Below are 144179 nucleotides of genomic sequence, written 5' to 3' on the forward strand. Positions count from 1 at the left end.
CCGACCATGCACCTCCTCCCACTCCTTCCCTGGAGACTCAGCCTCCTCCTACTGAGGCTACCGCCACTGCTCCTCCCCCAAACACTACCTCGGAGACACAACCACCCCCTATTGAGGCTACCTCCTCCACTACTTCTACTCACCCCATGATCACTCGTGCACGTCTTGGTACCACCAAACCAGTTCAACGCCTCAACCTTCACACTACTATCATATCTCCTATTCCTCACACTTACCCTGACGCCCTCAACGACCCTAATTGGAAACAAGCTATGACTGATGAATATACTGCTTTAATTAACAACAATACTTGAAAACTTGTGCCTCGTCCATCGGATACGAACATAGTTCGCTCCATGTGGCTATTTAAGCACAAGTTCAATGCAGATGGTAATTTGAGTAGATACAAGGCTCGAATCATTGCTAACGGTCGCAGTCAGCAGGTTGGCATTGATTGTGATGAAACCTTTAGCCCGGTTGTCAAACCGGCATCGATACGTACTGTCCTCCGTTTGGCGATCTCTCGACACTGGCCTGTCCATCAGCTAGATGTTAAGAATGCCTTTTTACACGGACAGCTTTCAGAGACTGTTTATATGTACCAGCCACCAGGGTTTCGAGACCCCAGATATCCGGATCATGTCTGCTTATTGCAGAAATCTTTATACGGCCTTAAACAGGCCCCTCGCGCCTGGTTTCAGCGCTTTGCAGGATATGCTCAGCGGATTGGTTTTCACCAAAGCCGCTGTGACACCTCTCTTTTTATTTATCATCAGGGATCCGATACTGCCTACCTGCTCTTGTACGTTGATGATATTGTGTTGACTGCTTCTTCTACAGGTTTACTTCAGCGGATTATTTCTTCCTTACATCAGGAATTTGCTATGACAGATTTGGGACCATTGGACTACTTTCTTGGGATTCACGCCACTCATACTGCATCTGGAATGTTCCTCTCTCAGAGACAGTATGCCACTGAGATCATTGAACGAGCTGGTATGCCCACATGTCATCCATGTCGGACCCCTATTGAACCAGGTGCCAAACTCACCAGTCATGGCCCTCCTGTTCAGGACCCGACTCTCTATCGGAGCCTCGCAGGAGCATTACAGTATCTCACGTTTACTCGACCGGACATCTCGTATGCCGTTCAACAGATTTGTCTCTTCATGCATGATCCTCGAGAGCAACACATGCACGCCCTGAAACGGATCATTCGTTACATTCAGGGTACCACTGAACTTGGATTACAGTTATATGCGTCTTCTCCTACCTCCTTAGTTGCTTACTCTGACGCGGATTGGGCAGGCTGCCCCACTACCAGACGATCCACCTCTGGCTACTGTGTTTTTCTTGGTAATAACCTTCTCTCATGGTCATCCAAGCGGCAACCGACGCCCTCTCTATCCAGTGCCGAAGCAGAATACCGTGGGGTTGCTAATGCAGTTGCTGAGACTTGCTGGATTCGTAACCTTCTTCGTGAGCTTCATTGTCCTCTCACCTCAGCCACTCTGGTATATTGTGATAATGTCAACTCGGTCTACCTATCTACTAATCCGGTCCAACACCAACGTACCAAGCACATTGAGATTGACATCCACTTTGTTCGTGATCTAGTTGCTCAAGGACAGGTACGGGTCCTTCGCGTTCCCTCCCGATATCAGTTTGCGGACATCTTCACCAAAGGGCTCCCATTTGCATTGTTTGATGAGTTTCGATCCAGTTTGAGCGTCCGACGCACTCCCGCTCCAACTGCCGGGGGATGTTAGACTATATTATTTATGTAGCCCATGTATTATATATGTTGAGCTTAGCCCGTTATTAGATGTTAGGGTTATTGGCTATATATAGCCCTTATGCATGTACTGAACAATTCATTCACAATAATAAGATATCAATGTTGCACTTTAACAAAATTTGGTGGTTGTAAAAATTAGGCCACTTTCAGTGGTATTGCATTAATGTTCTGTTTAGATCCTAAAATTGGTTCTTGATTATGAACGTGGAATACAAAAAGTTGTAGCTAAACGACACTTTCTGAAAGGACAATCAAACTTTTCGGTTTTTGTATGTTAGAGAAATTATGGTACGTATGGCAATGACATCATATAATCCGGTATACTCATAGCTAGCGGCATGAGATCGAGGCCTGAACGGTTGAACAAAGAGGTTGGGAGTTTTGTGGTGTAAATATTTAATATTGTTGCATGTTAGATTGTAATTTTGTCTTTCTATAGAAAAAATCGGGTATACTCTGTAAATTATGAAATTCACGAAAACGTTTAATTAATTCCTCTCATTAGTCTTAAAAAAAATTAAAATCTTGAAAGTTACGCAAAAAATGTAAAATTAGTGTTCAGAAACAATAATAAAATGAACAATTATTTTTATACATATATAAATATATAAACGAGAGTAATTTGGAAAGGTGGGGTGATATGAGTAGTTATTCTTACAAGTTACAATTAATTTGAAACATATATAAATATTAAAATGCATAATGATTTTAACATAGTGCATTCTAAGGTTCATGGTCCTTGATTTTTCTTTTATTAGTTCGCCATTAAGTTTGATGCGATTATGTCATATCTTATATATTCTTCTTTCAACATCGATGCACGCATGATCACTTCCACGAATTGAATCACTCAACCAAAAACATTACTAAAACTGTTACAAGTTAGCAAGTTACCATGACTCATCTCACGGACTCAACTTATAATTTTTTTAGTAACTATATAAGACCACTTAAAACCATGACGTGCTTTTTCTCCAGGACACACCGCCACATCAGCGTCACATCAGCTTTCTCTCTCCATTTATTTTTCACTTCCTCCTCATCACACACTACTACCAACCATGACATACTTCCTCCCCATCACATACCCCACAAAATTAATTAATAACTTAAGGTACAAGTTGTTTATGTCATGGGTACAAATAAATAATGCACAAAAGTATGTGAGAGAAAAAATGTCCCGTCCTCAAATTATTATACACATGACAGAAAGCAAGACGGAAGGAAGAAAGAGAAACGAGGGCGGCCGAGGGCGGGTTGAATCCCATCGGCGCCCTCGAGGGCGGGGCTCAAGAAGGAGTGAGGACGGGGCCCGTTGGGAGTGGTCTAACAGAAATATTACACTTAGTGATACTTAAAATATGAGAAGTGGTGAGTGATGAGGCAAAGTAATGGACGTATTCGTGTGTATATCTTAAATTCCTAATAATGATATGCTAACTAGAAAGTATGAACGAGGCGATGCATTTCAACTATGTAGTCAGTAGATGCAAATGACGAGTGATTTAACATATGATGGAATTCATTCATTGTACATTTGTACTAACTAGTTATTGAAGTCTCGACATAAGTTGACTTGGACTTTAGAAAAGATAGCTAAAAGGTTCATCCGGCCAATTCAAATCATATCAGTATGTCACTTCTAATGAAACAAGTTTTTTTGGTTTTTTTTTTTTTTTTTTTTTCCCAAAAAACGAAAACTCATATAGAAACAAAGTCGTTTTTCAAAGGAAAACGCCCTCAACAGAGAATACAAAAAAAAAACGGGGGAAACGGAAAAGCTCGCACCTAAAAAGCAAGCAACTAAATGAAAATCTTTTAATCCATTAATAAACGAAAAATACAACTATAAGTCCCTCAAAAATCAAAATCATTAAGTGCGCGACGTTAGACAGCTAACACCTTGAACTAGCTAGAAACAACATTCCTTACACTATGTATATCATTATAAAATTGACAATTTAAATAACATATACCTCCGTCCTACCAGAAGTGTCTACTTTGACTTTTGACAGTCTTTATTTGTCAACTTTGACTATAAATATTTATGTTCGTGTTATATAATATTTGATGAAAATTATATGAATGGATTGAGTTTTAATTGTGTTTTCATTTATATAACTTTCATCAAATATTATATAACACCAAAAAAAATATCTAAAGTCAAAGTTGAATAAGGAAGACTGGAAAAAGTCAAAGTGGACACTTCTGGTGGAACAGATGGAGTATTATATAGTACTTAGAAGTTATAACGGAGCATTGTGGGAGTCTTTTCATATCCAAAACATCACAAGCTCACACCACCTCTAATGGGGTACTGGGCGTGTTCTATGGGAGCGTTTTGCTTGTTTCCATATGGCTCTCTCGGGGCTTTGATAATGCTTTTTTTTTTTTTGTGTGTCTTAGTACACACTCCGTGTATGATTAAATTAATTCACCTCTACAATTACTTTCGACGGGGGCAAAAAATTATTAAAAATATGTGACTAATAAAAAATATTACATAGTATGAACCATACATGACTCAAAGTTGATGTAACATTTTTAACTCTATACTCACTGACTGCATAGTTTTCAAAGCAATCAACGTAAAAATTATCAAAAAATAACATAACAACATGCAGGACTCGAACCTGCAACGGTTGATTAGAAGAAATAGACGGTAACCAGTTGAAAATATATTTCAAAATATTTTCTCGATGAAAATATATTTAAAAAAATTATTAAAAAAAATTCGGCCGTCGAAGGCGGGTGACCCCGGTTGCACCATGCCAGATCCGCCCCTATGCGTGTCTTAATACACACTCCGTGTATGATTAAATTAATTCACCTCCACAATTACTTTTTTTAACAACGGTTAGGAGTCACTAACTGGTCGAACTCGATGTACACTCCCATCCACCAGATCATTTCTTTGTTACGAATCATTACAATCCTACCGCCCCTTAGGAGGAAACTCCCACGATGAATCCATGCAGACTTCGAATGCGGTAAAACCCCCTCGGTAGAGACCCGAAAGCAAGACGTCCGTAATCTCCGAGGCTCATGATATGGGCGGGTAACAACAAGAGAAATTTTGAAACGAGTGAAAGTCGAACCCTTGATACGTCAACTACTTATGTTCACCTCCACCATCACTACCTCGCCACATCATCTACAAAACTTTCCACAAAGCCAACCACTACAACCTTCTTCCTACAACTTTCTCACAACGTCAACTCGAACCGAAAGCATCTAGAAAGCTCTTACATTAATTTGATCTTACATCTAAATGTATATGTAAACCCTTCTTCCTACGACCTTCATCTTTTTGATGAAGTGTCTTGGTTTAATAAAAAGTTCTTATTTTTTTGCCAAAAAAAAATGTATATATACTTGCAAATAGCGTAATACTATATATATATATATATATATATATATATATATATATATATATATATATATATATATATATATATATATATATATATATAGTGGCGGAAATAGCATGGGGCAAGGGGGGCAGATGCCCCCAGTCGATTTGCAATTTTTAGTGTAAAAATTTTGAGTTTTTCGACTTTGCCCCCGGTGGAATTTTTTTTTTGCCCCAAAACCTTCATATTTTGCCTAAAAACCTCCACATTTTGCTCAAAAATCACCATATTTTTCCTGAAAACCTCCATATTTTACCAAAAAAAGTTGATACGCTTTAAAAAAAAATTCGTCCCGGGTGAAAAAAATTCCTGTTTTCGCCACTGCGTATATAATATATATATATATATATATATATTATGCCTGGCAAATCAAACCCATAGTCTAAAAAATGGGTCCATTGGGCCTTAATATTAGGGTCCAATAGGGTCTCAATTTATAAAGGATAAGATATCTTGTGGATCCAAAATTGAACTACTTATATCACAAGGAAAAAGTGACGGGTCCAACGGGTCCTATGTTCGGGTCTAATGGGTCCTACGTTTTTATGCCCGTTTTCACCACAAGATTTCGGCGCGCGTTTTCATTGCCCGTTTTCGACGCGCGTTTTTGGCGCTAGTTTTTAGTAGCGTGTTTTTCGAAGGCGGTTTTCAGCGCGCGTTTTCGGCGCAGTTTTTGCAGGGCGTTTTCAACGCCCGTTTTCGCAGCGCGTTTTCGCAGGCGTTTTCGGCGTAAGTTTTTCGCAGCGCGTTTTTGGCAGGCGTTTTTCGGCGCGCGTTTTCAGCACGGTTTTTGCATGGCGTTTTCGTCGAAAGTTTTCAACGCGCGTTTTCTAAAAAAAATATTCATTTGAATCCATAAATTAAGTTGAGATTCAAGGAATCAATGAGAGCGCGACGCGTGGCGTGAAAATCATATGTGATTGGAAAAAAAATCAGAAATTTTTTTTTTGGAAAAAAAATTTCAAATTTTTTTTTCCGAATTTTTTTTTTTAAATTTTTTTTTCGCATTGCGAATCCGAAAACTTCAATTGGGAACGCGAGTCTAAAAATGAAAACGGAAATCGGAAACATACAAAAAAAGTTCAAAAAATTTTTTCCGAAAAAAGTTCAAAATTTTTTTTTCGAAAAAAAGTTCAAATTTTTTTTTCGATATTTTATTTTTTTTAATTTTTTTTTTCGAATTTTTTTTTTTTTTAATTTTGGTCGCATTGCGAATCCGATAACTTCATTTGGGAACGCGAGTCTGAAAATGAAAACGAAAATCGGAAACATAAAAAAATTTAAGAAAAAGGGTCTTGACCCGACCCAACCCGGGGGAAATGGGTCTCGACCCAACCCGACCCGTTGGACCCGTTCAAAATTTCTGACCCGTTTAGACCCGGACTCGTTCACACTCAAACCCGTTTCGACCCGACCCAAACCCAACCCAACCCGACCTATATATATATATATATATATATATATATATATATATATATATATATATATATATATATATATATATATATATATAGTAGTAGGATCAAGAGGAAAGTAACCATTCGGGGGAGCAAAAATTTTTTTTTTTTTGTTTTTTGAAAAAACTTTGTTCACGAACATTATAGATGAGATGAAAATATGAACATTTAGTAGAGACACTTTGTGATAAATGTTTTTATTTTGGCAGGAAAACGCTCGAAGAAGTAATATATAACAATTATCGTGTTTTTCGAGCGTATTTTGAGGTTTTAGCTATTGGGGTTTAGATATTAGGGTTTAGATATTAGGATTTATAGGGTTTAGATATTAGGGTTTAGAAATTTAGGGTTTAGGGTTTAGATTTAGGGTTTAGATTTAGGATTTAGATTGAGTTTTTAACACGAACGGTTTAGAGTTTAGGGTTTAGGGTTTAGGGTTTGGTGTTTTGGGTTTATGGAATAAACCCTAAACCACCAAACCCTAAACTCTAAATCGGGCTAAATTTTACTTCACAAAACATGGAAAAAAACGTTCATATTCTTCACGAACAATATTATCTTGAATGTTATTTTTGTCGATCGTTTTCCCGCCTAAATAATAACATTCATCACGAAGTGTCTCTTCTAAATGTTCATATTTTTGTGTGATCTTGATGTCGGAAAAAAAAAAATTTCAAAAAAAACGGAAAAAAAAAAAAAAATTGCTTCCCCCCGCTTCCCCCGATTGATTACTTCCCCATTGATCCTGCCCCTATATATATATATATATATATATATATATATATATATATATATATATATATATATATATATTCTGCTATCTACTATATATAAAGTTTTACAGAACATATATTCATATACTACACGGAATAATAAGTAACATCAGTCAAAATGTATATTTAAATACACTCATATATAATAATTGATGGTAAGGACCGAAAGATATAACACTAACGCCAAATAAGCTACTAAATCGATTGATTTGGTATAAAGTTTGAGTATCGCATTTGCGTAGTAGGGCAATTAATATATATTATATTTACATGCAATGATAATTAAGTTGCACATGTGACACGTAAACAACAAAAAATAGATTCTAACAAAACTCTATTGGGGGTTTGATTTGGTGGCTGTCAATAAAAATTAATCGTCGACCATTGATGGTGGTGGTGGTGGGGAAGCAATCGATTATTAGTGAGGAAATTAATTATTGTCATATAGTTTATATTTATATATATATTAATTAAAATTGTTCTAAAAGTTGTTCTAGTCTTCATTTTCAACATATCATTATCATATTATCTATTAGACAAAAAATATGAATATTATCGAGGGTATTTTCGTCATTTTCCTTATTTCCCCTCAAAAAAAGCCCCACAGTTTACTTAAAAAATTAAAATATGTTATAATTCAGTAGGCTTATAACTACCTTTAGTGGTCTAGTTCTTGACTGTAGACTAATAAGTATATAGAGAGAATATGAGAGAATATGAGAGAATATATTTAGTGTGTGTTTTATAAACTCATAACACACATATTTATACTCAAAAAATCTACTATACAATATCTATAATAATAATAAAATTAACATCCAATTTAACTTTTTATAACACTCCCCCTTGGATGACAATTTTATTAGAGAATAACTAGTACTGCCTCGTTAAAAACCTTGCTAAAGAAAACCCATTGGGATAAAACTTTAGCTAAGGGAAAAAGAGTGCAGCATAGAGTTGACTCCCCCTCAAGTAGGCAACGCCTGAATTGTTATATCTTCTGAACATGCCTCATGCCAATATTATGAATGTGTGTTCTGAAAATAGCAGTTGGAAGTGCTTTGGTGAAAAGGTCAGCAGAGTTTTTGCTGGACTGAACATATCTCATTTCAATCTGGTTGTCCTTAATGAGATTTTGAGTGTATGAGAAGAATCTAAGAGGTATGTGTTTTGTTCGGTCACTTTTGATATACCCTTCTTTCATCTGTGTTATGCAAGCTACATTATCTTCATAGATAGTTGTTGGACTTTTATCGCGTTCTAGTCCACAAGAATCAGTAATGAGTTGTGTCATTGATCTCAACCAAAAACATTCCCGAGTAGCTTCATGTAATGCAATCACTTCGGCATGATTTGATGATGTTGCAACAAGTGTTTGTTTTTGAGAACGCCATGATATTGCGGTACCTCCATTTAGGAATACATATCCATTTTGAGATTTAGCTTTATGTGGATCAGATAAATAACATGCATCTGCATAACCAACCAAATCTTGTTTCGATTCGTTAGAATAAAATAATCCTAAATCAGTAGTTCCTCGAAGGTATCGAAATATGTGTTTGATCCCATTCCAGTGTCTTTTAGTAGGAGCTGAGCTGAACCTTGCCAACAAATTAACTGCAAAAGAAATGTCAGGTCTTGTACAATTTGTAAGATACATAAGAGCTCTAATTGCACTAAGATATGGTACTTCTGGTCCTAGGATATCTTCATGATCTTCACAGGGACGAAATGGATCAGTGTCAACATTAAGTGATCTAACAACCATAGGAGTACTTAATGGTTTTGCCTTGTCCATATTAAAACGTTTTAAAATCTTTTCAGTATATGTTGTTTGATGTACAAGTAAACCATTAGGCATATGTTCAATTTGTAAACCAAGGCAATACTTGGTTTTTCCGAGATCTTTCATTTCAAATTCTTTCCTTAGAAGTTGAATGGCTTCATGGATCTCTTTATTTGTACCTATGATATTAAGATCATCAACATAAACAGCTATGATTACATATCCGGATGTTGTTTTCTTAATGAAAACACATGAGCAAATAAGATTATTGGTATACCCTTTGCTTATCAAGTAATCACTTAATCGTTTATACCACATGCGACCCGATTGTTTCAACCCATATAAAGACCTTTGTAACTTGATTGAGTACATTTCTTTGGGTTTTGCATTGGTTGCTTCTGATACCTTAAATCCTTCAGGTATCTTCATATATATATCACTATCAAGTTATCCATAAAGATAAGCAGTCACAACATCCATGAGATGCATTTCTAAATTTTTAGAAACTGCCAGGCTGATTAAGTATCTAAAAGTAATTGCATCCATAACAGGAGAATAAGTTTCCTCATAATCAATTCCTGGTCTTTGAGAAAAACCTTGAGCTACAAGTCTAGCTTTATACCTTGTAACTTCATTTTTCTCATTTCTTTTTCGCACAAAAACCCATCTATATCCCACAGGTTTCACATCTTTAGGTGTGAGAATGATAGATCCGAAAACTTTTCTTTTATTGAGCGATTCAAATTCAGCTCGTATTGCTCCTTTCCAATGATCCCAATCATGTCTATTTTGACATTCTATGACAGATTTTGGTTCTGGATCATCATCATCGTTCATGATGTCATATGCAACATTATATGAAAATATCTCATCAAGATTTTTCATTTCATTTCGGTTCCATAATATTTTTGAATGTGCAGAATTGATTGAAAATTCCGTATTGACATCATCAATCTCCTCTGCAGAAGGAGTATTGATTTGTAGTTCTTCTTGAACACTTTCTTTTACCTCATTATCAGCTGATTTATCTTTCGAGGATTGTTGCTGGTATTTCTTGGTAATTACGGTGCGTATGACGTTGATGCTCGTGGAATAGATTGTGAAGTTGAGGTTTGCGATGCGGTTGTTGTTGGTGGTGGTAATGGTACTGTTGGTGTTGTTGTCGGTGGTACTGTTGATGTCGGTGATGCTGCTGGTGCTTGTAACCTTTGCACCATATTCTCCAAAGCCACTACCCGAGCGCGAAACTCGTTGACTTCTTCTACTACACCGGGATGATTGGCGGTTCGGACGAGCGGATGAATAAGATCCAGAATTTGAGATAGTAAATTATCGCGACGAGATACTCTGGAAATGAGAGAGAAAATGGTGTCTCGAACAGGTTCGCCGGTAAGTGCTTCAGGTTCTTCGCCAAGAGGGCAATGTGGTGGATGGAAGGGATCACCTTCTTCTTGTCTCCAATGATTGAGGAGGCTACGAACCCATCCCCAATTCATCCAGAATAGGTGATGGCTGATTGGTTGATCCATTCCGGTTACACTATCTTCGGAGTTCAGATGAATATCCATATCGGAATAGCTGTTGGAGTTTAAGGAATTTGAACTATATACAGGATCCATTTTGTGTAATCAAGGAAAAGATTTTTGGAATGAAATAGATCATAGGACTAATTTGGTACTCCTCAATACATAGTTTACATATGTATTTATAATACCAGAATCCCATAAGTTACGGAGGATTTTACGGAAGATGTCAAGCAAAGTTTACTGTAATAGATATGCCAAGATATGAATTTTGTCTATACTCTATCTATACAATCAATGCAATAAGACGCGTTTAGATTTAAGATGATAGACAGGTAATTTCTGACAAGAAATGATAAGCAAAACTTTTGACATGCAGACACAGTCGAAGTCCAGACTTACTAATGCATACTAACAACTATCAATTAGACACACTTATGCAAGACCTGGTTCACTAGGACCAACGCTATGATACCAACTGTGACGATCGCTCCAAATCCATATGGACGAACACGTCATTCATCGATTTCATTGCGAGGTATTTGACCTCTATGTGATACGTTTTGTAAACATTGCATTTTTTTGAAAAGGCACACCATAAATGAGTATTTAAATCAAAGATTTTCGACATCTGATGATTTCTACATATAGACAATCACCCATATAGACAATCACCGTAAATAGTAGTTTACAATAATACTTCCATTGACAATGCAGTCAAAATAAGATACATGGTGATGATTTGGTGAATGCAACGTTTCCTTGAAAAATATGCCATGTATGACTCCATGCACATAGCTTGTCTAACATATAAGCAAACAGCGGAAGACTTCTAGGAAACCTGAGAATAAACATGCTAACAAGTGTCAACACAAAGGTTGGTGAGTTCATAGTTTTAGTGTTTCGCATAATCTGTATATAAAGGTGGATCACAAGATTTCAGTTGTTTCATCCGAAACGTTTATCAAAATATTCTACGAAATTGAGCACCCTGGTAACTAAACTTAACGTATATATAATTTATACCCTTTGTATAATCATCTTAATAATACACGCAAACCAACGTGTACGCTTCTCAAATAGCATACGTCCGTTAAAAGGCTAGTGCTCTAGCTCGGACGGGGATATCAAGCCCTATGGATCCATATACTACTACTCGCGCCCACCAGTTCTTATAACTGGCAGTTAAAAGTTACCAAAGCTAAGGGATTTTCGGTTCAAACTCAGTGTAGAATTAAGTATGTACTTGTATCCATTGCGTTTTAAATAAAGTGCATGTATTCTCAGCCCAAAAATATAGATTGCAAAAGCAATTAAAAAGGGAGCAAATGAAACTCACGCATATAAATATTGTAAATCAGTTAATAAAGCATTTGCATGTATTCTCAGCCCAAAAATGTAGAGAGTAAAAGGGATCATATGAAACTCACCTTAGCAGCACATTAAGTCATTCACCGAAATGTGACCGAAACTCGGAATACCAAATAACCGTAGATCTCAACCTAGAGAACATATGTTGGTCATTAAATGTCTATCAAGCTAGGTCAGGTCATAGTGTATCTCAATCCTAATGCTCGAGATCGACATACAAAAGTTATCCAAAGTCATTTCAAAAAGTCAATTTTGACAATAATTCACAAAACGAGACGTACCTTTTACAAGGGTTCATTTACTCGGTTGGTAATATTCAAAAATCCAATTTATCAATCCCGTAAACAAGTTGTTTAAATCTTAATTGCAGATTCAAAAGCAATTTCAATTAACGTCACCCATAATTCAGTTGATCATATCTTTTAATCCGTTCATCGAAACTATTCGATATCTAAATGAAAAGTTATTGATTTTTCGCCAGCTTTCCAAAAACATGTATATCATATACATTTTACCAGTAATATATGTATTTAATTCGTGGTTTATCATAAACTGTTTAACGAGAAAATTTAGCATACATGCATGCATAAATATATATACTCGAGCACTAGACATGGATACACAATTAATATATAAAAGATAAAATATGAGTGCTTACGTATCATTATTGAGGTTCAATATTGTAGGAAAGTACGTAGACGTAACCGAGATGATAAACACTAGGTTTGATTCACAAATATACCCCCGAACATTACCCATAACCTCCTTGGCAATAACCCATAATTTCCTTAGCTCTATCCCGCTTAAAAACCATTTTGAAAATAACCCACTCAAGACCTCGTCGTAGTTTTTTTATGTATAATACATAATTAATACTACTAATAATAATAAGATTAATAATAATATTAATCTTAATAATATAAATAATAATAATAATAATAATAATAATAATAATAATAATTTAAATATAAATATACATATAGGTACGAGAGAGAGAGAGATGAAAATGAATCAGAAAAATGCAAAACGTTCGAACTTTATAGGAGTTGGCCTGTCCACACACCTCATGCGATCGCATGAGAATGTGTGGGGGATCTCATGCGATCGCATGAACCCCATTGCCAGCTCACAATCCCTTTTGTCCTACGCTGTCGACATGTTTTTATATTACGTAAATCGAATTTAAAATTTTAAAAAGTCGTATTTATTAAATACTTCAGGGGTATTCTATGTAACTTATAATTAATAATTTCTATAATGTCGTTTTCATGTGAATACTAAATGAATTAATTTAAATTCAACTATTTAAGCTACACGTTATACGTTGTGCTTTACAAATTGTACATTATTAATTTAACTTCGTTTCTTAAAAAAAAATACAAAAATTATATCATAAAAATAAAATGACTTAATACGTAAAAATTTTAATTTGAAATATCATCGTTTAATAGTAAATTTTTAATCATTTCGTATATAAATATTATTCGCATGATTCCGTATATATCGAAAACTCTTATATTTAATAAAATATGTATATAATACATGTTATGACGTTCGTGAATCGTTGGACAAACAGGGTGGTCAACCGTTATATAAAAAAAAATCATTTTTAAAAGTTTTAAAACTTGTCAAAATTCATTGCTTATCATGTCGGAAACGTTAAAGATTAAGTTTAAATTTGGTCAGAAATTTCCGGGTCATCACAGTACCTACCCGTTAAAGAAATTTCGTCCCGAAATTTGAGTGAGGTCGTCATGGCTGACAATAAAAATGTTTTCATGACGAATATGAGTTGGTAAATAGAATTTTATCACCATTGAATAATGCGGATAAAACAATCCAATTACTCGAAGCGTATGAGAGAAGTTATCGTAAAAGAGTGAAATGAAGAATAGAGATTCGTCTTAACTCTTGACGTATTATCGATTGATTTCCGGAATTTAAGGAATAGAAAATCTTCATAATTTAAATAAGATTTGATTCTTCAGAATTTAAGAAAATTAGGGTTTCCTTTGATTAAATGCGTAATCTGCCTCGATTGCTATGTCTGATATTTTGCTATAAATTGATCTCTTCCGTTTCATTTATTTTCTCCACTCCTATAATCTTCTTCCTAATTTCATACTTACAAAAGATTTGTGAAAATGCTTCATCCAGTTCTGATTCTTGATATTTTCTTGGCTATCATATCATTCATTCTTCTTTTTCATCTGCCACCAGAGGAGGTTATTTTCTTCTACTATTACCTTGGGGTTATATTGTTTTTCATTCTCCCGTGTCTTTATATTGCTATACGCATTGATATATACGGTTTGTAATTTCAGGGTTATTTTCGGGCTTTATATTTTTCATTATATTTCGGAGCTTCATGCTTTCGTTTTCTCTTCCCGACTTTAAGTCAAACGAATAATGGTTCAGAATTCGTAGCCATACATTTCGGAATGAACATAGTTAATGTTCTAAGAAAGGAATTATAATGGCACGATCTTGATTTGTCAAATTACCAGAATATCTGGAAAAGACCGAATCATCAAGAAAATATTTTCTAGATATGTTTAGAGGTTAAATAAAATGAAAGAGTTATGTAACATGGTTCATGATGAGGGTATGGTCTGTGAACCTTTATCACGTTCCATTAGAAACTCAGCATGACTTACTGTAATATAATCACGTTGATCAAGTGTCATTATATTATACTAACTCATGCTTCAGTTCCAAACATTACTTCAAAACATCCATTTTTTTTTTCGAATTTTTCAGATTTTAGAAACTAAAATAGTTTCTTTTATGATGTAACACAGAAAGTGAAGAGATGAATGATTTTCGATAAGAATAGGTATGAAGATATCTTCAGAAATATCGAGGATATTTATAATGAAAGATACGATGATATCTTAGAATTTCTAATATCAGAGGATGATGCAGAAAATCTGTCTGTGAAGGTTTAGAATAAGAAGTAAGGTTCTTACTAATGGTTTCAGCAGTCACTGAATCATTTGGATTCTTTGAAGGCAGGTTCAGTCTTTGTGATTTATTCACAGCCTCTTTCATACTTTACTCAATCCGTTTTTCAGTTCCAAACCTTCTCTTTTTCTCAGCTTTACCACCATACTATTCTTTATCATCAAACTTTTGACTGTTTAGGTCGTTTACAGTTTTTGCTGCTTCATCAACATTTTTCCAAAATTCGGAGAACTAGTTTCGTAGTTTGGGGTGTTTTTCAGAAACTTCACATTCGAAGTATGTAAGTCCAGGAAGTAGACGTTATATGTACACATATAACTGTTGACGTAGAAATGCTGCAAGATTTCAAAATACTGATTGTTAATTCCAGATAGTTGGTATGGCAATTGCCGTTATAAGATGTGGATGAGTACATGATACGGTTCCAATGAGTATAAGGATTTTTCGGAAGGTCAAAGATCAATAAAGTTGTTGGTAAATTTACTGCTAATGTGGTGGAACATGAAAGGTTCCCTAGTAACAAAAACGTATATGCCAAAGTTACAAGTCTGAAAGGTCGTCGTTGACTGGTTGAATGGTTGATAATACTGGATACTTTGAAAAGGAATTGCAAGGTTATTTTCGGTAAAAACAATGCTAGAGGATCTTGCATAGTTTTGAAGTCAAAGTATAGCTTTGAAAGATGTGGAGATCTAAGAATGATGTCACCGGTTCAGAGTTATAGCTTGGATTCTGATCCGTCGATATCAGAATATGTGATTGAATTTGTATGAAATGATTGTGTATCATTGTGAAGATAGTGAGTATAGTTAATGATTTTTGAATCAAAATTGAAGAATGTACAGTGTAACATATTAATTGTGAACTTATATACTTCCCGAGTATTACCTACCCGTTAAAGATTTCACAAGTAATATTTTGTATAAAAGAATTTTTATTACTGTCTTTATGAAAATATATGTATGTATATTTTCTTCAGATGTAACACAGATTTAATGAGTTAATATCATATTAAGCTCATTTAATTTTCGGCTTGACTTAGAAATAATTAATCTCTAAAACATTAAAGATTACATAATCTTTGCGGAGTATTTCGCAAATGTAATCGATACTTCATTATTTATTCTTAATGATATTCCTCGGTGAAGGATGTTGGTGCTCGTGGAATTTTTGTGAACCTTACAAGGCACAGATGATGTTTTCTGAAAAGTTTCGAGTATGTCGAAATTGAAAATGTAAAATCAATTATGTAATTGATTAATACACTTGGTTTATTATGAAATGGAATTCATTGGGTTGAAACAGAGATTGTAGTTAACAATGGTTAAGTTGTTAAGGAAGGATGTACATCATTGCATATTAGTAATATGAACTAACCGAGTAGTACCTATCAGTTAAGATTCACATGTAATAGCTTAGTACGAAAAGATTTATTTTGATTTCAAAATTCATATATATTAAATATACATAAAATTTCTTCAGGGGAAACGAGTTAATACTTCATCGATTATTGTTGCTGGTATTTCTTGGTAATTACGGTGCGTATGACGTTGATGCTCGTGGAATAGATTGTGAAGTTGAGGTTTGCGATGCGGTTGTTGTTGGTGGTGGTAATGGTACTGTTGGTGTTGTTGTCGGTGGTACTGTTGATGTCGGTGATGCTGCTGGTGCTTGTAACCTTTGCACCATATTCTCCAAAGCCACTACCCGAGCGCGAAACTCGTTGACTTCTTCTACTACACCGGGATGATTGACGGTTCGGACGAGCGGATGAATAAGATCCAGAATTTGAGATAGTATATTATCGCGACGAGATACTCTGAAAATGAGAGAGAAAATGGTGTCTCGAACAGGTTCGCCGGTAAGTGCTTCAGGTTCTTCGCCAAGAGGGCAATGTGGTGGATGGAAGGGATCACCTTCTTCTTGTCTCCAATGATTGAGGAGGCTACGAACCCATCCCCAATTCATCCAGAATAGGTGATGGCTGATTGGTTGATCCATTCCGGTTACACTATCTTCGGAGTTCAGATGAATATCCATATCGGAATAGCTGTTGGAGTTTAAGGAATTTGAACTATATACAGGATCCATTTTGTGTAATCAAGGAAAAGATTTTTGGAATGAAATAGATCATAGGACTAATTTGGTACTCCTCAATACATAGTTTACATATGTATTTATAATACCAGAATCCCATAAGTTACGGAGAATTTTACGGAAGATGTCAAGCAAAGTTTACTGTAATAGATATGCCAAGATATGAATTTTGTCTATACTCTATCTATACAATCAATGCAATAAGACGCGTTTAGATTTAGGATGATAGACAGGTAATTTCTGACAAGAAATGATAAGCAAAACTTTTGACATGCAGACACAGTCGAAGTCCAGACTTACTAATGCATACTAACAACTATCAATTAGACACACTTATGCAAGACCTGGTTCACTAGGACCAACGCTCTGATACCAACTGTGACGATCGCTCCAAATCCATATGGACGAACACGTCATTCATCGATTTCATTGCGAGGTATTTGACCTCTATGTGATACGTTTTGTAAACATTGCATTTTTTTGAAAAGGCACACCATAAATGAGTATTTAAATCAAAGATTTTCGACATCTGATGATTTCTACATATAGACAATCACCGATATAGACAATCACCGTAAATAGTAGTTTACAATAATACTTCCATTGACAATGCAGTCAAAATAAGATACATGGTGATGATTTGGTGAATGCAACGTTTCCTTGAAAAATATGCCATGTATGACTCCATGCACATAGCTTGTCTAACATATAAGCAAACAGCGGAAGACTTCTAGGAAACCTGAGAATAAACATGCTAACAAGTGTCAACACAAAGGTTGGTGAGTTCATAGTTTTAGTGTTTCGCATAATCTGTATATAAAGGTGGATCACAAGATTTCAGTTCTTTCATCCGAAACGTTTATCAAAATATTCTACGAAATTGAGCACCCTAGTAACTAAACTTAACGTATATATAATTTATACCCTTTGTATAATCATCTTAATAATACACGCAAACCAACGTGTACGCTTCTCAAATAGCATACGTCCGTTAAAAGGCTAGTGCTCTAGCTCGGACGGGGATATCAAGCCCTATGGATCCATATACTACTACTCGCGCCCACCAGTTCTTATAACTGGCAGTTAACAGTTACCAAAGCTAAGGGATTTTCGGTTCAAACTCAGTGTAGAATTAAGTATGTACTTGTATCCATTGAGTTTTAAATAAAGTGCATGTATTCTCAGCCCAAAAATATAGATTGCAAAAGCAATTAAAAAGGGAGCAAATGAAACTCACGCATATAAATATTGTAAATCAGTTAATAAAGCATTTGCATGTATTCTCAGCCCAAAAATGTAGAGAGTAAAAGGGATCATATGAAACTCACCTTAGCAGCACATTAAGTCATTCACCGAAATGTGACCGAAACTCGGAATACCAAATAACTGTAGATCTCAACCTAGAGAACATATGTTGGTCATTAAATGTCTATCAAGCTAGGTCAGGTCATAGTTTATCTCAATCCTAATGCACGAGATCGACATACAAAAGTTATCCAAAGTCGTTTCAAAAAGTCAATTTTGACAATAATTCACAAAACGAGACGTACCTTTTACAAGGGTTCATTTACTCGGTTGGTAATATTCAAAAATCCAATTTATCAATCCCGTAAACAAGTTGTTTAAATCTTAATTGCAGATTCAAAAGCAATTTCAATTAACGTCACCCATAATTCAGTTGATCATATCTTTTAATCCGTTCATCGAAACTATTCGATATCTAAATGAAAAGTTATTGATTTTTCGCCAGCTTTCCAAAAACATGTATATCATATACCTTTTACCAGTAATATATGTATTTAATTCGTGGTTTATCATAAACTGTTTAACGAGGAAATTTAGCATACATTCATGCATAAATATATATACTCGAGCACTAGACATGGATATACAATTAATATATAAAAGATAAAATATGAGTGCTTACGTATCATTATTGAGGTTCAATATTGTAGGAAAGTACGTAGACGTAACCGAGATGATAAACACTAGGTTTGATTCACAAATATACCCCCGAACATTACCCATAACCTCCTTGGCAATAACCCATAATTTCCTTAGCTCTATCCCGCTTAAAAACCATTTTGAAAATAACCCACTCAAGACCTCGTCGTAGTTTTTTTTATGTATAATACATAATTAATACTACTAATAATAATAAGATTAATAATAATATTAATCTTAATAATATAAATAATAATAATAATAATAATAATAATAATAATAATAATAATTTAAATATAAATATACATATAGGTACGAGAGAGAGATGAAAATGAATCAGAAAAATGCAAAACGTTCGAACTTTATAGGAGTTGGCCTGTCCACACACCTCATGCGATCGCATGAGAATGTGTGGGGGATCTCATGCGATCGCATGAACCCCATTGCCAGCTCACAATCCCTTTTGTCCTACGCTGTCGACATGTTTTTATATTACGTAAATCGAATTTAAAATTTTAAAAAGTCGTATTTATTAAATACTTCAGGGGTATTCTATGTAACTTATAATTAATAATTTCTATAATGTCGTTTTCATGTGAATACTAAATGAATTAATTTAAATTCAACTATTTAAGCTACACGTTATACGTTGTGCTTTACAAATTGTACATTATTAATTTAACTTCGTTTCTTAAAAAAAATACAAAAATTATATCATAAAAATAAAATGACTTAATACGTAAAATTTTTAATTTGAAATATCATCGTTTAATAGTAAATTTTTAATCATTTCGTATATAAATATTATTCGCATGATTCCGTATATATCGAAAACTCTTATATTTAATAAAATATGTATATAATACATGTTATGACGTTCGTGAATCGTTGGACAAACAGGGTGGTCAACCGTTATATAAAAAAAATCATTTTTAAAAGTTTTAAAACTTGTCAAAATTCATTGCTTATCATGTCGGAAACGTTAAAGATTAAGTTTAAATTTGGTCAGAAATTTCCGGGTCATCACAGCCCATTTTAGTGCGTTGTGGTGGTGCGATAGGGACATAAACCGCACAACCAAATGTTCTAAGGTGGAAAATATTTGGCTGATGGCCAAAAGCAAGTTGCAAGGGAGAATATGTATGACTTGCGATTGGTCTAATGCGAATCAATGTTGCAGCATGCAAAATTGCATGACCCCATACAGATACTGGGAGTTTTGTTCTCATTATCAATGGTCTAGCTATTAGCTGCAATCGTTTAATTAATGATTCAGCTAAATCATTTTGTGTATGCACATGGGCAACAGGATGTTCAACAATAATCCCAATAGACATGCAAAAGTTATTAAATACTTGAGACGTAAACTCACCGGCATTATATAGTCTCACCCTTTTAATAGTATAATCAGGGAAATGTGCTCTCAATTTAATAATTTGAGCAAGAAATTTTGCAAATGCCATATTTCGACTTGATAATAGACAAACATGAGACCATCTACTAGATGCGTCTATTAGAACCATAAAATATCTAAATGGTCCACATGGTGGATGAATTGGTCCACATATATCACCTTGAATTCTTTCAAGAAACATTGGTGATTCTTTTTCAACCTTAAGAGGTGATGGTCTTATTATCAACTTTCCAAGTGAGCATGATGTACATGGGATAAGTGCATCATGAGGGATCCTTTGATCCGCCAATGGATGTCCATGTGTATTTTGTATTATTCTTTTCATCATTGTTGATCCTGGGTGGCCTAATCTCTCATGCCACAAACTGATCATTACAGGATCACATGATTTTTCTTTAACTACCACATTTACTTCAGGTACATTTATATGTGTATAATGTAAACTAGAATGAAGTCTTGGTAGTTTTTCAATTACACGATTCATATCAGTGATACTTAAATATTTTTCATTTTCTGTTGTCACTGACTGATAATCATATCCATTTTGGTATATGTCAGAGAAACTTAACAAATTTCTCTTTGACATTGAAGAAAATAAGGCATTATTTATCAGAAAATTCGTACCATTTGGTAACATGAATTTTGCCTTTCCCATTCGTTTTATTAAGTCCACAGGACCTGATATAGTATGTATAGTTCCTTCCGTTGCTTTCAAGTCTGTGAAATATTTTTTAGATTTGAGTATGGTGTGAGTGGCACCACTGTCTGCAATACAAATATCTCCACCATTTAATTGATTTTTTACTCCAGCAGTATACATCATGAACTTGATTAGTGACGTGTGCTTGCTTAGATAAACCTTGATTATACGGAGCACTTCGTGCTGATAACGTGTTATAATTTAGTAGACTTATAACTACCTTTAGTGGCCTAGTTCTTGACTGTAGACTAATAAGTATATAGAGAGAATATGAGAGAATATATTTAGTGTGTGTTTTATAAACTCATAACACACATATTTATACTCAAAAAATCTACTATACAATATCTATAATTATAATAAAATTAACATCCAATTTAACTTTTTATAACAAAATCGACCCCACAAACAGGGGGTAAAGTGTCAAATCAACATTTTCATAAAAAAACTTAAATAAACTCCACTCAAATATTCAACGGGTCATATCTTCTCGCCTTCAACGAGTTAAATTTTTCCAACAACATCGTTAAGCTCGAAAAAACTTTACGAACACAATGTCACTAACTATACGCAAAACGGTCGTTTTTTAAAAAATGCTAAATATTTGAGTTCACCTTTCATACACGTTGATTTTTTCCTCACGGGCTCCGTAACTATTTTCATCTATGTATTAACAACATATACATATGGATCTTATTATTTTAAAAAAAATTTATTTAGTAATTTTTTTTGATATTACTCGGTAAATATTCTATTTCTTAAATCATATGGAGTGTTAATATAAGCTAACGAGTTAATTGCGTTACATTCTAAAAAGTCAACAACTCCATAGCGAAACGCGGAATTACACATATATTGTTAAATTAAGATAACATCTAAATCTTTGACGGGTTATACCTTTTCGTTCGACTCGAGTTGCTCGCCAACGACATCATTGTTAGCCACGAAATAATTTTGCAAAATAAACGCAATGAAATACATTGGAAATCGAACTCCGGCGCGAAGCGAGGGTTAAAAAACTAGTTGTAATATATTTATTTGGACACTTAATGAGACGACAACCTGACCCATGAAGACCCTTAAGAATGATACTGTGCAATAATTACTCCTTATTGTGAATAACGAATGACCTTTAAGGTTATTCGTTGAAAAGGATGAACGGACATATCTTTCTCATATGACGGACTAAAACGCTCAAACACCTCTTATGGGGTGTTTCTGGGGAAAAAAAGGGCATCTGTGAGGTTTGAATGTGCTAAGAATTGAGGTTTTTTCAATATTTAATTACTCATATTTTTTCTTTCTTAATCGTATTTTGCTACAACATTCTCCGTATTCATCTATATAGTTATATAAACCTCTAATATGATGATGTTATTACTAAGTTAATTACCTTTTACTTTTCATATTAATGATGTCACAATTATATATTAATTTAATTAAAAAAATAATACGAAATCTTTATTAAAAAGAAATATTAATATCTCATAAATTGTAATTTTAGTTTTCAAAAAAATAAAAGGAATTTATTATTCCTAATAATAATTATTATTATTAAAAATATAAATATAAATACTATTTTGAGCGAACTATATTATTGTTATTATTTACTTTTAATAATATAATTATAATTATAATTATTATATTATTAATATTTAAATATGGATTATTTTTAAGAAATTAATTACGTTATATATGTATGCGAAAATACATGTCTCTATATATTTGTAAAAACAACGACAAACTTCTTAGTCAAACGGTCATGAAAATAAATGAGTTAAGCATTTACATTCACTTAATACCTAAAAGATGTCATTAAATTATTTCGTTTAAACAAACTCGTAATTTCACGGGTCATTTTACTAGTTTATTCTACAACATTGTCATATCATAGTCATCACGCTAAAAAAATCCCCACAACTAGTCCACTTCATCATCACCAGTGCAAATGATTTGATTATGCATTAAAAATGTCGTGACCGTATTAATTATTACTTCCACTCTGTTATTACCATTTTTGTAGTGAATGATACTCTGTAAAAAAATAAAAAATTGAAGGTGCGGGCGAGGGGGCGGTCCATAGCACGTACATTGTTACTTTAGATCTTTTACCTAATAATTTTGTCAAATTCAGTTAGTCCTTATGTTTTATACAAAGCGATATGAACTCAATTACGAGACTTTTGGTCACGTGGAATTCTATCTTGATAGATTTCTCGAGATATTTTCGTGTGTAATCTTTATATTCATAGGTGAATTTGAGGTCACATGTTGCACAAAAAAGAAAGATGGATGTTAGTGGGGGTGAGAAATGCAACCAGTGGTTAGCCATTGTTTGTGGGGTGCTATATTCAGGTCCATGATCCTAAAATAACAAATTGAGTGGGTGGCTGATTGAGGCTTCAAGAAATCTATATTCACTGCTTTAACTTTTAAGCAATCAATAAAAAGTGAATAGGACAATTCTTAGGAAAGTAAATTCAATTTAATTTGGGATGTTTCTGGTATGATTCCGCCATTGAAATTCTTAAGAATTATTTTTTTCAGGCGAAAAAAAAAAAAATTATAAGTATATAAATAACTAGGAAACTTCTTCGAAGAATGAATGAAACAAATTAGAAGAAAAATGATACAAGAACTGAGAACACAACCACCAAAACAAAATACACCTCCTGAAAAACAAACTACCAACATAGAACAAACTAGACAAAAAGATAACCATATATAACGAAACAAACGAACCTTAAAAAGAAAAACCGATCCAACGAAAAGAAAACAAACACCCACAACCAATACCAAAGGAAACAGAGAACCAAGAGAACAAAACAAAAACCTAGACAACTAATCCAATTAACCGATAGGACAATTGATTTTATTTATTTAATTTTTGGCATTTAATGATAGTTAACATAAACAATTAGGGCATAAATTAGCAAATACATGTTCATACTTAACTACATGCATAGATTGAATTCTAAGAAAGACATCATTAAGTTAAGAAAAGTAATCAGACAAAAGGTAATATTCGTATAGTAGAATATTGTTATTTTATTGATTGTTGGTTCTCAGATAAATACTTTCGGTTAAATATAGCACTAAACTGTAAACTTGATTTAATGTAATGATGAGTAATCTTAATCATGGTTGGAGCACTAAAGATGAATCTCCAAGGGTCTAGGGGGGGAATGTAAAGCTTTCTCGTGTCTTGGTAATGAGAAGAAGACAATTACACTGCTTTTTGCAAAAAAGTTGGTCATTGTTTTTTTTTAACATTTATATTAATTAATAATTAATACTCCGTATATTATATTAATATTAATATTAATATTAATTAATGGCATTTGTTATTGTTGTATATGGATGGTCAATATGATTCCACTTTCGTTTCTTTTTCCTTTAATGTTTCATATACAGTTCATGTTTTTGGAATCATTTAGAATCATACTACGTATTAGGAGAACCAAAGATAGCTACTGCTGGTTAAGGTCATGATATCCTTACAAGATGTCTCAAGTTCAAACCTCATTAGAAGCAAATTTTACATTAGGGAGGGAAAAATGATGAAAAACGATCACAAATAATCCGGCCGTGTACTGTGTACACCTGAATAAAAACTCTTTTTTTTTCCCGTCGGATAGTCAGAACATAACAGCCTATGAAGGTAAAACCTTACCCGTTTTTATGTTAGGAGTAATTGATCAACATCTTGTGTGTATAAGTTACAAAAATTATCATTTTACGTTAGTGCTGTTTAGTGGCGGAGCAAGGAAATTTTTTCACCGGGGGCGAAATTTTTTTTTTAAAACGTAGAGATTTTTTTGGGTAAAATATAGAGGTTTTGGGGCAAAATATAAAGTTTTTTGAGCAAAATTTGGGGGTTTTAGACAAAATACGAAGGGTTTGGGGCAAAAAAAAAAATCCACCAGGAGCAAAATCGAAAAATCGAAAAAATTTGCACTAAAAATTGCAAATCCACTGGAGGCGGGCGCCCCACCCTGCCCCTTCGTAAGTTCGAGCCTGGTACTGTTGGCCCAAACGAATTCATACGGATCCAAAAAAATTATTTATATTTATGTAACTATTAGAAACATAAGGTAAGAAAGAATGTAGAGCTTCTTTAATGAAAAACTTATTATTATTAACTTACTAGTAACTGATAATTGGTTTATATTAAAGGGTAATATACTAGTATAATTAGAAAAATAAAGAACAATCAATTGATCAAGACCGACATGTAGAACAAATACGAAAGTATGCAGTGATATCCACAGAAGATTAGAATATAGAAAATACTTTCTGCCTTAAAACATAGAAAATGTCAAAATACTTACCTTAAAACATAAGAACTACTAACCGAAATCAACAAAATGATAGTGACTGATGTTGCTCCCCCAACCTAATCTTACTAATCATCCATGGACAAAAGCTTGTAAGAAGCTTCAACTCGTGCTTCTTCCAATTTACCAATTAGGTCTTTTACAAAAGGACTATTCATCCCATGAGTGATTCCCAAAATATCGACAGCTTGTTCAAGAGATATAACGGCTTCTTCTGCGCACCCAAGTTCCCTGAAAAAATCTATTAACTTCAATATATATAGCTAAAGAAATTGGTAAAAACAACCAACCAATACCTGTTAAACTATTGTCAATTTCGACAACCAATTCCATCTTGTTTATTTAAATGAAAATAAATCCAAGATATGACAGCAACCTTTTCCCAACCAAAGTTAAAATTTACATGAACTCACATTTTTGCTACAAGTTTGTTCTTTATTCAAAGATAATAAAAGCTTTTACTACAATTCAAGGGGACAAAAATAGTTGAATTCAAATTCAAATAGTTGTATATGTTAACGTGCATAAATTCTTTGTACATTTGCATAACTACCATCAAAAAGTGAATCTCAGCCGCTAGGTACGATAAATTATGAACTTTGACAAAAGTCTTAAAATTAAATGCAAGTAAAATTGTAGTGTGAGAAAGAGTGTACACGAACCATTCAAGCCTCCCACGAGTGTAATATAACATGCCGCGTATAGGATGGACTTTAGGGTATATTCCTGTGATCAATTTGAATAATAGTGTTACTACATCAATTGCAATATATATGCATATAGGATATATGATTTTATTACTTTCACAAACTGGGATGAGAATCTTGCAATATGCAAGTTCTTGTTTCCAGTCTTGCAGCAACATCAGTATCTGTAGAAAGTGAGTTTTAATTACCAAATTTAAAAATTAAAAGTAAAGTAAATTATAAATAGATAACAATATGATTTTGTGTGCATAAAATATGATACCTCTGAGATAGTTTCCCTAGTTCTAAACAGATTGATAGAATACGAATGACAAAGTGTCATTTGGAGTTTCTCAACCTTCAAGTACTTCTTGAGGGTCTCCTTGGTGTCTGATGTCTAAGTAAGGAAGTTTTTCAGATAAAAAAAAAAAATTTAAGGTTAATAATCTGAATGATTTATGATTTATGATTTATTCATAATCTGAATGAACTTACTTCTGAATGACAATAACCTATTTGATAATCATTTTCGATAAACAATACGTTAAAAATTACTTTTTAACCTTTTACATGTATGAAAATTTAATTTAATTGTTTGATAAATGTTTTTGATATACTTGAAGTGGAGTTCTACATAAAATTTTAATTGCTTAATAGTTAAGTGAATATTTTAACTCTGAATGGTTCAACATTGAATTTAACTATTTGACAGTATGCTTGCATACTTGTGACTACCAAAACATGTAAAAATCTCTCTATAAGAAAATTTTAAAAATAAAAAAATTAAATTAAATTAAATAAAAATAATAGAGGATACGCCCAAAGGAGGAGAGAGCAGCCGATGCCTTATCTGACAATTCTTTTACTTCACCAGTAATCTTGAATATTTCTTTTAAGTCCCTAACAAGCTTACATTGTTGACATTTATATCCTCTACTTTCTGCAAATCATAGTTAAAAATCAATCAATATAAAAAAAAAAAAAAACCGAATCTCATGGAATCACAAAGTGAAGAAAAGTGAGATACCAGGATCCAAAAGCAAAAAACCATCACATTTGAGGTTCTTGCATCTGTAGCCTTCAAGAATTGCACTTTCTTTTATATCATCATATTGGCCCTTCAATACAAATCAAGGATGGTAAAACATTACATGAACATACACAAAGGTACGTGTCTTCACTCTTCACAGCTTATGCAGCCATAACAAGAGATGTCAAAATACGCCGGGTCCACAAGTTTGGTATTGGCTTAAAACGGGTTCTACTATTCTAGTTAAAACAGATCACATTTTGGTGCGGATGAGGTTGAGTGAAACACATTTGTTGAATAATATTTAAGAAAATAATTGTAGTTGGTTTGTCATATTGCTTACAATGATCATATTATTCAATAAATAAAAGATAAAGATAATAATATTTACTGAATTAAATGAATTAGGTAACTTTATGCGTTACTCTTGGATCGGCCCCTGACCCGTACCCTTTCAAGCAAATCAAAAATAACTCAAAATGAGGTGGTCATAAGTGTTGGGTTTTGTTATTGGGTTTCCAAATATGAGTAAGTATTAACAAGCCCAAGCCCAACAAAATTAGGCCCATTGCTTGGTTGACTTGGTCAAGCATAGGAGGGCATCTTAAAACATCAAGTTGCAGCTGTTTTCATTATCAAGAGTGAAGAGAGTTCAAGAAAAAGAGAGAAAAAATCCCAATTTCCGTCACTTCTTACAGCAGTCCAGAAAACCTTCGATCCCCGGAGATCCGACCGTTGAATCTTCTTCATTTTTGGGCTGTGTCTTCCTGACATCAGTGCCAAGGTTTTCAACCGTTGAATTCGTCTAAAAAAGCCTGTAGGTCGAGTTATTGCTGCTGGAGCAGAGAGCAGTTTTTGGGTGATTTATTCCTCTTTTGTCTTTATTTATTTCATATACTTGTTGATTGTTCTTGTTCAAGAGTATGATGATGTTGTATACCTCTAGTTGATCTAGAGAAGGATTATTGTATTGCTCTTCTTGTTGATGATAGTGGAATTTAAGTGGCTTACGAGTCCCGTGGTTTTTACTCTCGATTTTGAGGGGTTTTCCACGTAAAAAGTCTCGCGTGTATTGTGTGTGCTTGATTATTCGTTATTAGTTGATTTGCTACTGATTTGGGGACTGATTTGGGTTGGTTTTGATATAGCTTGTTTGTTAGTTTTCTCACGGGTTCATACGGGTCGGGAAATGCTTGTCAAACGGGTTTGTTTCCGCTTTGTAGATTGCCCGTTGTGATTATTTTCCCATCAAATTGGTATCAAGAGCTAGGTTATTTGATTTGACTTGTGTGAAAGATGGAAGCTAATACAAGTAAAATGATTAGTTTAAATGGTTCAAATTATCATGTTTGGAAAGGTAAAATGGAGGATCTTCTTTATGTGAAAGATTATTATTTGCCTGTTTTTACTGAGGATAAACCTGAGGAAAAATCTGATGCTCAATGGAAAATTTTGCATAGACAAGTATGTGGGTATATTCGGCAGTGGGTTGATGATAATGTTGTGAATCATATTACTGGGGAGACTGATGCTAAAGCCTTATGGAAAAAGCTTGAGCAGTTATATGAACGAAAGACTGGGAATAACAAGTTGTTCTTAATTAAGCAGATGATGGCTTTGAAGTATCATGATGGGACTCCTATTACAGATCACCTAAATGCATATCAGGGTATTATAAATCAGCTTGCAGGTATGGGTATCAAGTTTGAGGATGAGATTCAGGGTCTCTGGTTACTTGGTACATTACCGGACTCTTGGGAGACTTTTAGGACATCTTTGTCCAACTCTGCACCGAATGGTACTATCACCATGGAATTGGCTAAGGGTAGTATTTTGAATGAAGAGATGAGAAGAAAGTCACAAGGTTCCTCTTCACAGTCAGATATCTTGGTCACAGAAACGCGGGGGAGAAGTCATAGTAGAGGTCAGGGTAAAAGAGGCAATCATCGTAGCAGCTCACGCAAAGGTAAATTTGCTAATGTTGAGTGTTATAATTGTCATGAAAAGGGGCACACAAAGTGGTATTGTCCAAAGTTAAAGAACGAGAAGAAAAAAGCATATGACAAGAATAAACAAAAGAAAAGTGATGGTGGTGATGATGATAAGGTTGAAGTTAACGCTATCACAGATGAGTTCTTTGTTTGTATTGATTATGATATGATCAATCTTACTCATGATGACACGAGTTGGATTGTTGATAGTGGGGCTACATGTCATGTTGCAATTTGTAGAGATCACTTCTCATCTTACACTCCAGGTGACTATGGATTTGCTAGGATGGGTAATGCCGGGTTATCAAAGATCGTTGGTATTGGAGATGTTTGTTTGAAATTTGACACGGGAATGGAGTTAGTTTTGCATAATGTAAAACATGTTCCGGATATGAGACTTAATGTTATTTCAACAGGCATTCTTGATGATGATGGTTATTATAACGGTTTTGGTAATGGTATTTGGAAACTAACTCTTGGTTCTATGATAGTGGGAAGAGGCAAGAAAGACTCAAGATTATACATCACGCGTCCGAAGATCATCCAGAACATTGTTAACGCAGTGGACAATGTTGATTCTACTGAGTTGTGGCATAAAAGACTTGGCCACATGAGTGAAAAGGGGATGTCTATCTTGTTCAAGAAGAATGTGTTGTCGGGTGTTAGTGGTATTGATTTGAGTAAGTGTTCTCACTGTTTGGCAGGGAAACAGACCAGAGTTGCGTTTAAGAGTCATTCTCCTTTTCGAATGGAGAACATACTTGATCTAGTTCATTCGGATGTTTGTGGGCCTATGAAGACTAGACACTTGGTGGATGTTCCTACTTTGTTACATTCATCGATGATCATTCCAGGAAGGTGTGGGTTTATACCTTAAAGTCAAAGGATCAAGTATTTGAAAAGTTTAAGGAATTTCATACACTAGTTGAAAGGCAAACGGGGAAGAAACTCAAGTGTATTCGGACTGATAATGGCGGTGAATACATTGGCAGATTTGATGCTTATTGTAAGGAGAATGGTATTCGGCATCAAAAGACTCCACCAAAGACACCTCAGTTGAATGGCTTAGCAGAGAGGATGAACAGAACTTTGGTTGAGAGAGTTAGATGTTTGCTTTCACATGCAGGGTTGTCCGATTCCTTTTGGGGTGAGGCTTTAAATACGGCAGTTCATATTATTAATCTAACCCCTTGTGTTCCTTTGCGTTTTGATGTTCCTAACAGGGTTTGGAGCGGCAAAGATGTTTCTTACCGTCATTTACGAGTTTTTGGATGTAAAGCTTTTGTTCATGTTCCCAAAGATGAGAGGTCAAAGCTTGATATGAAGACTAAGCCATGTGTATTCCTCGGCTATGGTGAAGATGATTTTGGGTACAGGTTATACGATCCAGTTCAGAAGAAACTTGTACGAAGCCGAGATGTTGTTTTTACAGAAGATCAGATGTTAAAAGATGTTGAGAAGACAGATTCAGTTCCTCAAACTAGTGCTGATCTTGTTGATTTGGATCCAGTTACTCCACAACATGTTGGAGATGATGTTCATAATGATGAACATGGTACTGATGATGATTATGCTCCGGAGCAGGTAGAGATTCCAGTACCAGATGTGCCCCCATTTGTCCCACTTAGGCGGTCTACTCGAGACCGTCATCCTTCTGTTAGATATTCTGCTGATGAGTATGTATTAGTTACTGATGGGGGAGAGCCAGAATGTTATTCAGAAGCAATGAAAGATGCGCATAAGAAAGAGTGGGGTGAAGCTATGCAAGATGAGATGAATTCTTTGCATGAGAACAATACTTATGAGCTGGTGAAGTTACCTAAAGGCAAGAGAGCTTTGAGAAACAAATGGGTATTCAAAGTGAAGACAGATGAGCTTACTTCACAACCAAGGTACAAAGCTAGGTTAGTCGTTAAAGGATTCAGCCAGAAAAGGGGTATTGATTTTGATGAGATTTTCTCACCGGTTGTGAAGATGGGATCTATTCGAGTGGTTCTTGGGTTAGCTGCTAGTCTTGATCTTGAGGTTGAACAGATGGATGTCAAGACTGCTTTTCTTCACGGTGATTTGGATAAGGAAATCTACATGATGCAACCTGAAGGTTTTCGGGTTAAGGGTAAAGAAAATTATGTTTGTAGACTTCAGAAAAGTTTATATGGGTTGAAGCAAGCACCGAGACAGTGGTATAAGAAGTTTGAGTCGGTTATAGGAAAGCAAGGCTACCGAAAGACAACTTCAGATCATTGTGTTTTCTTTCAGAGGTTTGGTGATGATGATTTCATCATATTGTTGTTATACGTTGATGATATGTTAATTGTTGGTAAAAATATTAAAAGAATTGCGCAGTTGAAGCGAGAATTGAGTAAGTCTTTTGCTATGAAAGACTTGGGGCCAGCAAAACAGATTCTTGGCATTCGGATTTCTAGAGATAGAGGTGCTAAGACGTTACATATATCACAAGAGCAATACATTGAAAAGGTGCTAAGTAGATTCAACATGAAGAATGCTAAAGTGGTTAGTTCCCCTCTTACAAACAACTTTAAGCTAACAGAAAGAGATTGTCCTACTTCAAAGGAGGATGTTGAGGAGATGGATATAGTTCCATATGCGTCAGCAGTTGGTAGCTTGATGTATGCTATGGTGTGTACTAGGCCAGATATAGCTCATGCGGTAAGTGTTGTTAGTCGGTTTATGTCAAATCCGGGTAAGAAGCATTGGGAAGCGGTTAAATGGATTATGAGATACTTACGAGGTACTTCAAAGTTGGGTATCACATTCGGAAATGGAGAGCCGGTGCTTGTTGGTTATACAGACTCAGATATGGCAGGAAACAAAGATAACATGAAATCCACTTCTGGATATTTGATGACTTTCGCAGGGGGAGCAGTTTCATGGCAATCAAGGTTACAAAAGTGTGTTGCATTGTCTACAACCGAGGCTGAGTATATGGCAGCAACAGAAGCGTGAAAAGAACTATTGTGGATGAAAAGGTTTCTACAAGACCTTGGGTTTAAGCAATCACGATATGTGGTTCTTTGTGATAATGAGAGTGCGATTCATTTGGCTAGAAATTCTATGTATCATAAGCGGACAAAACATATAGATGTGCGGTATCATTGGATTAGAGAACGTCTTGAAGATGGTTCGTTTGAACTTGATAAAGTTCACACCGATGATAATGGTTCCGACATGTTCACAAAGGCTTTAGCAAGTGAGAAGCTCAAGGTATGTTGCTCGATCGCTGGGATGGCGATTCCTTCCTCATAATTGGAAAGGGGGAGATTTGTTGGGTTTTGTTATTGGGTTTCCAAATATGAGTAAGTATTAACAAGCCCAAGCCCAACAAAATTAGGCCCATTGCTTGGTTGACTTGGTCAAGCATAGGAGGGCATCTTAAAACATCAAGTTGCAGCTGTTTTCATTATCAAGAGTGAAGAGAGTTCAAGAAAAAGAGAGAAAAAATCCCAATTTCCGTCACTTCTTACAGCAGTCCAGAAAACCTTCGATCCCCGGAAATCCGACCGTTGAATCTTCTTCATTTTTGGGCTGTGTCTTCCTGACATCAGTGCCAAGGTTTTCAACCGTTGAATTCGTCTAAAAAGGCCTGTAGGTCGAGTTATTGCTGCTGGAGCAGAGAGCAGTTTTTGGGTGATTTATTCCTCTTTTGTCTTTATTTATTTCATATACTTGTTGATTGTTCTTGTTCAAGAGTATGATGATGTTGTATACCTCTAGTTGATCTAGAGAAGGATTATTGTATTGCTCTTCTTGTTGATGATAGTGGAATTTAAGTGGCTTACGAGTCCCGTGGTTTTTACTCTCGATTTTGAGGGGTTTTCCACGTAAAAAGTCTCGCGTGTATTGTATGTGCTTGATTATTCGTTATTAGTTGATTTGCTACTGATTTGGGGATTGATTTGGGTTGGTTTTGATATAGCTTGTTTGTTAGTTTCCTCACGGGTTCATACGGGTTGGGAAATGCTTGTCAAACGGGTTTGTTTCCGCTTTGTAGATTGCCCGTTGTGATTATTTTCCCATCAATAAGTTAAATGGTCGTAAATCAAGCTAGCCCATAAACCTAAAGGGGCTTAGGCATCCAGTAACCATTGTTGTAAAAATCCCTGCTTAATGGGTCAAAATCGTATTTGTTGGTCATATACGGTTTAAGTCGGTCAAAATTTGTCAAAGTCAAAATTGATCAACATTTTAACATGAATTTGAATTTATACTAGAATCTAGAGTGTTTGAATGATTACGTTAATTTCCAAAAGCAGTCAAACTCAAAATTGGTCAATATATTTAACATTAATTAAAATTTAAACTAGAATTTATTAGAGTGTTTAAAGAAAATAAATAAAGGGATGTACCAGTTTTATGCAGCGAGGACAACTGCAAGTAAAGAAGAACTGTTCTTTCAAAGCCGTTACCCGTCTTAATGTGCTTCCCTCCGTCTCTCTGTAACTTATCGATAGCTGCATCAGAAAAAGAATATATGTTTTTTTAAAGAAAATGGTTATTATAAATAATTCGGACAACTAACAAAGTTGAACACGATAAATGTAACTAAACATGTTGTACTTTCAAGATTTGATTTTGACTAGCTAATAAATTAAACAAATTCTGATCATAAGGTATAATGTCAGCTTTACTTTATTATATGTTTGTCTAATTTCTTCTGAAGTTATAAAATTAAGAAAGTATACCTCGGTACCCTTGGGTATTTGTTGCATAGCACGTAATGTTGCAATTCGGCCCTCAAAAAAGATACTTGAATTTGGAACGCAGCTATAAGATCAAAAGTAATATTATATATTTATGTGATTAGAGAGAGTATCAAATAACCACATATAATTATATTTAATTAGTCACCTGTGATTAACGATGGATAAAACAGGATACAACCCGGTTCCCAATGGCTGCAATTCAATATCATAGATTGTGTGTGCATTGATTGCAATCTGTATCACATTCAAATAAACATGTGTAGTTTAACTTGAATATGTTTGGTGACTAGTAAATGTAAACAAAATATTGTTTCATGTTACATTAGGCACCAGTATAATAATAATGCTTTAATATTAGTAACATTATTAATTAAGAAATTGTCAAAGGATAGTTTTATGACATTTTACCTTTGAGAAATTTTCTGTAACTTCTTTAAAATTGAGATCAGGCCATTGCAGGATTACATTGACAAAGTTTGCCATTTCTGCATAAAGAACCAACTCTGTCTCTTCAACTTTTGTGATATCTTCACGAGATATTGTTAAAGAATACAACAGAATTGGCTGAACTAAAGACGCAAGATATAATAATTTAGTAATCCTTTTAACAGTACCAAGTGTATAACCAACCATATTGGATAATTTCAAAGTACTGTATTGTTATATATAATACCCACAGCAAACAAAAAAAAAAAAAAAAAAACAGATAAACACCATGATGGTCCACATATGAAACTATGCAAGGATACGAGATACTAATTCTTTCACAAGATTGTAGTTGTCCATCGCAGTAGTAGGAATGACCTGGCAATCAGCAAAAGCATAACAAATATGTAATAATAATAATTTATCTTGTAAAAACACAGTTAAAATTAAGATTATTTTACTGAAAATATAAAGATCAGAAACCATAAGATAATTAATATGCAGAAAAAGGTTGTAACCTTTTCATTCTGCAACTTCCTTCGAAGATAAAGTTTAACCATCAAACGTATAACAGGTGTATAAGATCTGATTCGATTTTTATCCAGTTTAGCAAGCAGCTTGCATTCAAGACGATGCATTTTCCAATCGGATTTCTGACATCATCACAAGTGAATATCATCATACTCCATATCATATAAGTTTAACAATGTATCAAGAATCTGTTAGCAATTATGTCTGTATGGAACTGTAAACGTATAAATGCATTGCAATATAACTATAAAGTTAACAATAAGTTGAAACGTAAAACTGAATATAAATACGATCAAACCGAGGTGACGGGTTGAACCGGGCTTGTGTTTGACACAATTCCCTTAAACAGATTCGACGTCTGTTCCCAGGGTACACCGGTTCGAAGCAGCGTACTGCCGGACTCAACACTTGCCTGAAAAGAAGTCGGAACGTGAAGCTGAGATGAAAACGGGTTCGGATTGCAGGTTTCTGCTGTGTGTGCTGCAGGTCATCTGTTGTGTGTTTTTTCTGCAGGCTAGTTTCCAATTTTATAGCACAAAGTTGCAGCCTTACTGTTGGTATCCACATCAGTATTTCACACTTGCAACTTACTACTGGTATCCACATCAGTATGAAGTGGATCTGACTCACAAAGTCAACAGTGGAAACCAAGTTGGAAAACATGTGTATCTGCAATTACTCCATAACCAAGTGACAAAAAAAAAACGTAGTACAAAAACCGGCCTCGCACGGGCCCGGATTTTCGGAGCTGCATTCGTGTCCGCAGGTCGTGCGGGCACGCCCATTGGATCACAGGAAATCCCAAGTTTATTTTGCACCCCCCCCCTGCGCGAGAGTAGGTGCTAGAGTAAAATATGGCATAAGGTCTTGACATAGGTTTGGAGATAAGAACTTATATACCTCTCATAAGTTTATCTCCACTCCTATGTGGGACAAGATGCATCCTACTAGATTTCCATATTTTTGTATCAAACACACAACATTGAGACTCGATATCTCATTCACATTCTATTCGTTTTGGACACACTTTAGCTCGTTTTAAAGTCCTCGTCAAGGACTACAAAATCCACTAAATAGTTACTAATATGTATTACATTATCATATATTAATATGTGTCCAAAGTTTGGTAAAAACCATTTATTTTATCCAAAATTTCCAACAATCCCCCACATGAATGAAGATCGATCTCAGAAACAACAATTTTCCGATTAAATTTCAGCAGTTGAATCTTGCATACGATAGGTAGGTGTTACCCTTTGAACCTTCGCTTATGAAACGCACTTAGTCTACTGGCTCAGAGTAGACGGCGATGTCTTTGAACTCGTCTGCCGTTTGTGTAGGCGACAATACGCTTCACACAAGATTCTCCCTGACAAAGTCAAGTCCTCATAGTTATGTTCGTTATGGTCATGAACATTCGCCTGGTTCTGCGAGAGCTTATCAAATATTGTGCCCCAACAATACCCTTCGAAGCGACCCCACTTCTCTCTCACATAGGTGATTCACCACAGCGTGGCTACTGATTAACCACGCATGGTTATTTCAGTTGAATCATTAAAAGCCATATGCTTATCCTCTTACTTGTCACTTTTAGGAATGGACTAGGAAGTCTACTCTTAATTAGTAAACTCCCTTTAAAAGGTGTAGGGGTTGCTAGTTTAGTAATTAACTCCCCCACAGTGACTTCGCTAGTTCATACAAGTAGGTTGTCCTATTGAACTCAGATCTTGGGATCTCCAGTCAACTGAGTTAGGTTTTCCTTCATATAAACTTAGCCTTTCATGGGCTTTAGTCCCATTCCCACGCACGACTTATACACTAACTCTCTGCTTAAGCCTTTTGTCAGCGGATCCGCAATATTATCCTTTGACCTCACATAGTCAATAGTGATAATTCCTGTAGAGATTAGTTGTCGTACTGTATTATGTCTACGTCGTATATGTCTATTCTTACCATTATACATTGTGCTATGAGCTCTACCAATCGCCGATTGGCTATCACAATGTATACTTATGGCCGACACCGGCTTAGGCCATCTTGGTATATCTTCAACGAATTGACGTAGCCATTCTGCTTCTTCACCAGCTTTATCTAAAGCGATGAATTCTGATTCCATCGTGGATCTAGCAATAACCGTTTGTTTAGACGATTTCCACGATATAGCAGCACCTCCAAGTGTGAATACATATCCACTTGTCGCTCTGGAATCATTTGTATCAGATATCCAGTTTGCATCACAATGACCTTCAATCACTGCAGGATATCTGTTATAATGCAGCCCGTAATCCCTAGTGTATCTTAAGTACCGAAGTAACCTTGTCATACACCTCCAGTGAGACGTACTTGGATTACTCGTGTATCTACTTAGCTTGCTTACAGCATATGCTAAGTCGGGTCGAGTACAACTCATTAGATACATTAAGCTGCCAACAATTCTTGAGTACTCTAATTGGTTAACAGGTTCTCCTCTGTTCTTAGCTAGATGTTGACTCGTGTCAATGGGAGTTCTAGCTACATTAGAATCATTTGCATTGAACTTCTCAAGAATTTTATCCACATAATGGGTTTGACTTAGAACAAGTCCACTATGGGTTCGTGTGATTTTTATCCCCAATATCACATCTGCCAAACCCATGTCTTTCATGTCAAACTTCGATTTTAACATGTCTTTTGTAGATTTAATCATCTTCTCATTACTACCAGCAATGAGCATATCATCTACATATAGACAAAGGATAACATATCCATCTGGTGTGTCTTTCACATAAACACACTTGTCACATTCATTGATCTTAAATCCTAAATCAAGCATGACATGATCAAACTTCTGGTGCCATTGTTTGGGAGCTTGTTTTAGTCCATACAAGGACTTAACGAGTTTACAAACTTTCCTTTCTTGTCCAGGCGCTTTAAACCCCGCGGGTTGTTCCATGTAAATCTCTTCTTCGAGATTTCCATTTAGGAAAGCGGTTTTCACATCCATTTGATGTACTTCCAAGTTTCTAATGGCGGCAATGGCAAGTACCAACCTGATTGAGGTTATTCGCGTTACCGGCGAATATGTATCAAAGTAATCTAGACCTTCTCGTTGTCTATAACCTTTGATCACCAACCTTGCCTTATACTTATCAATGGTACCATCTGGATTCAACTTCTTCTTGAAGATCCATCGATAACCTAGTGGCTTGCATCCCGGAGGAAGATCCACTAACTCCCAAGTATGGTTTTGTAAAATAGAATCTATTTCACTTTTAATGGCCTCCTTCCATTGAGGTCCTTCAGAGGAAGACACCGCTTCACGGTAAGTTGTAGGTTCATTTTCAACCATGTAAGTGTGAAAATCAGGACCGAATGATTTTTCTGTCCTTGCTCTTTTGCTTCGTCTCAGCTCAAGCTCTTCTTCCTCAGATTCTACTAGTTCCTCATGAACTTTTTTATGAGGTGTCTCAACTTCAACATGTTCATTCGCAATGCACGGAAATACATTTTCAAAGAACGAAGCATTTCTCGATTCCATGATCGAACCTTTATGTATATCCGAAATCTTGGATTCATGCACAAGGAACCGATAAGCCGTACTGTGTTCAGCATATCCAATAAATATGCAGTCAACAGTCTTTGACCCTATCCTTTGTGCCTTAGGTAGTGGAACAACTACCTTTGCTAGGCACCCCCACACTTTGAGATACTCATATGATGGTTTTCTTTTCCACCATAACTCATATGGGGTTTCATTCCTTTTCTTTTGGGGTATCTTATTTAAAAGATAGTTTGCCGATAGGATGGCATCCCCCCACATTGACTGGCTTATACCTGAACTCACCAACATGGCATTCACCATTTCTTTCAAGGTTCTATTCTTTCTTTCAGCAGTGCCATTTGATTGGGGTGAGTAAGGTGCAGTGAATTCATGTCTAATGCCATTTTGCGCACAAAATTCAGCAAAAGGTGCAACATATTCGCCACCTCTATCACTGCGGACAACCTTGATTTTCCGTTCAAGTTGATTCTCAACTTCATTTTTATAAGCAATAAATTTCTCAATTGCTTCATCTTTACTTTTCAATAAGTAAACATAACAATACTTCGTGCTATCATCGATAAATGTAATGAAGTACTTGTTACCATTCCTTGTTGGAATGGATTTTAAATCACACACATCAGTGTGAATCATATCAAGGGGTTCGGTTATTCGTTCAACCGATTTGAAGGACGATCTTGTTAATTTGGCTTCTACACATGTTTTACATTTATAGTTTGAGTCAATGTGTAACGTTGGTATGCAATTTAATTTAATTAAGCGACGAATGGAATTAAAATTAACATGACCTAGTCTACCATGCCACACATTAGAAGACTCAAGCAAATAAACAGAAGTAGTACTTGTTTTATTAGCTTCAGTGTTAATAACCATTGCATTTAGCTTAAACATGCCATTAAGGGCATAACCCTTACCAACATAAACACCACTTTTGGTCAACACGACCTTATCAGACTCAAACACTAGTCTAAAGCCAAACTTATTCAATAACCACCCAGACACAAGATTCTTACGAATCTCAGGAACATACAACACATTAGTCAAAGTAAGTTCTTTTCCAGAGGTCATTTTCAGGATCACATTTCCTTCACCCTTGATATCAGCAGTAGCCGAGGTTCCCATAAACAGCTTATCTTCACTAGTAACCTCTTTGAAAGTGTTAAAGAGGCTCTTATCAGCACACACATGACGGGTAGCCCCAGTATCAACCCACCACTCTCTGGTATTAGAACCAACCAGATTAACCTCAGAAATCATAATACTGAGGTCAGAAATCATAGCAACCAGGTTGTCAGCATCATCAACCATGTTAGCTTGTTTAGAAGTATATTTCTTTGGCTTAGTGCACTGATCAGCACGATGACCTGGCTGGTCACAATTAAAGCATTTTCCAGAGAACTTTTTCTTCTTGGCAACACCTCCTTTAGGTCCAAACTTGAACCCTTTTCCCTTGTTACTCTTCTCAGTCTTCCATTTGCGGTTGCTACCTTTTGAGGATTGACCGTGTTCAACAATATTAACCTTTGCTGAAACAGGGGTAATGCTCCTTTTAAGAGCAACTTTGTTGTCTTCCTCAATACGAAGACGGACCACAAGGTCTTCAACGGTCATTTCCTTTCGCTTATGTTTCAAATAATTTTTGAAATCAACCCAGCTTGGTGGCAGTTTCTCAATCATAGCTGCAACTTGGAAACTTTCACTGATTATCATTTTTTCCGCATATATGTCATGAATAATGACTTGTAATTCTTGGATTTGACTCATAACAGTCTTTGAGTCAACCATCTTAAAGTCCAAGAATTTAGCTACTACCCATTTCTTGGTACCAGCATCTTCAGTCTTGTACTTTCGCTCTAAAGACTCCCATAATTCTTTGGCAGGCTTTATTGTGCAGTACACGTTATAGAGAGAATTCTCCAAACTATTCAAGACATAGTTCCGGCACAGGTAATCCAAATGTTTCCATGCCTCAACCGCGCTCACAGTTTGAACATCCCCAGCAACAAGTTGGGGAGCGGTTTCTGTTAAGACCCTCGCAAGGTTCAACGTTGTCAGATAAAAGAGCATCTTTTGCTGCCAACGTTTAAAGTCCACACCAGTGAACTTTTCAGGTTTCTCAGCATGAGAAACTACCGCATTCGGTAGTGGTGCAACTGTCGCAACAGTAGCGTTAACAGTGGAGGAGCTCGGGATCGATACTGTCGCACCAGTATTTGTAGCAGCAACGGTAGTGGAATCCGGGTTCGACTGAGTATTCATTCTGAAAAGAAGTCGTAAACAAAATTAATAATCACGAATGAAAGTAATTTTATTTCCACACAACTTTTTTTACGATGTGTATTTCATGTTAAGTTTAGACATGAAATAGCAGATACGATTCATAATTATATATTCAGCAAGTGGTAACTAATATTTATGGAAGAATATAATTCAAAGATAGATGACAAATAGATATTTAAATATATTTTAAAGGTCTGATGTAAATGATTGTTATAAATAAATATCATGAATGTCTGTGTATATCACATATAGGAGTCGACTTATATGTTTGGCCACAAGCAATACATATTTTAAAACGAAACTTTAAAACATATGCAGTAGTACAGATATGATATCATAGGTTGGTCATAGCAGAATATATTATAGCAGCAGTACAGATGCGATATGATAGCAGCAGTTTGAGTTTCACAAGAACAATTATTTAATTTTCGTGAAATCGGATCTGTTTAAGATTGTTAGCAATTATGTCTGTATGGAACTGTAAACGTATAAATGCATTGCAATATAACTATAAAGTTAACAATAAGTTGAAACGTAAAACTGAATATAAATACGATCAAACCGAGGTGACGGGTTGAACCGGGCTTGTGTTTGACACAATTCCCTTAAACAGATTCGACGTCTGTTCCCAGGGTACACCGGTTCGAAGCAGCGTACTGCCGGACTCAACACTTGCCTGAAAAGAAGTCGGAACGTGAAGCTGAGATGAAAACGGGTTCGGATTGCAGGTTTCTGCTGTGTGTGCTGCAGGTCATCTGCTGTGTGTTTTTTCTGCAGGCTAGTTTCCAATTTTATAGCACAAAGTTGCAGCCTTACTGTTGGTATCCACATCAGTATTTCACACTTGCAACTTACTACTGGTATCCACATCAGTATGAAGTGGATCTGACTCACAAAGTCAACAGTGGAAACCAAGTTGGAAAACATGTGTATCTGCAATTACTCCATAACCAAGTGACAAAAAAAAACGTAGTACAAAAACCGGCCTGGATTTTCGGAGCTGCATTCGTGCGGGCACGCCCATTGGATCACAGGAAATCCCAAGTTTATTTTGCACCCCCCCCTGCGCGAGAGTAGGTGCTAGAGTAAAATATGGCATAAGGTCTTGACATAGGTTTGGAGATAAGAACTTATATACCTCTCATAAGTTTATCTCCACTCCTATGTGGGACAAGATGCATCCTACTAGATTTCCATATTTTTGTATCAAACACACAACATTGAGACTCGATATCTCATTCACATTCTATTCGTTTTGGACACACTTTAGCTCGTTTTAAAGTCCTCGTCAAGGACTACAAAATCCACTAAATAGTTACTAATATGTATTACATTATCATATATTAATATGTGTCCAAAGTTTGGTAAAAACCATTTATTTTATCCAAAATTTCCAACAGAATCTATATATCAAAACCAAAACAACGCAAAGTATACCTGACATGTGGTCCCACAATACCATACGAGATGACAAGATGAGCATTTCTTTATATTACTGGACGTAAAACACCAATCACATCTTGATTCTGTATGACACTCATCACATCTTGATTCCCTTGAAATTTTGTCAGGTACAGAAACATACGGTTCTTCACTTAATATAACTTCTCCTGTAACATATAAAAATAGAAATAGATTGATCATCATTCATGACTATAATCATAGTTAACTAACAGACTTACATTATCCAACCAGATGAATGGGGCAAATTACTGTACCAGTAGTAATATAATATCAATAACAGGTCCAATTACTCGAGTATTATAGCTAAAATGTAAGCTTATAATAAGTTATGAAAGTCAAACAACACGACCCGCCCATTTTGCCACAAAAGTAAAAATAACTACAAGTGCCAAATGGTGAGAGGAGAAGAAAGATACCTGGAGAAAAATCTTGAGTGGTGAAGAGGCATCGACCTTTTTCCGGAAGTACCGAAACTGATAGTCCATGCTCATTTACCAGTAGCCTTTGCAAATCCTCCATTAATTTAACCCCAAATTTGACCTAGCGCAATAAAAAGGCATAAAAACAGAGATCAAATACACCAGTACTGTTATTACTTAACATGTGTTATACTTTCAACCTATATAGTTCATAAAAAAGAGCTTAAGACTATCAAAAACCTAATTTCATCTTTTAAAAAAAAAATAGATTCTCGAGTTTCCTTACCATGAGAATAAAAATTGTAAATGATAAACACAAATAATCATTGAAACATAAGGAACATATTCAAAAATGATATGCTAGTTCAATTGAACAAATAGGGATAAGGAAAAAAAAAAAAAAAAAATCATAATATGAGATAGTAGAAACTGTTACTATCTTTTAATGAACTGAAATAAGAACATCGGATCATAGAATCATACATAAATAAAGGTGCATTGCATCAAAGTTATTTGAAAATCAAACTTATGAATAATGATAAATGTATAAACAAAAAGCAGTAGCAGAGCCTGATGAACTTTAATTTAGGTATATTAGAACATTTTAATTAATATTAGAGTTCAATACATTTGGTACCTTCAAGCAACGTAGGGAAATAAAAATTAGGGTTTTACGACGACGACTCAAGTCTTCAGTTTCATCGTTCTGTGAATGACAAAATACAGTATGGAATTCATTCTTCCGCTCGGCTATTTTAGTAACATACCGTAGGGTTATTTTAGTAATTTACTAAATACAACAAGGAATTCATTCATTTTTTTACTACAAGTAAAAGAAAGTACTTACTACAGTGATTTTGTTGAGAATTACCCCATGATACATGTATTTTATAATGATTATTCATCGTATCGTATATATCTATATACGAAGTATTTATTTATATGGACGTCTTAGAGGATGTGCGAGATAGACAATTACATATGGTAAAAATTTTGAAAGGACACAAAATTTGTGAGGAAAACCAATATATATTTATTGAAATTAGATAAAATACTTATTTTATTTTATGCTAAATAATAATTGAGGTTATATAATTAAATATTTTTGTTGGACTAATTTTAAATTAATGGCCCATTGGATAGGCGCAAGAAAACTATAGGTTAAACTGTTAAATATTTTTGTTTAATATTTAAATAATTGAATATCTATTTGCGGTCTATCATGTCACAAATAAGACTTGATAGACTTGTGATGAAAATAACGACATATTGGAGAATATTGACTATAAGAAGTTAATCAACAACTTTGCTTCTGAAAATGTTATGATAACAGTTTTATTTAAAAATTATTTCAGCATAATGAAATGATAACTATCAAGAATAAAAGATTTTGTTATGATTGTTTTGAACACCTTTTATTTATAACGACAATTGTTTAGTTTAAGATTACTTTTATATGTATTAAAAAGTTTGAACACTTACGAGGGGCCATTTTCGAATTTCGCATGGGGTCTTATAAATTAATGAGACGAGCATGTTTATTTATTTCATAATGCTCGTACAAGTTTGTATTGTTTTCTCTTTTTCTATACTTTTGATTCTCTTATGTCATTTTAACTGAACGTCCTTCTTGAAGCAGTCTTTCTATTTTCTAGTAGAGAGAGATGAATTTTTCTAACTGTGACTATGGAAACAATATTTGTGTGTTTGCTGGTGAATAAATGACTTTCATTTTTATATAAGATAAAAGAAAAATTGTCTACATGTTACTTTTTCATACTTCACATTTGTGGGGTTGAATACTGTTGTTCTTTGTTTAGATTTATGTGTGATAGAGTTTAATACTGTCTAGTAACTACTCATGCAAATGTAACGATCTACTCATCATCTTCCTCCACAACTTCCACAAAAACTGCAGTTACAATTATTTGTGGTTTTAACTCAATTATTTTATAGTGGAGATTTTGTTAACTTTAAGTATTGAACTAATAAAAGTATTAATCCAATATATACATGTTTTAGCTTATTAAACACTCCCTATCATAACTAACAATAACTAACAATGCACAAAGAAAAATATACCACAAAGTATAAACAATTTAAATCATTGAGGGTCCCACATGCATATAAAACTCTCGCCAAATCCATGGTGAATGCCGGTAACTAACGCGGTGTAACTAAGTTGTGCCTACAGTTATGGGTAACGGCAAGTAACTAACGGGTAACTAACTATAGGGAGTGGTCTTACTCCAATCTCACATATTAAAAATTAATAAATTTTAATCCTTTTAGTCAAAAATTGAAAACATATTATCTTTTTGAGTATGTGGGAAAGTCATATTGCATTTATTGACAATTTAGGTAACTTACTTACCCCCTATTTGCCCTTATAAGAAAATTAGTGTCAATTTAAACTCTTGGCTTGTTAGAGCATGAGGTGTGGAACACAAATCTCCAGCGTCGGATTGTGTTTTGGTTCCAACCGACAGTCGGCCGACACCATTTCGGTGTCGGTCCGGCGTCTTCATACTCAAAGTCGAGAGCACGACGTTGGTGTCGTCGGAGTTTGTGGGCCCAAATTTCAAACTATTCGACCGTTTGCTCCTTTTTTTTTTTTTTTTTCTTTTTTTCTTTTTTTAGTATATAAATTTGTTTTAGATAATGATGGTGGAAATATGTAACGAGGAATTGCAAGGTATGGCTGCTGGGTTTGGTAGAAAATTTAGGGAAGAAGAGGCATATTTGTGATATATTTCATTTGAAGTCCCTATACTAGCACTATATACGATATTATATACCCTCAACTTAATAATGTATCAACTAAACATTAAACGTTTTATATAGATAAACACTTGCATGTCAACAAATCTGGAATATTCGATGTAATTTACGTATTTTATTCTTATTATAATTAATAGATTAAATTAATTAATAATTATAATTATAACTAGTAATAATAAAAACGAATTATTATATACTGGTAATAATTGAAAAACGAATTAAATATAAAAAGGTAAAATAAATTAATTATTTTTAAAAATTAATTAAATAATAAAAATATAAATATTTTCTATTTCCAAGACACTGAACTGACCATCTTCCCAATTCCCCTGTTTTTTCACCAATGTCAGTTTTCAGTGTCAGTCCAGTCAGCGTCCAGTCATCAGCAAGACACTGAACTAACACTGAACTGACGCGTCACCACATCCAGTGCTCTTAGTGCTTTGCTTTTATACAATATTATATTGCAGTTCAATAGCGTATGTATGCTTGACACCAGTACGATAAGCTACTAAACATATAAGCAAACCAAAATATGAACTAAAGCCGCCCAAGCCCAACCAATGGCGGAACTTGAAAATTATTTTTAGGAGGGCGAAAGTTAAAACATAACAAAAACAAACAAATATCAACATAGTTATATTATATACGAAATTACAAGTCGGTTCGAAAAACTTCACCTCCTTTTCACGGTTGCTTCCAAACCTATCTTTTTTCTTTTCTTTTTTTTTTTTTTTTTTTTTTTTTTAACAATATCGGCATCATCCTAAGAGAATTAACCACCTTCATGTTCATTTGTCACACACGCGTTAGAGGAAAACCACATTGAGAAAACCCCGTAGAGAATTGAACTAGCGATTTGGGCATTACCAGTGATCGAACTAGTGACCTATTAGAGTCCATACCTATCTTGTTACTGAATCCATTAGAAAATTGCATAAATTCAAAGAATATAAAATATTCTACTACAACAAATATAAAACAAAGTCTGTGATACGGTCTCTTCGAGTCGATCGTGAACTCCAAGGGATAGAAGCCGATTCGAGATTGCTAATCTCCAAAGAAAATAGATTAAGTAACAGACTTTTGCTTAAAGCAACTTTTCATTCATATCTCATTACTAATGCAAGGTTACAATTTATAGGAATAGAAATAACAGTTACATAAAGGAGTTAAATAAAGGAAACGTGTGCATGTGAACTACTTAATTAAATAACTATATTTAATGCATGAAACATGGGTGAACGTGGACTAGCATGCAAAACTTGTAGATCACAAAAGACCCTTTCCATCTCACGTGCATAGACTAATTCTTGTTATGCAAATGTGAGTGAATTAAAACTATACTGCTGGGCTTCTTCCGTTCTTCATTAGCTTAACAGGCTGGTAACACATTGGGTACTAATGGGCCTGCTACACACTTGGGCTCGTATCAGTCTGTTTATGAAAAGTACTTCGGGACTAAGGGGAAAAAAAAAAAGAAAAATGAAAAAAGTGGACAAAGATACAAATTTATAACAAACTATATATATAAACTTAATTGCTAAAAAATCAAACAAACAGATTATACGAACATACATACAATACTAGAACGAACAAATTGGGTATTATTAAGGTATCTATGAATTTGATATACTAATAACACCTAATAAAAATAAAATAATACTACAAATAAGTATGCGGGAAAACGTGTGATTTGCACGTATCAGAGTGATTTGATTTTGAAAATTATTGAATACACCCGGAAAGAAGTGCAGAGCTACAAATTTTACAATTTTTAGGAGGGCAAAAACTATATAAAACTAATATATACCCTCAAATACTATAGAAAATTACACATGCAACCCCAACTTTTGGGGAGGCGAGTGCCCTCCCTTGTCTCTTAAGAGCTCCGCCCATGCGCCCAACCAAATATGAGAAGTCAATTGGAAGAATACCTATTTTTTTAACTGCATGAAAGTTTGTAAAACTAAAAAAGACCACTAGAAAAACAATAAATTACAATAAGGGAGCAAACAAGATGCTAATTGAGTTCAGGGGAGAGTGGTAGACAAAATGTATATATTCGTGAAACAATTTACGTTGAGGGTGTGAATTTATATAAATAAAAAATAAAAATATTGAGCATTAGGAGTTGTCAGCTACTTAATTGAGCTAAAACAAAACATATAACACCACAAAATTCCTCAAACATATGAGCTACCACTATAAGTATTCATTTAATAGGATGTTCTCTCAGTCCCCGAAACAATGGCATGCACTCATAGGATATTACAATGGTATTAGAGTCGCTACTAGAAAAATCTGTTTACGACATGTTCAACGAAGTATTTAGAAACCATTTTTAAGGCTAGCGACGTACTACAGAGGAAAACCAGACGTCGGTATAAAAAAAGTCCAAGAATTTTTACGTCACTAACTATAAAAAGAGAGAGACCAGCTACGACAACTTATTGCACGACGTGGATCTAGCGACTTGTTGTACAATGCAGATTTACCAGCTTGTGTATTTCTATCGCTATTTGTGATACAATTGCTGAAAACTAGTTATATAAGATGCTGCTTTTGTCACAACTGTTGAGGGATTTCGTCTTCGAGTCACTGCATGAGTCAATATTTTGATCCATGTCCTTGTTTTTGCTGCTATTAAATCCATTAGGCTGTATATATTTATTTATGATTTCAGAAACTGACAAACAGGTCAATTTGATAAAAATAAATAAAATATGCACTGTTCAAAAGTTCAAAAATGTGGCCAAACAAACAAAAACCAAATTTACTAGTGTATTTGGGAAAAAAAAAATTATGAAAAATTGATAATGAACCACACGCAGAACAAAAATGAAAGTACATAGTGATTTAAAACGTAAGAAATACTTACCTTATAACAGAGGCAAGATTAACCACATGTACAACAAAATGATAACGTACGATGTTGCACCCACAACCCAATGTTACTAATCATCCATGGACGATAGTTTGTAAGAAGCTTCTGCACGTGCTTCTTCCAATTTACCAATTAGGTCTTTCATAAAACGACTATTCGTCCCATGAGTGATTCCCAATATATCGACAGCTTGTGTAAGAGATTTAACGGCTTCAATCGTGTGCCCAAGTAACCTGAATAAATCCATCAACATTTTATAATAGCTATAGAAATTGGTAACAACAACCAATAACCGTTAAACTAATGTCGATTTTGGCATACAATTTCATTTATTTGTTTCAGAAAACAGCCATTTTGACAGGAGTTTTTCTCAATCAAGTTCAAATTAAAATCAAATGCAAGCAAAATTATAGTACATGAAGAGTGTACACGAACCATTCAAGCTTCCCACAAGTGTAATATTGTAGACCTCGTAAAGGATGGATTTTAGGATATACTCCTATGATTAATTAAAATACATCCAGTTAATATATACAGTAATTAGTAATTGATAATTGCAAAATTATATGCAGGTGATAAAATTACTTTCATAAACTGGGATGGTCATCCTGCAATATATGAGTGCTTGTTTCCAATCTTGCAGTTCCATCAGTATCTAATTACCAAACTCAAAAATATAAAGTAGTTCATAAACACACAAACAATATAATTTTGTGTACAAAGAAAAAAAAAAGATATGGACATACAAAATTGTAGGGAAGAGTACTTGAAAACGTTACATGTATTAAAAGTAGCAATTTAGACTTATCTAATTATGAAAATGTGATAAAACTAGCATGTAGTTTACCCGTTAACGTATGAACGAGTTGATACGGTTTGTGTTTTATCTCAGAAAGGTCAAATCAAAGATCTAGCTTAAAGGGAATCAGTCGAATCAGTCAAACAACAGGTTGCTTGTCAATTGTCACCCAGAATACTTTTTCAAAGACATGTCTAATCTAACCAAATACATTTTGACCATTACCCAACCCGCCCATATTACCACTTCTAACAGACATATATCATAAACAAAAATGAAGAGAAATAAAAACGACATACTTTTAAGATAGTTTCCCTAGTTCTCAACAGATTAATAGAAGACGAATGACAAAGCTTCACTTGAAGTTTCTCAACCATCAAGTAGTTCTCGAGGGCTTCCTTAGTTTCTAATGTCTAACTAAGGAAGTTTTTCAATTACATAAGGATTTATCAAAGTATATGCCTACATACTTGTGACTACCAAAACATGTAAAAATATAATTTTCTTAAAATAATAATAATAATAATTTAAGTTAAGAGGATAGAGGATACGCCCATAGGAGGAGAGAGCTGAAGATGCCTTATCTGACATTGCTTTTACTTCACCAGCAATCTTTAATATTTCTTCTTTGTCCCTAACAAGCCCACATTGTTGACATTTAAATCCTCTACTGTCTGCAAATCAAATTAAAAAAAAATATATAAATATAAACACCAACAAAACCGAATCTCGAGAAATTAAAAAGTAAAGAGGTGAGATACCAGGATCACGAAGCAAAAAACCATCACATTTGTGGTCCTTGCATCTGTAGCCTTCAAGAACTGCACTTTCTTGAATATCATCAGGTTGGCCCTTCAATACAAACAAAGGATGGTAAGGCACTAGATGAACATACAAAAAGGTACGTGCCATTACAGCTTATGTAGCCGTATGAAGAGGCGGCAAAATAGGCCGGCTCCACAAGTTTGGTATTGGCTCGAAACAGGTACAGATCAAAACAGTTAACTTTTGGGTGCGGATCAGGTTGAGTGAAACACATTTGGCTAATAATATTAAAAAAATGAATGTAGTTGGTGTCTCATTTTTACTTACAATGGAAAAAATAAGGAAAATAATAATTACTGATCTAAATGTTTTAGGTAATTTTATGCATTAAAAGTACTCTGAGTTCTTCCTTTTAAGCTAATTTTTCGAATCAACTGTTTGATATCAAAGATAACTGAAATGAGGTTGTCATAACTTAATTGGTCATAAATCAAGCTAGCCCTTATGACTAGAGGGGCTTATGCACCCAGAAACAACTGTGAAACAGATTAAAGAAAATTAGTAATGGGATGTACCAGTTTTATGCAGCGAGGACAACTACAAGTAAAGAAGTACTGTTGTTTCAAAGCCTTTTGCCGAGTCATTGTGCTTCCAGCTGTCTCTATGTAACTTATCGAAATCTACAGCATGATATAAATACATATTTTAAGAAGAAAATTAAATAAGAACAAGGCTTATAATTAAGACAACCAACAAAGTTATATTAAACAAATTATGATCATATATACTGCCAAAAACTATAATCATATTTCCTGAATCAAAAGCATTTATGAATCATGCGATTAAAATGTTTAGCAACACTAACATCCATCATTTCATTTGTCTCATTGAGTCTGTTATCCTAATATATGATGTCAGCTTTATTGTTGTGTGAAATGTATAAAGTTTAGAAAGCATACCTCGCTACCCTTGGGTATTTGTTGCATAGCACGTACTGTTGCGATTCGGCCCTCAAATACGAGAACTGAATTTGGAGAGCAACTATATGATAAAAGTCATTCTTAAATTCATGTAATAATTAGAGTATCAAATAACCACATATGATTATAATTAAATAAATGTCACCTGTGATTAATGATGGATATGACAGGATACAACCCGGTTCCCAATGGTATCAGCTCACTATCACAGATCGTGTGTGCATTGCATGCGAGCTGTACGTTAGTACATGATTAATAAATGGTAGCACATTCAAACAAGCATATATACCACCCAACAATAAAAGAATTAGTAGTTTAACTTGCATCTGTTTGGTGACTAGTAAATGTAAATAAAATATTATTGCATGTTACATTAGACACCAGCATAATAATGCTCCAATGTAGTATACAAAGGATGGTTTTATGACATTTTACCTTTGAGAAATCTTCTGTAATTTCTTTGATATTGAGATCAGGCCATTGCATGATTATATTGACAAGGCTTGCCATTTGGGCATACAATACCAACTGCGTCTCTTCTACTTCGGCGATATCTTCACGAGATATTGTTAAAGATTACACCAGAATCAGTTGAACTAAAGAACCAAGATATAGTAATTTTAATTTAACACTACAAGTGTACAAGTGTATAACCAAATTGTATAATTTCAAATTGCCATTAACTTATATATAATACCTACAGCAAATAAGATATCCAAATGCATTAGAATCAGAATGATATTTTATGAATAACAGAAAAATGAAAACAGATGCAAGAACAATCCAATAGTTATATCACAAGAGTTACAATAGTCAATTGGATAGCTATCTTAATGAAAAGAAAATTTAATATAATGAAAGTTATCAATTCACTGAATTTTGTAAATAAATATAAAAAATAGTCCACATATGAAACTGTGCAAGGATACGAGAAACTATTTCTTTCACCAGATTGTAGTTGTCCATCGCAGTAGTAGGAATGACCTGGCAATTGGAGGAAGCATATCAACTAAAAAAAAGATAAATAATGTGAATTTGGTTTTAACAATACATCCTGCGAGAACACAGTTCAGATTTTTTTTTAAAAATAACCCTAGACATTAAACTACCATCACTAGATAGCCCAGTGGTTGGGGCCCTGAGATCCTTGCAAGAGGTCTCAGGTTCGAAATCCCGTCTGGGACGAATATTTAGTAGTGGCCAGGGAAGGGTTGGAAATAGCCAGGGAGTAATCCTGCTGGGCTGAGCCAGGGAGTAATCCTGCTGGGCTGCGTACATCAGAACAGGGAAAACCTTCTACCTTTTACCTAGACATTAAACATTTACTAATCTAGAGAGAGATTGCTAATCTAGAGTAAGAAAGTTTATGTGTTTGTGTGTGTGAAAAGTGTGAAAGTTGTATTAAAAAGGAAAATGAGTTGGGTATTTATAGGAATCCAATGTACCGAACCAGTACACCAATGAACCAGAAAATTGGGCAGTTAACCGGAAAAAGGCGCGAACATTATTGTGTTCGGTCGGGTCCATTCGGGACCGGGGCAACCAACCGGGCCAAGTGGCAGGAAACCATAAGAAAATGAATATGCAGAAAAAGGTTCTGACCTTTTCATTCTGCAGCTTCCTTCGAAGATAAAGTTTAACAATCAAGCGTATAGAAGGTGTAAGAGACGTTATTCTATTTTTATCCAGTCGAGCAAGTAGCTGGCATTCAAGACGATGCAGCTTCCAATCGAATTTCTAACATCATCACAAGTGAATATCATACAAGGTAAACAGTGTATCAAGAATCTATATATGTCAGCACAAAGAAAAGTATACCTGACATGTGCTCCCACAATAGCATACAACATGACAAGACGAGCATCTCTTTAGATTACTGGACGTAAAACACCAATCACATCTTGATTCCGTTGATGATTTGTTTGGTACAGAAACATACGGTTCTTCACTTAATATAACTTCTCCTGTATCATATAAAAATAGAAATAGATTCATCAACGTTCATCTATAATCATAATAATATTTTACTTTATGTCAATCAACAGACTAAACATTATACAACGTGGGGCAAATTGCTGTAATACTAGTATATATAAAGTATATATATATATATATATAATATTAATAACGGCTCCGGTTACTAGAGTATTTAGCTAAAATGTACACTTATAATAATTTATAGAAGTCTAACCAACCTGACCCGCCCATTTTTCCACAGCTACGAAAATAACTAGAAGTGTTGGTTGATCCAGTCAGGACAATGGATCGCAATGTATGTCCGATCCATCGGATATCCATCCGATCCGATCCATTATAGTGTACTGTAATAGATATGGATAATTTAAATGGATGATAAGCGAATATGGATATTGATATGGATGATATGAATATGTATGGATGAATTATATTTAAATGGATACGGATACAAAAAATAAATGGATATGGGATCACCCGATCCATATCCGATCCATTACCTTGCCTAGTCAGGACCCAACCTGTTTTGACCCACCCTGAACCTGAATCACCCGCCATTTGTGCCAATTCTTGCGAAGGGAATAAGGATTTAATATTCGCGATAAGTGAAAAAAGATACCTGGAGAGAAGTCTCGAGCGGTGAAGAGGCATCGACCTTTTTCCGGAAGTACTGAAACTGATACTCCATGCTCACTTACTAGTAGCCTTTGCAAATCCTCCATTAACTAACTTAACTGTAACTGCAACCTACCACAAAAAAGGCAAATAAAAAGAGATCAAAGACACCATTTTGAACTCCAAATTGACATTTAATTGGCAACTGAACCCAGCACTGATTTATGAAAGTGCTCTGTTTGTTTCTGAAATATTGTTAACTCAACTCACATATCTATTACCTAACATGAGTGATATTTTCAACCTCACTAGTATCTTAAAAATGTAGCTTAAGATAATTATATCTTTCCTACAACTCCATATTGTACTAGAGTTATTATTCAGCCTCTCTATTATGCAATTCTAATAAATAGAGGTGCAGTGCATCAATGTTACTTGACAATCAAGCTTAAGAATACTAAAATCAAAATTAATTCAACGCAAAAAGAGTGAAGCTGGAAAATTAATATGAGTAACAGTATTAGCAAAAATCAAAGTTACTCGAACAATTTAACATTAGACTAAAATATGCTTCGTACCTTCAAACAAGGAACGGAAGTAAAAATTAGGGTTTTACGACTATTCTTCAAGTCTTCAATTTGCTCATTTTGTGAACGACGAAGAAATCATTCAGATGAAGTTGAAGCCCTAGGGTTATTTTAGTAATATTTTCATACTAAATTTTCTAAATCAGCTCATTTGTTATATTTAATAGTAATAACATATTCCTGCCAGATGGCCGCGAGATCTTTCGGGTTGCATAATCATATTTAACATAGCATTATGTATTTACAGAATTAAAAATGCGTTGATGCGAGTTTGTTTGGATGTACGTGGTTAGTACCTAATGTACCTAATGGCCTACGCGTTTTTAATATCAGGAAAACCGAGTAAAAAAGGAGGACGAAACCATCGATATGATGTCTTAGTTTGAGTTGTTTATTATATATGTATATATATGTATGAAAGATAGCCCGAAAAGTTTAGCGAATTTTAAGAAGCGTTCGTTTCGCGTATAGTTAGTTGCGTTGTGTTCGTAAAATTATTTCGAGTTGAACGGTGGTGTCGGGAAACTTTAATTCGCGGCGAGGGAAGATACGACCCGTTAAAAATTGAGACAATATCATATATCCCCTCCTTAAACATCTAAATCACATATTTACCCAACTAAACTACTTAATATCATATATACCCGAACTAAACCTTTTAATCACTCTAATTTACCCATTTTCTTAAATTTATTATAATGAATAAACTTAAAAGTCTATATTACACATCCAATTACCATTATACCCTTCATGAAAAAATGTTGCTCTTGGAATTACAAGTCACCCAGATCTGAACGAGAACGAAGGTGAAGAAATATACGCACATATGAAATTCTTGTTCTTGGAATTGATGATACCCAACTAACCCAACTCATATTTGGAACACAAAAATACTTACATTGACATGCGTTTTCAGAAAGACAATGCGATTCAAGAAGATATGAAATCATCAATTGGGGATGAATAAGCAAATAATTTATTGGAATTTTAATATTTGTTACTTTGTTGCCACCTCGCCACCACTATAATTTTGGATAGTTAATTGGTCGGTTTCTAAATAAACAAATCACTTTGCTCTGTTGCCACTTAGGTTTAAAAGAATATACGGAGCATGAATCATCAAATAAAGATGGAGTCTGAATATCAATTTGTGGTTTAAAAATAATTAATTCTTAGGATTTTTATTTTTTATTAGTTGTTTAAGTGATGTTATTGTTGAATGATGATGAAGAACGCAGATGGTAAAATGATGCTACTGGGTTTTATTATTTGAGTAGATAAAATGAAGAAAATATAAAGGGTATAATGGTAACCGGATATGTAGTATAGACTATTAATTTTATTCATTATAATTAATTTCAGAAAATGGTTAAATTTGAGTGATTTAATGGTTTAGTTTGGATATATATGATATTAAGTAGTTTAGTTGGGTAAATATGTGATTTAAATGTTTAGGAAAGATAAATATGATAAAATCTCTTAAAAATTTGGGTGAAGTTTGTTTAAAGTTTTGTAATAAAATAATAATTTTACGTTTTATACTCCCGAAAAAATTGTAGATTGGACCATAGTTTAGGGGACGATTTTGTAAGTTTTTATGGGTTGTCGTTTGAAAAGCTTAAAATGGCAAAAACGACCAAATTTTTGACTCCAATTAGTATATAGGGTTAACTAGTTGTTGAAACCTCGCTTCGCGTCGGGGGTTCGGTTTTCAATGTATTTTATTGCGTTTAGTTTGTAAAATTATTTCGTGGCTAAAGAATGATGTTGTTGAAGCGCAACTCGAGTCGAACTAAAAGCTATAACCCGTGAAAGATTTAAATGTTATTTTAAATTAACAATATATGTCCATCTCCGCGTCTAGCTATGTAATTATCGACTTTTAAAATTTAACGCAAAATCAACGTGTATGAAAAGTACCCCAAATATTTAACTTTTTTAAAAAGCGTCCGTTTTGCGTATAGTTAGTGACATTGTGTTCCTAAAATTATTTCGAGTTTAAGGATGGTGTGGGAAAAATTTAACTCGTTGCGAGCGAGAAGATATGACCCGTTGAATATTTGGGTGGAGTTTATTTAAGATTTTTTTTATGAAAATGATTATTTGACACTTTACCCCCCTGATTGGGGGGTCGATTTGAATATTTGAAAAAGTGTAGGGGTCTTTGTTGGTGAAGTGAAATATAATTAGAATTTTAAAAAAAAGTGAAAAGACGAAAATGCCCCTAATTACTGTTCACCATTTTTGTCTATTAGATAATATAGTAAAGTAATTATTTATTAAATTACGAAGTTAGTCCCTCATACTAACGACCGTTGAATTAACGACCATTAAAGAAATGTCATTAAATTGTGACATGTGTCTTGCCATGAGGGTCATTTTGTCATTTCAGCTAGTTCTTTTTCTTCCACGCCTACCTGCTAAACTTTTACATCATCCCCGTTTGGTCTTTGACTTTCTCTTTCCCCACCTATTAATAATCATCTATCACAACTATTTTAGATGATTATTTAGCTATGAACAAGCATAAGTTAATTGTTGGCTGAGAACAAATAATGGTGATAGATGATGGTAGAATATGGAACTAGAAGGTTTAAATTGTAGAATATGGATGTAGATTATGGATTAATTCTAAGTGACTACTCCAATGTTGATTGTGAAATCAAAGAACAAAGTTATCAAGTTAAAATAATAAATATAAAGATTAAGATTAAGATAATAATAATATAGAAAAGGAAGATTAAGAACATATATTGTATAAAACATTCTGCAGTCACACAAGCACATAAAAAGAAACATATTTAAACTACCATAAGATGAGTATTTCATGTCTATTGTACATGATGTTGATCTAGACCCTTCATTGAAAGACGCGAATGCTAATTGATTATGTAAATGTAAAGAAAGATCCATGATTTCCGTATGGTACACGTTGAGGCAGATTTAGTTTAGCTACCGATTCATTCTCAAACTTCTTCGCATCAATTACTAGTACCTGCAATTACCACAAATAAAAATCATGTAAGAGATCGATGAATACACAAGTTATCGAAATTGTTTTTGTTATTAACTTATAATTTGTATACGCGCATAAGAAGTCTCATTATCTTCATCGTGAACAAATGTAACAATCCACCCATCATCTTCCTCAACACCTTCTGATTTTGCACGAAAGCTGCTCCAGTGCAAAAGTTGTTTTTAGGTAACCAATGATATTTTATCTTCACATTCTCTTCATCATTTATGCTTTGATTATCGGATTCTTCAAAGTACAACTTGGCTAGTCCACCATATTTAGTTTTTCCTAAATCATATATATTTCATAAAAAAATAGTTGTATAAATGAATACACGTGGCTTGAAGAACACCGTGGACTAGCTAGATTACCTGCAATAGAGCTTGCAAAAGAATCGAGAACCTGCGAGTATCCATATCGATTTTTAAGACCTGTGAAATCTGCATTAATAAATGGGAAGTCCATTGAGTATTCAGTTCGAGTTAGATTTCTTTCCTTGACCTCAAATGTCTCCATGTTCAATCTCCATTCCCTAACTCTAGTAAACAACATTCCTTCTTCTTCTCTCAATCCACGGCCATGGCCACTCTCGTTGTTATGTGATCTGATTGATTTAAAAGTATATGCTTTTGAGAACCAATCATATTTATCTTGCCCCCACTCAGGTCCCGGAATAATAGACTCATTAGCCCTGCATCCTCTTACAACAACCTAATTATATGATACAAATCATACGTCGAATGAAATGAAAACATGTTAGGCTTAGTAACGTCTACAATAACCGTGAGTATCTTAAATAATATATTTAAGCACCTCGTTTTCCTCTTCAAAACTATTCATTAGGTGATAAGTAACACACGGTTCTATAGGGAACCAGTTAATTGAGCCTACGTCACCATAACGAGGAATCACTGCAATTTTTGCATCTTTCTCCCTTTCGTACTTGATTAACCTACATCAATTCTCAACTTTTATAATATGTTTAATAGTGATATTTTCAATTCGTATTGGGAGAAGTAAGTTAGTATGCTGATGTTTAATAGTAACATTTTCGTACTTACTGGTCTCCTTTCATTAACCTTTCTACGTTGATTGTTACCATGGAATCAATTAATACAGTGTACCTTAATATCAAACAAATACAAAGCAAACAGTTAGCTTTTATTATAAATTTGCAACCCATTTAGTAATGGGAGAGGAATCGACGCAACTCACTTGTTTGTAACGCCCACTTCATGAAAAAATGAACATTGATCTAGTTGTAAGTCCAATTCGTGAACAAGCTTTTTTCCATCGGCTATAGACAAACTAAGTGATCAGAATATATGCTTAACACAAGTACCATATAATATTATCTTTTCATAGTACCTGAAATTACACCCACAACACAATAAGGTTTTGCACGCTCAAATCCGACAGTAATAAGTTCCCCAGTTCCTGGTGCTCTCTAAAAACAAGAAAATAAATGTTTTTTATATGAATATGTTCTAAATCATGTTAGAAACAGGTAAATAAACCTTGTGTATTGTATTTCAATGAACCTTTGGGTGCGATGTGAAAGCACGACGCCAAGCTCCACCAGGGTACCAATTATCATAAGTTTCAAGGCCGATTGAAAGTAATTGAAAGGATCGATGCCTACTTTTCATTCATAGAGTTACATATATACAGCATGATACAAACTACCTTACAGATAAATCAGGAAAGTATATCTCCTATTTTGAATACAATATATTCGGTATATTTGACTATGCTAAGTCATACTATTGCTAGCTGTACAATTGACTAATAATACAAATCCAAGTTATACAGTTGACTAATAGGGTCCCGCAGTCGAAGCGGGAGGTGGACGGACGTTGAGACTGGAGCGAAAGTCATCAAATAGTAGTCGAGGTAGTCCTTTAGTAAATATGTCCGCTATTTGGTACCGAGATGGGACGTGTAGAATACGAACTTGCCCACGAGCTACCTTTTCTCGCACAAAGTGAATGTCTAATTCAATGTGTTTTGTTCGTTGGTGTTGTATCGGATTGCTTGCAAGATATATACTACTCATATTGTCACAATAAACTATGGTGGCTCGGTTGAGAGGGTGATGAAGTTCAAGTAATAAGTTGCGAAGCCAACACGATTATGAGACCACATTGGCAACACCCCGGTACTCAGCTTCGGTACTAGAACGTGAGATAGTGGGTTGTCGTTTAGAGGATCAAGATATTAAGTTGTCACCAAGATAAACGCAAAACCCGGATGTTGATCTACGAGTGTCAGGACAACCGGCTCAATCCGCATCCGTATAGGAGATGAGTGAAGCCATGTTGGTTTTATGCATGTGTATCCCATAATGAATCGTTCCTTGAATATAACGAATTATCTTTTTCAGTGCTGCCATATGAGTGTCATGCAGATTGTGCATGTGTAGACACACTTGTTGAACGGAGTATGATATGTTGGGTCTTGTGAAAGTTAGATACTGTAGGGCACCCGCCAAACTCCGATAAAGAGACGGATTAGAATATGGATTTCCTATATTAGCGCTTAACTTAGATTTGACATCCACAGGAGTGTTGGGGGACTTGCTAGAACTCGTGTCTGCTCGTGCAATTATTTCTTTAGCATATTTAGATTGGTTTAAGAATAAGCCATTTGGTGTTTGTTGTACAGAGATACCCAAAAAATCACTTAAGTAACCGAGATCCTTCATGGCAAATTCAGTCGATAAATGGCTCATAATAGCGATGTGTAGCTCTTCTGAGGATGTAACAAGGATAATGTCGTCCACGTAAAGTAATATATATGCAACGTCTTTTCCCTTTTTGTAAATAAAGAGAGAGTGATCACAACGGCTATGTATGAAGCCGAGGGAGAAGACGTAGTTTGCAAATCTTTCGTACCATGCCCTTGGAGTTTGCTTGAGACCGTATAGAGATTTAGTTAATCGATAAATATGATCAGGAGAGTTAGGGTCCCGGAATCCCATAGGTTGATACATATATACTGTCTCATTGAGGTTGCCATGTAAGAATGCATTTTTGACATCGAGTTGACGTATTTGCCACGAGTGTGCAAGAGCGAGTGAAAGCACAACTCGAATAGTTGCCGATTTAACAACCGGACTAAAAGTCTCCATACAGTCTACGCCTAATTGTTGCGACCTGCCATCACCTACCAAACGAGCTTTGTACCGTTCAAAAGAACCGTTATAACGAAATTCATGTTTATAAATCCACATAGAATGAATGACATGCATGTGTGGTTCCTGAGTGTTGAGAAAAGTGACACCGAATTATAGCAAACCGCTAGTAATAATTGAAATGACGACAATAATAGGACACCGAGATTTAACGTGGAAAACCCCAATAGGGTAAAAACCACGGGCAAGGAAAGAAACGTTTCACTAATAAGAATAATAGGATTTACACTTCTCTCTAATTACAAGGATAAGTACTAATCTTTATATCTCTTGTAATTAGGAGACTAACACTCACAAACTCTCTATTAGACTTTTAGTATACAAGATACACTCTTAAATTTGGGATGATGAATGAGCTTACAGATCCATCTATTTATAGTAATATAAATAGGGTTGGTGAAGTAGTCTGCTATACCAATTCATACACACGTATGAATGTAAATAACCCATAGCAAACATGAAGTCAACAAACATGGTAGGTGGCCACCAAAGGAATAGGAACTCTGACTTCTTTACTTCCATAATTCAGCCACACTTATTACATGTGTAAAATATATCACCAATCACATTTATTTCAACAATCTCCCACTTGAAAATTTGATTGAAGCTCAATAAATCTTCACACCATAATCCTTCCTTTCCAATGATGTTGCTTACGTTTCCGCTAGGCCGCATGAGGAACGACACCAAATAAACTTGTCACGGTTGATTGACTTTGTTAGAAAATCGGCCACATTGTCGTCAGTATGAATTTTCTGCACATCCACGGTTCCTTCTTTCACTTTCTCACGAACAAAGTGATACTGAACTCGTATATGCTTTGTCTTTGAATGAAATGCTGGATTCCTTGCAAGATGCAAGGCACTCTGGTTGTCACAAAATAGAGTGATATTCTCTTGTTTGTGCCCGAGTTCTCCAACAACATCTTCAACCATACTGCCTCTTTAGTAGCGTGAGTAGCTGCTACATATTTCGTTTCTGTTGTTGATGTCACCACAACTGACTGCAGTTTTGAAACCCAGCTTACTATTCCACCACAAAGTGTGAAAACATATGCAATGGTAGATTTACTTTTATCGATATCGCCTGCATAATCTGAATCAACATATCCTTTGACAATAAATTTCGGTTCCCCATAACATAATGCAACATCTAAGGTTCCCTTGATGTATTTAAGGATCCTCTTTACTGCATTCCAATGCTCTTTACCAGGATTCACCATGTACCGACTAACTACTCCCACTGCATGTGTAATGTCTGGTCTTGTACATATCATTACGAACATTAAACTTCATACTGCTGATGCATACGGTACTAGAGACATCTCCTTCCTCTCGTATTCACTGCTAGGACACATAACGGAGGATAACTTGAGATTAGTAGGAAGTGGGGTTGATATTGGCTTATTATCTTGCATATTGAAGCGCTGCAAGACTTTCTTCAAATAATTCTTTTGAGAAAGCCAAATCTTTCTATTATCTATGTCTCGGTGAATTTGCATCCCTAGAATCTTGTTTGCGGCACCCAAGTCTTTCATTTCAAACTACCTAGCCAATTGAGCCTTCAGCTTATTAATACGATCTTTGTTGGGGCCTGCAACCAACATGCCGTCTGCATATAACAGTAAAATGACAAAATCATTGTCCCCAAACCTCTTGAAATATGCACAAGGGTCTGCATAAAGTCTGTTATATTCAAGGCTCATTATGAAAGAATTAAATCTCTTGTACCAGCATCTCGGCGCCTGTTTGAGACCATACAGAGATTTCTGTAACCTGCAAACCAAGTTTTTTTTCTTCTTGTAGTTCAAAACCTTCTGGTTGAAGCATATAAATTTCTTCTTCAAGATTTCCATGAAGAAATGCAGTTTTCACATTTAGCTGCTCTAGATGCAAATCAAATGTAGCACACATCGCTAGAACTACTCGAATTGTCGTAAGTCGAACCACAGGAGAAAATATTTCATTAAAGTCCGTACCTTCTTTCTGAGCATATCCTTTAACCACCAGTCTTGCACGATACCGCTCCACTTGATCATCGCCATTTCGCTTGATCTTATGCACCCATTTATTTTGTGATGGCCCCGTCACTTGGTCCCACAGCTTGATCGAACTTAAATGAATTTAATAAATGACATTGCATTCTTTTATTTCAAAAGTTTCCCAAAAAGGAAAGCATACCAAAATATGTAGTTTAAAAGTAACCCAATATATTAATAATCCAAAGTTGACACAAAAACATTGTCAACAACCCACAAGTATCAATTATGGAAAAACCGAATGCAAGCCAAAGTTTCATTAATTGTTTCATAAAAATCTGCCCAAATGCATGCAGACTCTTCTAAACACAGCGGAAGCATCACATAATCTCAAGTACCTGTGAAAACATGCGAGTAAACTGTCAACACAAAGGTTGAGTGAATTATAGGTTTAAATAATTGAATAAACTTTAGACCACAAGATTTAAAAATGTTAGAAAACATTAAACATTATTCCATTATCAATGAGCCACCTGGTAACCACTTAACCCTTTATTTACCCTTGCCAAACACAATAAAAATATACACTGGACAGTGTATCTACAATAAAATACGAAGTACTAAACATTTCGATTATAAATTGCTAGCGCGACTAGCTCGATATGGGGTTGTCAAACCCGATAGATCTATCCGTAGGATTCGCGTTCACCGGTAGAAACCAATGATTACAGTTACCAGACTAGGGAATATTTTTGTCCAACTCACAATGAATAATTTAAATTTAATTGTCACTTGTGTCTAAACGTGAAATAAAATGCATGTAATCACATTCCAAAAATATACTTTGAAAAGTATGTAAAAACGGGACTATAACTCACCTTAAAAGTAATGAAGTAACCAACACAATTAAGCGAACAGCAAATGTAGTACAGTGATCATGAATGATCACAACACCGACCTATAAATAAAGCAGGTCAATATAAATAACTAACTTAGGTCAAGTCTTAGTATGATAGCTATTGTACATGTTGCAAGTAGACATGGAACAATACTCAATATGCATCGGTTTGATCGGAACAGCTTACGGACACACACTTTCTATTTTTAGAAAGTTTCTATTTTTAGCAGGTTTCCATTTTTGGAAAGTTTCTATTTTTGGAAAGTTGCTATTTTAGGAAAGTTTCCTTAATTAGAAAGTCAACTAAAAGTCAAAGTCAACCGAAAGTCAACTCAAAAGTCAACCTTGGTCAAACATAGTCAACGTTAATTTTAAAAGTGTAAGTTATAGTAATAATATATGTTATAACGTTTATTAAAGTTAAATATGTCTAATTATGTCATAACATAAGTTTTATTAAATTAAAATGAATTATTAAAGTTAATATAAGTTTAAATGATATAATTAATATAACATAAGTATTTAATTAATTAATTAAATATTAGTCATAATATAAATATTATTAATTAATAATAAATTTTAAATCATATCATAAGTATTATTAATTAGTAATGAATTATTAATCATATCATAAGTTTCTAATTATAACTATTAAATCATAAGTATTTAATAATTAAATTATAATTAAATAATAACTAAGCCTTATAATAATTAAATAATTATTTAATCTTTATTATAAGTCTTAGTATAATAATCTCATAATATAAGTTTAATACTTATCATAAGTATTTTTTCCATTAATAATGAAGTATTATTAATCATATGTTTAATTAGAAAGTTAATTAAATCATAAATATTAATTAAATGATATAATAAATATATATATATATATATCATAAGTTGTAAATAATAATAATTACTTTCTTATCATAAGTAATTAAATTATAATGAAATCCATTATTTATATCCTAAGTTTAATAATTAATCAAAAGTTTTAAATCAAAAGTTCACCGGGTCGTATCCTGAGCCCCGGGTGTCGGTTTTCGGCGAGCCTTACATATATCTCCGCCTAAGTAAACTACCCGACACTTTGGTACACTCAAGAACACCCCAAGAACAGTCCACAAGTCGTGATGTACAGCCAACACACCACTTGCAACTTCAATTCAATCAAAAACGTGTTTTGAACGTAACGGGTGATTCGTGGCTCGGATTGAGATGACCCGAACATGAAAGTTCGCCCCACCATCAGTCCTAACACACTAACACACCCTAAAGTCACCAAATATGGTCACAAAGTCGGACCAAACCTGGTTCATACCAAAATCACATTCAATCTTAACAAAATACCACTTTGATCATAACTAGGGTTCCGGGAATCGAAACGACATGAATCCGGTGTCTAAAATTAATGTCTTGATGAGAGGAACTCATTTATATACTTTATTTTAACTTTTATATCAGTTACAAAGTCAGAAACACATGAAAAAGCTGCTGTTCAAATTATATCAAACCGAAAACATATGTAAACGAGCAATTCTACGCATACAATCAACATTACAACAACTAATAATCATCATACTATTAATAGATCATCAAAATACAGAAAATTAAGGAAAAATTAAAAGTTCTAGGGTTAGGGTTTATACCCTAATCAAGAAACGATAAGTATAATCGCGTAGAGAACGGAACGAGGAACGCGTTGATGTATAACAATCCTTGATCCAAGCTATGAAAATTGATGAAGATGATGTTGTTATGGTGGTGGTAGGCGACGGTTAGGGGACAAGGGAAGAGGAGAAGAGAGCAAAATAGAATTTAGGTTTAGATAAATGAGGAAGTGATAAAATAAATTGCCAAAAAAAAGAAATATGGGGAGTATCCTCCCTCCCCCCTTGGTTTGGGCTGAAATTGGGATGGGGTGGGCCCCATGGTGGGCCAAGTTGATAAATGGAAGAAACCTTGTGGCCCGAAAGCCCGAACGAAACCCGAAACGCGAAAACGCACTTACGCGATTAAAAATTCGAAAAGATAACAAACGCGCGACGAAAAATAAATATAAATACACTATATAATAATATGATCTTAAAATATCATATTTAAAATAATTAGGATTTAAATATCCCAAAAACGCGTCCGTTGGTTTAAAAACCGAAAAGATTCGCCGGACAGAAATCTGCGATTCGTATAAACGTACGTTTTAAAATATGAATACATATATTCACATAACACATAATAATTAATATATTATTACTAAAATAATAATATAGGTCATGAAATGACGTAACCCAATTAACAGTTAACGGTCGTTAAATAATTAACGGTAAAAGATAACGGAAAAAGTAGGGTCGTGACAGTACCTTCCCGTTACGGAAATTTCGTCCCGAAATTTAAGCAGGTGCAGGGGTTGACTCAACATCTGGGAACAAATGCGGGTACTTCTGCTTCATCTGATCTTCACGCTCCCAAGTGAACTCGGGACCGCGTCTAGCGTTCCATCTAACCCGGACAATAGGAATTCGGCTCTGCTTAAGAGTCTTAACTTCTCGATCCATAATTTTAATAGGTTCCTCAATAAAGTGTAGTTGCTTATCAACTTGAAGTTCTTCCAAAGGAATAGTCTTGTCGGCCTCTGCCAAACACTTCTTTAAGTTCGATACATGAAAGACATCGTGAATAGCACTGAGTTCTTGTGGCAACTTCAAACGATAAGCCGCCGGTCCAACTCTCTCAACAATCTCAAACGGTCCAACAAAGCGAGGACTTAGCTTTCCCCTTTTACCAAAACAGATCACACCCTTCCAAGGTGAAACCTTTAACATAACACGATCACCAACTTGAAATTCCACATCTTTCCTTCCCCTATCGGCATAACTCTTTTGCCGACTTCTTGCGGTTCTCAACCTTTCCTTAATCTGTACAATCTTCTCGGTAGTCTCGTGAATAATTTCTGGACCTGTGAGTTGAGCATCCCCAACCTCATTCCAACAGACAGGAGACCTACACTTCCTACCGTACAGAGCTTCAAACGGTGCGGCTTGAATACTTGCGTGATAACTGTTGTTATAAGAAAACTCAGCTAGCGGCAAATATTTATCCCACCCATTACCAAAATCAATAACACACGCTCGCAACATATCTTCCAACGTCTGAATGGTCCTTTCACTCTGACCATCCGTTTGGGGATGATAAGCGGTGCTCATATCTAATCTAGTTCCCAAGGCTTCCTGTAAAGATCACCAAAACCTCGATACAAATGGACTGTCTCGGTCCGAAATAATGGATACAGGAACACCATGCCTAGAAACAACCTCCTTCAAGTACAAACGAGTAAGCTTCTCCATTGAATCTGTTTCCCTAATCGGAAAAAAGTGAGCCGACTTAGTGAGTCGATCTACAATAACCCAAATAGTGTCATAGCCACCTGCAACTCTCGGTAACTTAGTAATAAAATCCATCGTAGTTCCTTCCCACTTCCACTCGGGAATCTCGGGTTGTACCAACAGTCCAGACGGTTTTTGATGTTCAGCTTTAACCTTAGCACAGGTCAAACACTTAGCCACATACGTAGCCACATCACCTTTCAAATTTGGCCACCAATACAGCTCCTTAAGATCATGATACATCTTTCCTGAACCAGGATGAATAGAGTACCTAGACTTATGAGCCTCATCCAAAACCAGTTGTCACAGTTCACCAAACTTCGGAACCCAAAGACATCCTGCAAAGTACCTAGTACCATTTGCTCGAATCTCAAATTTCTTAGCCATACCTCTTACGTTCTCTTTCACAAAATTCTCTTCCTTTAAGGCCTCAAGAATCTGCCTTGCGAGGTTTGTTCTAATTGTCATATTCAAGGCCCTAAACATGGGAGGTTCAGCCCTTTCTTTACGACTCAACGCATCAGCCACAACATTGGCCTTACCCGGATGATACAAAAGTTCACAATCGTAATCATTCAACGTCTCAATCCACCTTCGTTGTCTCATGTTCAACTGTTTCTGATCGAGGATATGTTGAAGACTTTTGTGATCTGTGTACACAGTACACTTGACCCCATACAAATAATGTCTCCAAATCTTAAGTGCAAAAACAACGGCCCCCAACTCTAAATCATGAGTTGTATAGTTCTGCTCGTGAATCTTCAACTGACGTGATGCGTACGCAATAAATTTCTTTCGTTGCATCAAAACACAACCAAAGCCTTGAAGCGAAGCATCACAATAAACAACAAAATCATCATTAGCCTCAGGTAGTGACAATATCGGAGCGGTAGTCAACTTCTTCTTCAAAATCTGAAAAGCAGTCTCTTGTTCATCCTTCCACTCGTACTTCTTCCCTTTATGCGTTAAAGCAGTCAGAGGTTTTGCAATACGAGAGAAATCTTGAATGAACATTCGATAGTAACCTGCCAATCCTAGAAACTGACGAATCTGAGTAGGAGTTTTCGGAGTTTCCCACCTTTCCATCGCCTCAATCTTAGTAGGATCAACTTGTATCCCTTGTTTACTAACAATGTGTCCAAGGAATTGAACTTCTCGTAACCAGAATGCACACTTAGAGAACTTAGCGTACAACTCTTCTTTCCTCAACAGATCAAGCACTAACTTCAAATGTTCCTCGTGCTCTTCATCACTCTTCGAATAAATAAGGATGTCGTCGATAAACACAATAACGAACTTGTCCAGATAGGGTCTACACACAAGGTTCATGAGTTCCATGAACACAGCCGGTGCATTCGTCAATCCGAACGGCATAACAAGAAACTCAAAGTGACCGTAACGGGTGCGAAAAGCAGTTTTCGAAACATCAGATTCTTTAACACGCAACTGATGATAGCCGGAACGAAGATCGATTTTTGAATAAAAAGATGAACCCTAAAGCTGATCGAACAGATAATCAATTCTCGGAAGGGGATAACGGTTTTTAATAGTAAGCTTGTTCAACTCACGATAATCAATGCACAAACGAAAAGAACCATCCTTCTTCTTAACAAACAGAACAGGAGCTCCCCAAGGGGACGAACTAGGATGAATAAAACCTTTGTCTAACAACTCACGGAGTTGACTTGACAATTCTTGAAGTTCAGAAGGTGCAAGACGATAAGGAGCACGTGCTACAGGGGCAGCACCGGGAACAAGATCAATTTGAAATTCTACCGCGCGTTGCGGCAGAAGGCCAGGTAAATCTTCGGGAAATACCTCGGGAAAATCTCTAACAACATGAACATCTCCAACACTCTTCGTTTCTTTATCGGAATCAAAAACATGGGCTAGAATAGCATGACAGCCCTTGCGAAGATGTTTAAGAACCTTCAGACAGCTAATAAGATTTAACTGTCGGCATTTCTTATCTCCAAGAACCATCCGCGGCTCTCCAACCCCATTAGTAATACGAATAGCTTTATCATAACACACAATCTCAGCACGATTCGCAGATAACCAATCCATCCTAATAACAACATCAAAACTACCAAGTTCAATCGGTACCAAATCTATCTCAAAATCTCTACCAGCTAAACTAATGTTACACTTACGATGCACAGTCTTAGCAGTGAGTACCTTACCATTAGCTATTTCAACAACATACGTATTGTCTAAAGGAGTTAACGGTGTTTTGATTTTTGGACTTAATTTACTCGACACAAAACTCAAATCAGCCCCTGAATCAAATAGTACATAAACTGATAAATCGTTGACCGAGAACGCACCAGTAACAAGTTTAGGATCTTCCTCAGCATCCCTAGCTTTAATGTTGAACGCTCTACCACGCGCAATCTCTGCAGTCTTCTTGTTGGGACAGGCATCACGGAAATGCCCCGGCTTCCCACACTCGTAACAAACTCTCGGATTACCACCATTATTTGACTTTCCATTACCATTACCATCACCATTACCATTACCACCTCTATTACCAGCATTATTACCACCTGCGGCAGGAGCAGTAGAACCCGGCAGAAGCACCATACAATCCTTAGCATTGTGTCCCTGTTTGGAACACCTCTTGCAAGTCACGGTACAGAAACCATCATGAGCCTTGTAACAATGTGGACACACATGCTGACTGCGGTTATTCGAACCAGAAGTATCCCGCTTTTTCTGCTGATTCTGGTTTTGATTGCGGTTATTGTAACACCGGCAATTTTTTTTTTTTTTTAAAACACAGCGGAAGACTTTATTAACAAACACACTATTAGTCGTGTCATTACATTAATCTGAGTAATTAAGTTTAAGTTTACACCACGGTGTTACGTTATCACAAAACATTATTTATACAAAAGTCCACATCAGAGTTGGGTTGTCAAACATGTCTTCTGCAATAGCACCCATCCCGACTAGCAGTACCTAAACCTGCAAGGGGAGAATATGTGGGGGATTAGCGCACCGCTAAGTGAATGGAATCTATCTAACAGATATAGCTTAAGTTACACACAAGCTATATACTAACAACAACACATGCTAACTACCAACTAGCATATAATAAGACAATACGAGGATCGGCGGCTTGTACGAGCACACGACTCCTAGCTGATCGGACTTGAGTCTACCGATAGTCCCTGCTACTCAATTCACAGTATAGTTATCCAGATGCATGGGATGCATCGTTCACACTATACTCCACAATCAGTAGCCTATGGACCCAACCTCCCCTAGGCACGGTTGACCTCATACGGATTCTAACCTCTCCTAGGCACGGTTTCGAGTCCCCAGTCTCCCTAGGCCCGACTGGTGCCATTCACACAGTGTACACATAATTCACATACAACATCAGGCAAACGATATTATTCTATCATAGCAATTTCTACACTATGCATGGTAAAAGAGTCAACCACAGTAGCATGATATGCTACTTAAACTCTATCCGGAGATAGACCCACTCACCAATTACCACCAACTGCTCAGTTATTATTTCTGAGCTTCCTCCTTGTCCTTATAACCTGAGAACAACACAAACAAAGTTAATATACATATCCAATAAATAATATAATCATTTCATATGATTAACTAGGTCATAACACCATATATTCATAATTTTATGAGTCTACATCATGACTCCACTCAATAATGGCATACAGGTGCGTGCAAAACACGACATACACACTAAAACTCCTTTTCTGGCCTAAAAACAGTTTGATCTAGTTTCTTAAAAGTTCACCATTAAAAAGTATTCTTTATTACGATTCTAACGATAGTTTATTCATCAAAAACGGAGTTACGTTTTGAAAGTTATGCCCTTTTCAATTTCATAAAAGTACTGTCGCAAATAGTGACACTGTAGCAACTCGGAACTGTAGCAAATAGTGACACTGTAGCAACTCGGTACTGTAGAAACTAGGGCACTGTACCAACTCGGTACTGTAGCAAATAGTGACACTGTAGCAAATAGTGACACTGTAGCAGTTCGGGTACTGTAACAAAATACTGTAGCAAAATACTGTAGCAACTGGGTTTCGAACTTCTTACGCTGATTTTAAGCATTTTTCGCCCAAAACTCGATTTTTGAGTGTTTTTGATCCGTTTTTAAGCACATGTAAGCTACTAAACATATATACAACCTATTTCTAACATCAATTAAGCATAACAAACACCAAACATGAAGATTCAAGCTTAAAATCACACTTTTTATTCAAGAACACAAAACCCATTTTGAGCAAGAATTAATACATGAATCTATGATATGCATACCTTATATTGATCACGAAATCACTAGGAATATATCTCTAGCTTCAATTAATCCAAAGGCTTACAAAATCAAATTAGGGTTTATGTGTGTGTTTGTGTATGTGTTCGTGTGTGTGTTTGATGACATGAGAAATGGATAGAACTATCCAGATACATACACTTAAATGAGTTATAAACTCATACCCCATATCACACAGGTATTTACTAGTTATCTTATCTGATAACCTTTCGTATCTCCTTAGGCGGTCCTAACGGAGTTCAAATTAAATAAACCAACCTGTTCTGGGACCCTTGTCACAAACTGGTCACAACACAATTATAATAAAACACTAATAAAATAATTAAAATAAAAGCACTTAAGACTAAGCACAAACCCTAAGGGCAAAATAGGCAACTTACAACTAGCCCGGGTTTTAGTCTGTTACAAATTCACCCCCCTTAAGAAGATTCCGTCCTCGGAATCTGGTCTTGGTTAAACAAATGAGGGTAACGTTTTCTCATCAACTCTTCCGTTTCCCACGTAAGATTAGAACCCAAACTGTGTTTCCACTCAATCAACACCATCGGAATCTCTTTCTTTCTCAGCTTAGTCACCTTTTGGTTAACCACACGGACCGGCTCTTCCACCAACTTCTTATTCAAATCGACCCTTAAATCTTCTAAAGGAAGAAGTTGTGTTTCATCGTCGACTTTACACTTACGAAGATAACATACGTTGAATGTATTATGAATACCAGCTAACTCTGGCGGAAGATCTAACACCACAGTCTGATCATTCAACACTTCACTGATCGGAAACGGACCAATAAATCTCGGTGCTAACTTACCACGTTTACCAAATCTGATAACCCCTTTCCACATCGAAACTTTCAGATACACTCGTTCACCCACATTAAAGGTTACCGGACGTCTACGCGGATCAGCATACATTTTCTGCCTATCTCTAGCGGCTTTCAACTTTTCTCTCGCAATTGCAACTTTTTCGGCTGTCATTTGAACAATTTCGGGACCTGCAAACTGTTTTTCCCCGGCTTCTAACCAACAAGTCGGAGTTCTGCAACGACGACCGTATAACATTTCATAGGGCGGCATCCCTATACTCGAATGATATGAATTATTATACGCGAATTCGACCAACGGCAAATGTGTATCCCACGAACCACTGTATTCTAACACACAAGCCCTTAGCATATCCTCCAAAGTCTCTATCGTTCTTTCACTCTGTCCGTCTGTCTGAGGATGAAAAGTTGTACTTAAATTCACACGTGTACCCAGATTCTGTTGGAGACTATTCCAAAAATTTGACACAAATCTAGAATCTCTGTTTGAAACGATCGATAACGGCACACCATGACGACTAACTATTTCTTTCACATACAATTCGGCTAACTCACTTAACGAAGCTGTCTCACGTGTAGCAAGAAAATGAGCACTTTTAGTTAGACAATCCACTATTACCCAAATCATATCATGTCTTTTCTGAGTTCTAGGTAATTTAGTCACAAAATCCATCATTATATGTTCCCATTTCCACTCTGGAATCTGTAACTGACGTAACGAACCATAAGGTTTCTGATGTTCTGCCTTCACTTGAGCACATATATGACACTTTTCGACATAACGGGCGATATCTGATTTCATTGTTGGCCACCAATACACTGTTTTCAAATCATGATACATCTTATTACTACCCGGATGTACTGTCAATATGGATTTGTGAGCTTCCGTCATGATTAAATCCCTCAAATCTCCAAGCTTAGGCACCCAAACACGATTGTTTAAGGTCTTTAGTCCACGTGAGTCATCAATTAAGTCCACTTTTCGTTTGGTCATTTGTTCAGATTTAATATGTTCGTCCTCTAAAGCACAGGCCTGAATGGTTTTTAAGCTGTTAATCAAATCTGAAGTTATATTCAAACGAAGAAATTTCACATTTTCACTTGACTTTTTACGACTTAGCGCATCTGCAACCACATTTGCCTTACCCGGATGGTATTTAATTTCACAATCGTAATCTTTGATCAACTCTTGCCATCGTCTCTGACGCATATTCAATTATTTCTGTGAGAAGATATACTGCAAACTCTTGTGATCTGTACATATAACACAATGGGTTCCATACAAATAGTATCTCCACAGTTTCAAAGCAAACACTACTGCAGCCATTTCAAGATCATGCACTGGATAATTCTTCTCATGAACTTTCAACTATCGCGAGGAGTAGGCGATTACTTTATCTCTTTGCATTAATACACAACCCAACCCAGCATATGATGCATCACAGTATACCACGAAGTCGTCTGAACCTTCTGGTAAAGCTAACACTGGTGCCTGACACAGTAGCTGTTTCAAAATCTGAAAAGCCTTTTCCTGTTCATCAGTCCATCGAAAGGCTACATCTTTACGAGTCAACTTAGTCAACGGACCCGCTATTTTCGAGAAATCCTTGATAAATCTGCGATAATAACCGGCTAATCCCAGAAAACTCTTAATCTCAGTAAGAGTCTTCGGAGAATTCCAATTCATTGCCGCTTTTATCTTTGTCGGATCAACTTTTATACCTTCGGCACAAATCACATGACCCAAAAACTGCATTTCACGTAACCAAAATTCACACTTTGAAAATTTTGCAAATAGTTGTTCACGTTTCAACATGTTCAAAACCTGTCTCAGATGTTCAGCATGTTCACTTTCGGTCTTTGAATACACTAGTATATCATCTATAAACACAATCACAAACTTATCTAAGAACGGGCGACACACTCTATTCATTAGATTCATGAAGATTGCTGGCGCATTCGTCAACCCAAACGGCATGACAAGAAATTCATAATGACCATACCTTGTTCTGAACGCTGTTTTCGGAATATCTGATTCAGCAACACGAACCTGATGATATCCGGATCGTAAGTCTATCTTAGAAAAGAATGAAGCACCCTGTAACTGATCGAACAAATCGTCTATTCGAGGTAACGGATACTTATTCTTCACTATTCTTTTGTTTAATTCCTGATAATCAATACACATACGCATTGACCCATCTTTCTTTTCAACAAACAATACCGGAGCACCCCAGGGTGAAGAACTCGGTTGGATAAACCCACGATCTAATATTTCTTGAATCTGTGACATCATTTCACGGATTTCAGACGGCGCTAATCGGTATGGAGCTTTTGCAACTGGAGTTGTTCCAGGAACCAATTCAATCTTATATTCAACTTCCCTTACCGGCGGCAGACCTGGTAACTCATCTGGGAACACTTCGGGAAATTCTGATACTATCGGAATATCGGCCACTGTTTTCTTTTCTTTCTTCGCATCAATCACATATGAAAGAAATGATTCACAACCCTTTGCCATCGACTTTTTCGCTTTCATCATGGTTATCAACAGAAAATTATACCCTTCCCGCTCCCCTCGGGCCACAACACGGGTTCCATCGGTCGAACGAAAGGTAATCATTTTCCTATCACACTTAATATTAGCCCTAAGCGAGCTCAACCAATCCATTCCTAGAACTACATCAAAGCTAGGAATAGGTAACACTAAACAAGTCACAGGGAAAGACTTCCCTTCGATCTCTATACAAACCCCAGTCACATAGGTTGTGACGGGTGTGGTCTTACCATCAGCTACTTCTACACTAACCGGCTTGGGTAACACAGTAGCTGGTAAATTCAACTTAGCACAGAAATCTAGGGACATAAAACACCTATTGGCACCACAATCAAACAATACGCGAGCAGGTATTGAGTTGATTAGAAACATACCGGTGATTACTTCGTCGGTTGCCACAGCATTTTCCACCGACATCTGAAAAGCTCTAGCCTCTGCTGTTGGAGGGTTCTTCCTCTTCTGCCCACTCGAGGCAGTTGACCCTCCAGCTGATGCTGAACGCGCCCCTGACCCTGCCCCGGAACTACCACTATTCGACGGACAACTAATTGCACGATGCCCTGGTTTGTGACAACTCCAACACACACTATTCGGATACGGGCATGTTGAAGACTCATGCCCAACAACACCACACTTTAAGCATCTTCTTGTAGCCTCAGAACACTGACCACTATGAGAAGATCGACACGTGTGACACCAATTCCCTTTACCTGATCCAGATCCAGTACAACTCTGACCACTTTTACCCTTCGATTTAAACCCACTAGACTTCTTGAATTTAGATCCTGGTTGACCAAATACTTGCCCACCTTGTTGTAGCACATTACCAAACATTCTGTTTCTGGCAGCCTGAACATCACTTTCTACCATCTTAGCCATCACAACAGCTTGAGACAATGATGTAGATGTTCTAACAAAAGTTCTGTACTCAGGCAGAATGATATTAACAAAATGCTGGATACGAGACGCTTTGTCTGGCACCCATTGTTGTACAAACCTCAGTTTATCCATAAACTTCTCTACTACCTCATCGATCGTCATTTGAGGTGTCATCTTCATTTCAAGAAACTCGGTCTTGATTCGGTTCATATCAAATGGATTACAATACTGTTCACACACCTTCCCATAAAACTGCTCCCATGTGATCATACTCACTTGCTCTTTCGGTATACTGGAAATCAAAGAATCCCACCAAATCATAGCCCTACCTTTCAACAGTCTACTAGCATATGTTACCTTCAACTCGGGTTCACACTGACACGCTTCAAATACCCTTTCAACTTTTCGCAACCATATGAGAGTTACAGTCGGATCAGTACTTCCAGAGAACTCGGAGGGTTTGAAATCACGGAAGTTCTTATAAGTACATCTTTTGGGTGGTTGCATGTAAGGTTGATGGAACATTTGCATTTGGTATGGATTCATCATCATGGGATTTTGGTAAGTAAAGGTGTTTTGTGGTGGCATATAATATTGGTTAGGTATTTGATTCTGAAACTGGTTCTGGGGCACATTAGGTATCGTTTGGGATTGCGCGGTTGGGAATCCAGGTGGTGTATCATCATTTCTAGAATGCCTCGCCAATTCAAGCTCATTAATTTTGTCCTCAGCCTCTTTTAGCTTGCTTTCTAACTGAAGGATGTAACTACTCTGATCATCATCCGACTCAACACCCTCTTCTGGTGCTCTGAATGTTCCGGGGTTGGAGGGGCCAGTTACGTTTCTATCAGCCATACCTGTGCTACAAAACATCTCACACAAAAGCTTAGTGGATAACAGTTAGTTCAATCACAACTAACTCACGTATATCCTATTTTCACTTAGCCCCCACTCCCACAGACATGTTTGACTTGCCTCAGGGTTTAGGAACAAAATACGCGTACGTATTTGCTGCCAAACCATGCTCTGATACCAACTTGTAACACCGGCAATTTTTTTTTTTTTAAACACAGCGGAAGACTTTATTAACAAACACACTATTAGTCGTGTCATTACATTAATCTGAGTAATTAAGTTTAAGTTTACACCACGGTGTTACGTTATCACAAAACATTATTTATACAAAAGTCCACATCAGAGTTGGGTTGTCAAACATGTCTTCTGCAATAGCACCCATCCCGACTAGCAGTACCTAAACCTGCAAGGGGAGAATATGTGGGGGATTAGCGCACCGCTAAGTGAATGGAATCTATCTAACAGATATAGCTTAAGTCACACACAAGCTATATACTAACAACAACACATGCTAACTACCAACTAGCATATAATAAGACGATACGAGGATCGGCGGCTTGTACGAGCACACGACTCCTAGCTGATCGGACTTGAGTCTACCGATAGTCCCTGCTACTCAATTCACAGTATAGTTATCCAGATGCAGGGGATGCATCGTTCACACTATACTCCACAATCAGTAGCCTATGGACCCAACCTCCCCTAGGCACGGTTGACCTCATACGGACTCTAACCTCTCCTAGGCACGGTTTCGAGTCCCCAGTCTCCCTAGGCCCGACTGGTGCCATTCACACAGTGTACACATAATTCACATACAACATCAGGCAAACGATATTATTCTATCATAGCAATTTCTACACTATGCATGGTAAAAGAGTCAACCACAGTAACATGATATGCTACTTAAACTCTATCCGGAGATAGACCCACTCACCAATTACCACCAACTGCTCAGTTATTATTTCTGAGCTTCCTCCTTGTCCTTATAACCTGAGAACAACATAAACAAAGTTAATATACATATCCAATAAATAATATAATCATTTCATACGATTAACTAGGTCATAACACCATATATTCATAATTTTATGAGTCTACATCATGACTCCACTCAATAATGGCATACAGGTGCGTGCAAAACACGACATACACACTAAAACTCCTTTTCCGGCCTAAAAACAGTTTGATCTAGTTTCTTAAAAGTTCACCATTAAAAAGTATTCTTTATTACGATTCTAACGATAGTTTATTCATCAAAAACGGAGTTACGTTTTGAAAGTTACGCCCGTTTCAATTTCATAAAAGTACTGTAGCAAATAGTGACACTTTAGCAACTCGGACTGTAGCAAATAGTGACACTGTAGCAACTCGGTACTGTAGCAACTCGGGCACTGTACCAACTCGGTACTGTAGCAAATAGTGACACTGTAGCAAATAGTGACACTGTAGCAAATAGTGACACTGTAGCAGTTCGGGTACTGTAGCAAAATACTGTAGCAAAATACTGTAGCAACTGGGTTTCGAACTTCTTACGCTGATTTTAAGCATTTTTCGCCCAAAACTAGATTTTTGAGTGTTTTTGATCCGTTTTTAAGCACATGTAAGCTACTAAACATATATACAACCTATTTCTAACATCAATTAAGCATAACAAACACCAAACATGAAGATTCAAGCCTAAAATCACACTTTTTATTCAAGAACACAAAACCCATTTTGAGCAAGAATTAATACATGAATCTATGATATGCATACCTTATATTGATCACGAAATCACAAGGAATATATCTCTAGCTTCAATTAATCCAAAGGCTCACAAAATCAAATTAGGGTTTATGTGTGTGTTTGTGTATGTGTTCGTGTGTGTGTTTGATGACATGAGAAATGGATAGAACTATCCAGATACATACACTTAAATGAGTTATAAACTCATACCCCATATCACACAGGTATTTACTAGTTATCTTATCTGATAACCTTTCGTATCTCCTTAGGCGGTCCTAACGGAGTTCAAATTAAATAAACCAACCTGTTCTGGGACCCTTGTCACAAACTGGTCACAACACAATTATAATAAAACACTAATAAAATAATTAAAATAAAAGCACTTAAGACTAAGCACAAACCCTAAGGGCAAAATAGGCAACTTACAACTAGCCCGGGTTTTAGTCTGTTACAGTTATTATCCCACTTTCTCTTCCCGTTATCAGCTTTCTTAACAGTCTCTTCACTGGATTCGGTTATAGCAGCCTTGCTTCTTCTCAAAATCTTATCATTCAACTTATGAGCCATAGACATTGCGGCCTCAATAGTCTGGGGCTCACTAGATTCAACCCATGTTCAATTTTCTCAGATAGCCCATCAATGTAAGCTTCAATCTTAAGATTCTCATCGGCATAAACATTAGGGCACAACAAAGTCAACTCAAAGAATCTCTGCTCGTAGGCATCTAATTCGGTGCCCTTCATTTTCAAGTTTTTAAGTTCAACCTCTAACTTTTTAAGCTCACCCCTAGGACGGTAGCGGGTGATCATTCTTTCCTTGAAATTATTCCAAGTTAACCCATAAGCCACATCATTTCTCAAACTGTTAACCAAGTTGTTCCACCAGGTCAATGCACTATCCTTCAAAGTGCAGCTAGCAAAACTAACCTTGTCTTCCTCTCGGACTCGAATAACCCTGAAAATAGACTCGTTTTTCTCGAACCAGCGGGTAAGTCCTATGGGTCCTTCTGTACCACTGAATTCCTGTGGGCGACTTGCCATGAACGTTTTGTGGGAGCATCCCACCTGATTGTTGTTCGTATTAGCATTTGCATTAGCATTCGCTGCCATAACAGCAGCTATCCCTTCGGTAACAAGATGTTGGATACGGGCTTCGTTGGACTCTCTAGGAGGCATGATCTTCAAAACAGAATAACACATTCGTTAGTACTAAGAATAATACCAGTGTTATAAAGGAATAGATCGAACACGAAACGATTAACCATTAAAATAATAGTCAGTAACCACTATGAGTAATAACATGACAGTTATGATTATTATAGAAATAACCACCACATGCATACATATTTTATGATAACATCATACAACATACATAGCACCTAACATACATGATCTACATTACGCATAATATAACATGCCAAGAGTCACAACATCAGAAATAAAATGTGATAATGATAATAGATGTCATAAAAATAACCATCCGTACATAATGAAAAACATCCCATAACAAAACCTTAATAAAATCCTCGGCAAAATGCCGTACATAATCCAAAAATGTATGTATGAAAGGACATTAAGTCTTATGAAATAAATTATCAATCATGAATCATCATATCACATCTGCTTAGAGCGGGTGTGATAAGCTGGGCCAGCATGAGTCTCAGCAGAAGGCTCATACTTCCGCAACTTTCCTTTCACTTCTTCCAACTCTTCCTTCAAACCACGAACTGTGCTCTCTAGAGCCTCGAACCTAGCGTCAACTTCACGGTTAAGCTTACGACTCTCGATCCCAACATTGTTCTTGAAGCTAACAAACGAATCCATACTAGCTCGTATCTGGTCCATCATCTCGTTATGTGGCAAAGTACGCATACAATCACTGAGAGCATTAATACGCATCACTTCATTGTAAGCCCTGTTCATATGGGTAAGGGTGGAAAAGTAGTAGTGAACAGGATCATCGATCTCCGGTTGATCAGCACGGCAGCAGCCGGAGGATCAGGAGCAGCAACGGAGTTATCGCTCGAAGTCGACATCTGCAAACAGTAAAACCGCAAACCACATACCAAAAGATATAAATGCTAATGATATAACCCATACGAAATGAAATGCATAATAATGCTATAGCAAAAGGGTCGGGCTGTAGACTAGACTCTAATGCACCCTAAGAACCACGGGTTGAGCACATTAAGACCGCCTAGTTCCCTACAACCAGAGCTCTGATACCAACTGTGATGGCCCCGTCAAAACACTTAACGGCTCCGTCACTTGGTCCCACAGCTTGATCGAACTTAAATGAATTTAATAAATGACATTGCATTCTTTTATTTCAAAAGTTTCCCAAAAAGGAAAGCATACCAAAATATGTAGTTTAAAAGTAACCCAACATATTAATAATCCAAAGTTGACACAAAAATATTGTCAACAACCCACAAATATCAATTATGCAAAAACAGAATGCAAGCCAAAGTTTCATTAATTGTTTCATAAAAATCTGCCCAAATGCATGCAGACTCTTCTAAACACAGCGGAAGCATCACATAAACTCAAGTACCTGTGAAAACATGCGAGTAAACTGTCAACACAAAGGTTGAGTGAATTATAGGTTTAAATAATTTAATAAACTTTAGACCACAAGATTTAAAAATGTTAGAAAACATTAAACATTATTCCATTATCAATGAGCCACCTGGTAACCACTTAACCCTTTATTTACCCTTGCCAAACACAATAAAAATATACACTGGACAGTGTATCTACAACAAAATACGAAGTACTAAACATTCCGATTATAAATTGCTAGCGCGACTAGCTCGAAATGGGGTTGTCAAACCCGATAGATCTATCCGTAGGATTCGCGTTCACCGGTAGAAACCAATGATTACAGTCGCCAGACTAGGGAATATTTTTGTCCAACTCACAATGAATAATTTAAATTTAATTGTCACTTGTGTCTAAATGTGAAATAAAATGCATGTAATCACATCCCAAAAATATACTTTGAAAAGTATGTAAAAACGAGACTATAACTCACCTTAAAAGTAATGAAGTAACCAACACAATTAAGCGAACATCAAATGTAGTACAGTGATCAGGAATGATCACAACGCCGACCTATAAATAAAGTAGGTCGATATAAATAACTAACTTAGGTCAAGTCTTAGTATGAAAGCTATTGTACATGTTGCAAGTAGACATAGAACAATACTCAATATGCATCGGTTTGATCGGAACAACTTACGGACACACACTTTCTATTTTTAGAAAGTTTCTATTTTTAGCAGGTTTCCATTTTTGGAAAGTTTCTATTTTTGGAAAGTTGCTATTTTAGGAAAGTTTCCTTAATTAGAAAGTCAACAAAAGTCAACTGAAAGTCAAAGTCAACCGAAAGTCAACTCAAAAGTCAACCTTGGTCAAACATAGTCAACGTTAATTTTAAAAGTGAAAGTTATAGTAATAATATATGTTATAACGTTTATTAAAGTTAAATATGTTTAATTATGTCATAACATAAGTTTTATTAAATTAAAATGAATTATTAAAGTTAATATAAGTTTAAATGATATAATTAATAAAACATAATTATTTAATTAATTAATTAAATATTAGTCATAATATAAATATTATTAATTAATAATAAATTTTAAATCATATCATAAGTATTATTAATTAGTAATGAATTATTAATCATATCATAAGTTTCTAATTATAACTATTAAATCATAATTATTTAATAATTAAATTATAATTAAATAATAACTAAGCCTTATAATAATTAAATAATTATTTAATCCTTATTATAAGTCTTATTATAATAATCTCATAATATAAGTTTAATACTTATCATAAGTATTTTTCCATTAATAATGAAGTATTATTAATCATATGTTTAATTAAAAAGTTAATTAAATCATAAATATTAATTAAATGATATAATAAATATATATATCATAAGTTGTAAATAATAATAATTACTTTCTTATCATAAGTAATTAAATTATAATGAAATCCATTATTTATATCCTAAGTTTAATAATTAATCAAAAGTTTTAAATCAAAAGTTCATCGGGTCGTATCCTGAGCCCCGGGTGTCGGTTTTCGACGAGCCTTACATATATCTCTGCCTAAGTAAACCACCTGACACTTTGGTACACTCAAGAACACCCCAAGAACAGTCCACAAGTCATGATGTACAGCCAACACACCACTTGCAACTTCAATTCAATCAAAAACGTGTTTTGGACGTAACGGGTGATTCGTGGCTCGGATTGAGATGACCCGAGCATGAAAGTTCGCCCCACCATCAGTCCTAACACACTAACACACCCTAAAGTCACCAAATATGGTCACAAAGTTGGACCAAACCTGGTTCATACCAAAATCACATTAAATCTTAACAAAATACCACTTTGATCATAACTAGGGTTCCGGGAATCGAAACGACATGAATCCGGTGTCTAAAATTAATGTCTTGATGAGAGGAACTCATTTATATACTTTATTTTAACTTTTATATCAGTTACAAAGTCAGAAACACATGAAAAAGCTGTTGTCCAAATTATATCAAAAAGAAAACATATGTAAAAGAGCAATATTACGCATACAATCAACATTACAACAACTAATAATCATCATATGTCATAACCCGTCCTTAACCATAAGAACGTGTTAGATAACGTATGATTTCATTGCGAGGTATTGACCTCTATATGCGACATTTTTAAAAGAACAACTGCATATATTTTACATTACAAACCATAATTCTTATTTTGATACAAGCTTTAGACAAAATAAAGATGATTATCGTTTAGCGATAATCTTAGACTTACAAACTTTACAAATGATGATAACAACACGATTTCTAGCATATTTTACAATACAAATCCTCGGATATGCAGTTTTATTTTTGACACAAATATGAGTACGCAAGATCCTGCTTAAATTCAACATGTTGCAGCGGAAGCTTCTAATTATCACCTGAGAATAGACATGCTTAAAACGTCAACATAAAGTTGGTGAGATATAGGTTTAATGCCGGCAGCAATATATATATATAGACCACAAGATTTCATATATAAACGTTTTAATAAAAATATTCTAAGTGGTTGAGCACTTGGTAACCATACTTAACATTTAATCACGTCGCATATTCCCTTTATTATGAAATCTTACTACACCGTACCAAGTGTAGTCACAAAACGAAGTACTGTGCAACCGTTGAATACTGGTCGTCCAGTCCGGTTGGGGTTGTCAGGCCCGATAGATCTATCAACAGGATTCGCGTTTACAATACTGCTGTAAATAACAGTTACCAAGCTACAGGGAAGTATGCCAGTGGTACAACTCAACGTAGAATATATTTTTCAATTACTTGTGTCCATATCGTAAAACATAAAATACATGTATTCTCATCCCGAAATATTTAGAGTTTAAAAGTGGGACTATATACTCACTTTCGTCTTGAAGATATGTAATTTTGACTTGGTCTCCGATTGATATCACAAACCTAACCATATATAATATATCAATACCTTTTCTTTTTAAACAATCGTCACATATATATACTTATAATACTTTTAATACTTTTAATAATTCCTTAGTCCGTAGTTAGCAGTTCGATGTTAGTAATTCAATTTTAAATGGTTCATTTTTAGGTGTTTAATAAACCCCCAACGAAATAAATAAAAACCCCCATCGTATATGTATTGGTCGAGATTAATCTTGACCCACGGTACCGGTGTTGTCAAATGACGTGTTGCGTACATAAAGTACCGGTGTTGTCAAATGACGTGTTGCGTACAATCATGGGATCTTATGATTAATCTTCTCGTATTGTTTACGGGTGATCCTGAACTATATAAAATTAAATTATGAGTACATATATATAAAATATCATGTTATTTTAAAAAGATGTGATTTATTTAATTTTCTCCAATTATTTTCGTAGCTAAACTAGTCTTAGATATCCGATCTCGTTTTGGTCATAGTTTCTTCGTTACAACTCCGTTTTTGTTGATTCAACTTGCCACTTCCTTGGATCGAGTCCCTCTTTAAGACTATGAACTGTAAATACCTTAGTTTGTATTCGAAATCACAGGTCATAGGTCAAACTTTAGTGAAACTTATGAAGTTAATCATTTTCCATCATGTAAACAACCTTAAATGATTATTTTTCTAAAAATACTTATACTTTGAGTTAAATCATGAAATTTTTATGTGTTATCATATTCATAGTAAAAATCATTTTTCCAGAAAATAAACCTCCAATTCAAAGTTTAAGATGGTTTTTAATTATCCAACCCAAAACAGCCCCCGGTTGCACTCCAACGTCGTAAATTCAGTTTTTAAGGTGTTCTTTGAAAAACCAAGTTATACCTTGTTAAATTAGCATATATTTATGAAATATTACAGGTCTTGAAGTATTTTAAAAGTTAAGTTAGAAGGATCTATTTAGTTTGCAAACAAGTTTGAAAACATTCAAACTATGTTCTTGTTGTTAAAATTTTATACCATAAAATAAGATAGCTATATATATATGAATCGAATAAGGTTATGAACATAGTTACTACCTCAAGTTCCTTGGACAATGTTGCTGTAAAAGAGGAGTAAAAAGCTAGAACCAAAAGGGTGATGGAATTGGATGAAAGATTGGAAGTAAGTTTGTGTTCTTGGAAGGATTTCTTGAAGTGTTGTTGTAGGAGTTTTCTTATGGTGATTAAGTAAGGTTTTTGAAGCTAGATCTTCATGGAACTTTGCTGAATGTTTATGGAGTTTAAAGGTTAAGAAAGAGTGTGTGTTTTAGCTAAGATAATTGAAGTGAAAATGAATCAAAATGATGATACTCCTACCTCCCTTAAAAACGTGATTTTAAGGTGATCATGGACAAAATTTTAGTTTGTAATCTTGTGTATTTGTCAAACAATCATACAAAAGTAATTACCTCTACCTTAGGGCAGTAACAAGGGCTAGTTAGGTGGTGATTTGATGTGTATATACCAATAGTAAATACGTATAGAAGTTAGGTATGATACGAGTACATATACTCTAGATATACGTATAGAAATCTTGTGAAAACGGAACGAGGATTCAAATATAGTTATCTTTTGTGAATATACTTATATTGTTTTATGTATTTAAGTCCTTAAAAAGTGATTAAATACATTACATATACGATATATGTATAAACATTATAGGTTATAAGTATTTATGTCAAATAACGTTACGTATGGTTATCGTTTTGAAAACTTAAGTTAGTAGTTTCAAAATATACTTATAACTTATTGTTATTAATACAAAATGAGATATTAAAACATCCTTAAATCATGTTAAATATGTATATATACATATATATACACAAACGTATAATTATCATATATTGTATAGTTCGTGATATCATCGGTCAAACTAGACGGTCAAACGTTGTGTAAAACTCATTTCAAAAACATAAGTCTCATCAATTTGGATTGCTTATCATGTTGGTAAGGTTTAATTTATGTAAATATTAATCTTATAAGTATAGAATGATCGAAAAAGTGCGGGTCATTACAGTACCTACCCGTTAAATAAATTTCGTCCCGAAATTTTAAAATTGTACCTATTTTGCGTCATCGAGAAACAAGTGTGGATACTTTTGTTTCATCTGATCCTCTCGTTCCCAAGTAAACTCAGGACCTCTTCGAGCATTCCAACGAACCTTAACGATCGGTATGTTGCTCTGCTTGAGCTGTTTAACTTCACGGTCCATGATTTCGATTGGTTCTTCGATGAATTGTAGTTTCTCATCGACATGGATTTCTTCAAGAGGAATGGTGAGATCTTCCTTTGCAAGACACTTCTTAAGGTTTGAGACGTGAAATGTATTATGTACTTCGGCGAGTTGTTGCGGTAACTCGAGTCGATAAGCTATCGGTCCAATGCGTTCGATGATCTTGAACGGGCCTACATATCTTGGGTTCAGTTTACCCCTTTTTCCAAAACGTATTACACCTTTCCATGGTGACACCTTTAACATAACCATGTCACCGATCTGAAACTCTAATGGTTTCCTTCGGACATCGGCGTAGCTCTTTTGGCGACTACGGGCTGTTTTCAATCTCTCCTTGATTTGTACTATCTTCTCAGTCGTTTCGTGTATGATCTCGGGACCAGTTAATTGTCGATCTCCTACTTCATTCCAACAAATAGGAGATCTACACTTCCTTCCGTACAATGCTTCGAATGGCGCAGCTTTAATGCTCGCATGATAACTATTATTATACGAGAATTCTGCTAATGGTAGATATTTATCCCATCCGTTTCCAAAATCGATCACACATGCCCTGAGCATGTCTTCAAGAGTCTGAATTGTTCTTTCACTCTGCCCGTCGGTTTGTGGATGATATGCGGTGCTCATATCCAAACGAGTTCCTAGTGCCTCCTGTAGTGATTGCCAGAACTTTGAGGTAAATCTACTATCACGATCAGATATAATGGAAATAGGTATTCCATGCCTTGAAACTATTTCCTTTATATATAATCGTAATAATTTCTCCATTCTATCTGTTTCCTTTATAGGCAAGAAATGTGCAGATTTGGTAAGACGATCAACAATTACCCAAATGTTGTCGTATCCCCAGGCAGTCTTTGGTAACTTTGTGATGAAATCCATGGTAATACCGTCCCATTTCCATTCTGGAATTTCTGGCTGTTGAAGTAACCCAGACGGCTTCTGGTGTTCTGCTTTGACTTTGGAACAAGTTAAACACTCCCCAACATATGTTGCAACGTCTGTCTTTAAATTAGGCCACCAATAATGTGTCTTAAGATCTTGGTACATCTTTCCCACTCCAGGATGTATCGAGTATCTTGTCTTATGTGCCTCGTTCAATATCAACTTCCTTAATCCACCCAACTTCGGTACCCAAATACGATTTGCAAAATATCGAATTCCATCTTCCCGTATAACGAGTTGCTTCTCATACTTCTTCATTATTTCATTTCTTATGTTTTCTTTAGTAAGTGCTTCTCGTTGAACTTCTTTGATTTGTGAGTTGAGATTCATGCGAATTTTTATGTTCATTGCTCGTACTCGAATTGGTTCTCGTTCCTTTCTGCTTAGAGCATCGGCCACCACGTTCGCCTTCCCGGGATGATAACGAATTTCACAATCATAGTCATTTATCCGCTCGACCCACCTACGTTGCCTCATGTTCAGCTGTTTCTGATCAAAAATATGTTGAAGACTTTTATGATCAGTGAACACAGTGCATTTAACCCCATACAAGTAGTGTCTCCACATCTTCAATGCAAACACGACTGCTCCCAATTCTAGATCATGCGTCGTATAATTCCACTCGTGAATCTTTAATTGTCGGGATGCGTATGCAATAACTTTCTTCCGTTGCATAAGAACGCAACCAAAACCTTGTCGCGAAGCGTCACAATATATTTCAAAATCATCGTTCCCTTCTGGTAACGATAAAATAGGCGCCGTAGTCAACTTCTTTTTCAGTAATTGAAATGCACTCTCCTGCTCAGAAGTCCATTCATATTTCTTCCCTTTTTGCGTTAACGCTGTCAACGGCTTAGCTATTCGGGAAAAATCTTGAATAAACCTTCTATAATAACCGGCTAAACCCAAAAATTGGCGTATCTGCATTGGTGTCTTAGGAGTCTCCCATTTTTCAATGGCTTCAATTTTTGCTGGATCAACCTGAATTCCTTTGCTACTAACAACGTGGCCAAGAAATTGCACTTCTTTCAACCAGAAAGCACATTTAGAAAACTTAGCATATAGTTGTTCTTTTCTCAACAACTCTAATATCAACCTTAAATGCTACTCATGCTCTTGCTCACTCTTGGAATAAATGAGAATATCATCAATGAAAACGATAACAAACTTATCTAAATATGGACTACAAACTCGATTCATGAGGTCCATGAATACAGCTGGCGCATTCGTCAATCCAAACGGCATGACCAAAAATTCGTAATGACCATAACGTGTCCGAAAAGCAGTTTTCGGTATATCTTCTCCTTTGACACGTAATTGATGATAGCCCGATCTTAGGTCAATTTTCGAGTACACACATGATCCTTGGAGTTGATCAAATAAGTCGTCAATTCTCGGTAGTGGATACCGATTCTTGATAGTTAACTTATTTAATTCACGATAATCTATACACATTCGGAAAGATCCGTCTTTCTTCTTGACGAATAAAATTGGAGCTCCCCACGGTGAAGTACTTGGTCGTATGAATCCACGATCCAGTAATTCTTTTAACTGACTCTGAAGTTCTTTTAACTCGGACGGTGCAAGTCTATATGGAGCACGGGCAACCGGTGCAGCTCCTGGTACAAGATCTATTTGAAATTCTACAGATCTAAATGGAGGTAATCCCGGCAACTCTTCCGGAAATACATCAGGAAAATCTCTTGCCACAGGCACGTCATTGATGCACTTCTCTTTTTCTTTCTTTTCGACTTTATTAACATGTGCTAAGATAGCATAGCACCCTTTCTTCAAGCACTTATGAGCTTTCAAATAACTAATGAGTTTTAGCTTTGAGTTACCCTTCTCTCCATAAATCATTACTGGCGTTTTATCCTTACGAGGAATGCGAATTGCCTTCTTGGCGCACACAACTTCAGCTCCTATTTTGGACATCCAGTCCATGCCGATTATTACATCAAAACTTCCTAATTCTACGGGTATCAAATCAATCTTAAATGTTTCTCCGGCTAAATTTATTTTACAATCACGGCAAATTTTATCGGCTTTAATTAGTTTACCATTAGCTAACTCAATCATGTACTTAGCATCTAGAGGTAATGATGAACAATTCAATTTAGCGTGAAAATCTCTACACACGTAACTTCTATCAGCACCAGTATCAAATATAATAGATGCGGATAAGTTATTAATGGTAAATGTACCCGTAACAAGCTCCGGGTCTTCACACGCCTCTCTAGCATTAATAACAAATGCTCTCCCTCGTGCAGGTCCGATATTCTTCTCTGGATTCGGGCACTGGCTCTTATAATGACCCTGTTTCCCACATCCATAACAAGTAACAGTAGCCAAAGCAGTTCTATTTGCATTAGTGGCAGGAGTCTTGGTACCATTTGTATTTGTAACGAGAGCCCTACAATCTTCAGCAAGATGACCCTTTCGATTACATTTGTTGCATACCACATTACAGTAACCAGAGTGATGTTTGTGGCATCGGTCGCATAAAGGATTTTGTCCTTTATAACCAAAGCTTAAACCACTACCCCCACCTTGCGTGATTTCTTGTTTCTTAAAAGATTGTTGTTGGTTACCTCGATCATAATTTCCATTCCACTTTCTTTTGTTACCTGATACCTTCACATCAGTATTGGATACTTTCTTATCCATGATGACCTGATCCATTAGCTCGTTTGCCATGGTTATAGCTTCATGAATTGTCTTAGGTTTCGATGCTGTAACATTTGCCTTGACCTTTTTGGGCAAACCATCTTTGTACATCTCAATCTTCCGTTCTTCGGTTGGAACCAATTCAGGACATAGTAAAACTAATTCCATGAATCGCTGATTGTAGTTGGTGATTTCAGTACCAAAAACCTTCAGGCTTCGTAATTCATCTTCCAACTTCCTAACCTCGTTCCTTGGACAATACTCGTTGATTAACATTGTTTTGAATTCTTCCCAAGGAGTATCATAAGCTACATCTCCTCCTACAGCCTTCACATAATTTTTCCACCACGTGAGTGCACTATCTTGTAAAGTGCACGATGCATACTTGGTCATGTCCTTTTCAACACAACCACTGATTTTAAACACAGTCTCCATCTTTTCTATCCACCGGGTTAAACCGATCGGTCCTTCCGTTCCACTGAATGATGAGGGCTTGCAAGCTTGAAAAGTTTTGTAAGTGCACCCCACACGAGGATTTGGGTTAACTGCAGCACTTCTTGCAGCCTCGAACCATAACATTCTGTCGTTCACTCGCTGATTGATGAGTTCCTGGATTTCTTGTTCCGTCATTCGGTTCAATCGCGCCATAATCTTCAATAAGAATGAAAAAAATAATTATTCACATGGAATATTATAGATGTAGTATGTATTTACAGTACATCGTAGCTTATTAATAATATGAACCAGTTATTATTATAAAAGCATTTTCTTCTTATTAGCATTTTATAATTATATCTAGGGTAGTACCTACCCGTTAAAGTTCATACTTAATAGCTTAGTACGAAAATCATTTACTACCACCCAAATAATACTTAACCATGGAAAATTATTGCATTTCACACTTCACTATTTTACATATGCTTATCTTACATCGAACATTAAGCAAACCACACTAATAATATTATACAAAACATTATATGATCCCATGGTTTAATACGGCAGCGCATCGTTTGGTCTATTTTCTAGGACGTTTAGGTTCAAAGAATCGCTTAACGCTTATCCTGACTGTCTGCCTATATTTTGGCTGTGGGGCTGAAGAACTGGATGCCAGGATAGAACGAATAGGAATAGCGGGAATAGGGGTGGTAGTGTCTGGTGGAGTTGGTGCCACATAATCCTTACTAAACTCAGGATTTGAATTTTCTAATTCATTAGCCTTTCGTTTCTTTCCTAGTTCGAACTTGTCTTTCGTAATTTCTTGTATTTCTTCCTCGGGTTCACTTTCCTCCTCGGGTTCACTTTCCTCCCCGGGTTCACTTTCCGGGTTCTTTATTGTTGGTTCATCCGGAATTTGTGAGTCTTCCCCAAAGATATTATTTTCGTCATCGGATAGGTTAATGACTGAAACACCATCTGAAGATTCTGATTCGGAGTCGCTGAATGTGATAATAAGTTTTGAGCCCGACATCTATCACACAACAACTAACCCATTAGTACTACATAATATTTACATATAAATTTTAACCAACAATGATAAGCAATGGTTTTTAAAAATCAGACCCGGTCAAAGTCCAGACTTACTAATGTATCCTAACGACTTATCAGTTAGACACACTAATGCAAACCTGTTTCGCTAAGACCACCGCTCTGATACCACATGTCATAATCCGTCCTTAACCATAAGAACGTGTTAGATAACGTATGATTTCATTGCGAGGTATTGACCTCTATATGCGACATTTTTAAAAGAACAACTGCATATATTTTACATTACAAACCATAATTCTTATTTTGATACAAGCTTTAGACAAAATAAAGATGATTATCGTTTAGCGATAATCTTAGACTTACAAACTTTACAAATGATGATAAAAACACGATTTCTAGCATATTTTACAATACAAATCCTCGGATATGCAGTTTTATTTTTGACACAAATATGAGTACGCAAGATCCTGCTTAAATTCAACATGTTGCAGCGGAAGCTTCTAATTATCACCTGAGAATAGACATGCTTAAAACGTCAACATAAAGTTGGTGAGATATAGGTTTAATGCCGGCAGCAATATATATATATATAGACCACAAGATTTCATATATAAACGTTTTAATAAAAATATTCTAAGTGGTTGAGCACTTGGTAACCATACTTAACATTTAATCACGTCGCATATTCCCTTTATTATGAAATCTTACTACACCGTACCAAGTGTAGTCACAAAACGAAGTACTGTGCAACCGTTGAATACTGGTCGTCCAGTCCGGTTGGGGTTGTCAGGCCCGATAGATCTATCAACAGGATTCGCGTTTACAATACCGCTGTAAATAACAGTTACCAAGCTACAGGGAAGTATGCCAGTGGTACAACTCAACGTAGAATATATTTTTCAGTTACTTGTGTCCATATCGTAAAACATAAAATACATGTATTCTCATCCCGAAATATTTAGAGTTTAAAAGTGGGACTATATACTCACTTTCGTCTTGAAGATATGTAATTTTGACTTGGTCTCCGATTGATATCACAAACCTAACCATATATAATATATCAATACCTTTTCTTTTTAAACAATCATCACATATATATACTTATAATACTTTTAATACTTTTAATAATTCCTTAGTCCGTAGTTAGCAGTTCGATGTTAGTAATTCAATTTTAAATGGTTCATTTTTAGGTGTTTAATAAACCCCCAACGAAATAAATAAAAACCCCCATCGTATATGTATTGGTCGAGATTAATCTTGACCCACGGTACCGGTGTTGTCAAATGACGTGTTGCGTACATAAAGTACCGGTGTTGTCAAATGACGTGTTGCGTACAATCATGGGATCTTATGATTAATCTTCTCGTATTGTTTACGGGTGATCCTGAACCATATAAAATTAAATTATGAGTACATATATATAAAATATCATGTTATTTTAAAAAGATGTGATTTATTTAATTTTCTCCAATTATTTTCGTAGCTAAACTAGTCTTAGATATCCGATCTCGTTTTGGTCATAGTTTCTTCGTTACAACTCCGTTTTTGTTGATTCAACTTGCCACTTCCTTGGATCGAGTCCCTCTTTAAGACTATGAACTGTAAATACCTTAGTTTGTATTCGAAATCACAGGTCATAGGTCAAACTTTAGTGAAACTTATGAAGTTAATCATTTTCCATCATGTAAACAACCTTAAATGATTATTTTTCTAAAAATACTTATACTTTGAGTTAAATCATGAAATTTTTATGTGTTATCATATTCATAGTAAAAATCATTTTTCCAGAAAATAAACCTCCAATTCAAAGTTTAAGATGGTTTTTAATTATCCAACCCAAAACAGCCCCCGGTTGCACTCCAACGTCGTAAATTCAGTTTTTAAGGTGTTCTTTGAAAAACCAAGTTATACCTTGTTAAATTAGCATATATTTATGAAATATTACAGGTCTTGAAGTATTTTAAAAGTTAAGTTAGAAGGATCTATTTAGTTTGCAAACAAGTTTGAAAACATTCAAACTATGTTCTTGTTGTTAAAATTTTATACCATAAAATAAGATAGCTATATATATATGAATCGAATAAGGTTATGAACATAGTTACTACCTCAAGTTCCTTGGACAATGTTGCTGTAAAAGAGGAGTAAAAAGCTAGAACCAAAAGGGTGATGGAATTGGATGAAAGATTGGAAGTAAGTTTGTGTTCTTGGAAGGATTTCTTGAAGTGTTGTTGTAGGAGTTTTCTTATGGTGATTAAGTAAGGTTTTTGAAGCTAGATCTTCATGGAACTTTGCTGAATGTTTATGGAGTTTAAAGGTTAAGAAAGAGTGTGTGTTTTAGCTAAGATAATTGAAGTGAAAATGAATCAAAATGATGATACTCCTACCTCCCTTAAAAACGTGATTTTAAGGTGATCATGGACAAAATTTTAGTTTGTAATCTTGTGTATTTGTCAAACAATCATACAAAAGTAATTACCTCTACCTTAGGGCAGTAACAAGGGCTAGTTAGGTGGTGATTTGATGTGTATATACCAATAGTAAATACGTATAGAAGTTAGGTATGATACGAGTACATATACTCTAGATATACGTATAGAAATCTTGTGAAAACGGAACGAGGATTCAAATATAGTTATCTTTTGTGAATATACTTATATTGTTTTATGTATTTAAGTCCTTAAAAAGTGATTAAATACATTACATATACGATATATGTATAAACATTATAGGTTATAAGTATTTATGTCAAATAACGTTACGTATGGTTATCGTTTTGAAAACTTAAGTTAGTAGTTTCAAAATATACTTATAACTTATTGTTATTAATACAAAATGAGATATTAAAACATCCTTAAATCATGTTAAATATGTATATATACATATATATACACAAACGTATAATTATCATATATTGTATAGTTCGTGATATCATCGGTCAAACTAGACGGTCAAACGTTGTGTAAAACTCATTTCAAAAACATAAGTCTCATCAATTTGGATTGCTTATCATGTTGGTAAGGTTTAATTTATGTAAATATTAATCTTATAAGTATAGAATGATCGAAAAAGTGCGGGTCATTACATCATACTATTAATAGATCATCAAAATACAGAAAAGTAAGGAAAAATTAAAAGTTCTAGGGTTAGGGTTTATACCCTAATCAAGAAACGAGAAGTATAATCGCGTAGAGAACGGAACGAGGAACGCGTTGATGTATAACAATCCTTGATCCAAGCTATGAAAATTGATGAATATGATGGTGTTATGGTGGTGGTAGGCGACGGTTAGGGGACAAGGGAAGAGGAGAAGAGAGCAAAATAGAATTCAGGTTTAGATAAATGAGGAAGTGATAAAATAAATTGCCAAAAAAAAGAAATATGGGGAGTATCCTCCCTCCCCCCTTGGTTTTGGACGAAATTGGGATGGGGTGGGCCCCATGGTGGTCCAAGTTGATAAATGGAAGAAACCTTGTGGCCCGAAAGCCCGAACGAAACCCGAAACGCGAAAACGCACTTACGCGATTAAAAATTTGGAAAGATAACAAACGCGCGAAGAAAAATAAATATAAATACACTATATAATAATATGATCTTAAAATATCATATTTAAAATAATTAGGATTTAAATATCCCAAAAACGCGTCCGTTGGTTTAAAAACCGAAAAGATTCGCTGGAAAGAAATCCGCGATTCGTATAAATGTACGTTTTAAAATATGAATACATATATTCACATAACACATAATAATTAATATATTATTACTAAAATAATAATATAGGTCATAAAATGACGTAACCCAATTAACAGTTAACGGTCGTTAAATAATTAACTGTAAAAGATAACGGAAAAAGTAGGGTCGTGACATATTTCCAATAGGTTTTCTACCTTTTGGCAATGGCACAAGTTCCCATGTTTTATTTTTATGAAGAGCTTCAATTTCTTCCTGCATAGCCGTCATCCACTGAGATGCATCTGAATGATTCAGTACCTCACGAAGAGTTGTTGGCTCTCCTTCCTCTGTTAGAAGACAATATGCAACATTGCTTTCCATAATATAATCCGAGTGCCACCTTGGGCGTTTTCGTTCCCGATTAGAAATACGAGTCGCTGGAGCTTCATCAACGACTACTTGATTTTCATCGTGCTCTGGTACTGCTTCAGAAGAATCTTTATGAAATTCATTTCCAACCTGTATCGGTGTAGTTTCTTTTGAAGTGCTGACATCTTCAAGATCTTTGTCTTCCGTAAAGACAACATCTCTGCTGATGATTACTTTGTGGGCTGTAGGGCCCCACAAACGATACCCCTTAACTCCATCACATACCCCAAGAACAAACACTTTCTGGACTTTGAATCCAACTTTGTCGTTTCTTGAGAATTGTACATTGCGTACACAGGACTTCCAAATACATGAAGGTCAGAATAATCAACTATTTTTCCAGTCCACATCTCCATCGGCGATTTCAACTCAATTGCATTTGATGGTGACCGATTTATCACGTAACATGTAGTACTTACTGCTTCTGCCCAGAATGATTTTCCCAAGCTTGCAGTTGCCAACATCGCCCTTGTTCTATCTAATAAGGTTCTGTTCATCCGCTCTACCACTCCGTTTTGTTGAGGAGTGTATGTCGTCTTGAACTGCCTTTTGATACCTTCTTCTTTGCAGAACTTATCAAATTTATCACCAGTGTATTCTCCTCCATTATCAGTCCTTAAACACTTGATCTTTTTACCAGATTCAATTTCAACCCGCGCTTTGTAAACTTTGAAAACTTCAAACACATCCGCCTTTCTCTTGATTGGGTACACCCAACATCTCCTAGTATAATCATCAATAAATGATACAAAATACTTTGCTCCTCCTAGGGATTGAACTGGTGCTTGCCACACATCAGAGTGAACCAATTCTAGAATCAATTTACTTCTAGAATTTGATGTGTTAAACTTCAGGCGATGCTGCTTGCTGATTACACAATGCTCACAGAAAGGTAGCGATACCTTTGTAAGACCAGGAATAAGATTTCTTTCAACAAGAATCTTCATACCTTGCTCAGACATGTGTCCAAGCTTTTGATGCCATGTCATAGCAACTTTATCACTTGAACTATTCGAAGCAACAGATGCTTCCGATTCCTGTACCGTCTCGCCTTTCAGAATATATAAATTAGCACCCACCTTTTCTCCTTTCGTAAGTACAACCGCACCTTTCTTGATTATCATGATCTTCTCATGTATCACCATCTTACAACCAAAAGATCATCCAATTGTCCTAAAGACAATAAGTTATTCTTCAAACCCTCCACGTGTCGTACACCTTGAATAGTACAGACTGTACCATCGTGCATCTTCAGAATGATATCTCCAATTCCAATGATCTGTAGTTCATGATCATTGCAACTATATACAGATCCTCCTGAGATACGTTCATATTGTTTGAACCATTCTCTTCTAGGGGTCATGTGAAAAGTAGCTCCCGAGTCAAATAACCAGACATCAACAAATATCTTTCTGCCTTCATTTGCTACCACTGCCTCACTAACCAAAGCAGTCCCATCATCTGAAGTGCTTGCAATATTTTCTTGAGGATTTGAGTTATTTAAACTTCAACAATCCTTCTTCAGGTGACCTTTCTTGCCACAATTGTAGCATGTATAGGTCTTCTTCTTTTTAGACTTCGGTTTGCCATGATTGTGACTCCCACTTGGGCCACATTCCGTTGATGTCCCTCCTGACACAAATAAGGCCTTCACTTGTCGTGAACCGGCCTGTTTTTCCTCCTTGTTATTGCGCCGATTTTCTTCTTCTAGAATAGCAGCCGCAACTTCATCATAGACTAGATACTCCGAGAGAACATTATTGGTTAAGTTAATAATGAGTTGATCATACGAATCAGGTAGACTCTGAAGTAAAAGTTCAGCACGTTCTTTTGGCTCTATATTGCAGCTTAATGAAGCGAGTTGAGAAAATAGAGTATTCAAAGAATTAATGTGCTCATTAACTGAAGTAGATTCATTCATGGGTAGCGCATAAAGTTTCCTCTTAAGAAATATCTTGTTGTGGAGTGATTTGGTCTCGTACAATTTTACGAGGTGATCCTAAATCTCTTTCGCCGTCTTCTTTTCTTCTATGCTAGACAAAATGCCATTTGCTAGTGCCAGATGAAGATTTGCGATAGCCTGGCCGTCCATCTCTTCCCATTTTTCATCAGTGACTTCGGCGGAATGTCCACTGATGGCTACCAAACACTTATCCTTTATCAGGATAGCTTTCATCTTTAGTTTCCATAACGAGAAGTTACTCCCGTTGAACTTTTCAATTTCAAATTTCGTAGACATTGCTATAATTACAATCTTCTTTTCGACAATACTATTTTTCTTGAAATAACACCCAAGGACTTTTACCGAGTGAAAATAATCTTACTTATTTTCTGATGTGGACGATCCACTCCCGTGGCAACCATAGAGCATACGATAAGTAGATTAATACACACTAGATATTAAACCTTAGCTCTTGATACCACTTGTTGAGAAAAGTGACACCGAATTATAGCAAACCACTAGTAATAATTGAAATGACGACAATAATAGGACACCGAGATTTAACGTGGAAAACGCCAATAGGGTAAAAACCACGGGCAAGGAAAGAAACATTTCACTAATAAGAATAATAAGATTTACACTTCTCTCTAATTACAAGGATAAGTACTAATCTTTATATCTCTTGTAATTAGGAGACTAACACTCACAAACTCTCTATTAGACTTTTAGTATACAAGATACACTCTTGAATTTGGGATGATGAATGAGCTTACAGATCCATCTATTTATAGTAATATAAATGGGGTTGGTGAAGTAGTCTGCTATACCAATTCATACACACGTATGAATGTAAATAACCCATAGCAAACATGAAGTCAACAAACATGGTAGGTGGCCACCAAAGGAATAGGAACTCTGACTTCTTTACTTCCATAATTCAACCACACTTATTACATGTGTAAAAGATATCACCAATCACATTTATTTCAACACCGAGGTACTAGAATCCATGTTTTATTATCAACAAGTGCTTTGGATTCATCGGTCATGGCATGGTACCAATTAGGATCGGCCAAGGCTTGTTTTGGATTTGAAGGAAGTTGAGAGAGATTTGTAGTGGATACGAAAAGATTGAACGGTACGCGAGGTTTATAAATTCCTTGCATACTACGAGTCATCATAGTTCGGATAGGTTGAGTAGTATTAACAGTAGGTGAAGTAGAATGAGTAGATGGTGTTTGCATGGATGTAGAGTTAGATGCATGCGAAGGTGAAGGAGAGAAAGTAGTAGGGATATAATTATTATTTGTATTATCAGTGGGTATAGTAGATGTATGATCACTTGTAGTAGGGATAGAAGTATGGCTTGTATTAGTAGCAGTGGGTGAATTATCAGTAGGTATGGTATACGAATTTGATGTTGGGCTAGATGGTGTGAGTGGGTCAGAATGTGTCATGGAGGAAGTTGGGCTTGTAGGTGAATTTGGGCTTGGTGTGGAGTGATTAACAGGAAGTATTTGTTCAGAAGGTGTATAAAAAAGGGGATTAAATGAGTTAGTGAAGGATTCGTATGTATTGGAGTTGTTTGTGGTATTGGACGCAAACGGGAAAGATTTTTCATCGAAAATTACGTGACGAGAAATAATGATTTTCTTAGTGGAGAGATCGTAACATTTATGTCCTCGATGATTGTTAGGATACCCAAGGAAAACGCATGGGGTGGATCGAGGTTGAAGTTTGTGGATATTTGTTGAAGGGATAAGTGGATAACAAAGACAACCGAACACACGAAGATGATCATAAGTAGGAGTGCGATGATATAAGAGCTGAGTTGGAGATAGATTGTGAAGGAGTTTATTTGGTAGTACATTGAGTAAGTAAGTGGCGTGTTGAAGGGCGTGAGGCCAGAAGTTGGAAGGTGTAACAACCCAAACCAACACCCGACAAAACCTTGTGAAAATACGAAATAAAAAAAAAATTCTGTTGCAGACCATCGGCGCGCCGCGCCATATGGCCCGCGCGCCGCGCCATATCTGGCTGTCCCCGGGACTTTTTAACCGCGAAAAGATTGACTAGTTCCCGGCACTTTTAGACAAAACGCTTTTTACCATACTACCAAATATGTAAAACTAACATGTTTCAAACATAAAATTAAAGTTTTACAAGCGGGGCCCACATCGGCCGTTTTACGAGTTTAATACAAATGTACGAGTTTCGACCACCAAAAGTTTAAGTTCCAAACTACACAATGAGCATGGCGTTTGGGATTAAACTACCCAACTATCGGTCAAACTCCAAGAGCTACTAAAGCCAAAAGCGTCCCCTAGCATCAAGCGGGATCTCTAGTCCAAAGCGATGCCCTTACCCTTGTCCAAAACCGAACCTATAAAATGGTAAACAACGAGAGGGTAAGCAAAGCTTAGTGAATGCAATAATTATACGAATACATATATAATTATACCTACTTGCATACACTTACACAACCCCAAACATGCTAGCAAACAACATTAGCTTATCGTCGCAATATCAAGCTATAAATCTCCAATACCACAAGCTAGCATAACAACCGCATATAAATATAACTCGAATAATATAATATGCTTACAACACAAATAACCATGGTTAACCAATAGTACAAGGGAACGACGCTCGCGAAAACGCCATCGGTGTTCACAACATCCGTTAGGGCACTTAACACCTCGCACCACTAACCCCTAGGGTGGCACCTTAACACCTTGGCACTTCACCCCGAGTGGCATCTTAACACCTCGATACTTCACTCATTATTTTACGGAGTGGTGTCTTAACACCTCGACACTACACTCCTAGGTGGCATCTTAACACCTCGATGCTACACCCGAGTGGCATCTTAACACCTCGATGCTACACTCTTCACGTGAAACGTGGTGTCTTAACACCTCGACACTACACCTTTCACGCTACAACAAATAGATACATTATATACATACGCATATAATTATTCCACTCACCTCGAAGTCTTCGTGTAAGATAACCGCACTTGCAACGTCAATGTAACGTACCTATTCCATTTTAGCACATAATCAATTCACAACTCAAGTCGGTCAAGCAACTCACTTAACAATCTAGAGTCTTTTGACCCTAAGTGCAATCCCGACCCATTTTGCACCTTTAACCCTAATAATGGGTTAATTTCACCAAAAACCCTAACTTTAGCCAATTAAGGTATTAACACACTTTTAACCACGAAGTTAACTCGTTTTCATACACGCAAGGCCACTTAGGTCATTAAAGACCCATTTGACCCATTTCAAGGTCAACACACCCATTTGGGTCATTCAAACCCAAATAACACCCATTCACATATCATTAAGGTGTTCTAGTACATAAACTAACCAATTTAGGTTCATAATCTAATTTAACACTTTGAAAACCCTAATTGATCATCCTTGAGTCTTCATGACCCAAATTCCCCAAGAAACCCCTAATTTACTAGCAAAATGGGTTTTATGAGTCTTAATAACCCAAATCCTAACCCCTAATGCAATTAAAGTAGGAAATTGGGTTTTATAACTTACCAACACAATCACCACGTAGCTATCGACTAGATGAACGACTTTAGAACTTGCACCAAGACCCGATTCAACCTCCTTCAAGCTCTAATGAAGCTTTCTCACTCAAGGATGCACTCTCTCACTAGAAATTGAATTTGAGAGGATAAGGTTGTTGGAAGTGGAGTGAATGAAGCTCCAAAACTGATCCAAGGTATTAAATTCGGGCTCCAAAGTGAATTGACCAAAATGCCCTCCAATTGTCTAATTAAAAGGAAAAGAGGATTCTGTCACAGACAGATGGCGCGGCGCGCCACTAGGCCGCGCGGCGCGCAACCCTCACAGTCCAGCTTCTTTTGCCTTTTAAAATATATACAACCAAACCCCGATCCAAGTACCGCACAATACACTTATATACACATATGTACACTACGAATACTCGGGTCTTACAACTCTCCCCCACTTATTCGGATTGCGTCCTCGCAATCCAAGCCGCATGACACGAGGGAAGATAAACCAACACGAACTCTTCGGGTTCCCAAGTGAACTCGGAACCTTTACTTCGTCGCCATTGAACCTTGAAAGTTCCCACCTTTTTATTTCTCAACTTTTTCACCTTCTCGTCAAGGATAGCAATCGGTTCCTCGACATATTCTAACTTGTTGTTTAGCTCGATCTCGTCTAAGGGCATCCATGAGGAATCATCCGTAAGACACTTACGGAGGTGGGAAACATGAAATGTATTATGGATCCCCGCAAGCTCTTCGGGTAATTTCAATCGATATGCAACTTCACCAACACGAGCTAAAACCTTGAATGGCCCAATAAACCGAGGAGCTAACTTTCCCCGTTTTCGAAATCGAATAATACCCTTCCATGGCGAAACCTTAAGCATCACCATATCGCCTTCTTGGAACTCAATCAATCGCCTACGTCTATCGGCATACGACTTTTACCTATCTTGAGCCTTCTTCAAATGTTCCCGAATCAAATCGATCTTGCTATTGGTCTCTAAAACCAAATCGGTACTCCCGATCTCTCTTTGACCCACTTCTCCCCAACAAACGGGAGTTCGACACCTACGCCCATAAAGCATTTCGTAAGGTGGCATCCCGATACTAGTATGATAACTATTATTGTACGAGAATTCCACCAAAGGCAAATGCTCATCCCAACTACCACCGAAGTCAATGATGCACGCTCGTAGCATATCTTCCAAAGTTTGATTCGTACGTTCGGTTTGACCGTCCGTTTGAGGATGATACGCTGTGCTCAACTTCAATTGCGTACCCATATCTTCATGAAACTTTTCCCAAAACCGAGATGTAAAACGGGTATCTCGATCCGAAATAATAGATATAGGAACCCCATGTCGCGAGACCACTTCCTTGATAAACAACTTAGCCAAGGTCTCTGACGATATCGCTTCTTTAATGGGAAGAAACAAAGCGCTTTTTGTCAATCGGTCAACTATAACCCAAATCGAATCGAATTGGGTTCTCGCCGTTTTAGGTAACTTTGTAATGAAATCCATGGTAATGTGCTCCCATTTCGATTTCGGGATTTCTAATGGTTGCAACTTACCATACGGCTTTTGGTGTTCGGCTTTTACTTGTAAACACGTGACACATTGCTCAACATACTTCACAACATCACGTTTCATGCCCGGCCACCAATAATCTTTCTTCAAGTCAAGGTACATTTTCGTCGCGCCCGGATGAATGGAGTATTTTGACTTATGTGCTTCATCAAGTAGCACTCGTCGGTAATCACCCATCTTAGGTACCCACACCCTTCCTTGAAAGGACAACAACCCACGCGGACCCATAGTAATAAACTCCGATTGGCCCACGATTCGCTCCGTATGCTTGTTGTGAACATAAGCCTCTATTTGAATCTCACCAAGCTTTTCAAGAAAATCGTTGGTAATAATCAAACGTAACGACCCCACTTTTATCGCCGGATGTTGACTCTTTCGACTCAACGTATTCGCGACCACATTCGCCTTACCCGGATGATAAAGTATTTCACAATCGTAGTCTTTCACCACATCCATCCACCTACGTTGGCGATAATTCAAATCTCGTTGATTAAAGAGATGTTTCAAACTCTTATGATCCGAATAAATCGTACACTTGACACCATACAAGTAATGGCGCCAAATTTTTAACGCATGCACTACCGCTGCCAACTCAAGATCATGAGTCGGATACCTCGTTTCATGTTCCTTTAATTGTCGAGAGGCATAAGCGATGACCTTACCTCTTTGCATTAGAACACACCCGAGACCATTTAAGGAAGCATCACAATAAACCACCATGTCTTCAACACCTTCCGGCAACACTAACACAGGAGTTTGACACAACTTCTCTTTTAACAATTGAAAAGCAATTTCTTGCTCGTTCTCCCAATTGAACCTAGCATTCTTTCTTGTCAACTTCGTCAATGGAGAAGCAATCTTAGAAAAGTCTTGGATAAACCGACGATAATAACCGGCCAATCCGAGAAAACTTCGGATTTCCGTAGGCGTAGTCGGTCGTCCCCAACTCTTCACCGTTTCGATCTTCCCCGGATCTACTTGAATACCGTTTTCGTTCACGATATGACCAAGGAATTGAACTTCCCTTAGCCAAAATTCACATTTGGAGAACTTTGCATACAACTTCTCCTTTCGTAGCGTCTTCAATACTTCACGCAAATGATGTTCATGTTCGTTCATACTTTTCGAGTAGACTAGTATGTCGTCAATGAACACTATTACCGACTTGTCCAACAGAGGTTGGCACACTCGGTTCATAAGATCCATGAATGCCGCCGGTGCATTCGTAAGACCAAAAGGCATTACCACAAACTCAAAATGCCCATAACGCGTTCGAAAAGCCGTTTTCTCAATATCTTCCTCACGGACCCGCATTTGGTGATAGCCGGACCGTAGGTCGATTTTAGAGAAATACGTTGCACCTTGGAGTTGATCAAACAAATCGTCGATCCTAGGTAACGGATAACGATTCTTGATCGTCACTTTATTCAACTCACGGTAATCAATGCACATACGCATACTACCATCTTTCTTCTTCACAAATAACACCGGAGCGCCCCATGGCGAAGCACTCGGTCGAATAAAACCCTTCTCGAGCAACTCTTGGGTTTGATTTAACAACTCTTGCATTTCCGTTGGTGCTAAACGATAAGGAGTTTTAGCAATGGGAGTAGCTCCCGGAACCAACTCAATACGAAACTCAACTTGTCTTTCCGCCGGAACACCCGGTAATTCGTCCAGAAAGACGTCTTCGAATTCACTAACAACCGGAATTTCACGAATAGGTGGTGGCTCATTGCGAGTATCAACAACATGAGCAAGGAAAGCCAAGCCACCGGTAACAACAAAACGACGTGCCCGTGCAAAAGTGCATATCGGCACCGGTCTCCTTCGCTTATCACCATGAATAATTAACTCTCCCCCACTTGGGGTCTTCACACGAATAAACTTATCATGGCATGCAATATCGGCTCTATAATGATCGAGCCAATCCATACCAATGACAATATCAAAGTCGCCCAAGGTCATTGGAATAAGATCAATTTTAAAGGTTTCAGCACCAAAAACAACATCACAATTTTCACACACATCAACCACTAGCACCGTCTTGCCGTCCGCTATTTCGACTTCTATCGGACGACTTAACTTAGCTAACGGTCTATTAAGTTTAGGTACAAATTTAGGAGACACAAACGACAAATTTGCACCGCTATCGAAAAGAATCCTTGCCGGATTAAAATTAACCATGTAAGTACCTGAGACAACTTCGCGCGATTGTTTGGCTTCATCATTGGTCATCAAATAGTTGCGACCCCTAGCCGTACCCGCCGTCTTCTCTAAACGCTTAACATTATCGTTGAGCAAATCGGGACACTCCGGCTTCTTATGCCCTTCTTTACCGCAATTAAAACAAGTGAGCTTGTTTCCGGAAGATGGTTTTGGACAATCACGAGCCATATGACCCGCTTGCCCACAATTATAGCACGTAAAAGTAAAACCACCGGAAGCGCCCTTCCTCACGCTATTGACACTTTCGGAACTTTTCTTGTTCTTTTTGTTCGAAAAGTTTGAATAGCTCGAACCTTCACTTTTTCTCTTGCCAAAAGTAAAACCACTCTTTCTTAAGATGAGCGACTCGAAACCTTTGGCCATGTCAAACAACTCATCAAAGCTTTTCACTACGTTCACACTAATCTTATCTTGATAGTTGTCGTTCAAGGTTCGATAGAAATCTTCCTTCAACATTTTATCATTCCCGACGTACTCCGGGCAAAATTGGGTCTTGGACAAAAACACGGATTTGAGAGTGTTCAAATCCATCGACCCTTGCCTCAAGGAACGTAACTCGTCCTTAAGCCTAGTAAGATCGGCCGAAGTTCGGTATTCCTTGAAAAATTTGGACTTGAATTCATCCCAAGTGAATTCCATGCATTGCTCTTCACCATAAACTTGGAGCTTTGCGTCCCACCACAACTTGGCATCGCCCCTCAACATACTACACCCGTACCTTGTCCTCTTATCGAGAGGACATTCACAAGTACGGAAGGCCCCCTCCATATCGGAGATCCAACGGTCGCTCTTAAGAGGATCTCTTTCACCATCAAAAGAGGGAGGTTGAGAGTCCTTGAAATTCTTATAGAAAAAGTCCCGTCTTCCCACATTATCTTCGCGAAGAACGGCCTTAACTTGCTCCCTTACCACATTGACTAATTGCTCGTCAATCGTATCTAGGAACATCTTCTTAACGTCCTCAAGAAAAGCTTCATGATGCCTTTTCAAAATGGCCTCAACCTTGGCCGTAAACTCGACTTCTTCACTAGTACCTCCGCCGTTGATATCATGCCCGTTTCTCATCTTCATTCTATAAGACGGAATAGATTAAACAACGAGACGAAAAGGATTTAACACATAAGTATATACATATACACCACACTACCCATCTTGCTCAACAATCGTCGTACATTGCTCGTTCGACACGATTTGCGCCCGTAACAATGGTAGCTAATCATTGTTACGCGAGCACGTCGCATTAACTTGCTAGTACAACGTCCATCTCGCTCGATGCTCGCTAAACATACATAACAAATAGTACATGATTAGTTTACATAAACCTATGCACAAACCAATCCCGATCCGACCCAAAGTCCTACAAGTCCCGCATAAACGCGCACACAAAAAGTCTAAGTCTAGGCGCCTATCTCAAGTCACCTAAATCCCTTAGACCATGCTCTGATACCACTTGTAACAACCCAAACCAACACCCGACAAAACCTTGTGAAAATACGAAATAAAAAAAAATTTCTGTTGCAGACCATCGGCGCGCCGCGCCATATGGCCCGCGCGCCGCGCCATATCTGGCTGTCCCCGGGACTTTTTAACCGCGAAAAGATTGACTAGTTCCCGGCACTTTTAGACAAAACGCTTTTTACCATACTACCAAATATGTAAAACTAACATGTTTCAAACATAAAATTAAAGTTTTACAAGCGGGGCCCACATCGGCCGTTTTACGAGTTTAATACAAATGTACGAGTTTCGACCACCAAAAGTTTAAGTTCCAAACTACACAATGAGCATGGCGTTTGGGATTAAACTACCCAACTATCGGTCAAACTCCAAGAGCTACTAAAGCCAAAAGCGTCCCCTAGCATCAAGCGGGATCTCTAGTCCAAAGCGATGCCCTTACCCTTGTCCAAAACCGAACCTATAAAATGGTAAACAACGAGAGGGTAAGCAAAGCTTAGTAAATGCAATAATTATACGAATACATATATAATTATACCTACTTGCATACACTTACACAACCCCAAACATGCTAGCAAACAACATTAGCTTATCGTCGCAATATCAAGCTATAAATCTCCAATACCACAAGCTAGCATAACAACCGCATATAAATATAACTCGAATAATATAATATGCTTACAACACAAATAACCATGGTTAACCAATAGTACAAGGGAACGACGCTCGCGAAAACGCCATCGGTGTTCACAACATCCGTTAGGGCACTTAACACCTCGCACCACTAACCCCTAGGGTGGCACCTTAACACCTCGGCACTTCACCCCGAGTGGCATCTTAACACCTCGATGCTTCACTCATTATTTTACGGAGTGGTGTCTTAACACCTCGACACTACACTCCTAGGTGGCATCTTAACACCTCGATGCTACACCCGAGTGGCATCTTAACACCTCGATGCTACACTCTTCACGTGAAACGTGGTGTCTTAACACCTCGACACTACACCTTTCACGCTACAACAAATAGATACATTATATACATACGCATATAATTATTCCACTCACCTCGAAGTCTTCGTGTAAGATAACCGCACTTGCAACGTCAATGTAACGTACCTATTCCATTTTAGCACATAATCAATTCACAACTCAAGTCGGTCAAGCAACTCACTTAACAATCTAGAGTCTTTTGACCCTAAGTGCAATCCCGACCCATTTTGCACCTTTAACCCTAATAATGGGTTAACTTCACCAAAAACCCTAACTTTAGCCAATTAAGGTATTAACACACTTTTAACCACGAAGTTAACTCGTTTTCATACACGCAAGGCCACTTAGGTCATTAAAGACCCATTTGACCCATTTCAAGGTCAACACACCCATTTGGGTCATTCAAACCCAAATAACACCCATTCACATATCATTTAGGTGTTCTAGTACATAAACTAACCAATTTAGGTTCATAATCTAATTTAACACTTTGAAAACCCTAATTGATCATCCTTGAGTCTTCATGACCCAAATTCCCCAAGAAACCCCTAATTTACTAGCAAAATGGGTTTTATGAGTCTTAATAACCCAAACCCTAACCCCTAATGCAATTAAAGTAGGAAATTGGGTTTTATAACTTACCAACACAATCACCACGTAGCTATCGACTAGATGAACGACTTTAGAACTTGCACCAAGACCCGATTCAACCTCCTTCAAGCTCTAATGAAGCTTTCTCACTCAAGGATGCACTCTCTCACTAGAAATTGAATTTGAGAGGATAAGGTTGTTGGAAGTGGAGTGAATGAAGCTCCAAAACTGATCCAAGGTATTAAATTCGGGCTCCAAAGTGAATTGACCAAAATGCCCTCCAATTGTCTAATTAAAAGGAAAAGAGGATTCTGTCACAGACAGATGGCGCGGCGCGCCACTAGGCCGCGCGGTGCGCAACCCTCCCAGTCCAGCTTCTTTTGCCTTTTAAAATATATACAACCAAACCCCGATCCAAGTACCGCACAATACACTTATATACACATATGTACACTACGAATACTCGGGTCTTACAGAAGGGATGCAAGATTGTGATAGTAGAGTGCGAATTATATTGTTAATTGCTCGTATTTTTCTTTCGGCTTTACCGTTTTGAGGAGAAGTGTAAGGACACGATAAACGAAAAATCATGCCATTTTCGGTGCAAAATTGATGAAATTTTGTGTTGTTATATTCTGTTCCGTTGTCACATTGAAAAGATTTTATATGTACACCGAATTGAGTTTTGACGAATGTATGAAAATTAGTAAATATGGTAAAAACTTGTGATTTATGTGAGAGGGAGAATGTCCAAAGAAAGTTTGTTTTGTCATCAAGTAGAAGCATATAATAACGATGACCACCATTGCTAACAATTGGTGAGGTCCATAAGTCACTATGAATAATGTCAAAGGGAGCATGAGTAACATTGGACGATTTATAAAATGGTAAACGTACATGTTTGCCAAAAACACAAGCTTGACAAATAGTATTTTTATTACTATAATTACATGGAATGTAATTTTTATTGCTAAAAAAACGAGAAATATTATCGCCCGGATGACCTAGACGTTGGTGCCATAAATTTGAGGATGAAACTGAAAAGGCTGAATGAGATGAGATAGCTTGCATCAAGGAAGGATGAAACGGGTATAAATCACCGGTGCTATTGCATCGCATTATTGGGCTTCCCTTCGGAAAATCCTTCACAGTAAAACCAAACGGATCAAATTCAATAGAAATATTATTGTCAATAGAAAGATGACGAACAGAGATTAAATTTTTAATTAAATGAGACGAATAAAGAACATTGTTCAAGAGTAATGGACGAGAAGATAAGGAGGGAATTAGAGTATGACTGTATCCTTGAATTGACAATCCATTTCCATCACTTACAATAATACGTTTAGAGCAATATGTTGGATAATAAAACATGAATTTACCGTGATTATTCGTCATGTGAGATGTAGCGCCCGTGTCTAAATACCAATTGTCGTCCGGTGGGTTTAGGGTCATTGTGTGCATAGCCGCTTCAATATCAGTGGGTTGCGAAGAAACTGAGGAAGCATAATTAGCAGCGGGCCTTGGGCCCAATAGGCCAGGTTGATTGTTGCTAGTCTGTGGACGAGTCCAAGTAGTAGTGGGGAAAGGACAAGGAGGCAAGGCCCAATTTTGATTGTTCCAGGCCCAAGGGCCGTAAGTCCATGGTGAATAAGTAGCCCCACCCGAATTAAAAGAACCTGAATTAAACTCGGTATTATACGAACTCGAATTGGATCTTCCTCGCCCTCTATTACCAGATGAGTGTCTGCCCCGATTCCCTCTGTAAAAACCTCGACCTCGAGTATTTGCAGACCGATTTGAGGAGGTGTTGTGTTGCGGTTGTGGAGGTGTATTTCCAGTGGATGAAACCAGAGCAGTGGCGGCGGTGGAAGAATCTTGAGTGGTGAGTTTTAGGGTTTGGGATTCTTCCAGAATAAGCATAGATCGGCCTTCATAAAACGACGGCAGTTTCTCACGGTGGGTGATGATGGATCGAAGACTAGCGTAGCTGTCATTGAGGCCGGTGACAAGTTGCAACACTAAACGATCTTCTTCAATTGCAGGGCCGACGGTACCTAATTGATCGGCGAGAATCTTGAGTTCTTGACAATACGATGAGGCATCAGGAAAATTGTCAATACGAGTGTTTGTAAATTGATGTTGGAGGTACACAGCACGCGAGTTTTTGTTGTCTTGGAAGATACCCTGTAATGGATCCCACGCTTGACTAGTAGTAGATTCGGCTTTGAACACAGTGCGAAAAAGATCATGGGATATAGTCCCATAAATCCATTGAAGAACGATAGCGTCTAGTCGTTCCCACGAAGCAGTTGGGGTTGGTGATGGAGTCGTTTGAGTACTCGTAGATGATGAATCAGTGGTGGGTGGGATGATGTGATCCAAGACATCGTATGCCTTGCAATGAATCTGAAATAAACCAGACTAAAAAGCATATTGGCTCTTATCCATTGTAAGAGTAATCGGTATAAAATTTTTAATGTTGTTAACAGTAATGGCTGGATGAATTTTTGGAGTGTCAGACATGTTGATTTGTTTGTGATTGCAGGTAGAAGAAAAAAAGACGAGGTTTAGAGGAAGAAGTAATGAAAATAGGTTAGAGGAAGGCTGCTGATACCATGAAAGTAATTGAAAGGCTCGATGCCTGCTTTTCATTCATAGAGTGCCATATATACATCATGATACAAACTACCTTACAGATAAATCAGGAAAGTATATCTCCTATTTTGAATACAATATATTCGGTATATTTGACTATGCTAAGTCATACTATTGCTAGCTGTACAATTGACTAATAATACAAATCCAAGTTATACAGTTGACTAATACCGATTATATCAAATTCTTGCGGAACAAAGTTTTCAGCTACTGAAAAGTACTTTCTACCATGCTCAAAAACACTAGTGTTACTGAGCATTTTGTTATCTAGACCAAATCTCATCTGCCAAAGTCATAATAAAAACCAAGTCACTAATAAAAACAATAAGGTAAAGGTGTAGTAGAATCTCAATTAACCACACAATTAAAGAACATAGAAGTTTTTTTTTCCTTTTTGGACCTCTACTACTATAACAAGAACTTTATACCTTGTTAAAAAACAAACTAACAAATATAGCTTTAGCATCTCCATTTGCAACAGGAAGAAAAGCAGGTTTTTTTCGTTTAGATTCCATCTTATACGTTTCAGTTTCCACGTATCTATTATTGTAGTAAAACTTCCATTCTCCTTCTGAATTTTTAGTGAAACGCAGAGCATGAAGCATCCCTTCTCCTTCCACCCATAAGCTATCCGTTTTTCCAAAAATTGATTCTACGTTTTTTAAACGGCCAAACAGAGGATTAGGACCTGTATAGTCATAATTTAGATATGAAAAACAGGGAATATTGGTTCAAAAAACTATGTGAATCAAATAAACAAATAAATATTGGGAGACATATATACTATATACAAACATTACAACTAAACTTGTAGTTTTTAACACTTCTTTAATAAGTTTTTCACGCTTAAAAGTGGGAATACAAGTTAGAAGTGTGGAAAAATATGCTGTCAAAAATTTTGATGTGTGAAAAAATGTGGTGTCAAAAATTTTCAACGTTATTAACTTTTTGACACTTTGTCATTGGGTTTTCTTTCTGACACTTTCAAGTGTCAAAATTTTTGTGACACTTATAGGTGTCAAAAGCATGTCAAGTTATGCACGGTTTAAAATGTCAAAAATAATGAAAGTGTTAAAAATTATTTTTTTTGGTAGTGTAATAATAATATGTATATGTACTACTATATATATGAAGTTAAAAATTGAATACCATACCATTTCTAATATAAATACCCTCTGGAAAATCTTCTGGGATTTCTCCTTGACAATAATCTACTTCCACACGCTCCCCAATCTCCTTAACTGGTGCGAAATTTTTCTGCACATTATTAGATAGGTTGTTGAAGAACCCAGCTTATAAAATCATGGATCACTGTCTTTGAAAAGAAATAACAATAATTCTTAAATCGCAAGTGCTAGTTTATATGAGGAAAATAGAAAGGTAGCAAAGGAACTATCCCGATATAGTCTAATGGTTAAGGTCCTGATATTCACACAATAAGATGTTTCACGTTCAAACTGTTAATGCCACAAATAAGAAAAAAAAGTTACTTTTATTTATTTTGTTTCCGTTTATTTTGTTTTTTGTTAGTGTTTTTCCTTCCGGTCCGAACTTTCGCAATTTCGCCGTTCGAACTGCAGAGGAGTGTTAGATGATAGGTTTGGCTCAAGTCCAATATGTGGCTTGGGCCTGTTAGGTTTTCTAGGGTTATGTACTCTATAAATAGTGGCTAATAAAATCAATAATATTGACGGGGAATTCCGCTGTTATACAAAAACCTTAGTAGCGGCATATATATATATATATATATATATATATATATATATATATATATATATATATATATATATATATATATATATATATATATATATATATATATATATCGTTTATAGGGAAAGGGTTGAAAACAGTCACGAAATAACGTTGTATACATCATCTGAATAAAAATACCATACCTCCCCGGTAGCCTTAGCATGGAAACATTTTCCGTTTTAGAAAAGAAGCATAGGAAATAATTTACTTTTAATTATGAGTAGGGATGCGAGCAGTTTTAATGTTTTTTGAAGGCCTGTAGCTTGTCTTCTTTCAGCTGTATTTAACATGATTGCTTAAGATCATAATTTAGTTGTTAATCCCAATAAAAAAACATACATGAGATGGAAGCTTGGGTTGATCGACGAAATGAAAGAGCGAATCTACAAGGGTGGTTAGTATTGCCAATGAAGCTGTCTTTATAGCATAACCAGCTTCAATTTTGAGAGGCGATTTTTCCACCTTTCGTGTAACTGTCTGTAGATAATAACATTCAAAGGATCAGATAATTAAAATTAAAAAAAAAATAATCAGCATATATACTGGATGGTTTAAATGTGTATCAATTGCACTTAGTAAAACTGAGGTTTTGAGCTTGAGTTTATAATAACCTTAATAGTATTTGATACTGCAGATCTATGGTCTGAAACCTTATAGTTGGTGGGTTGATTACTAGTTGAACATCTTACATTGGGGATTGTATATGTTGCCATTGCCATCTTACTTTCTCAATGAGTTTTGTAACTGACCAATGTAATCAGTTTGTCACTTTGACCCACTATTTATAGAAAAAATAGAGAATATTTAGTCACAACAAATATAATTTACCTGATTATCAAACAATAAATTAACTAGTAATTATAAGGAAAAATATTATTCTATCACTTAAATATTTAGAACTAAAACATTGCGGTAGTTTAGTATCTCTAAGTAAAAGTTATATAACTGTATTATGGTATATGCATACAAGAATTTTGTGTTAATTTTCATGAAGGCGCTTTTCCAAATGACATTATGTCGTCCGGAAAATCTAAGATAAACGACAAAATTTTCTCCTTTTTGATCGTTTTTTTTTTTAAAAAATTTTTGACCAAAACTTTTAAGGACAACTTATCACTCGTAAAAGGTGGTTATGCTTCTGACCAGAGAAGTCATTGTGGGCCTTACGGTCGTCCGGGAAAGTTGACAGCGATTAGTGAAATAAGTATGCACAAATTTAAACAAGATGCTAAAATTTGAGACAAATTATGAGATTTAACGACTAGCGACTTAGAGTTATGTGAGGACCCGTCCTTATCCTCCTGGACGAAGTCATCAACATCTGGTCCCATTGCGATGATAGACTCCAAGTAATGTCCTTAAAATGAGTAAATGCACAGAGGAAGACTTAATTCGTACCTGAGAATAAATATGCTTAAAAGTGTCAACCAAAAGGTTGGTGAGTTCATAGGTTAATCCTAACAATCATTTCAATATATTAATAGACCACAAGATTTCCGTTTACATAAACGTTTTAATAAAAATATTCTAAGTGATTGGGCACTTGGTAACCATACTTAACATTTAATCAACGTCGCATATTCCCTTTATTATGAAATCTCACTATACCGTACCAAGTGTAGTCACGAAACGAAGTACTGTGCAACCGTTGAATACTGGTCGTCCAGTCCGGTTGGGGTTGTCAGGCCCGATAGATCTATCAACAGGATTCGCGTTTACAATACCCATGTAAATAGTAGTTACCAAGCTACAGGGAAGTATGCCAGTGGTACAACTCAACGTAGAATATATTTTTAAGTACTTGTGTCTATTTCGTAAACATTTATAAAAGTAGCGCATATATTCTCAGCCCAAAAATATATATTGCAAAATCAATTAAAAAGGGAGCAAATGAAACTCACCATACTGTATTTTGTAGTAAAAATACATATGACGTCATTTAACAAATAAAGGGTTGGCCACGGATTTATGAACCTATATCATTTGTGTATATATTAACACACATAATTGTAATCGAACAAATTTATATATATATATATATAAATTTATTAGTTATATCATTTTTATATTATTAACCTATATGTTTCATATATTCATTTTATATATTTTAAAAAATAAATTTTGTTATGTTATATATAGTAAATATATTTTTGTATATATACATATATCTATATATACATACATATATATATATATACATATATATATATACATATATATATATATATACATATATATATATATATATACATATATATATATATATATATATATATATATATATATATATATATCATTTGTTTGTTAAAATTATAATAATACTAAAATAATACTAATACTTTTGATAATAATAATAATAATAATCATAATTTTAATATTTAGTGTTAGTTTAATAATAATAATAATAATAATAATAATAATAATAATAATAATAATAATAATAATAATAATAATAATAATAATAATAATAATAAAATTAATACTACCTTAAAAGGAAAAGCTTCCAAAAAGCAAGTAAACTGTCTCTGGGCTCGAACCCGAGACCTCTTGGTTTAACACAACACCCCTAAACCATCCATCAGTTTTATGTTTTTCTGTTTTTAATCACAGATTAATCTATATAACCGTTCACTTCGGCCCATCAGAAATTACATTTTTGGCCCAACAGGAAATAAAAGATCTCGGCCCAACTACCTAATTATTATTACGGCCCATCAGGAAACAAGTATACGGCCCAACAGCAGTTTAATAAACCCAAACATTCACAAGCCCAAATTGTATATCACGAGATGTTGATAGATAATTAGAACCCGATTAGCAGTAACCTGTGTGTGTATGTATGCTCATTTAAATAACAGCAACAAAAAAAAATATAGGTTGTTTTGGCTATTGGTTAAGGCTCGACAGAAACATAACGTACAGATGGTTCAGCTCATCAAGAAGAGTTTAGGTTTTCATTAATAATTGAACTAGAATTGAATTGGTGGTGGTGTTCTTCGAATCGAAATAGCGAGTAAGAGAAGCAGGTTATAATATTCATGGGTTTCGTTAGTCTATAGCAACAGTTTATGTGTGTGTATGTTCAAGAAGATAAGCCAAAACGATTATCGTTAGTCACCACCTTCTTTGTAACCGTAACAGTGAACGGAACAGAAAGGAACACAGCAACAACAATAATTAAAAGGTGTTTAATTAAATGGGTCTGTGATGTTGGGTTTGTGGAGTTCTTCAAATAACAACAACATGGCAAAAACCATGATCGAACGGAATAGTTGCAGGTTTTTAAATTGGTGTTGTGATTTGTTACTCGAAACAGAAACCGACATAGTAATAAGCCTTAGTGAGTTTGAGAAGAGAGAGATTAGTGAGAGATGGTTAGGGTGGCTGTAGCATGTGGCATTTTGGTGAGGGTTGCGAAGGTGGTAAGGATTATAGATGGTGATAGAGGTGAGCCGTAGGATTTTGGTGGTGGTTAACGATTTTATTAAAGCTGCAACAGAAAGAAAATGAAGGTGGTGGAGGTTGGCGGATATGGGTGGTTTGAAGGAGATGACAATGTTAATAATTTAAATACAAGTTTTGTTTCCAAGTTTAAAGATTGTAATTACTCTAAAGTTTTAGTGAAAAGGTGGGGTGTTTTGGTTCGTTAATCAGAATAAGGAATAAGAAGAAAGCAATTGAAGACAAATGGTAGTGGGGTGTTATCACATATGAATATGCAGTGTATATGTATACATTTATATAGAATAAATAGATAAAGAGGTGATGGTGATGTTTACCAAAAAATATAAAATTGAATCATAAAATGGAAATGGAAAGTGAAATTGGGTGAAGGATGTCGATTAGGATATTTGTAATTGATATTGGATAAAGTAGAATTGTTTTCTATCATTTTCAACTGAGTTTGTGTGGTTTAAATAAGATATGACCTTCTACTTGAATTGTTCAGAAAGTTAAATAAATGAAATGAGAATTTGATTGATAACCACTTTTGGATTTACACTTGTGATTAACCAGTGATTGGTACGATCAATTAACCAGAAAACAATCACCTACAGTTGTGAAAACGATTTGAAACCAAATTCGTAGCTAGTCAATTTATCAGTATGTTCATATTGTATTTATATTTATGTATCGAATTATATGTATTTATCCATATTTATAATTGAAATTTATACATATAGGTATACGTATTTATATATATATATATGTTAAATATATAAAGGAACATAATAATATTTATATACAAGTATTAATATTAATTTTAATAATAATAAAGCAACTAATGGTAATAGTAATAATATCATTCATAATAGTAATAATATTACTAATTATAACAACATTAATTTCATTAATTATAATTTTGATAGTAATGATAATATAACAATTTTTATACACCAGACTTCATATTTATAACATAGTATTATTAATATGGATATTTATAAAGATAAAGGTAACAATATTATTATAACGTCTATATTTTTATTCGTTTTGATATATATATTATTATTTGGGTAATATTTAATAATCATACATAATGACTTTTATTGAATACAATATTTTAATTATACATAGAAACCTTATATTTTTACATATAATTTATTTTAAATTACAACATAATTATTCTATAACTTATCTTACCTTTTTACTCCAAATATTTAAATCCTATTTTATTATTTGTAATTATCATATATACTTACATTTTATATATATATATATATATATATATATATATATATATATATTTGATTACATATTTTTTTTTTATAAATAAGTTGTTCGTGAATCGTCGGGAATAGTAGAAGGTCAATTGAAACAGTTCAAAATTTTTGAGACTCAATCTAACATATTTTTCTTATCGCGTCAAAAATATTAAATCGTATCGAGAGTTTGGTTTAAAATTAGTCGAAATTTTCCGGGTCATGACAGTACCTACCCGTTAAATAAATTTCGTCCCGAAATTTGAATGCGATCGTCATGGCTAACAATAAAAATGTTTTCATGACGAATATGAGTTGATAAATAGAGTTTTATCACTATTGAGTAATATGAATAAGACAATTCGATTACTCGAAGAGTACGAATGAAGCTATCACCAAATAGTGAAATGAGAAAGGCAAATTTTATCATAACTTTTGACTAGTCATGGTTGAATTTTTGAAAAATAAGGTTCGTCTTAACTTTTGACGTTGTCTCGATTGAATTCCGGAATTTAAGGGATTTAAAAGAAAATCTTGGAAATATATAGGATTTGATTCTTCGGGATTTATGGAAAATTAGGATCCCCTTTAATTTAATGCGATTATCTGTCTCGATTGCTTTGTCTGGTATCTTCTCTATAAATGAACTTCTTTCGTTCCATTATTTTCACCACTCCAATTCTTTCTTTCTCGATCCATACTTTCAAACGTTTGTGAAAATGCTTAATCTAGTTCTGATCCTTGTCCTCATCCTTACTATCGCAACATTCATTCTCCTTTAGGGTTATAGTGTTTTTAATTCTCTCGTGTCTTTATGTTGCGTACAATCATTGACATTCACGGTTTGTAATTTATGTGTTGTTATCGGGCTTTATATTCTCCCTTATATTTCGAAGCTCTATGCTTTCGTTTTCTCTTCCCGACTCCAAGTCAAGCGAATAATGGTCCAAAACTCGTAGATATAAAATTTCGATTGATTATAATGTTCTAAGCAGGAAGGAACGTGATAGCACGATTTGATTATCAAATTTATCAAAATTACAGAAGATAGAACTTTCAAGAATATATTCTTCTTGATATGTTCTGAGGTTATGCAGAATGAAAGAGTTATGTAACATGACACATGATGAGGTTATGATTTGTGAACCATCATCACGTTCCATTAGAAATTTAGCATGACTTACTGTAATATAATCACGTTGGCCAAGCGCATTATATTATACTAACTCATGCATCAATTCCCAACACTTCTCCACAATTCATTCATAATTTATACTTAGATTTTACAGAAGTTTTCAATATAACAGGATACAGAAAAACATGAAGAGATAGATAATTTCGGGCAAGAATATTTATGAAAATATCCTCAGAAATATCGAAGATATTTATGATGATATTTTGGAATTTCTAAGTTCGAAAGTTGATGAAGAAAAATTTTCCGCAAGATTTTAACATGACTATGGAGTAAGATATTCTTTAAAGATTTCATCGGATCCGGAATTACCTGGATTCTTTGAATATAGGGTATGGTCCTTGTATTTGTCCTTCGTCTCCTTCATGGTTAGCTCAATCCGTTTTTCAGTACCAAATTTTCTATCGAGCGTTCCTAACATTCTCTTCTTTATCATCAAACTTTTGGCCGTTTAAATCATCTAAAATTTTTCTGTTTCCTCTGCATTTAATGCAGCCATATCTGAATCGTCGGTTATCATTTCGAGGTGTTTTCAGGAGAATTGTGTTTTTAGATGATTAAACGTTGATGGTAATATGGTGGAATATAAAAGGTTCCCCGGTAGCAATAAAGAGTACACATATATATCAAGGTTATAATAAGGTTATTTCGGATAAAAAGTCGGAGTTGACTTGCTGGAGCTGTGACAAAATTTGCTACTTTGAAAAGGATTACCAAATTATTTTGGATAATAATAACACTAAAGGATTTAGCACAGCTACGTGTTAAACGATTACTCAGTTTCTGAGAGTTTTTCAGGTGCATAACTATATGCATCAATCTTTTCTTCCATAGATGAGGTGCGGTTGGTTCATCCTCTCGATTGAGATGTTTTCAAGAATCATGAAAGATTTGAACATATATTGGAATCGTCAAGATTCAAATGAGGTTTAAGATGAAATCAAGTGGCAAACTTGAAGAATTGTTTAGTTTCATATGTTATAATCAATATTTTAATTCATTTTAATTGTCCAATAATGGCAGTCCTTAGTTGATAGTCCAATAATCGGTTTATATATATATATATATATATATATATATATATATATATATATATATATATATATATATATATAAATATAATCTTAGAATTACCCAACGACGTATTGTATACGTATTGTCTTTGTATCAACCCAGAGACGTATTGTAGACGTATAGTCTTAGAATTAACTAAGACGTATTGTGTACGTATTGTCTTAGGATTTATCAAAACGTATTCTATACTTATTGTGTTAGGATGTACCAAATATTCAAATCAATAAATACGTATCATGACCCATTGTACAACTTATTGTCTCAGAATTAATCCGACGTATTGTGTACATGTGTCCCGATTTATCCGACGATATGTAAAGTGCGTAAAATAAATAACAGAAATTAAATGACGATAAATAAAATTACGATAAATAAATTGCGATAAATAAAATGTAATAAGTTAGCTAGGAACAGTTAGCGTGGATTCCTAACAAAATTTCAATTAGTTAATTCGTTTGTTTCTATCAAATTTTTATTTTGCCCAATGTTTTCTTCATTATGCCACTTGTTGAATTTTGATAGGTCAAAATCCAAATATGAAATTGAATGAAAATGGTTATTCTGTGGTGAACAGATTCATATATCGGTGAATGTAAACAGGATAATAGATGATCATTGAATCAGATTTGAAGAATGTACAGTGTAACTTATTAATGTGAAATCTAAATATTCCTCGGGTATTACCTACCCGTTAAAATATTTTCACCATTAACAGTTTGTACGAAAGAATTCTTAATTACAATCTTTATGAAAACATATATACATATATATTTTCTTCATATGCAATCATGGATTTAATGAGTTAATATGATATTAATCTCATTTGCTTTTCGGTTTGAGCTAGAATAAGTATTCTCTAAAACTATTAGGAACCACATATTCTTCACAGAATATTAATGAAGTTATGGTTCAATACTTCATTGTTCATTGTTGTTGGTACTCCTTGGTATATATGGTGCGTATGATGTTGATGTTCGTGGTAAAGATTTTTAATGATGAGGTGTGGGATGCGGATGTTGTTGTTGTTGATGGTACTGTTGCTGCCGGTGATGCTGCTGGTGCTTATGGTATTGAGGCTTGCGATGTGGACGTTACTGGTGGTACTGGTGTTGCTGATGGTGCTTGTAATCTTTGCACCATACGTTCCAAAGCCACTACTCGAGCGCGAAGCTCGTTGACTTCTTCTATTACACCGGGGTGATTGTCGGTTCGGACGAGCGAATAAATAAAATCTAGAATTTGATGTAGTATAATCGTGGCGAGATACTCTAGAAATGAGAGAGAAAATGGTGTTTCGGATAGGTTCGCCGGTAAGTGCTTCAGGTTCTTCACCCAGAGGTGAATTCGGTTGGTGGAAGGGATCACCTTCTTCTTGCCTCCAATGATTAAGTAGGCTACGAACCCATCAGATGAATTGGGGATGGATGATTGATTGATTCATTCTGGTGACGCTGCTTTCGAAGCTTAGGTGAAACTCCATATCGGAATTCGAGGGACTTGAACTAGTGGTGAGTTCCATTTCGTACGATTAGATAAAGAGTTTTCGATATGAAATGATTTTCGAATATCGGATGATATTCTAATTACATAGAATACCTATACATAGTACAGGAGATCCCGTAGATTACGGAGGGAATTAAGGAAACGTGTCAGACAAGACTTAATGTGATGGGATGTGAATTTTTCTGTACACCGTCTATGCAATAATTGCAATAAGACGCGTCGAGACTGAAAATGACAAGTAGATATTTTTCGACAAATGGTGGTAAGCAAACACTTTTAACATGCAGACCAGTTTCAAGTCTAGACTCATTAACATAACCTAACAACTACTAGGTCGAAGTCCAGACTCATTAATGCATCCTAACAACTACTAGTTAGACACACTAATGCAAGACCTGGTTCGATATGACCACTGCTCTGATATCACCTGTGAGGACCCGTCCTTATCCCCCTGGACGAAGTCATCAACATCTGGTCCCATTGCGATAATAGACTCCAAGTAATGTCCTTAAAATGAGCAAATGCACAGAGGAAGACTTAATTCGTACCTGAGAATAAACATGCTTAAAAGTGTCAACCAAAAGGTTGGTGAGTTCATAGGTTTATCCTAACAATCATTTCAATATATTAATAGACCACAAGATTTCCGTTTACATAAACGTTTTAATAAAAATATTCTAAGTGGTTGGGCACTTGGTAACCATACTTAACATTTAATCAACGTCGCATATTCCCTTTATTATGAAATCTCACTATACCGTACCAAGTGTAGTCACGAAACGAAGTACTGTGCAACCGTTGAATACTGGTCGTCCAGTCCGGTTGGGGTTGTCAGGCCCGATAGATCTATCAACAGGATTCGCGTTTACAATACCCATGTAAATAGTAGTTACCAAGCTACAGGGAAGTATGCCAGTGGTACAACTCAACGTAGAATATATTTTTAAGTACTTGTGTCTATTTCGTAAACATTTATAAAAGTAGCGCATGTATTCTCAGCCCAAAAATATATATTGCAAAATCAATTAAAAAGGGAGCAAATGAAACTCACCATACTGTATTTTGTAGTAAAAATACATATGACGTCATTTAACAAATAAAGGGTTGGCCACGGATTTATGAACCTATATCATTTGTGTATATATTAACACACATAATTGTAATCGAACAAATTTATATATATATAAATTTATTAGTTATATCATTTTTATATTATTAACCTATATGTTTCATATATTCATTTTATATATTTTAAAAAATAAATTTTGTTATGTTATATATAGTAAATATATTTTTGTATATATACATATATATATATATATATATATATATATATATATATATATATATATATATATATACATATATATATATATATATATACATATATATATATATACATATATATATATATACATATATATATATATATATATATATATATATATATATATATATATATATATATATATATATATATATATATATATATATATATATATATATATATATATATCGTTTGTTTGTTAAAATTATAATAATACTAAAATAATACTAATACTTTTGATAATAATAATAATAATAATCATAATTTTAATATTTAGTGTTAGTTTAATAATAATAATAATAATAATAATAATAATAATAATAATAATAATAATAATAATAATAATAATAATAATAATATTAATGATAATAAAAGTAATACTACCTTAAAAGGAAAAGCTTCCAAAAAGCAAGTAAACTGTCTCTGGGCTCGAACCCGAGACCTCTTGGTTTAACACAACACCCCTAAACCATCCATCAGTTTTATGTTTTTCTGTTTTTAATCACAGATTAATCTATATAACCGTTCACTTCGGCCCATCAGAAATTACATTTTTGGCCCAACAGGAAATAAAAGATCTCGGCCCAACTACCTAATTATTATTACGGCCCATCAGGAAACAAGTATACGGCCCAACAGCAGTTTAATAAACCCAAACATTCACAAGCCCAAATTGTATATCACGAGATGTTGATAGATAATTAGAACCCGATTAGCAGTAACCTGTGTGTGTATGTATGCTCATTTAAATAACAGCAAAAAAAAAAAAAAATATAGGTTGTTTTGGCTATTGGTTAAGGCTCGACAGAAACATAACGTACAGATGGTAAAGCTCATCAAGAAGAGTTTAGGTTTTCATTAATAATTGAACTAGAATTGAATTGGTGGTGGTGTTCTTCGAATCGAAATAGCGAGTAAGAGAAGCAGGTTATAATATTCATGGGTTTCGTTAGTCTATAGCAACAGTTTATGTGTGTGTATGTGCAAGAAGATAAGCCAAAACGATTATCGTTAGTCACCACCTTCTTTGTAACCGTAACAGTGAACGGAACAGAAAGGAACACAGCAACAACAATAATTAAAAGGTGTTTAATTAAATGGGTCTGTGATGTTGGGTTTGTGGAGTTCTTCAAATAACAACAACATGGCAACAACCATGATCGAACGGAATAGTTGTAGGTTTTTAAATCGGTGTTGTGATTTGTTACTCGAAACAGAAACCGACATAGTAATAAGCCTTAGTGAGTTTGAGAAGAGAGAGATTAGTGAGATATTAGTGAGAGATGGTTATGGTGGCTGTAGCATGTGGCATTTTGGTGAGGGTTTCGAAGGTGGTAAGGATTATAGGTGGTGATAGAGGTGAGCCGTAGGATTTTGGTGGTGGTTAACGATTTTATTAAAGCTACAACAGAAAGAAAATGAAGGTGGTGGAGGTTGGCGGATATGGGTGGTTTGAAGGAGATGACAATGTTAATAATTTAAATACAAGTTTTGTTTCCAAGTTTAAAGATTGTAATTACTCTAAAGTTTTAGTGGAAAGGTGGGGTGTTTTGGTTCGTTAATCAGAATAAGGAATAAGAAAAAAGTAATTGAAGACAAATGGTAGTGGGGTGTTATCACATATGAATATGTAGTGTATATGTATACATTTATATAGAATAAATAGATAAAGAGGTGATGGTGATGTTTACCAAAAAATATAAGATTGAATCATAAAATGGAAATGGAAAGTGAAATTGGGTGAAGGATGTCGATTAGGATATTTGTAATTGATATTGGATAAAGTAGAATTGTTTTCTATCATTTTCAACTGAGTTTGTGTGGTTTAAATAAGATATGACCTTCTACTTGAATTGTTCAGAAAGTTAAATAAATGAAATGAGAATTTGATTGATAACCACTTTTGGATTTACACTTGTGATTAACCAGTGATTGGTACGATCAATTAACCAGACAACAATCACCTACAGTTGTGAAAATGATTTGAAACCAAATTCGTAGCTAGTCAATTTATCAGTATGTTCATATTGTATTTATATTTATGTATCAAATTATATGTATTTATCCATATTTATAATTGAAATTTATACATATAGGTATACGTATTTATATATATATATATGTTAAATATATAAAGGAACATAATAATATTTATATACAAGTATTAATATTAATTTTAATAATAATAAAGCAACTAATGGTAATAATAATATCATTCATAATAGTAATAATATTACTAATTATAACAACATTAATTTCATTAATTATAATTTTGATAGTAATGATAACATAACAATTTTTATACATCAGACTTCATATTTATAACATAGTATTATTAATATGGATATTTATAAAGATAAAGGTAACAATATTATTATAACGTCTATATTTTTATTCGTTTTGATATATATATTATTATTTGGGTAATATTTAATAATCATACATAATGACTTTTATTGAATACAATATTTTAATTATACATAGAAACCTTATATTTTTACATATAATTTATTTTAAATTACAACATAATTATTCTATAACTTATCTTACCTTTTTACTCCAAATATTTAAATCCTATTTTATTATTTGTAATTATCATATATATATATATATATATATATATATATATATATATATATATATATATATATATATATATATATATATATATATATATATATATATATATATATATATATATATATATATATATATATATATATATATATATATATATATATATATTTGATTACATATTTTTTTTTTATAAATAAGTTGTTCGTGAATCGTCGGAAATAGTCGAAGGTCAATTGAAACAGTTCAAAATTTTTGAGACTCAATCTAACATATTTTTCTTATCGCGTCAAAAATATTAAATCGTATCGAGAGTTTGGTTTAAAATTAGTCGAAATTTTCCGGGTCATGACAAGTTAGTCGTCGCAGTACTCTACAACTTTTGATGGGAAAATAAGTCACAACGGGTAATTTGACAAAGCGGAAATAAACCCCGTTCGACAAACACTTTCCCGACTCGTATGAACCCGTGAGAAAACTAACAAATAAGGTATACCACAATCACCACAAATCAGTCCCCAAATCTATTCCAAATCAGTAGCTAAACAAAAATCAAGCACACACTAAATACACGAGACTTTTTGCGTGGAAAACCCCTCAAAATTGAGAGTAAAAACTATGGGACTCGTAAGCCACTTAAACTTCACTATCATCAACAAGAGTGCAATACAATAATCCTTCTCTAGATCAACTAGAGGTATACAACATCATCATACTCTTGAACTACAACAATCAACAAGTATATGAAACAATTAAAGACAAAAGAGGAATGATTTCACCCAAAAACTGCAGTCTGATCCAGAAGCTATAACTCGAGCTACAAACCTCTTTAGATGAATTCAACGGCTGAAAACCTTGGAACTGATGTCAGGAAGACACAGCCCAAATTTGATGAAGATCCAACGGTTAAATCTCTGGGGATCGTCGATTTACTGATCAGTTGTCTTTGTAGACGGGAATAGAAGTTCACCCACCTTTTCTTTGATCTCTCTGCTCTCTTAATGACCAACAGCTGCACACTTTGAGATATTAAAGATGCCCTCCAATGTTGACCAGGTCATACAAGATCTTGGGCCTATTTTTGTTGGGCTTGGGCTATCCACATGATTGGAAACCAAATTAAAACCCAACAAATCTCCCCCTTTCCAATTATGTGGAAGAGTTCGCCATCCCGGCGATCGAGCAACATATCTTGAGCTTCTCACTTGCTAAAGCCTTTGTGAACTTGTCGGAACCATTATCATCGGTATGAACTTTATCAAGTTCAAACAAACCATCTTCAAGACTTTCTCTAATCCAATGATACCGCACATCAATATATTTTGTCCGCTTATGATACATAGAATTTCTAGCCAAATGAATCGCACTCTAATTATCACAAAGAACTACATATCATGATTGATTAAACCCAAGGTCTTGTAGAAACCTTTTCATCCACAATAGTTCTTTGCACGCTTCTGTTGCCGCCATATACTCAGCCTCCGTCGTAGACAATGCGACACACTTTTGCAACCTTGATTGCCATGAAACTGCTCCCCCTGCGAATGTCATCAAATATCCAGAAGTGGATTTCATGTTATCTTTGTTTCCTGCCATATCAGAGTCTGCATAACCAACAAGCATCGGCTCTCCATTTCCAAATGTGATACCCAACTTTGAACTACCTCGTAAGTATCTCATAATCCACTTAACTGCTTCCCAATGCTTCTTACCCGGATTTGACATAAACCGACTAACAACACCTACCGCATGAGCTATATCAGGCATAGTACACACCGTAGCATACATCAAGCTACCAACCGCTGAAGCATATGGAACTTTATCCATCTCCTCAACATCCTCCTTTGAAGTAGGGTAATCTCTATCTGTTAGCTTAAAGTTGTTAGTAAGAGGGGAACTAACCACTTTAGCATTCTCCATATTGAACCTACTAAGCACCTTTTCAATGTATTGCTCTTGTGATATATGTAACGTCTTAGCACCCACTGTTAAAGAAAGAACAGTTATACACAAAGTTTTCCAAGTGCGCCTTTTGGCTGAAGGAAGTACAGTTCCTTGGCTCGTTTGCCATGGTTATAGCTTCATGAATTATCTTGGGTTTGGATGCTGTAACATTGGCCTTGATGTTCTTTGGCAGACCATCTTTGTACAATTCAATCTTTCGCTCTTCCGTTGGTACCAATTCAGGACATAACAAGGCTAATTCCATGAATCGCGATCGCATAGCCCAAACACAATGTCCTGCAATATAAGTCCAAGAGTCTATCCTTTTCTAAAACCAATTGGTATTAGAGGGACTTCCCCTTAGACTTATATACTGTAACGTCCTCCCAATAGGGTCTGGAAGAAACGTTACTAATATCAAATAAACCAACATATTATAATACGAGAACAATACTAAATGAGAAAATTTAACTTTATTGAGTACCCAGCGGAAAATGAAATGTCGTTACAATAATGGAAATAACGATAAAGTAATTATTCATATGTAGAAGTAATAAATGTGATATCTCTTGATCCTAAGTCCAAGTAGCATCACATAAGTAGTAGATAAGAAAGCTTGAATCAAACAGCACCTGAGACAAAACATGCTAAAGTGTCAACCAAAAAGGTTGAGTGAAGTTCATAGGTTTAACAAAAGTAGTTATCGTTGTTTTAGACCACAAGATTTAGTTTGTAACGTTGATCTCTCGCAGGATCAAAAAGTTATGCCAAAGCGTGATATTTAGACTAAACGTTCAAGTTTGCCCCATGACAAGTTGTGTCTGTCCTTGTCGGTTTAATTTCATTATCAAGTAATACAAAGACTTAGTCAAATGTATCGGGGACGTTACTCCTGATAGGCCTACCCCCAATAAATAAGCATGCCGCAACACTTAAAAATATCACTGTAGGGACTTAGTCTGACATAGCCGGGTATAGCGTAGTTTTAGCAGTTGGTACTTGTGTCTAAATTGTAAAATGTAAAAACAGCATGTGTCTCACCCCAATAAAAGTAAGTAAGTTTGCTAGCAATAAAGAGTGGGGCTATGAATTCACCTTATAAGTAGAGAGAGTTATTCCTCGAAATAAAGAGTTGAACGAGTGAGCAGGAAAGTCAACCTATTGACATTTAGGAGTAGTTAAGTGTTTTGCCCATGTTTAAGTTTAAGTATGTGTTTAAGTATAGTTTGTTTTACTAAGTTTCTATTCCTAGTAAGTTACTATTTTTATAAGGTTTCTATTTTTAGAAAGTTTCTTATTTTACTAAGTTTCTATGACTAGAGAGTTTCTACTTTTATCAGTGTTTTCCATTTTAGGATACTTGCCGTATTAGATAAGCTTCCAATCACCCCTTTCCCTTCGAATGGCTAATTTAGATCTAGGGGCTTGAGCCATAGGACCCTTTAAATCGGAAATCCAAACCCTCTGCCTAGAATCTCGTAGAAACCATTCGTCAAGAAAGTTTGAAGATCTATACATCTCTAATACATATCCCAAAATGTTTTTGTGCTACAATATAAGTAGTAGGTTATAGGTGCTAGTAATAGTAATAGTGTATACATGTTAAGTACTAGTATAAGTAGTATTAGGGTTTCATTAATTAGGGTTAGTTAATTAAAGTAGTAATTAATAACTAGGGTTTAGTAATTAATGTCCTAGGGTTTCATAAATGTTTAGAGTTTAATTAATTAGGCTTTAAGAATTATAGTTTAAGTGTAATTAGGATTTAAGGTTTTAATATGTATATGTATATATAATTCGTATATATATGTATATATATATATATATATATATATATATATATATATATATATATATATATATATATATATATATAAATATATTTTTTTACATGTATATATGTATATATAAATCTAGGTGTGTTTATGTATATACTTATGAATAACAAGTTTATAATATGAATATGAATTTACAAAGATCAAAGTTTATGTAAATAGTTTAGGGTTTATGTTATACTTTTGAAGATTAAAGATAATTAACAAAGAAAAGATGAACACGATGAAGATGGAAGATCAAAGCCTTGAAAATCTTGAAGAACTCCTTGAAGATTCTTGAAGAACACGAAGAACAAGCTTGAAGATCCGAATACCACAAGAGAGGGAGAGGGAGAGATTGTTTTTGAGAGAGGATTTTGGTATGATTTGTGAATGAGAAACTAGGAGTCTAGGAGTGTTTATATAGTGTAAGTATTAGAGTGTTAGTCAACATAAGGATGTTCTAATTAATGATTTTATTTTGTTTTATAATTTTTAGTCAACAATATGTGGTACTAGTTTATAATTAGTCAACATAAGGATTTTAATAGAGTTTGATTTTCACGTTCCATAGTACAATCGGGGCCCTTTCGTGAATTCCAATGAGTGTTAATAATAAGTATATTGTTTTATTTACACGTTTGATCTCATGATCCTTAACCTTATTAGGTCGTTTACAAAGTGCATTAAGTGCGGAGATTTTCCAAGGAATAACAAGAGTGTCGTTTAACTAGTTTTCCTTTAAAAGGAAAGATGATGCTATATCAGCATGAAATGTATCGTTGAGCTCATTAAGATTTTGAGTGTTTATGCCGCAATAGTAGGGCAGGTAAAATAGAGTAGAGTACGTAAAGATTTTAGTTACGTAGTTTGATGTATGGCTGGTGCTTGTTAGGGATAGTACCAGCTTCAAGTTGCGAAAAGTAACCATGATACCTTTAGTTTTTAAGAGATGTCTAATAGATAAATGAGACATTAGTTGAGGATTCATTGACCTCAGGATAATACGAGTGATTAAATGAAAGACATCGTTCAGTATACATGAGAACTTGTCTTTAGAAATAGTTTCAGAATATAGCTTCAAGATTTATGATTTCAGCTTCATGTCGAATCATAGATCTAGACTTGACTAGAATAACATCTAGTTGTAATCCAAGAAGGAAGAAATGTGTAGAGTATCTTCATAAATGTTTAAGGTAACTCCTTCAGAGTGTTTTCGCACCAATGGCGGGTCGGTCTATTATTTACTTATGAGTTTAAACGCGGATTCGAATAAAGGTGAATCATTGTTTATAAGATATTGTTTCTATCATGAAGGAACCTCTGCTTCCTTGTTCAAAAGATCGTAGTACTGATGTTTACGAGGGTGTTGTGGTTTAGCCGTGAGATACTGGAAGTAGGATCTTCTTAATGATTAGCATAGAAATGAAGAGATGACGTACGTAAAGAGGTAAGTCTCGTTCTTACACGGAGAATGAGAATAAAGGTGATCCAAACGCATTGGAGAGAAATACGAAAGTTTTAATAATGAGCCAAAGTAATTTTTGAAAAGTTGTGACATTCGATATAACAATATAAACGAAGCAGAGCTATTAGTAAGACTTAAGTTATGTACATCACGTACTATTTACGTAAAATAATTTGACCAATACGAAAAAGAGTTGATTAAAAGAATGTTTAATTTGATAAGACAAATGTAAATTGATAAAAATGCGAAAGTGTTTTTATAATTAGTGAAAGTAATTTTTAGAGAAGGTGACGAAATGATGTCCATATTAAAACTAGGGTTTCGTAAAATTTGTAAAGTAATTTCGATTTAATCAAAGTGAAAATTTGTAGAAGCGAAAGTATTTATTTAATATGTACTAGTCAAAGTACGTAAAGTTAAATTTATGTATAAGATTTTATAAATCGCATAAGTGAAAAATCATTTTTTTTATAAATTCCAAGATAGTTTGAAAATAAAGACTCGTGTAAGAAATCTTTGGAAAACAGGGTACTTGTATTTAAGAGTTTATCTGTTTGAGAAAAATTGATTGAAGATTTTAAAATTCCGGAGATAATTGTGTAATAATTGTTTCGAGGTAGTGAAAACTAATGAATTGGCTTTTATCAGGGCGTGAGTCTTTGGACTCGGAATGTTAGCGTTGAAGTAAGAAGGATGATAATGTGATTATCATCAATTGAGTAAATCCCTCGGATTTAGAGTTATGTATGAAGGAACATCAAATAAGATTTGCAAACTTTGAATCGTTCGAGTGATAGTGAGAGTTCGAGATCTCGACATAAATAATCTGGCAGTCGCAGAGACAAGTATAAACAAATGCTATAGCAGTGACTATCAACTATGTAATGATCGTCTGAATTTAGCCTTAGTTGGTCTGAGAGGAGGATACGTTAAAGTATGATGGAATCATTTCAGTTGTTACAGTAGTATGTGATGAGGTTAGCTCCAGCCACAACTTGAGATAGTGTATTTCACCTTTGATTTTCGAGTTGACAATGATCGATTATTGTTTGAGTATGACACCATTACTTGCATGGTGCCAAGTAGTCTATTATAAGTAGATGCACGAGTGCAAAAGTTTCTTGACTATAATAGTCAAAACGATACACGTATGGAGGTTCCCTTCTTCAAAAGGTTATGCATATGAGATATTCGTCATCTCGACATAGATAATGTGATATTGGACATGTTGTTTGTAATATCGACGTTTGAGGGTTCAAATGGGTTTTTGAATGTCATATATAAATTTACACCAAAAGTGTATTAATAGAGAGGATTTGGATATAACAAGTGATAATTAAGCATCAATGATCAGGAGGTATTCATTTAGGATAATGAATGTAAAATCTCAAGGTTTGATTGTTCACATCCTTTGTGGTATATGAAAGATCGTTAAATGAGTATGAGATAGATTTTCGTATATCTACAAATATTGAGATGATCATTTTTCACCCTTAATGCCCTTGCATTTGGGTTTTTGAACAGATAGTTTGAGAATTTTTTTCCTTGATTCACTTTTTATTCCATATGTCATGATATTGGAATATCTCTATGAATTACTGGAATATAATCACGTTGGCCACCATCATTATATTTCACTAATTCATATTTCCATTTCAATATCACTCCATAAGGTCAGGATATGTGATCAATGATGATTTCTAATATGGTGTGTTAAGGATAGCAGTAATCTTAGCTGGATCGATAACATGTCAGTTTTAAGCCAAAACTTGCACTTGGAAAGGTTTGCGTAGAGTTGTTCTTTTTCTTAAGAGTTCAAGAATGAATTTGCAAATGTTGCTCATGTTCTTTCTCACTCTTGGAGCAGATCAAAATGTTTTCCATGAAAACAGTTACGAACTTGTCGAGCTATGGTTGGCTAGTTTTAAGTTGCAGTCTTTATAGACTTGGTCAACTTTTATATCTTTGAAAGTTATGAAACATCGTGGTAATAGTTGGTGCGGTTGGACGAACCGTGCTTCTTAAGTTATAGAAGTCTGATAAGTTTGATAGGTCATAAGTTTGAAAATTTTTTAAGCGAGATAAAGATGAATATGATATAAGCGAAACACTTCATATTATTAAGAATGAGGCATTAAATAAGCCTTTATTACACGAGTTGAAAATAGGAATAGTTAAGGCATAGCCTTTACATGGATAAGAATTTGGAAAGATAACTAGGAAATATTAAGATTGAAGTAGTCTTCATATTCCTTCTTCTCGTCCTCAACCTTCTTTATAAACTTCTCAACTTTCTCATTCTTCGCCTTTTTTTTCTCATGCAGGAACTCGAGATTATCATAAAGATTAGAAACTTCATTGTTGATTACATGGTACTTGTGGTCCCTTATGGAAAGTTGATTATTCACGCGGTTTTCCTCCATCTTCAATCTAAGGTCAACATCTTCTCTTAGGTAGGAGAGAGATTGCTTCCCCCATCGGGCATTTCTATCACTTTCATACTTCACCAACTTTATCTCTTTCTTTAGTTCAGCATTTTCCTCCATGAGCTTCTTGATCGCTTGGTCTGTTTCCTTCATTTGAACATCGATCCTTGCATTATGGCGAAATAGGTCATCGGTAGTTTTTCGCAGATTCATGATCTCGTACTTGGCATCAACTTCATCGTAGGAAGGGGATCGGGAGCTTTTCTTTGTAGGGCCATCTTCTTTGAAATTAGCAGGGCGTTTCCCTTTACTTTCCGATCTTAGAGTCGGGTGGTAACTAGGAGAAGTAGGTAGCGTATTCGGGCTATAATTTGGTGAGGAAGGACCACCAAAGCCATAAGATGGACTTTGGACTGGTCTTTCAGTGGATGAACTTTCAGTATCTTTTTCGATTGGCTTGAAAAGATTCATTATTTCGCTTAGTTTGAAAAGAGTAGTTTCGTTTTTTCGATTAAAGCTTGACATCCTAGTCATTAGGAAAGAGATATGATTAGTTTTAGGATGAGGATGTTAAAGCATAAGTTTTAAGATTAAAGGGAATCCTAAGGGCTTCAAAGTCTAAGGCAGGAAAGGTTATAGTTTCCTAGATTGCTAAGGCACCCTAGCTAACAAGTAAGGCACACATAAAAATGCAATCCTGGTTCTCTATAATAGCCTGGTTATGCTCTGATACCAATCTGTAACGTCCTCCCAATAGGGTTTGGAAGAAACGTTACTAATATCAAATAAACCAACATATTATAATACGAGAACAATACTAAATGAGAAAATTTAACTTTATTGAGTACGCAGCGGAAAATGAAATGTCGTTACAATAATGAAAATAACGATAAAGTAATTGTTCATATGCAGAAGTAATAAATGCGATATCTCTTGATCCTAAGTCCAAGTAGCATCACATAAGTAGTAGATAAGAAAGCTTGAATCAAACAGCACCTGAGACAAAACATGCTAAAGTGTCAACCAAAAAGGTTGAGTGAAGTTCATAGGTTTAACAAAAGTAGTTATCGTTGTTTTAGACTACAAGATTTAGTTTGTAACGTTGATCTCTCGCAGGATCAAAAAGTTATGCCAAAGCGTGATATTTAGACTAAACATTCAAGTTTGCCCCATGACAAGTTGTGTCTGTCCTTGTCGGTTTAATTTCATTATCAAGTAATACAAAGACTTAGTCAAATGTATCGGGGACGTTACTCTCGATGGGCCAACCCCCAATAAATAAGCATGCCGCAGCACTTAAAAATATCACTGTAGGGACTTAGTTGGACATAGCTGGGTATAACATAGTTTTAGTAGTTGGTACTTGTGTCTAAATTGTAAAATGTAAAAACAGCATGTGTCTCACCCCAATAAAAGTAAGTAAGTTTTCTAGCAATAAAGAGTGGGGCTATGAATTCACCTTATAAGTAGAGAGAGAGTTATTCCTCGGAATAAAGAGTTGAACGAGTGAGCAGGAAAGTCAACCTATTGACATTTAAGAGTAGTTAAGTGTTTTGCCCATGTTTAAGTTTAAGTATGTGTTTAAGTATAGTTTGTTTTACTAAGTTTCTATTCCTAGTAAGTTACTATTTTTATAAAGTTTCTATTTTTAGAAAGTTTCTTATTTTACAAAGTTTCTATGACTAGAGAGTTTCTACTTTTATCAGTGTTTTCAATTTTAGAATACTTGCCATATTAGATAAGCTTCCAATCACCCCTTTCCCTTCGAATGGCTAATTTAGATCTAGGGGCTTGAGCTATAGGACCCTTTAAATCGAAAATCCAAACCCTCTGCCTAGAATCTCGTAGAAACCATTCGTCAAGAAAGTTCGAAGATCTATACATCTCTAATACATATCCCACAATGTTTTTGTGCTACAATATAAGTAGTAGGTTATAGGTACTAGTAATAGTAATAGTGTATACATGTTAAGTACTAGTATAAGTAGTATTAGGGTTTCATTAATTAGGGTTAGTTAATTAAAGTAGTAATTAATAACTAGGGTTTAGTAATTAATGTCCTAGGGTTTCATAAATGTTTAGAGTTTAATTAATTAGGGTTTAAGAATTATAGTTTAGGTGTAATTAGGATTTAAGGTTTTAATATGTATATGTATATATATGTATATATATATAAATATTTTTTTTTACATGTATATATGTATATATAAATCTAGGTGTGTTTATGTATATACTTATGAATAACAAGTTTATAATATGAATATGAATTTACAAAGATCAAAGTTTATGTAAATAGTTTAGGGTTTATGTTATACCTTTGAAGATTTAAGATAATTAACAAAGAAAAGATGAACACGATGAAGATGGAAGATCAAAGCCTTGAAAATCTTGAAGAACTCCTTGAAGATTCTTGAAGAACACGAAGAACAAGCTTGAAGATCCGAATACCACAAGAGAGGGAGAGGGAGAGATTGTTTTTGAGAGAGGATTTTGGTATAATTTGTGAATGAGAAACTAGGAGTCTAGGAGTGTTTATATAGTGTAAGTATTAGAGTGTTAGTCAACATAAGGATGTTCTAATTAATGATTTTATTTTGTTTTATAATTTTTAGTCAACAATAGGTGGTACTAGTTTATAATTAGTCAACATAAGGATGTACTAGTTTACACTTTATTTTTAGTCAACATAAGGATGTAAGATTTTTTTAGTCTCATTATTATTACTATTATTATTATTATTATTATTATTTTTACATTTAATACATGATAAGTATTATTTTCTTTTTACTAATTCATGACTTGTATATATTTAGTTCCCAATTGTTTTATTATTTATATAAATGTCACTTTTTATTTATTACTTATAGGTTATTAGTTATAATATTACATAAATGCATAAATTTTAATTAGCAGTGAGTGTCGACTAACAGTTTATTATTTTCATCTTTTATTAACTTGTCAATATTTGCACTAAGTTAATTAATATGTTTTCTAACTCTTAACACTTAACAATTGTTGATTAAAGTTTAATCATTAAGTTTTAATTATATTGTTTGGGCATTTAATATTGGAAAAATATAGAATGGAAAAATGAGGGTCGTTATATATACATACATTTGTTTTTGTCTCCCTCCTATGTGGGATAGGTTTGCACCCCAACAATACTCCCATCAAACCGAAGACCACATCACCGAGCCTCCCCTTCAACGATACTCCCGCCATCTTATATCACTGGTCTCTTTTCTTTCACTACCGGAACACGCCTCTTATACTGCCGATCTCTTACCATCGGGACACGCCGCACTTCCACGCCTTGGGAAGGAAGACTTTCGATATAAGGAACCATGGCTCCATTATCGTTGGCAAACTGAGGGGTGTGCCATGTCGCACCTTGCGCTTAGGGGTGCGCCACCACTGCGTCGTTCACCACATTGGGCTATAGCCTAGCTCTGATGCCATTTGTTCAACCTCAAGATCAAGACTAGCAGCTAACCCAAGAACCACTCGAATAGATCCCATCTTCACAACCGGTGAGAAAATCAGATCAAAATCAATACCCTTTTTCTGGCTGAATCCTTTAACGACTAACCTAGCTTTGTACCTTGGTTGTGAAGTAAGCTCATCTGTCTTCACTTTGAATACCCATTTGTTTCTCAAAGCTCTCTTGCCTTTAGGTAACTTCACCAGCTCATAAGTATTGTTCTCTTGTAAGGAATTCATCTCATCTTGGATGGCTTCACCCCACTCCTTCTTATGCTCATCTTTCATAGCTTCTGCATAGCACTCTGGCTCTCCCCCATCAGTGAGTAATACATACTCATCAGCAGAATATCTAACAGAGGGATGACGGTCTCGGGTAGACCGCCTAAGTGGAACAAATGGGGGCACATCTAGTACTGGAATCTCTACCTGCTCCTGAGCATAATCATCATCCGTACCATGTTCATTATTATGAACATCATCTCCAACATGTTGCGGAGTAACTGGATCCAAATCAACAAGATCAGCACTAGGTTGAGGAACTGAATCTGTCTTATCAACATCTTTTAACATCTGATCTTCTGTAAACACAACATCTCGGCTTCGTACGAGTTTCTTCTGAACTGGATCATATAACCTGTACCCAAAATCATCTTCACCATAACCTAGGAATACACATGGCTTAGTCTTCATATCAAGCTTTGACCTTTCATCTTTGGGAACATGAACAAATGCTTTACATCCAAAGACTCGTAAATGACAGTAAGAAACATCTTTGCCGCTCCAAACCCTGTTAGGAACATCAAAACGCAAAGGTACACAAGGGGTTAGATTAATAATATGAACTGCCGTATTTAAAGCCTCACCCCAAAAGGAATCGGACAACCCTGCATGTGAAAACAAACATCTAACTCTCTTAACCAAAGTTCTGTTCATCCTCTCTGCTAAGCCATTCAACTGAGGTGTCTTTGGTGGAGTCTTTTGATGCCGAATACCATTCTCCTTACAATAAGCATCAAATCTTCCAATGTATTCACCGCCATTATCAGTCCGAATACACTTGAGTTTCTTCCCCATTTGCCTTTCAACTAGTGCATGAAATTCCTTAAACTTCTCAAATACTTGATCTTTTGACTTTAAGGTGTAAACCCACACCTTCCTGGAATGATCATCGATGAATGTAACAAAGTAGGAACATCCACCAAGTGTCCTAGTCTTCATAGGCCCACACACATCTGAATGTACTAGATCAAGTATGTTCTCCATTCGAAAAGGAGAATGACTCTTAAACACAACTCTTGTCTGTTTCCCTGCCAAACAGTGAGAACACTTACTCAAATTAATATCACTAACACCCGACAACACATTCTTCTTAAATAAGATAGACATCCCTTTTTCACTCATGTGGCCAAGTCTTTTATGCCACAACTCGGTAGAATCAACATTGTCCACTGCGTTAACAATGTTCTAGATGATCTTCGGACGCGTTATGTATAATCTTGAGTCTTTCTTGCCTCTTCCCACTATCATAGAACCAAGAGTTAGTTTCCAAATACCATTACCAAAACCGTTATAATAACCATCATCATCAAGAATGCCTGTTGAAATAACATTAAGTCTCATATCCGGAACATGTTTTACATTATGCAAAACTAACTCCATTCCCGTGTCAAATTTCAAACAAACATCTCCAATACCAATGATCTTTGATAACCCAGAATTACCCATCCTAGCAAATCCATAGTCACCTGAAGTGTAAGATGAGAAGTGATCTCTACATATTACAACATAACATGTAGCACCACTATCAACAATCCAACTCGTGTCATCATGAGTAAGATTGATCATATCATAATCAATACAAACAAAGAACTCATCCGTGATAGCATTAACTTCAACCTTATCATCATCACCACCAACACTTTTCTTTTGTTTATTCTTGTCATATGCCTTTTTCTTCTCATTTTTTAACTGTGGACAATACCACTTTGTGTGTCCTTTTTCACGACAATGATAGCACTCAACATTAGAAAACTTTCCCTTTCTTGAGCTACTACGATTCTTGCCTCTTTTACCATGACCTCTACTATGACTTCTTCCCCGCATTTCTGTGACCAAGATATCTGACTGTGAAGAGGAACCTTGTGACTTTCTTCTCATCTCTTCATTCAAAATACTACCCTTAGCCAATTCCATGGTGATAATACCATTCGGAGCAGAGTTGGACAAAGATGTCCTAAAAATCTCCCAAGAGTCCGGTAACGTACCAAGTAACCAGAGACCTTGAACCTCATACTCAAACTTGATACCCATTCATGCAAGCTAATTAATAATACCCTGATATGCATTTAGGTGATCTGTAATAGGAGTCCCATCATGATAGTTTAAACCCATCAACTGTTTAATTAAGAACAACTTATTATTTCCAGTCTTTCATTCATATAACTGTTCAAGCTTTTTCCGTAAGGCTTTAGCATCAGTCTCCCCAGTAATATGGTTCACTACATTATCATCAACCCACTGCCGAATATACCCACATACCTGTCTATGCAAAATTTTCCATTGAACTTCAGACTTACCCTCAGGCATACTCTCAGTAAAAACAGGTAAATAATAATCTTTCACATAAAGAAGATCCTCCATTTTACCTTTCCAAACATGATAATTTGAACCATTTAAACTAATCATTTTACTTGTATTAGCTTCCATCTTTCACACAAGTCAAATCAAATAACCTAGCTCTTGATACCAATTTGATGGGAAAATAAGTCACAACGGGCAATTTGACAAAGCGAAAATAAACCCCGTTAGACAAACACTTTCCCGACCCGTATGAACCCGTGAGGAAACTAACAAATAAGGTATACCACAATCACCACAAATCAGTCCCCAAATCTGTTCCAAATCAGTAGCTAAACAAAAATCAAGCACACACTAAATACACGAGACTTTTTGCGTGGAAAACCCCTCAAAATTGAGAGTAAAAACCACGGGACTCGTAAGCCACTTAAACTTCACTATCATCAACAAGAGAGCAATACAATAATCCTTCTCTAGATCAACTAGAGGTATACAACATCATCATACTCTTGAACTACAACAATCAACAAGTATATGAAATAATTAAAGACAAAAGAGGAATGATTTCACCCAAAAACTGCAGTCTGATCCAGAAGCTATAACTCGAGCTACAAACCTGCTTAGACGAATTCAACGGTTGAAAACCTTGGCACTGATGTCAGGAAGACGCAGCCCAAATTTGATGAAGATCCAACGATTAGATCTCCGGGGATCGTCGATTTACTGATCAGCTGTCTTTGTAGACGGGAATAGAAGTTCACCCACATTTTCTTTGATCTCTCTGCTCTCTTAATGACCAACAGCTGCACACTTTGATATATTAAAGATGCCCTCCAATGTTGACCAGGTCAAACAACATCTTGGGCCTATTTTTGTTGGGCTTGATCTATCCACATGATTGGAAACTAAATTAAAACCCAACAACTTTTGCAAACAAACTACGTACATAATGTTGTTACTTGTGTCTCTATCAGCAATTCCCTTTGTTTAACATGCTTAATCTATACATCCTTAGTATAAGAACATCATCGTATCTACAAAGCGTAAACCCTTTTGGTTTCTTTGACACTAATCTTATCACCCTACTTTTTCTTTTTGGAACAAAAAGACCATATTAATTTTTACAGAAGAAAACTAGCGTATCAAATGTTTTTTGTTGGTGTTGGTGATTTTGGTGTCAACTAATAATCATTTTAGGTAATTGAAATTTACTTGAAAAGCAAGAGTTATCTAGCTATACTTAATAACGGGTTTGCAGAGTGCGAAGTGCACGCCCGTAAGGGTTGACTAGACAATGTGGCAATATAGCAGGGGTTAACGGGTCCAAGGTGTAGCGCCACTAGCGGGGTCCAAGGAGCAGAGCCCCTGGCTGGGGCCCCACCCAATCAGTTTTCCCGAAAAGGCACCACTGTTCTATACCGAAAAGGTGCTTCCAACCGATTTTTCCGCCAAAAGGCATGACTGTTAACTAACCGTTATTCTCGTCAAACTGAACGGTTGTGTCCCTTCATTTTAACTGCCTACAACAGAATATCAAATTCGGATTTAGGCAATTTGCTTTTCATTACAACATATACAGAAAATAAAACATTTCACTAATACCATAATTCGAATTGTTCTTGCCTGCAATTGAATTGATTTCTTGTCTTATACCAATTAAGTTTTCGTATAACCCGAGACTTGCAGGGTCGAAATACTTAATCAGAAAAGGGATTCACGATTCAAGAAACAATCAAAGATTATCAATTTCATACCCGTTTTCTCACTTTTTTATGATAAATTTATATACAATTATTTAACTAAGTCACTAGCAAAAGTTTTGTCGAAAAGTATCTCTAGAAGATATTATTTTCCAAATAACCTCGTACTGGAGATACCTTAACCTATCATATTAAATTTTTTGTTTTTTTACACTAGCATCTTAATCTTGAACTACAACACATTGAATTGAAGATGCTCTAAAAGTTTCTATTTGTTGGGGTAATCCATAAAAAGCTATTTTTAATAATAATCACTATTATTTTCTTGTCTTAAACTACCTACCTAGAAAAAAAATACAAATTAAGGATGACGTTATGTCCTATGAATGATCAATAATTATATTCCATGTTCAAAAATTAATATATGACCAATAACCCACATTGTCAATGACCAATGCTATTTGTCTTGATCAAATATTACGACAGCTTTGAACACTCCCCTTTTGGATTCACACTTTCATGTTCCAACTATAGGAACAAGCTAAAAGCCAATCGAATCTTTTTTTTTGTTTAAAAAAGATTACCTGTGAGCTTTTGTTTAAAAAGCCCACAGGTAGCCTAGCATTGGGAATTTAAGATTCTCTAGTAAAAACTTAAGTTCAATTTCCATGGATTACACAACCTTACCAAAAAAATCTGTTCTTGTTTATATCTATGTTCAAAAGCATCAACTTTATTATGTTGAACTTAACCAATTATGTTTGTTAGCTTTAGAATTATGATCTAAACATGTGATGAAGATGCAATTGTAAGAAGTGTATGGGCGGATCAGTAAACTAGGTCCGCTTTAAATTCATTAAGCCAACAACATAACAAACACACACTTCACCAGTTCCAATCAACTTGTAATAACCAACTCATTTAGCTTTTTGTAATCCTAATTCATATGACTATTGAAATTATTCAATAATGAATTCACTTGTGATCTGATCATACAGTGACATACATATGTAAAATGTTGCGATTAACATTGAGTTTATTATTTCCAGAGAGTACATTAGAAAGGAATACATGATAACTAACATGCTACAAACTAGGAAATAACAACAAGGGATAATATCGATAGACTTTACAACAAGTATTTGAATACAACTAACATACTAATATGACGTTATGTTGTAGCTTGATCATTATGCTTAACATGCCCCAGCAAGATGGACGACCGTGTAGAGAGACCAATCTTGGACATGAAATGTACAAGTTGAGCACGGGGTAAAGCCTTCGTCACCGGATCAGCTAGTTGATCACCTGATGATACATGAGCAACACTGATGCAGTATTAGATGGTATTAATAATGAGCTTATGGGTAATGGATTATTGATATTGGATGCTTATTTTGAAGATGTTGGTTTTTGGCCCAGAAGACTCCCACAAGGTCAAGGTTAGTCAACGCATGGGAGGCCATATAGTCACGTGTGTGTGGCAGAGCAAGTTTGTTATGATTTATTTCCTATGTTTATCTTTTAGTTTAAATTTAAATTATAGTCTTATATATTAGTTAGCATATCATCATATATATAGGAACAATGGTCGTAGTTTTCATTCAGTTGATGATTATTAATTTTTGTTTACGTGAGTAGCACTTTAAACCGTGAAGGTTTATTATTCAACCGAGAAGGTTGTGTTTTGTTTAAACCGAGAAGGTTTAATCACTATCATATCTTTATTGTTAAGCCATCGATCCTTAATCCCCTTCTTCGAAAAGACTCGTCCTCGAGTCTATAACGTTAATAACTGAAACTTCTAACCGATCCCCAAGTACTACCTGAGTGTTTTTTAAATTGCTTATCACAACATCTTCAAAAGATGGAATTTTAACATCTTCATTGGACATGTTTGTGTCTTTATTAGTAACTAGAGCGCGGAATTCATCTTTTCCATAACTCTCCGCAACCTCACACTCATAACCTTCCTCTTCATCACCATAAGTATCATAAATGGGTTGAGTATCTTCCTCCACAAAAGGTTCGGGAATATACTCCATGTGAAAAACTTGATCAACCGAATAAACAAAGTCATCCGATTGTGCCTCTCCTAAAAATAAAAGATTTTCAAGTTTCATCTCTATATTACGCAAGAGATTTTTCATGTCTTCCAACTCTTGAATCTTGCGATTCAGTCTCTCGAACTCTTAGTCATGCTTGAAATCTGATACCACATAATGCGGAATTAAGGATCAATGGCTTAACAATAAAGATATGATAGTAATTAAACCTTCTCGGTTTAAACAAAACACAACCTTCTCGGTTGAATAATAAACCTTCACGGTTTAAAGTGTTACTCACGTAAACAAAAATTAGTAATCATCAACTGAATGAAAACTACGACCATTGTTCCTATATATATGATGATATGCTAACTAATATATAAGACTATAATTTAAATTTAAACTAAAAGATAAACATAGGAAATAAATCATTACAAACTTGCGCTGCCACACACGTGACTATATGGCCTCCCATGCGTTGACTAACCTTGACCTTGCGGGAGTCTTCTGGGCCAAAAACCAACATCTTCAAAATAAGCATCCAATATCAATAATCCATTACCCATAAGCTCATTATTAATACCATCTAATTCTTCATCAAACACGAATAGTACCAAGTTGGCAGCCCAATGATCCGAGCGTTGAGCGTGCATAAACTGGGATAATTTTTTAACCGTGAATGCAAAATTAGGATGCGTAAGTGACAAGTATTGAAGACTGCCAACCAATGTACGATATTCAGTGGGATTAGTGAATATTCAGTGGGATTAGTGATAAGACTACCTGAGTGTAAATGTAGCGAGCAGTTAGTAGCAATTGGTGTTGTAACCAGCTTTGCATACGACATATCTGCACGACTCAGAATATCAATTATATATTTGCGTTGGCTTAGAAATAGACCATGAGCGGACGGAATGACCTCAACACCCAGAAAATAGGATAAGTCACCCAAATCCTTCAATGCAAGTGACAAAGGCTGTTGAGGTGTAGGCTTCGATATTTAAGCCCAATAAAAATAGGCCAGGAGTTTACTTGGTGACCAAGTCAGGGTCTGGCCAACACTAATTTGTTGAGCCATTTTTTATTGGTGGTACTAGTCTATATATAGTCTCTCATTGTACATGTTTTGTAACACCCTCCAAATTAATAATAATACTCTCTAGTTCCAAAGTGGATGTAGGTTTCACCTAGAAACCGAACCACTATAATTCTCGTGTTCTTTTATTCTGTGTTTATATTTTCGGTTTTTGCTTGTTTGTGATTGCTATTCGATTAGGGTTTCTACTCTGATAAGAGGCATATTCTAGCCTTAACAACTGGTATGTAGAGCTCAGGTTCTAACCCTAGCCGTCAATCATAGCTATTGCTGTTATAGATCCAGTCGTTGCTGTTGTTGTTGTTGTTGTTGTTGTTGTTGTTGTTGCTGTTTTTACAAATCAGATTGCAGATCAGATTGAAGGTGCTAAACCCTAGCCGCCACCAGACTCTGCTGATCAACCCTAGCCGCCACTAGACTCTGCTGTTACAGATCTAATCCAGATCAACCCTAGCTGCCACCAGACTCTGCTGTTACAGATTTATTGCAACTGTTACAGATCAGATTGCTGTTGTCCTCAGATCCAATAATTTTTTTTTTTAATGGCAGAAGAAGGAAAGATCAAAATCGACAAGTTTGATGGGAAAGATTTTGGGTGGTGGAAGATGCATGTTGAAGATTTGTTATGTCAGAAGGATCTGATCGATGCTTTGAATGAGAATAAACCAGAAGGAATGAAAGACGACGAGTGGAAAACACTTAACAGGAAAGCCCTAGCAGTTGTCAGACTCACGTTGACAAAAAGTGTTGCCTTTAACATTGTGAACGAAACCACGACACATGGTTTGATGAAGACCTTAGCAAATATGTATGAGAAGCCGTCTGCTTCTAACAAGGTGTTTTTGATCAGACAGTTGGTAAACACCAGGTTGAAAGAAGGTGCTTCAGTAACAAATCATGTTAATAACTTCAACAATATTATCTCTCGGTTACTGTCAGTTGATATCAAGTTCGATGACGAAGTCAAAGCTCTTCTATTATTATCTCCGTTACCTGAAAGCTGGTCAGGTTCAGTCACAGCTATCAGTGGGTCCATAGAGTCCTCAAAGCTCAATTTTGAGAGCATTCGTGATTTTATTCTTGGGGAAGATATAAGAAGAAAGAGCTCAGGAGAACCATCAGGAAACTTGCTGAGCACAGAAGAGAGGGGTAGGAGAAAAGGAAGAAGTAACACCACCAGGGGCAGGTCAAAGTCAAGAAGGAGGAGTGTGTCGAGAACGAAGAATGATATTAAATGTTGGAATTGTCAGGAGACTGGGCACTTCAGAAACCAGTGCACTAAGCCAGTAACATCATCAAAGCCAAAGGAAGTTAATGTTGCAGTTGCAACAGATGATTATGATAACGTCCTTGTTTGCTGCATTGAGAATACAATTGATGCGTGAGTTATGGACTCGGGAGCATCGTTTCATGCTACTCCAAGTCCACATTTGATGAAGAATGTACGAACAGGTAATCTTGGTAAAGTTCGTTTGGCTAATGATCATTGTCTTGACATTACAGGGATTGGAGACTTAGAGCTGAAGATCTCTTTGGGCACTAATTGGACCTTGGAAAATGTCCGAGTTATTCCTGGCCTAAAGAAGAAACTAATCTCTATTGGACAGCTTGATGATCAAGGATATAGTGTGCTATTTGGTGAAGGTCAGTGGAAAGTAATAAAGGGGAACTTAATAATAGCCAAGGGTAAGAAGAGAGGCACTCTTTATATGGTAGAAGTTCCAGCTAATGAAGTTAATACAGTTTCCAATGATCGTAGCTTAACCAGTCAGTGGCACCAACGTTTAGGTCACATGAGTGACAAAGGAATGAAAATGCTAGTGTCTAATGGTAAAATTCCTGGTCTAAAGAGAGTTGAAT

The 144179-nt window shown here is 35.4% G+C and overlaps 2 protein-coding genes and 1 pseudogene across 6 annotated transcripts; all 3 read right to left on the bottom strand.

Annotated features, from left to right (window-relative positions):
* Positions 1–25474: 25474 nt before the first annotated feature.
* LOC139858653 (histone-lysine N-methyltransferase ASHR1-like) lies at positions 25475–42769 on the bottom strand. Its single transcript, XM_071847484.1, has 14 exons — positions 42667–42769; positions 42224–42396; positions 34953–35087; positions 34758–34812; positions 34417–34535; positions 34154–34242; positions 33988–34069; positions 33652–33756; positions 27291–27381; positions 27081–27203; positions 26547–26653; positions 26379–26448; positions 26240–26303; positions 25475–25808 (listed from the first exon to the last, which is right to left on the bottom strand). Exons 1-14 carry the CDS (start codon positions 42767–42769, stop codon positions 25646–25648), a joined length of 1479 nt encoding a protein of 492 aa, XP_071703585.1. The 3' UTR covers positions 25475–25645.
* A 4788-nt stretch (positions 42770–47557) lies between these two features.
* Positions 47558–54177, bottom strand: LOC139857158 (histone-lysine N-methyltransferase ASHR1-like). Of its 5 annotated transcripts, XM_071845888.1 has the most exons (17): positions 54049–54177; positions 53475–53602; positions 53077–53202; positions 52700–52845; positions 52484–52618; positions 51811–51865; positions 51317–51435; positions 51027–51115; positions 50861–50942; positions 50477–50581; positions 49898–49988; positions 49688–49810; positions 49436–49542; positions 48923–48992; positions 48773–48836; positions 48332–48570; positions 47558–48110 (listed from the first exon to the last, which is right to left on the bottom strand). In XM_071845888.1, exons 2-16 carry the CDS (start codon positions 53575–53577, stop codon positions 48408–48410), a joined length of 1578 nt encoding a protein of 525 aa, XP_071701989.1. In that variant the 5' UTR covers positions 53578–53602; positions 54049–54177; the 3' UTR covers positions 47558–48110; positions 48332–48407. The 5 variants fall into 5 exon arrangements, with proteins under 5 accessions (XP_071701989.1, XP_071701993.1, XP_071701990.1 ...); XM_071845889.1 differs by lacking the exon at positions 53077–53202 and having other exon boundaries at positions 47559–48110; XM_071845892.1 differs by lacking the exons at positions 53077–53202; positions 54049–54177 and having other exon boundaries at positions 53475–53589.
* Positions 54178–56944: 2767 nt separating this feature from the next.
* On the bottom strand, positions 56945–112112 carry LOC139857095 (carotenoid 9,10(9',10')-cleavage dioxygenase 1-like; annotated as a pseudogene).
* Positions 112113–144179: the final 32067 nt, after the last annotated feature.

The sequence above is a fragment of the Rutidosis leptorrhynchoides genome, chromosome 7, assembly GCF_046630445.1.
Source record: "Rutidosis leptorrhynchoides isolate AG116_Rl617_1_P2 chromosome 7, CSIRO_AGI_Rlap_v1, whole genome shotgun sequence".
Taxonomy (NCBI): Eukaryota; Viridiplantae; Streptophyta; class Magnoliopsida; order Asterales; family Asteraceae; genus Rutidosis; species Rutidosis leptorrhynchoides.

Bases quoted from the DNA above. Each gene is read 5' to 3' on its own strand.
- LOC139858653 (XM_071847484.1), bottom strand. From the start codon at position 42,769: ATGGAGGATTTGCAAAGGCTACTGGTAAATGAGCATGGACTATCAGTT. The intron at 27,204-27,290 runs GTATCTCACTTT...TATGATTTGCAG, and splicing joins TTTTTTGCTTTTGGATCCTG to AAAGTAGAGGATATAAATGT. The intron at 26,449-26,546 runs GTATCATATTTT...CACTTTCTACAG, and splicing joins CTAGGGAAACTATCTCAGAG to ATACTGATGTTGCTGCAAGA.
- LOC139857158 (XM_071845888.1), bottom strand. From the start codon at position 53,577: ATGGAGGATTTGCAAAGGCTACTAGTAAGTGAGCATGGAGTATCAGTT. The intron at 51,866-52,483 runs GTCAGAACCTTT...TCCAATTGCCAG, and splicing joins GGAAGCTGCAGAATGAAAAG to GTCATTCCTACTACTGCGAT. The intron at 51,436-51,810 runs GTATCCTTGCAC...TATCTCGTGAAG, and splicing joins GGTGAAAGAAATAGTTTCTC to ATATCGCCGAAGTAGAAGAG.